Source organism: Pholcus phalangioides, unplaced genomic scaffold (genome assembly GCF_987345545.1).
Source record: "Pholcus phalangioides strain wild (caught in Gottingen) unplaced genomic scaffold, Ppha-v1.0 ptg000001l_1, whole genome shotgun sequence".
Lineage (NCBI taxonomy): Eukaryota > Metazoa > Arthropoda > Arachnida > Araneae > Pholcidae > Pholcus > Pholcus phalangioides.
The window spans coordinates 220297-364475 of NW_028301594.1; the positions used below are offsets into that span (position 1 = coordinate 220297).

General features: G+C 35.3%; 4 protein-coding genes and 2 non-coding genes across 9 annotated transcripts in view; 2 read left to right on the top strand and 4 right to left on the bottom strand.

Moving 5' to 3' along the window:
• Positions 1–6960: 6960 nt before the first annotated feature.
• On the bottom strand, positions 6961–7033 carry TRNAV-AAC (transfer RNA valine (anticodon AAC)). The gene has a single exon. It is a non-coding gene; the product is annotated as a tRNA-Val (tRNA).
• Positions 7034–12502: 5469 nt separating this feature from the next.
• LOC149089610 (uncharacterized) lies at positions 12503–18645 on the bottom strand. Its single transcript, XM_089231109.1, has 2 exons — positions 18335–18645; positions 12503–15069 (listed from the first exon to the last, which is right to left on the bottom strand). Exon 2 carries the CDS (start codon positions 15006–15008, stop codon positions 14073–14075), a length of 936 nt encoding a protein of 311 aa, XP_089087235.1. The 5' UTR covers positions 15009–15069; positions 18335–18645; the 3' UTR covers positions 12503–14072.
• Positions 18630–46019, top strand: LOC149089611 (uncharacterized). Of its 4 annotated transcripts, none has more exons than XM_089231003.1 (9): positions 18683–18978; positions 24444–24546; positions 27673–27906; positions 29296–29461; positions 31188–31474; positions 37323–38578; positions 40673–40930; positions 41198–41292; positions 45618–46018. In XM_089231003.1, exons 3-8 carry the CDS (start codon positions 27751–27753, stop codon positions 41280–41282), a joined length of 2208 nt encoding a protein of 735 aa, XP_089087129.1. In that variant the 5' UTR covers positions 18683–18978; positions 24444–24546; positions 27673–27750; the 3' UTR covers positions 41283–41292; positions 45618–46018. The 4 variants fall into 4 exon arrangements, with proteins under 4 accessions (XP_089111683.1, XP_089087129.1, XP_089112091.1 ...); XM_089230914.1 differs by having other exon boundaries at positions 18741–18978; positions 31185–31474; positions 45618–45913; XM_089255557.1 differs by lacking the exon at positions 24444–24546 and having other exon boundaries at positions 18630–18978; positions 31185–31474; positions 45618–46019.
• A 2409-nt stretch (positions 46020–48428) lies between these two features.
• LOC149089612 (transient receptor potential cation channel subfamily M member-like 2) lies at positions 48429–117242 on the bottom strand. Its single transcript, XM_089234427.1, has 30 exons — positions 117177–117242; positions 115729–115863; positions 113912–114106; positions 111438–111632; positions 108646–108841; positions 106179–106326; positions 103466–103622; positions 102729–102822; positions 99502–99623; positions 98240–98431; positions 96910–97256; positions 94787–95039; positions 93478–93577; positions 89776–89836; positions 88615–88729; positions 87090–87233; positions 86149–86373; positions 83707–83881; positions 79567–79638; positions 73995–74103; positions 72406–72574; positions 69263–69429; positions 67764–67906; positions 67393–67591; positions 65828–65971; positions 63313–63399; positions 59603–59681; positions 56592–56741; positions 49257–49415; positions 48429–48626 (listed from the first exon to the last, which is right to left on the bottom strand). The coding sequence occupies exons 1-30, from the start codon at positions 117240–117242 to the stop codon at positions 48510–48512; spliced, it is 4515 nt and encodes a 1504-aa protein (XP_089090553.1). The 3' UTR covers positions 48429–48509.
• A 6994-nt stretch (positions 117243–124236) lies between these two features.
• On the bottom strand, positions 124237–124309 carry TRNAV-AAC (transfer RNA valine (anticodon AAC)). Its single transcript has one exon. It is a non-coding gene; the product is annotated as a tRNA-Val (tRNA).
• A 15202-nt stretch (positions 124310–139511) lies between these two features.
• Positions 139512–144179, top strand: part of LOC149089614 (centrosomal AT-AC splicing factor-like) — a 13205-nt gene continuing 8537 nt past the window's right edge. The window contains exons 1-3 of the mRNA XM_089231226.1: positions 139512–139818; positions 141084–141247; positions 141949–142044. Coding sequence (XP_089087352.1) covers positions 139681–139818; positions 141084–141247; positions 141949–142044 — 398 coding nt within the window. The 5' untranslated portion in view covers positions 139512–139680. The remainder of the gene's footprint in view (positions 139819–141083; positions 141248–141948; positions 142045–144179) is intronic.

Consider the following 144179-nt stretch of genomic DNA (forward strand, 5'->3'; position numbering starts at 1 on the left):
TCGTTTTATCAGGTCAGATGTTTCGATTTGTGGTGAATTTGCAAACGGAGCTTGAGATTCAAAATTTGGTGATCATTTCCTATGAATTGAATAGTTGAAGCCACGTCTTGGTTGAATGTTCTGTCATTATGCATCCTATTTTTTTTAGACCGAGGCAGCAATAAGAAATAAAAATGTGTTGTGTGTCACCCTCTGGGCAACACCCTTTTTTCCAGGACAGGCGTATTTACAGGAGTGGGGGGCGTTAGTGGGCGTAAGTGTTGCAAGTTCGGAGAGGCGGAAAATTTGAGGAATTTCGTATAAGGAAAGATTTATCAATAAAATTAGTAGAATTGCCAGCAAAATTTTTATAACACTCCCATACAAAGGCACAGACATGATGAAGGCATTGAGGGGAGGGAGCTGAAAGTTATGGGTCACACCGTGGGACCCAAGCCTATGGTCTATTCTCAGGAGAAGGAGGGGTGCATTGCATTGCATATTAATTAATTATTGGGGGGGGGGGCTCACCCATTGGAGAGGGCGTCCTTGACTACTCATTCCTCCAAATTTGACATAGCCCGCTTTGCCCCCCCCCTCCTCTCACTCCGCTAATATGCCTCTGTGTTCACGTCACTCTTCAACCGTTCACATGCTTTCATACCCTCTAGTTCACATTTTTGTTCCCCTCGCTCGCATACTTTTCGTCACTCTCATACTTGAACTTGTTTTGGTCACTTACATGCCTTCACACTCCCTAGGTTAGTCGTCGAAGGGGGTCTGAATATTTTCGGACGACACAATCGAGTTAAAATTCAAATTAAAGAACAGTTTTGTGAGTAACAGGGAAGTTTTCTTCTTCAAAAGCTCTCCGAGTTTCCTTATTTTTAAGTGTTCCGTGGTGTTTCATCATGCGGAATCTCAAAAAAGCTGTCACGGAATTTCACGCCAGAAATTCCTAAACTTGGTCTGAGGATGCATGTGCACACACCTTCGGCTATATTCCTTTTGATATATTTACAACAGATGGTACTACTACACCAAAAAAAATGAAAAATGATTATTTCCCAACTAAAACAGAACCGCTTTTAATATGTGTGCATTTTTATAACGGTGCTTTTCAACGGAAGGTATTTATTGATTATTAGGCATTTCATAACTTCACCCATTTCGTTTTTTTCTGATTTGAAGAAGAAAGAGATGACCTGATTCTTTAATAAATTCTTTAATATCCCCACTTAATGTATGCACCCGCTAGACAGGGCCCAAGTGACCTTCTCGGGCGCATAGTGGCGCTCCAAGGTAATGGGCTCGGGTATGATAAATAACAGTTACGGCCTAATGCCTCATTTTTCCAAGCGAAAATTCTAGCAATTAATGTGGGCCACATAATTTTAGAGCCCTCTGATTGGCTTTTCCCGGCTTCCCTCCCCCCTTCCAGAGATATATGATTTTATGGCCTGTGTGGGCTATACACATTTTTCAGCCCTTCACACATTCTATTCTTGTTTCTGTGACTACTCATTTTTCTAAAAATCAGCCGCCCTGGACTATAGCCCGCTTAGCCAGTCGCTTAACTTAAACCGTAAATATTCCTCCGTGTCTAAGTTACTATAATACTTGTATTTTGGTCGTTCACATGCTTTCACATCCTTTAGGTCACTGTTTTTGTTCTTCGCTCATCGGATCATTCGATCATTCTTTAGGTCACTCATATGTTTGTTGCACACTCTCTAGGTCAGAAGATTCCAACTTAAACTTCTCGCCAAAATTGGCTATTTTAAGACTTTTTCATTTTGTTGATGGTGAGTAATTCTTCATTCTCAAAAGAGCAAGTTTTTATTCCTATTTGTGAGCAGGGTACTAACTAGGCATTTCCGAATAAAAAACGTGCAAAAATTCATTTGCATGAGGAAAATTTTTTTGTAAATGGATATAAACTAAAAAATAGAAAATATAAATTTGAAAAACATGTTTTTTTTTGCGGGATATTTTTAGCGTATATTTTCTAAGTTACATGCATGGGACGAGAAGAGTGACCGTGTGAGTGATCTAGAGGGTGAAGGACCAGGTCGATGAGCGACCGAAAGAGCGTAGGGCATGTGCAAGCATGTGAGCGATCAAAAAAAGCGCAAGCATGCAAGCGATCGAAACAACTTGCAGGCATGTAAGCGACCAAAACAGTACGCAACCATGTGAGTGACCAGATAAGTGAGTGACCACCAGATAAGTGAGTGACCAAAAGTGTGACTTGACCAAGTCAGTGAACAACCAAAATACAGTAGTTACTAATAAAAAGTGCAAGCATGTGAATCATCATAGGGATGACTTGAATGATGATGGCATAAAAGAATACGACTAAGATCAGTGAGCGAACAAAAGAATGACCTAGGGATTGTGTAAGCATAGGAGTGAAGTGTGTAAGCATAGGAGTGACTTAGAGAGTGAGGAACTACTTCAGTGAATGACCGAAAGAGTGATCAAAAAATGACCAAGAAAGTGTTCAAGCATGGGAGACCAAGAGACAGGAGTCTTAAGACCATACTGGGTCCCGCGCCAAGTGATTTCACTAAGGTCCTACGTGGAAAATTCTTGAAATATTCAACAACTTCTCATTTTTCTATGGCCCTCTTCTCTTGAGGGCTCCGGGCCGTGCACGGCTGAGCCCATGCGTTAAGACGACACTGCCAAGAGAGTGACTCAAAGACATATGAGTATTCACGGGGGCTGGGACTAAGCGGGCTTATAGCCTAGGACGGAAAATTTGAGTAATGAGTGGTTCAGAAAATTCGACTAGAATAGAAGGAGGGCAGCAAAACGATAAATACGCCACTGTGTAAAATCCACAAGTTATTCGCAGTTCCGGAACTGCACTACGTGCCACTTAAGTATTCTGGAACTGTGTTGCGAGCAGGACAGCTACTGGTGTCGGGGAAGGGTGGATCTGGTCGACATCCCCATACAGAAGAATGCCTTCGCACGAAGCTGGTGGCGTGACTGATTATGGCCATCTCACCTATAGACATTGGATATAGCAGGCCGACGCATGTGCCATCTTCACCCTTTTTTTGTAGTAGTGCAATGGCTATAGGTGAGATTACCTTCTTAAGTGACGTCACAAGCTTCGTACGGAGGCCTTCTTCTGTTGGTGGTGTTTGTCTGATGTCCCGGGTGCCAGAGGCGCCGACATGAGGGAAAACATTCAGGAGGGCTGAAAATATCTATTCATCCCGTATATATGGGACTCCAGCCCGTACGCAAGAGGCGTAACGGTGCGTTCCATTGTATATTCATTAATTTGTTTTGGAGGATAAAATTAACCTCCCTTCACAAAATTTATTAGTGGGAGGGGCTTAAATGGCCTCAGCTTCCAGATTCTCGCACCTAATACGGGCGCCGAATCAGAGGGGTACAAATTTCACCTTCAACCTTTCCTTCAACATTACAAAAGGGGTGCCAAAATACGTGCTTGTCCTGGCTGAAAAATCATCTAGTTGGGGCCCTGGTCGCAAGTGACTCAAGTGATCTCTACATATGCCGCGGGCTACTTAAGACATGTGGAAATGCACAGTGGGCTGCTTAAGACGTGTGAAAATGTAGTGTGGGCCGGCTCGCGTGATCTTTAACTGTTCCACGGGTGTGATGTGCAACTGCACCACGGGCCATTTGAGTGTTCTGGAACTGTGTCGCGGGTCTTTCAAGCGACCTAAAAATGCGCTTCGGGTCACTCAAGTGATCTGGAAATTCTCCGCTTAGTCCACTTTTACAGCATTGAGGTCGCAGACCACACATCAGATAACTCTACGGGCCATGTGTGGCCAACGGGTCATGGATTCAGCAGGTATATGCAGGGGTGGGAACTCTGCGCCAATTGCTCCACTCTGCACCAAAATTAACATTTTGCGCCATCCCGTTCCAATATTGTATTTACGTATTTTTCTGCTCCAAACAGCCGAAATAGCGTATTTTGCTTCAGTGTATGCCCGGAATTTCAGAAAGAACGCCAAAAAAATTTTGTTCCTGCTTGCAACGAAACGATTCTTTCCGAGAAGAGCGTGTTTTATATTCCTCTGTACTTCTATCGCCTTATTTAACCTAACGGCCCCTCATCGGACTTTCCATCGCGAAACCCCGATAATATCTGTGATTGTGAAACAGAAGATAGTTTGTAATGGTCTTTCAGCTTTAAAGCGCAAATGTGAGTCAGTTTCCGTTTTCAAAAAAAAGAAAAAAACGTCGCCGCTGAAAGCAGCAGAAATTACTGCAGTTGATCGTCATTACGTCAAATCCTGATGTTTCGTGAAAAAATTTCATTCCGGGAGTAAAAGAGCATTCGGCGGACCGCCGAATTACGAATGCTAATTTCGAAACTAATAAAGAACCGAATAACCAGCGTTAAATCGCTAATGTTGCCAAATAACGAATGTTAAATCGCTAATGTTGCCAAATAACGAATGTTAAATCACCAAAATCGCCAAATAACGAGCGCTAAGTAAAAGAGCATGTCCGCCGAATTACAAATGCTAATTTCGAAACTAATGAAGAACCGAATAACCAGTGTTAAATCGCCAATGTTGCCAAATAACGAGTGTTAAATCGCCAATGTTGCCAAATAACGAGTGTTAAATCACCAATATCGCCAAATAACGAGCGCTAAGTAAAAGAGCATGTCCGCCGAATTACGAATGCTAATTTCGAAACTAATAAAGAATCGAATAACCACAGCGTTAAATCGCCAATGTTGCCAAATAACGAGTGTTAAATCACCAATGTTGCCAAATAACGAGTGTTAAATCACCAATATTGCCAAATAACGAGCGCCAAGTCTCCAATCCCGCTAAATAACGAGTGCTGAATCGCCAAACATCGTGTTGATTCTTCCGAAATTCTCTCCCATTTTGCAACAATTTCTTTCCGAGTTTAAAAAAACTGAAAACAGAAAATTTTTAGCCCATTTGAACAGCTGCTGTTCCAGGCAGCAGCAAATAGTGTGTGCCCTCAGTAAGCAAAAATCATCTTAAATAGACTGGTGTGAAAAATGTTACGACAGCCTCTCTTTCAAACACGGTGCCAAAAGCCTGAAACACCAAAAACAAAACAAAAGATGTTTAATAACAACAGACAGTGCAGGTGTTTTATTTTGAAGAGAGGTGGGGAGTTAACGAAAATATTCTTGTAAGTTAATTTCGCTCCAGTTTATAAATATCTGCTCCAAAACTGCATCGAATCCCATATTTTACTGCTCCGAATCCTGAATTTTGCTGCTCCAAAACTGCTCCTTTTCTTTTCACGTACCCCGGGTTGGGAACCGCTGCTGTAGAAGGTGTTGGCTTGGATGAGAAAACAACTATTTCATTGTTTTCCCGTATAAAATATTATTAAGCAAAGGAGGTACATGCAGGCCCGTGGCCAGAAATTTCATTTCGGGGGGGGGGGGGGACCAAAGCGATAGAACAATAGATTTGGCCATCTTTTCCCCCTTTCTTTGGTCATTTTCTCACATTTCGGGGAAGGAAACAACATCCCCCAAGTCTCCGCCTCCGCAACGGCCTGGGGTACACGCAAGGTTTCTAGAATATATACCCTAGGGCAGTGGTTCCCCTCGGCATATGGCTCCTAGGGCATATGGCCCCCTAGTGGTACTGGGAGCAACAGGCCTACAACGATTAATTATTCAATCATTACACTTCAGTCATAGTTAGAAAAACTGGTGGCAGATGGCAGTACTACACATAACAAGCATTACACAGAAACAAACTTCACGTCAGCTTTCACTACACGTACACACACATTCCCGCATGTACCAATTCGTTAGAGGTTCCGCAGAGGAATATGGACGAGGTACATGTGTGGTTTAGTAGTAGTGGCACTGGGATACTTCAAGGGGGCCACGGAAGAAAATTTAGAAAGGGGCCATGACAAATGGTTTGGAGGGCCGCAGAGAGCTGAGAAGAAAAATTAAAGTGTGAAGAAATAATTATATGCTTTTATATTAGTGACTATACCCTTACAGAACCCACCAAAACCAGGGCCGTCTTAGGGCATGGACCCACCCGGGCCTCACCGCTTATATTTTGCAGCAGGTTCCTAGAGGATGGAGTTTTTCGCAGACCCCCTCCTCTATATTAAATTTTAGTGTGGAAAAAACAAAAAAATGAAAAAAACCATATCAGGCCCCGGGCTGCAGCTCTGTCAGTCCCACTCTTGTGAGGGATCATGCCCGGGGGTCTCATGTCCATAAGTGACCCCACCTTATGATATTTTGTATAGTACAATAAATTTTGAAAATATGTAGGCTATTTATTTCCGGCTAAGTATGGGACCAACCATAGCATCACTTTGCCTACGGGGCGCATGATGTTGAGACGGCCTTGAATAGAACTCGGATTAGCGGGCAGCTCAATAAATTCTAGGCCAGCGGTCTGGAGGCCAATGTTATTTGTAAAATTTTCATTCAGTATAAATTCACTGAACAATTCAATACGTATAAAGGATCTTGCTTCTAGATGAGGGTTGAAGACTCTGGGTAAGACGGGGGGGGGGGGGGGGGGGGTGCCCACGAGAAAAAAAAAATGTTTCGAAGGGGGCCACGGGCAAAAAAGGGTTAAGAAACGCAGAAACGCTGCCCTAGGGTACATGGCCTTCATTTTCTTCCTATTATTGGCACGGGGGGTCCGTGGACTTCATCTTACTGGCACAAATTGTTCGTGGAACAGAAAACGTTACACGAACCCCTGGTCAAACCCCTTCCAGAGAAAACATTGAAAAAGAAGTCATCACACACACAAAATATTTTTTAATAATTTATAAATTTTAACTGATGTAAAAACGGTTGGGGTTCTGAGAAGTTCCTTAAAAAAAAACCCTAAATAGAAAAACTCATTCTCAAATTGGCTCCTTGTGGGGAGTGGATCCCACGTTGGGAAACACCGGTTTAAAATGTGAGAAGTGCGAAAGTAGAATGAAAAAAAAATATTCCGCTGTTCCTGCCAGGGCTCGAACCTGGGACCTTCCGCGTGTTAGGCGGATGTGATAACCACTACACCACAAGAACATGCTTATATTAACGGTAAGTTTATATAAATAACAAAATTTTATCGTTAATAGGACAAAGAGAGAATGTCAAGTACACAATATTGTCAGTAATTATATCCACAGTAATCGACAATATAACTTATAATTTGCTGATTATCCAGAGAAGAAATACGACATCCTCCCATACTGCTCTAAAAAGGAAAATAATATTTACCCGACAGGACAAAGAAATTTGACAGGATTTTTTAGTGCTGCCATCTGTACTAAGATTTAGCAACTACAATTTTTCTGTTTTAATTATTAATCGCGTGGATTTCCAACGAAAATTTTTCATTCGCTCGGCGCACAACCACGGCCCCAGGAACGAATCTAGAGTTGGGAGGGACGATTTATATTGTGCGAGTTCGTTGGATCGTCCCGTATTTTACGGGGCACATCAGTTTTTTTGTGTTATATTTAGTTCTTCGGGTGGGTGACGTCGGAGCAGGGGGTGCTCTCGAGCACCTGTTGTACTTTGCGTCAGGCCTCAGAGCACCACAGAATTAATTCAAAAATCAAAGTCCCCGACCATAAAAACTAGAGTCAAGAGCAATCACAGGCATGGCCCCCACAAGGACAGGGTTCTAGCTCTGGGGCATGGCCCCCCACATCCTGGAGCGGGGCCCCTTCTGGAGTTAATTTATAGCGTGAAAAAACAAAAAATTATGAGAACTGTTCCGGAGCCCTGTCAGCCCTCCTTCGTGGAACCATGCTCTGGGACCGGGACAATTCTCAGTTTCCGCACTATAAATTAACTATGGATTTGCCCGTGAAAAGTGGGACCGGGATCATGCCCACAGGTCTGAAACATTGCCGGAGCCCTTGGGCGAATGCACGCCTGCATTGCCCTACATCCTGGAGCAGTCCCCCAAACTTTCCATAGTGAATTTATCGCACGAAAAAAACAAAAAATAACTGCCCCGAGCTAGAGCCCTTTCAGCTCCACCCTTGTGAGGGAGTAAGCGCTACCTTTAGGGATGTGTAGGACTGAGACTTTATTTGTATACGCGCGTTTGTTTTTTCTCTTTCTTGTTTTTTTTCAATTATTAATTCACTTCAGAGGGGGCGTATCAAAGATTCCAGCCTTGGGGACCGGCTGCTGGATATGGGGGGGGGGGCGCATAGCAGGACCGCAACTAGAAGCTTGGTCAATCGGGGCAAACATGCATTTTGGCACTCGCTTATGATGTTAAAGGCTGAAATTTGCGCCCGGTCCGGTACCCGAGACACCAGACCAGCTTGCTTTCCCTCTCCCAAGTTGCGGCCCTGGGGATGTACGATTGGTGCGGTATCACCTGGTCCCACACACACGTAAGATTATTGGAGACTATCACCAATATTCTGAAATTAATTTCATTAATTTTTAAAACTCTTTCATTTCTAGAATTATTTCTATCACTAATTCTGAATTTTTCATTTCACTGGTTGTGAATTTTCATTAATTTCGAATTAATTCTTTCAGTTTACTGAATTTTCATTAAAATAATTGAAAGAAATAATTCCATAAAAATCATGAACTCTAAAATTTTCATTCGCTTTCCGGAATTTTTTTTCTTTTTTCGGGAAAAATTTTTTCTATAGCAAAAATATATTTATATAAGGCCTATATTAAGCCTATGCAGAAAAAAAATTATGAAAATTAAATTTTTAAAGAAATTACAGCTCTGTCCATTGAGATTGACACTGGGTCGCAATGGTTGCAAAACTCCCGTTTCTGATTTTCAAAGTCTAAAATGATGTATCTTGAAATGCAGATTCAAAAATAGTCATGCCCCTGAATGCAATTTACTCATGGCCAACATGTAAGTACCCTCTTGGACATGGGCTGGGAGCCTCTAAAGAATTCTCATAACACTTGTAAGAGAATTATAAGGGAAGGGATTAATTGGAGACATTGGATTGCTCAGCGAGGGGGTTGGGGCCCACGATGATAAAAGACACTAAAAATGAAAAGTTATGCAAAAATTAAAAAAAAAAATTATGCATTTAAAAAGGTGCCAAATTTTTTCTTTTTAAATTCATGAAAATTATGTGAGAAAATATGCACTTAAAAATACTGAAATATTGATAAAATAAAAATATCTCAAAATTCTTCCAATATTTAAAAGGCCATGTATAAGATCTCTGAAAAATATACATTTCACAAAATATACAAGTAAAATGAGAAAAAAAAATGCATTTATAAAATGCTGAAATTTCCTTAAAAATAAAAACTGCACAAAAGGTGGGGGGGGGGGGAAAGAATAAACCTATCAAAAGCATGAAATGTGGTCTAACCTACGAGAAAAAAAAATGCAGTACAACTAAAAAAAAATATGCACAACAAATGAAGGAGACACCCATTTAGAAGTGCAAAAATATTTGCATTTAAAAATGCCTGAAAATAAACAACTCAATAGTGGAAATATTTTCTTGAAAAAATTGAAGAAATTCAAAGACTAAAAATAATCTTGAAAACACTGGTACAACGCAATAGATATGAAAAAAAAATGCTAATTATATGCACTTATTCTAAAATTTTGATTTCATGCATTTATATGCACTAACTATAAAAAGTGCTAAAGTATGCAATTGCATGTGTACTTATGCATTTGCGTGTAATCCAGGCTCTAGTCATCCCTTTCTAACATGACAATATCTGATGCATCAGATTCAGTTATCCAAGGTGGGGCCAATAGCCATTAGCACATTTTGTAATTTATCTAAAATCAACCAGCTTACGAGAGGGCAGTGAAATAAACATAATGCTAGATTCGTTTTTTCTTCTGGAAAACGAAAAAGGTCCTGATTTCACGTATAGATTAAATTTTACACTATACCATTTATAATGGGTTAAATGGAGTTGGCAACATATTTTCAAAAAATGGGTCCACACTAGGATCCTCAAAGTAAAATATGCTGAAAACTGCAAATGTGTCACTGAACAATCTCTGGAAAAATTTTAACACTGGGTATTAACACGAATCTGGCTATTTTCCCTAAAACTTATAAATTTTATACTTACTGTTATTAATAATTAGTATATATTATTATTATTATTACTACCACGGCTGGACAAATCCCATGTGCCAGGTCACCATGGCAAATTTATAAACGTGGTTGAACTAAATTTCTTAATTGGTGGCAAAAGGTGACACAAAAGTTTTTCTGATTTCACTAAGCTACATCTTTCAACATGGGAAAAAGTAAAAGAAAACATTATTTAAGACCGTTTTTTCTGAGCAAAATATCATGCTTGGCTCCTAAGAAATTGGGCTGGTGACTAAATACTTTTTCGATTTGTCAAGCCCTGATTACTACTTCATGCTTTACTTATGTAAAGTGGTATAAAGATGTTTCAACATTTGTGTAAAACGATAATTCTCGTTTCCGGACGACAACTCTCATTTTTAAAAAACAAGAATTTGTTTCATAATGCGAATGTTTAAGTGTGGGAAAACACCATTGTGGGGACTTTTTACCACTACTAACCTTTGTAGGTCTATTTTCTTGACCCTTTACAAAATTCTGGATCTGAAAAACGAACCCTCCACAAAATACAAGTTAATGGAACCATAATTTGGTATTTCTATTGTGTTTAATTAAATAGTTTATTTTTTGCATGCCAAAAAATTACTTATTTTTCACAAAATTGATAACCTCAATTCTATAATTCTTTTCACAAAAGTGAGGGAAATTTTCACAAAAACATGACCCTATAAAAATGTCTCGGCAGACCCCTGGTGATATGCAATATCATGTTGAACATCTGCCTGCGTTCTGAGGTGAAAATTCCAGCAGAAAGCAGGCAGATGTTCAACATGATATTGCATATCACCAGGGGTCTGCCGAGACATTTTTATTATAAGGTTCAAGTTTATTCAAGGTTTATTAAAAATTCATGACAAGCAATTCGTTGACAAAGTGATGTAGTGAGTAAGTGAATGATCAAGCGAGTCGGAGTGAGTAAAAGGATGAGAGTAAATAAGTCAACTCTTACGGTCACTCGCTCACTAGTTTTTTGGTAGCTCATTCACTAACTCATTTTGTCACCATTACTCCCACATTAGGAGCTGGAATCTTTGGTGGTCCCCCAATCCAGACTTCTCATGGGCCCTTCTATAGTAAATTTATAGCATGAGAAACAAACTGATGGTTATTTTCTCGGGGGCAAGTTTTCTCGCGGACAGAATTCTTTGCATTGTCTCGCTATGAGCGGGACAATGCAAAAAATTCTGTCTTTGGAGGCTAGGATTAATAATGTATTATCACCTTATAATGAAAACCTCTTATCAATTTTTTTTCGAAAATGGCTTTTGACTGAGTTTTAGATTAAGAACATAATATCTCACCTGTTACAGCTTTTGAAAAAAAAATCTGCTCTCTATAGAGGAAAAAAATAAAGAACCCCATCTGTGTGCTATTCAATGGGATGTCCCACATCCCCTTTTTTCGCTATTCCCGTAAAGTTGAGAATTTTTTATGTACAGTTTTTCATTATAAGGTAAAATTCATCAATTTACTAATGGGAAAATTCGGACAATTTGTCATCAGTATGCGAGTGACAAACATAGCCCCCACAAGGATAGGGCTGACAAGGCTAAAGCGCTGGGGCCCCCGAGAAAATAACCATCAGTTTGTTTCTCATGCTATAAATTTACTATAGAAGGGCACATGAGAAGTCTGGATTGGGGGACCACCAAAGATCCCAGCTCCTAATGTGGGAGTAATGGTGACAAAATGAGTTAGTGAATGAGCTACCAAAAACTAGTGAGCGAGTGGCTGTAAGAGTTGACTTATTTACTCTCATCCTTTTACTCACTCCGACTCGCTTGATCATTCACTTACTCACTACATCACTTTGTCAATGAATTGCTTGTCATGAATTTTCCAAGCTGTCAATTGATGGCGATGAATCTTCCCGCATAAGCACGAATCTTCTATACAACAGCATCCTAACTCAATGGTTCTCAACATTGGACCGTATGGCCCCCTTGCAATCATGGGATATTCTAAGGGGAGCCACAGTGAAAATCGGATGAAAGGGGAGCCATGACATGTGGTGAAAGGAAGGGGGGGGGTCACAGAGAGCTGTAAGGAAATACAGCTTTCAAGTGAAATAACATGCAGGAAAAAATGTGACTACAGTCGGCCCCCTGTATTTGTGGATTTCATATTAATTTTTGTATTCACCGTCTTTCCTAGTCTTTTTGGAAGATTTCACTGTTGAGGTAATAGTTCTCATAAAATGGCACAAAATATAAGGTATACGTGTTAAGTAAGCATTTAAAAAATCTCTCATGAAGATTTTTCCAGTGCTTCTGAAAATATTTATGCAAAAGATTGTTGTTTAAATATTTCTAAAAGTGAAAAACCTGCAAGAAAAATTCAAAATATTAACAAAGGTTAGCTTCATTGCTGGGGGTCTCCATTATTATAGCATCGATGAGTGTGTACACAGTCATATCTATCAAGAAAATTTTTTTTATTAACCATTGCTATAGCTACAGTTGCTACTATATAGCCCCACATATCTCTACTATATGGATCCACATATCTCTCATATAGAGAGTGCTGTTTTTCTCTCTCTGTGGGTGCGACATAAAAGGTATGTAAGTTATGCATTGCATAATTTGCACACCATATTGCCGCCACTATTTAATCTGCAAATCCTGAGAATTAGAAGACAAGTTTATTATGAGCAAAATAGCAAAGGAAGGCTTCCTAAGTTTAAATCGGCAATGGATTGTTTCCATGAAATGTACCACCCATCTGTGGTACATTTTCACATGTAGAAAAATTGGTAACGGAAGCCTTGTCACTACATTCTGACAAATTAACTGGAGTTAAGAAGAAATGACTAACACTGTTTTTCTTTCCAGAAAGCATCAATCTTGAATCACTAGATTTCCCCCTTTTAAAAAGGTGAGATGCCTAAAGAACAAAATTTCAGGGTTTGGGTAATTCACAGTCACCCCCTGAAATGTAGCCCCTGCGAATACGGAGGGACGATTGTACTTTCGCAAGACAGCAGAGCTGTCCATAGAGCTAGGGTTATCTCACTCCATGGCCCATGGGAACATGATCCAAGGACTCACATCGGGGCATACACAATGAGATCTGATGCTATGATTTTTAAATGTAAGTATATAAATTAGCTGTTGCTTCCAACTAAGCAAAGTCGCAACTTGATATTTTGTCATCGGGAACAATCCAGCATTTAGGTGTCCAGTGTAATGTAAAAGCAGTTAAAGGATGAATTCAGCTGCATGATACTGAACCAGAGGGTGCTCTGGTTCAGTATCCAGGGAACCAGACACGCCTATTTCTCACTAGTTGTGGCCCTGCAGTTAAGTATGGGAGGAACCAGAACATCACTTCGCCTGAGGACCTATGATGTTCAGACACGTGCACCCGGACATGCATAAAACCTCCACAAGAACAAATTTCACTGAACTCTAGTCCACTATAAGAATGGCCCCAGGGTGGCATGTCAGAAGATTTGATTTATTGGGTAGATTCTCATTGGATCTTCCTGTATTTTACAGACCTATTTTTCCTATATAATTCGGCTCTTGGGAAGGATTATCACCTACCTTCCAAATATGTGTCTGGCCCAGGGTTTCAGAGATTAAATTCCTATCGATAAGTAGAAAGGGTCTCCATCTTGGGTGGGGGGAATAACACTAGAGGGGCCACAAGAACAAAATATAATCCAAAGAAGGCCATGAACTGAAAAAGTTTGAGAAACACATCCCAGCTGACCAAAAGCAATAATCAGTCGAATCTATTACAACAAAACATGTATATTTTAGATAATTTATTGCAAAAAACAAGGTCCGTTCGCAGAAATCTCTGTATGAATTTGCAATACTGCATTTAACGAGAAAATTCATTCGATTCGCTACCTATTCAATTTCTTTTAAAGAAAAATATTGTTTAAAAAAATTTCTCAAACTGATCTTTCAAATTGGCTCTAAATATTTCAAATGAAATCACAGTTTGATAAAATTTAATAGGAAAAAAAAAACTGTTGTTTCTCAATATTTTCGCCTGTAGTGTCTAGACGATGATGATCGATACGATGACCACCTATCTGGTGTGACTCTTCTTGGACGTGAATAAGATGTATTGCTCGCTGCTGGGTCAAATTCCTCAACGACTATCCTTTGACCGTCTATTCTTCCACCGTTCATGTGATAAGCAGCAGCCTTTGCATCACGAGAGTGTTTGTATTCTACGAATGCGAATCCTCTCGAGCCGAATCCTCGATAATGGTCCACAGGAAGGTCTACGCGGGTCACATAGCCGTACAAACCAAATATTTCATATAGGTGACTTCTGTTTACTTTTTCAGAAAGACGACCCACAAATACCTTATTGCTGTAGCCCGTGCCACCCGCTTTATGACCGTCTCGTGAAGTGGACCTCTGTCTTTCCCGATCACGATGGCTACCGCGATCATCACGGGATACAGACCTTTGCCTTTCTCGTTCACCCCGGCTATCATGCCTGTCCCGGGAGGAAGATCGTCGTCTTTCGCGTTCACGATGGTTATCACGACCGTCAGGGGATGTAGATCTTTGTCTTTCTCGTTCACGATGTTTATCTCGGTTATCGGGTGATAGAGATCTTTGTCTGTCACGTTCATGACCCTCCCAGCGCTTCTTTTTAGACGAACGAGATGATGTTGGGGATGACGACAGTTTTCTTTCCCTTACAACAACTGATTTCTTTTGGTTAGCGGAATTCTTGGAAGATGCTGCAGAGTGTTTCGAACTACCGCTGCTAGAGCTGGATGCACTGCTACTACTTGATGCGTGGCTGCTGCTAGATGAACTCCTGGATTGTGACTTGCTACTGCTGCTCGATGCATTGCTTGGGCTGGATGAAGCGGCTGACTTTGGAGATTTGTTTCCGGATGATTTAGAACTACCAGTAGATGAGGACGAACTTCTAGAAGGTGAAGCAGTCATTCTTTTTGCCTTTCAGCTTTGGCTTCAGACTGAAGCTACGACGTTTCTTGGATGTTGAACTCTAAAGAAAAGTAAATAAAAATTTGTTGATGCAACATTGAATTAAGAAAAACAAAAGAAAATGGTTGTACATAAATATTACTCATGTAATAAAATGGTGTTGAATGTTGGAATGGAGGGGAAAGGGGAGGCAGTCAAAGCTACAGGTTCAACAGAGTTTGAGAAATTGGGAAAAAAAATTGAGCGGCAAATTTTTTAAGAGCCAGGCATGTACAAAGGATCCCACTCTGAATGTTTTTCTGCTCACTATGACTTATTTATGTGGTCCTATCTTTTACTAATACTCATTGAGATTTCCTGTTTAAAGCATTTTCCAGCCTTAAATTTTTTATGATGGTTTATTGTAATGTTATAAGAGCTGGATCCACTGTATATATATATATATATATGTTACTGCCAAAGTCTGAAGTTCGCAAACTGGCCGGCACAGATGACCCGGCCAATGTTCGAAATTCCGGCTTTTGCTGGCTTCTATGTATCAATCCCTATAATTTGAGGTCATCGCAACAGTGACACATTTTTTTGAGCTAATTATGGTCATTTATAATTAGCAAAGCTAATAATAATACATAGCTAATCTAACCATAGTAATTATGGTTAGATATGGCAACCCTAACGATCAAAGAAATCTGGATATCTATGTCTTATTGATCCATATATATGGATCGACATACAGGGACTGTCAAAAGCAGCCCGAAATTCAGACATTGGCCTGATCAACTGGGCCAGCAAACTTTGGGCTTTGGCAGTAACACATATACAGTGGAATCTTGATAACTTGACATGTGAATAACTCGATATTATTTATTTTGGACAATTGCACTGCTCATCCAAAAATGACGGACCTTTCAGCAATCAAACTATGCTTTTTACCGCCTAATTTTTCAACAGCAATTTCACAACCCCTGGATCAAGGAATTATCTTAAGTTTGAAAACTTTTTAGAGAAAATTACAAACCAAAATGTTGGAACGGATGCAAAACTTTGTTTTAGATACTGTTGAAATGATTGATTCTGCATGGAAGCAGTCACGAGTGCCACGATTCGGATCTGCTTCTGCCATGTTGGTTTTTGTTCCCAATCTTTGTAAAATGAAATTTCTCCAAAGATTTCTCTCAGATTACGTGTGAAGAAAGCATAAACAACGCTATGGGTGATTTTATCGAGGATGAATTTATGAACATTGATTCTGATCTTGTAACCTCAGGACTTTTAAAAGGTAACAATATTCTAGAATCAATCAACCAAAAAGCAAGTGCTTCATGTTCCGAAGAAATAGAATCACATATACACACACACACACACACACACACAGAAAATTCAGATGAGGAAATAGTATTTGCACCATCTTGTTTTGTGGCTAACATCCAAATGAACCAAATAAATTACCAATCCCAGCCCTGATGTCAAAGTTGGGCTCTGTAAACCAGTTTACATGGGTTAAATAATTTAGTAGTTTTAGGTCAAGTACTTTTTAATACCTGTCACAACGTAAGTAACAAGTAGTGAATGATCATTGGATAATAAAAAGTCACATTCACTGGCATAGTGCCTATGTAATCCAAAGGATACACTGGATTTTACTCTACTAATCTGCTAAATCACTTAACCTATGTAAATGGGCATTTACGTTAAAGGCCTAGGGATGGATTTTAAAGTTCTTGACGACTTACAATTTAATTAACTACTAAATCATTTGACTCATGTAAACAAGCATTAACATCTGCCCCAATTTAAGTAACAAATAGTGAATGATCATTGGACAATATGAGTCCACGTTTCCGCAGCACACATGCACATAGTTCCTACTTAATCAGTAAAGTAGAATTACTTTCTTTCAAACTGATAGTCTGGTCTATCGCCATGGGCTATTTACTACAAATTGATTTGTGCCGGATGTGCGTGTATCTACCCAACAGTCTGAGTGCATATATAGTGTTTAAGTTTTCAGTGGTGCCATATATATTTGAAATTGGGAGTGAAGTTTAATGATTGAATATGTGTACCATTGCAGGCCTGTTGCTCTCCATGATACGACTTTTTTCCTATGGGGAGATTGGCTCGCATTTGTACCTCAAAGTTGTAAAGCACAGAAAACCAACTTCAGCCGACTACCTCTGTGACATGGGTAAAGTTTGAACCTGGGTTCTCGCAATTTAAAAAAAATGGATTGGATCTTGGATCTTAAGGCTCACATACACACATTAAGTGATTAACAAATTTGAAATAATGAAGTACTCTAAAATCTGCCTTAACGTAAATAATCAAATCATAAATGCTCATTGCAAGGCCGGCGCCCACTGGTCCATGTACATAGTGCCTACTTGATCGAAAAAATAGATCTGATCTTATTCTACTTAACCACCAACTAAGTTCCTGGCAAAATGTGCTTGATAATTTTTCCCCTGACAAAAAATTTTCCTAACTTTCAAATACAAATACTATTATTAACAACAGGTGAAACGCCCAATGAGGAGGCTGATTTCTTCGACAACCCCCCCCCCCCCACCCGGAAGAAATGCAATTCAAAATCTTAATCTTCAAAATTTAAAATTTTTCGAGTTTCAGTTTCCTCCTTCACAGAAATTTTCCTTGACTTCTATCAAATATTTTCCCGACTTTACAGTCTCCATGACTTTCCTGGTTGTTGGTAGGTAACAGTGTTATATTAAAGGCCCGTTTACACAGGTTAAGTAATTTAGTAGTTAACTAAATTTTTAATGAATTCAGAGCGTGCAAACAGTGCATTCAAGATGTTAAGTAATTGAATGATTTCTTGGTAGTACTTCAAACAAAATAACTAGATTTATAGAAAATCACACAGTAAACAAATTGCTCAAGCCCCCCCCCCCCCTCCCCCCATATCCTAGTAGTAGTCATTGGCAGCGTTCCCTAGGTTTTTCATAGCCCCTTTCTTTTGTGTTTATGGTGTAAAAATAGGGGGATTGATCCCCTTCCAAGGGGCCGGCCAGAGCTCTTTCTGCCTCCACCCCACCCCATAGACAAGTGAGCTATGTTCAACCAGAGCCAACCAACACAATATATTCAACAAATAAAGAATCAATTATTGCTGAAAAACCTCTGATAACACAAAAACGGCCATTATCTCATATACAAAACAGCTTTGTCCATTAAAAACACCATATCAACAAAACAATCTGCTTATCAATCAATATATTTTCAAAACAATATTCACAACATCGAATATTATCAATCAAAAAAAAGAAAAACATAAACGTGATTTTTAATGCTGTGTAGATACTCACGGCTTCAATTAAATTCAAAGGTTCCACATATGCCGACGAAATACTGTGTGCATCCACATATTATTTCCGCCATTACCGTGATGGTCGGTTGAGTTTTTTTTGTTGTTTGCGTTTACGGACGTGACGATCACGATATCCGAACCGTCAACGAATCAGAATGGATCTTCTAATTTCTTGTGGGATTGATTATTATCTTAAATCATCTCTTATTGGTTGTCAATGACGCTCAGGCGTCTCGGCTGCTTTTTTTTTTTTTTTTGTAAAATTTATCATCTTTCTTTTTCTCTCTTATCCTGTCTTCACCTGACTGACTAACCATCAGTTTCCTCTCCCTCAAGCTGAACCGTTGCGCGACTTGCCCCGGAGAAAGAGAGAGAGAGAAAGAGAAAATAATAGACATTGATTGAAAACGTTATGTGTATGTGTGTGTGTAGACCGATGGTGATGAATCCTCCATCTTCCCTTTAATAACAAGGAATGTCGTTAATTTTCTAGCTATCGAGGATTATGCATCGTTTAATCCTAGAATATGACTCGAGTTTGTGGATTGATCATTCTCCTTCGTGAATTCCTCATCTACTGAGATATTATATATATACACAAAAAAAAACATCATCGCGGAGGACATGGCGGAACGCGATCAGGTATGTACTCCCTTGGCAAAGCCCAGTTTTTAAGTACTCGCTAGTAACGATCCCGATGGATTTTGTAATGGTAAAATGCAACAGGGAGGTTCGTGATCGGTTCTTATTTTGTAATATCCAAATAAACAAGCTTCACCCTTTATTTTCCATTCAACTTTTTTGACAGTAAAATATGCCTGTGTGTGTGTGTGTGTGATGATGACCGCCTTGAGGCATTTTTTTTTTGTTTTGTTAGTGGAGCTCGTTTTTAAAAACACTGTTAAGATAGGTATTATTAATGATTTCAATTTTTATTTTATAGTTTTTTTAATTTCAAATGCTAGGCTTTTGATGTTGGGAAATGTTTTGTTTCGTTGTGTTCGGTGTTTTATTTAATGGTGCCTTTGTTCCGTTTGTCCTTGCGCAACTGCTACATAACTGTGTTGTGTGCAGCTTTTTTCGTTTCCTGTTGTCAGGCTCAAATATGTCGTCGTTGACGACCCCCTTTGTTGTTTTGTTTTTAAAAAATTGATAATTATTAATTATTATTATCATTTTTTAAAATTATTTCTACGTGAAAGACCATATTCAGTTATAATATGTAATTATGTTGTGATAGGTATGTACATTGTTGCTTCTCAAAAATGGAGTTGCAATTAATTCGATCTTTTGTAATTTTCTAAACATTTTAATTGTTATGATGTGTTTGTTAAAAAAAAAAAAAACTTGAAATATAATTTTAAATATAGAAATACATATGGATTATATATTATAAAAACAGTTATTATTTGTTTATTTTAATGGTTAATGTCTCATTTATTCATCAATATTGTTTTTTAAGAGAAGCTTGTTATCTGGAATAGCTATTTCACTAATTTATTTCTTATTTAAATATTTGTTGAAAGTACGGGGTGGACGATAAGTCCTGGACGCATTAAAAAAAATCAAACCAATTGACATGAAAAGATGCAGTTTGCACTAAAATACTTAGCCTAGAGCTGGTTTTTTTTGATAAATAAAGAAAAAGTTCAAATTTCAGTCACAGAGGGTGCTGTTATATAACACAAACAACTCCGCAGAACACATAAAATGAAACACAAGCAGTGCATTATTAATGTTTGTGACAATTTGCATTGCATAAAACTACCATATTTTTCAACATGAGCATCGTTTAGATGTAGCCTGTGATGTAAAAAGGGCCCCCATAATTGAAATCAGATAAATTTGTGTAACGCAAATTGCCACAAACATTAATCGTACACCGTTTGTGTTGCATTTTATGTATAATGTCAAGTTCGTCATTTTATAGCAGCGCTTAGGCCATCGTAACTAGGATTTTTGCTGATGGGGCAAACATTATTTTGCCCCCCCCCCCCACAAATTTCAAATTAGATAATTTTATCATGTTTGTTTCATTTTTTCTTTGTTCCCACCTAAAATTGCCACCCAATGGCATTTGCCCTCCTCTAGTTCCGGCCCTGGCAGCACCAGTGAGTGAAATTTGAACCTTTTTTTTAAATTTATCAAACAAAACCTCTTGGCCATGTGTTTTTTGACATTCGAACTGTACATTTTTATGTTAATTGGTTGATTTGTTACTAATTTTTAAAATGTGTCCAGGACTTCTCACTCCGCCCCTGTAGAACTTTTGGTTTTCGGAGCCAGCTGTTTATGAATAAGGTCATTCGTCCATTGGAAGTGACAATAGCAGCTCGCGTAGCTTGCTGCATGTTGTCCCTTCCAATGGATGACAGCTGACATTGAGTTATACGAGGCAGAAGGCTTCTGACATCATCCACTAAAAGTAACCTTTACACACTACTAGAGTTGCGACTGCACTCCATGCAGATGAGTGTGTTTGTTGAATGATCTTGAAGATATATTGAAAAACTATTGTTAAAACTTATTAAGTCCATACTCAGACACCTGACACAAACTAGGAGAAAGTGTTCTTGTTGTAAATAAATGGTAATATTTAATTAATTACTACTTACCATCACAACAACGATAATTATCAAATTTTAGGTTTCCATGTTCACGTGGGAAAGGTGAGTGGGGGAGACTGTCTGAAAAAGAGGAAAACAAACAGCGAATGACATGAAAGAAAGTAAACAACTACACTCAGGGCTGTCTTAAGAGTATCATGGGCCTCCGGGCCAAGTGGTTTTTCGGAGGCCTTAGCTGGTAAATTTTAGAAAATTTCAACCGGATCTCGTTGGTAATATTTACTCTTTTTGCTTTGTGAGGCGCCTCTTCTCTTGAAGGCCCCAGGCCGTGCTTGAGTGGGCCCATGTGTTAAGACGGCACTGACTGTACTGCGCTTGCACATGTATGGCAAGAGGCTCAAGATCCTGTTTGAATCGGAAATCTCTGTCATCTGCTGTTATAGCTCAAAGTCGTTTCTGATGGCCGAAGTTCTCATACTTTCTGTGCAAGGATCAGTCTTGCAAATACCGACAATGTGTATGACTTATTTATCGCTTCAAGTTGCTGCCAAGTTGCCAATGGACAACTGGTCCAAGAGTCTCTTGGTTCGGATCATCACAAGTTTGACTAGATTTCTCCAACCTCTGTGATTGGTGTCATCAGGAGTTATTAACTCAAAAGTCGATACTCAGTCTCATGACGACCTTTGACCAAGATGACCATTATATAGTCATTGAGTCTCTTATTTATCGTCATTGAAAGTTTGTTGGCAACAATATTTCAGTATTGAGTATTTGCCAGGGACGACCCCCCATTCATGTTTTAATGTTGCTAAACAATACTTATCATTTATGGTGAATTTTGGGTGAAATCACTCCAACTCGCCTGGGTACCTGCAACTTAGGTTGGCAAAAACCAGAGTCGTTATCAAATGAAAAAGTACTGTAGGTATATGAAAGAGGGTCAGTATGCCCTGAAAAAGTCGAAAGAAGCATTATTTTCGATCTTTTTCATCAGGCAAAGGTTTTCTTTTTTTTTTTTTGGTGCCTAAAGAGCATAAGTATTATGATGGACAGTTTTTATTGAGGGAGAAAAATGTTTTGCTTCCTAGAAACTTGGTTCATTTTTTTGGATTTGTCGGGCCTCTGTGCAATTCAATTGGCACATGAAGTAATCTTCTCAATTATTTATAACTGGTATCCAACTTTTTGGGTTTGTCTGGACTATGTTAAAGACTGGTTTAGAAGACTGGAGAAGACACTAAAGATGCAAAGGCAGCTGGTGCGCCTAAGTCAAACTTACCATTCCAAGCCAATTAAAATGAGCCAAGACTAAAGATCCTTGAGATTGAAATTCAGTAACTTATAATTCAAGAGGTGAAAATGTCACCTGCAGCTTCCAGATGCACATCTATTGAAATACAGTGAAACTTCGATACAGCGATATTTTACAGACTCGAAAAAAATGTCATTGTAGAGAGATTATTATTATATATCGAAAGGTATCTTTATCTCATCATGTCGCAATTATTGTGCTGCGGGCACTTCTTTCCATTGTTCATAATCAGTATCATCAGAAATTTGATAATCATAGGTGTATGTGAAATTTTCTAGAATGGGAGGGAGTTCATGTTTAACTAGTTTTTTTTTTTAAATATCGGCTCAAGGGAACCCCTCCCGCTGTTATTCACACCAGTGTTCACAACAATAATTAAAACTACTTTAAATTGGAAAAACATATAGGCCTAATATGAGAATGGAAATTTGAATGAATAAAATTAAAGGAAATATGTGCCATATCCATGTGCCTATTTTATTTGAAAATACTGATAAAGAAACTTTTATCATTAAAATTGCTGACCAATTAAGATGGCTGATATGTGTGACTTTGATTTATAATTGATCAACATTTAATCTATTTTGACACACGAAAACGTGTATTTAAAGATGAATTAGTAAAATGTTGAAAGCAAAAATTCAAATGATTTTCGCCTGTTTGGTCAAAATATATCATCATGAACAAGAGATGCTGAAAGTCAATTTTTTTTCCCAGCACAGCATATAACGACCTAGAAAGTAATCCTACTGACGTCGGAATTTCTTAGTTCTGACCCTCTTAACTGAACATTCGAGTTGTAAAAAAGCCTACATTGCCTACTGTAGTTGTTGAAAACCTATCACATAGAGGGGAAAAAAATTAATCCAGAGGGTTTTCACGTTAGTAAGCAGAAGACATTGAATTTTAGGATTGGGGTGCCTGGAGGGAAAAAAAGACAAAAAGGAATGTCTGGAGTTTAGACAGTTGGTAAGTGCTCAAAAAAAAAAGGACAAGGTGGGTGGTAGAGAACCCACATGCAACTACCACAGTAAACAATTAGATTGCGCTACTATTCTGAAATAATGAGCAAAGCCTTTTGCATGTGGACAGACAATGCCCAAAAAGTATTGTTGATAATACCATAAAGAAGGTTGTTCAAGTGTTCAAAAGAGCTAACTAATGCTAGTCTGTGGGAGTAGCCGGAATAGGAATGATGGGAGGGGGGTTCGGGGGGGGTAAAAAAATTCTATAACACACTACAGCAAGCGTTCAGGAAAAGAAAACTTAACGAAACTGGTTTCACAGAGACTCGTTGAAGAAAAGAGTTTGAAAAAATATCTAAGGAAACGGCCAAGCTGAAAAAAATTTGTTACACCTCTCTGAAAAATATTGTTATGGAAAGAGTTATCATTGTAGAGGGAATATTGTCTGAGGCTTTCATGGCCGGCGTTAAACGACTTGCAAACTGTTTCCGGGTTATTAGGCCATGGTCTAGGAGATTTTCTTCCTGACGTTTCGCCCACATCTGTGGCAGGCATCATCTGAGGTTAATTCGACGTAAGTCTCCGCGGCAAGCGAGAAAGGCTTCGTACATCTACTGTCATCGACTTGTTCTCTATATGCATTTCTGAGACTTGATCGGCCGCAGACAAGCCAACCAATGCGGTTCTTCTGCGGCCGATCAAGTCTCAGAAATGCATATAGAGAACAAGTCGATGACAGTAGATGTACGAAGCCTTTCTCGCTTGCCGCGGAGACTTACGTCGAATTAACCTCAGATGATGCCTGCCACAGATGTGGGCGAAACGTCAGGAAGAAAATCTCCTAGACCATGGCCTAATAACCCGGAAACAGTTTGCAAGTCGATTGTAGAGGGAGTTATCGTTATATCAGGTATCGTTGTAGCGCGGTTTCACTGTGAATATATTTAACTGTATTGTTTTTTATGTCGAAAAAGGCATATTAAAACTTGAAAGTAATGTGAAGCTTTTGAGTGGTTATGTGGAACAATTACTATTAGAATTCTTGTTTTGTGGTTTTATCCATGGTTTAATTGAAATATAGATAATGCAAAATAGCCTGAAAGACACCATATAAAGCAATTTTGAATTGTAATTAAATTTTGTTGCACTGTTTTAGCATTGTCCGGTCCATGCTATTATTTTTCCTGAAAACAAAAGAGAAATTAATTTGTTATCAGATTGTGATAAGAAATCAAATAATTTAATTTCTTATCACTGTAGGAGCAGTTAATCCCGATTCCAAGCGTTCCAGAAGCATAACCACTGTCGGCTCGCCTAGTGAGACTTTTTAATTTTCATATGCACATGGCTTTTGGATCCCTTAGTAAGTTTGATGTACAATCTGTGTTTGACATTTTGTATATGTGTAGGTTTTTAGATTGATTTTACTGAGACTCCTCATAAGTTGCTTGGGATTTAACGTTATCTTGTGATTAAGATTTGTGTGGATTCTGTGATCATTTCTGTTGATGTAGTCTGCACACAGGCTAAGGCAGTTGCTGCTCGTAAAATCTTGAAAGGAGATCTTGAAAATATCATAATAGAAAGTAGACTATCTTATGTTTTTTTATGATGATCACCGGGGCCTCACTTTAACTTGATGCGAGGCCTTGGGCAAAGCAGGTATTGGGGGACCCCCCCTCGACTGTAGTCAAAGGTTTATCATATGTCAGAAAACACATATTTGTAAAGACATTTCAAGGGGATACAATAAATTTTGGATGAAGATTTAACACAAATTCTTCATTAGATATCTTAATTTTTTTTTCATGCTCTCGTGTTACCAAAAGCATTTATAATATCAAAAGCTAATTTTTGGGTTGTCTCAGCTTCAATTCACAATAAAGCTAACACTTTTTGTTGTACAAGATTTGTGTGAACTGGTGATTTTATCCTATTAAGAAGAAGGATCTTTCTCCAAAATAGTTTGATATGGGTGATGGTAAAAAACAATTCTCAACATTTAGGGAAATGTCTCTTCTCAACTTTTACCCTTATTTAGCATTTGTAAAATTTTTTCACCAACCTGATCTAAGGATGAAAAATTTTCAATTCATCTGTAAAGGTGTCTACGCAATCAAATGCAACTCACGATGCCTGGCAGTCGAGCGATAAGGGGAGCTAGCCTCTCTCTGACTATGCAGGTCTGGGTTTGAATCCTAGTTCAAACATGAATGTATACTAACACTAACAAATTCCCTGGAGGGACCATGCTGATCCCTTGGAAATACATGATCACATTATTTTAATTTAAAAAAGTGCAAATATGCAGAATCTTCATGCAGATTTAAGGATCTCCATGTTGGTTAAACATTCAAACTTGTTACTCTTTCGTATATAATTTTACTGTCAGAGAAAAATGTGAAATTGAGGAATCACACAAAACATAGTGACTAGTGACACATTGAAATATATTATTCTCGGGTAGTTAATTGCATTTATTATTTGTGGGTCTCTTTGGTGTTCCTGTACACTGAAGAATTTCATAATTTTGGTTCTCATCTCTTAATTCCTCTGCCAATTTTTCATACAATGTAAAACTGTCAAAAAGACATTATGTTGTGTTAAAGTCTGCTAATGACTGATACAAAGGAACAGCATGAGCTAAGTTTGTAGATACATTCTGCAGTTATACACTTGTTGCCAGATTTGTTTGTCTGTTCCCAACTCAGTTTATGAGCACTACTAAAGTTGTTATCCAATGCTTCGACCCATCAGCCAATCAAACAGAAGTGCATTCAAATTCAAAGAGGGGCAAAAAAAGCCACTCGATTTGAGGAAATCAAGATTTGATAACTAATGATGGGTACTTTGGAAAGATTATAAATGTGATTTAGAGATATTTTTTGACTTTCAAAACTTCTATAAAAACAGTAAAAATATGTATTATAATAAATTTAGGGGCTACCCTAAAAGATGGGGTCCTGGGCAAGTGCCCTTTCCCATGCAGAAATTGGGCCCTGATCATCACATTCTAAAAGTATTCATCTGATTTGCTATGGACCTGATGGCTGTAATCCCATTTATGAACATTTTATCTGATTAGATGTCAAAAAATTGCTTTTATGGGTCATAAATTTAACACCATTTCATTTTTGTATGAGACAAATCTGGAATAATTTTAGATAATTTTTTTTCATAATTTAAAGTGCTGTCTCAAATCTTATGTTAAAAATTTTGTAACACTGATGAAAAAAACTTGCTCAGTGCACACACACGTTGGTCTACTATTAATTATTCTCATTGAACCAGTCGATCTCTTCTTTTTAAATAAACAAATCTAAATTAACACAACAAATTAACAAAGCTGATGGAAAGCTTATCAATGTTCATCAGAACTATGGGGGTATGGCTCTCTTAGAACACCAAAATTTTAAAACTACACTGACTGTTTGTTCTGCATTTAAAACATTATGGCCTTGACGGAAACATTATGGCACATGCACGTATTAATTGTTGGATTAATTAAGTATATATATATATATAATATAAAAAATTGGTTAATCAATATTTAACAAAGTTGGCGATAGTGCTCATTAGAAGAGGGCAGTGGAATCAATAAGTTTGGGAGACTCTGATACAAGTCATCGAAATTTCTGCATAGATGTTTGTTACATAGGTTTATCCTACATGGTGTTTATGTTACATAGCCCCAAAGCAGAATGTTATGCATCGTTCTGCAACGAGCCCCTGGCTGACTGGAAATATTCTGCGGTAAAAATTCCCATAATAGAGTTTTCTGTACCTTTTCCTTAAAATTCTTCCTGATCTGCAGTAGCACAAATTTTTCTGCAGATTTCGGCATGCTCGGCTTTGGGGCTACATCTTGTACCACAATATTGAAAAATGTTGTTTATATCAATTTAAATATTCCATTTTAAAGAAATTAAAATTTAAAAACTGGTTGTCTAGTGAAAAGCTAGGCCCAGGCCTGTGTGCAGTGTTCCCTCAAAAATTTATTTTCCATGTGCAGACCTCATTTTTGTGTATGCTATATGGCAATAAACCACGTACAGCAATTGTATATTTGTTAATTTAGCATGCACTGAAGTTTTTTTCTTTTTCAACTGTGCATATATGTGCAGCTTAGCAGTAAAATTGCCTATGTGGTAAGAAACTGTGTGGCAAGGGCTGCAACTTCGGGGTAGAGGGGGGGGGAGAGTAGGTGGGTCTGGTGCTCCGGGCAGTAGACCAAAGAGGGAGCCAAATTCACTATTTAATTGCTCCTTTCTGCATTACAAGGGGTGTCAAAATGCCTGCTTGCCCTGGCTATCAAAGCATCTAGTTGTGGCCCTAGTAAAAAATATGAATATTCATCGGTTTTGTTCTTTGTCAAAAATTCTACTACAGGGCTTGATATATCCTGGGCACCAAAACTTTAAATTGATTTTGTTAAATATTTCTATACTAAATTCTGCAGAAATACCAATTTTTTTTCTTTCAATTTCAGGAGGATGCAGATGCAGACCCTGATGGTTTGGACAATGACCACGAAGGCAGCTATGCTGAAGATGGTGTGCGCCGTCCAATGAATGCATTCTTCATCTTCTGCAAGCGACACAGGGATGTCGTGCGAGAGAAATACCCTCATCTTGAAAATCGCAGCATAACTAAAATACTTGGTGAATGGTGGGCCAACTTGGATTCTTCAGAGAAGTCTTCCTATACTGACTTAGCCAAAGAAGTTCGTTCAAACTTATTTATTATTTTTGAAATACTTTCCTTCAGGGCTTGACAAACCTTAGGTCACCATGACAATAAAAAAAAAAAGAAATTTAATTGGCGCTTAATTTTTTTTCTTTTTGTGCATGCTAACTGAATTGAAGCCACTGGACAGGAAATTATTGGAATAATGTTATTAAGTATTGGAAATTATTTAAGTGTGTCTGTTAGTATGCTGAAAGGATCCTAGTCCCAGACAAGTCAAAGGATACATTATTTTGGACCAATTTTGTCTGGGGAAAAAAAATGCTGCTTGTCCCCTACATATCCTTTTGATTTGTCAAGCCCTACTTTACTGTTTAATAATTCTATGATGAAAATAAAAAAAAGCATGGCAGTTGTATAGAAATGAAGTTTTTTATTTTTCTAAAAGGCTTTTTGCACATAAATGTTGTGGATTCTATTCAAGAAGTTTTCAAGACATTTCCCTCTATCTAACAGGTCTTATTGACATATTTCTTATTTTCCCCCCACCATACCAAAAGGGTCAAGAAATTTCGTAGCTCAGTATGTTTTTATTGACAATATGTTCCAATGATGACAGATAAAGTAGAATTAACTCTACGGAATTGCATTAAGCTATAAAAAAAATTGAACAGTATCAGGCTAGTGTATTAAAGGAATAAAGAATTAAAGAAATGTATTGTATAATTTATAATTCAGATACTACAGATTTCTTCCAGATCACTATTGCCTATCCTACATCACTTATTGCCTATCAAATTCAACTTATCGTATTCTGAAGTAAAAAAAAGTAAAAAGTATCGTATTTCTGAAGTAAAGATGGAAATGCTTGAATTTTCATGTTATGTCAGTATCGTGCTGTAGGTCTGCCTGCTCTCTGCGGAGAGACTTTTTAAATGGGAGTTTTTTTATGGAGTTAAGGGAGGTTGCAATGTCTTCACTTAGAGCTTCACACTAATAATGCATGTTATAAGGAATTGGAAAGTGTGTCTCTGGTGTATTGGTTGGTGTACTTGCCCGGTATGCAAGGGGATCCGGGTTTGATTCCCAGAGGAGACATCTCATTTTTCTTTCCAAATATTCCTTTCAGCATAACATCCAGAAAATTCAATTTTTCAGTATGTTTCGGGCCGAAAAAATACCATCTCTTTTAATTTATGTATTTGCATTCAAATATTTTTCCTGCTCAAAATTTTTTTTTTTGTATAATTGTAGAAATTTGTTTAAAAAAAACTTTTCTACAAATTAGAATGTTTTATATTTTGAAACATTTCTTAAAGAATTAGTTCTTACATGTATATTTCACACTGTGACATTAACCTTATTGATTACAATACACATAAGTATTTTTGTAATTTAATTGTAACTTTTCAACCTCCTCATACAGTACAGAAACGTATTTATGAAGGCTCATCCCGATTTCAAATGGTACAAAGCACCAAGTGCTCCAACTCGGACACTGGTCACTCGACCATCCAACAGCCGGTGCGTGCAGATCAAAAAAGACAAACCTGGTTCCAAACCATGTGGCATAGCTCTGGGAAAGCTTGCTGGTGAGTGTTTTTGGAAGTCTTTTTTTCTTTTTTAAAGTGAGTTGTGTGTAGTATACACAGTATAACCTCTCAATAATGGACACCCCCTAGGACAGAAAATTTTTTGTCCGCTACAAGGAATTCTAATTATAATATAGCAAAATAAATTGAGGCCTGTTGACATAATTCAAAAAGTGGCTGCTAGTGGGAGTGTCTGTTAGGGGCCGTTCAAGTATTATGTAATCAAAGTTTTGGCCATTTTTGACCCCCCCCCCTCCCTTGTCAGCAAAATCTCGTCATCAGCTCTGCCCCCTCTGAATCCTAACTAATATTTTCATAAAGAGTGGTTGCTGACATAAGCATTATCCAAATTCCCCCCCCCCCCCCCCCCCGTCATCAAAAGTCAGCAAATCGGAAACCTCCTTCCCCCCATCAATGATGACATGATACTTGAACAGCTCCTTATGGGAGGTTCCACTGTATACATATTATAGCAGGTTTTGTCAATCTAGTCTTTTGTGCCCCTGATGCTTAATTTCATTTTAAATTTAATCGCATGAGATTTCTTAGCAATTGAAAATTATTTCAAAAAAGTCTCAAATGTTTGAATAGTCACTGGGATACCTTGGCCTGACTAGTCTCTTGGGCTATGTACTGATTTCAGTTCAATCTTGTGCCACAACACCCATCTGTTTGAGTTATGCTTTATTATGTGCTAGCTATAATACCCGACAGTATTATAGCTAGCACATAATAACCGGCACTGTCCAGGTTTTCTTCAATTACTGGGAGGATTGAAAAGCGACAAACCAATTATAAAGGAATAAACTATTATGCATAATACTGGCAGCTTAAAGTGAAAAAAGCCATTGTAAAGGCATATGTCTAAAACACATTGTTAAGGAACCACGGTAACTGAAGTAAACATTCTGAAAGTCATTCTTGAAGCTCAGAAACCATTGTTGCCTGACAGACAATTCAGTTTTTCAGCCCATCCAGTTTTTGACCCATTTTAGGCATTTGCCCAGCTCTGACAAACTTTTAAAGTAGCCCAATTTCACATATATGCACAATTTGGCGATGATCGGTCTAAAATTATAGTTTTGTATAGAGAACATACATATACACACAGATAATCAATTTTATGTGCATGGATTATTTGACAATAATCAATTTTGATTGAGTGCATCTTTTTTTTAGTGGGTACAGGACATAAGTATTTTTTTGCAACTTGTGTGTTTTCAAAGAATACAGTGGCCTCACAATGTATTAATCTATCACTGAACTAATGTCAAATAGTTCAATTCCTGGAACTAGCTCAATTCCTTTGAACTAGTCCAATTCCTGGTGTATATTTTATATTACCAGATTTTGCTCGTACAATATTAGAATGTTTTCTTGTGGAATTTAATTTTTGCTTGTAGTGATTTGTGCAGTTCCTCCCCCCAAAGGACTGAACAATTTATATAATAAATTAATTTTGTAAGAAGTTCATTTATGTTCTTTATTCAAGGGAACCTGCTACTCAAAATTTGATTCAAAACACAGCAGTGTTTGGAATTCTCTTTTGGAAATACAATGGAATGTTTGGAATAAGGGAATGGTCTTGGATTGTAGATCTTTTACAATAGCATTTAGGTTTAAATGTGTAATTGTTTAAAAAAAGTGGGTAATATTTCATCGAATCATGTTATAGTTATATTGAAGTAGAATTAAGTGTCATTTTCGAATTTCTCATCGTAAGCAGATGAAAAGGAACTGGGTAGTCTCAGCTCTCTGATCTCACCGAATGTCTCAGAGTCCACATCTCCAAGTGCCACATGTGGTGATGCATCCCTGTCTCCCATTCCTATCCCTTCATCATCACCATCCTCATGTCAAGCATCACCAGCATCTACTTCTATTCTGAAACCACCCAAGAAGCGGTATTTAGTCAATGGGGAGTTCAAGTGTGACTCCAAAGAAGATGAAAAAAGGGAGAACAAGGAATACCAGATGCAAAATGCTTGCTCTGCTCTAATGGAGTTGGCTGAGGTAAACTGATCATATATTTTCAGATGTACTTTGTGCATTGTGATTTAAAACATGCACACAGCACTTGAATATGATTATAATTTATTATAATGAAAAATAGTTCCAAATATAATATCTAATTTCATGAATTTTTATGATGATAGACAAACTTTTGAATTTGGTTCAAATCTCATTCTTGTTGCTACTTAATGAGATTAAAATGAGTACTAAAAATGCTTCTTTTCGATGATAATACAGTCAAACCAGTCTATAACAATACTGTAGGGACCTAGCAAAATATTGTTATTGACAGGTTATTGTCGACAACCTGAACATTTGTGCTACTATTTTCTATTGAATAGGAATTCTACCAGGACCAAAGAAAATATTGTCAGAAGCAGGTTTATTGTTATAGACAGTATCATTTCATATTCAAACCAGAGGGAGGATATAGATAAGATATTTCCCCTAATGAGCTTGAGGCGACCACCGATAGACAAAAGTTTCATTTTCAACCCATCTCATTAACGGCAATAAATTGCAATAGTGATATGGCCAGAGTTGGCATTTGAAGTAGTATTTCATAAAGGTTTCTCTGCACTACTGAAACGAGAGATAGCCAACTGGTAGGCTAGAGTGGCGCATAAAGGCTTTCTTCAAAAATTGAATAAATGTTTCAATTTTTCACTCAAAGGAATTCTCTGATTCTTGAACAATTTGACTTCTTATCAATAAGTATGTGGTGAAGTTTATGTACTCCATGTGTTTTTATTTTGTTTTTCATCTTAGAATAGCCAGTCCAAGAGGCATTCATTTTAGGAAGTGTGGGTCCAGGGTTGCTGGCATTTTATGAGTGCAGGGTTCAAGGACATCTGCATAGGAGGGGACATGCATTGCATTACCAAAAATTCGTGGGAGTGGGAACAAACACTCCGAGCCTTCATGAGATTTTCCCCTTTAATGGGATTTAAAAACAAAAAAAATCCTACTCAAAGTAACAAAACAAGCATTTTAAGGAAAACCAGGTGGGGATTAATTATATTGAAAAAAAAAAGGGGGAGAAATGATAATATGTCCTGTAAAAATGGGATGCATGATCTACATGTCCAAAAAATTAGGGAATATAGTGGTTTCGGCTATAAAAAGCAGATCAGGGAAAGTTTTAGTGGCTGAAGTGCGATTCAGAGGTGTAGTACAATATGAGAAAAGATAATCATGCATGTGAAACATGGAATAATAAAATTTTATTTGAGTTTCATGCTGAAGAGCAGAATATGCATATTTTGTACATTAAAAACAAGGAAATGTGTTTGTTTTTGTCTGAAAAAATATGTATTTTTGGCTTTCCTGGATGGAAAGAAATGTTTAAACCCCTGTTAGGCAAGAACTTGCAGACATTATTGATGAGGAACTGAGCTGTACTGCCCTACTCATCAAAATGGAAGTCATCCACAAACCGAGCACGATGTGGGGTAGCATTATCATCCATGAAAAGGAATTCATTTCCAACTGCTGCAGCATAGGGGGATCGCAAAAGGTCTGATAATCTCATTTCTATAGCTCTGAACCATCAGTGATCCATTCCTGATGATGTACAGAAGTGCCATTTAGTGCGGCCATTGTATGGCGATACCCGCCCAGGCCCAATTGGCTCGCCTCCTCCATACTGTGTAGGCTACTTTCACGCATGAATGTCAGATTGTTTCCAGTGCCAAGTTCTGTCCAAATCAAATGTTGCCTATTGTCAGGTTGAAAAGTGAAATGGGACTTATCAGAAAACAAAACATTGGACCATTCATTTTGACCCCAACTGACATGTTCTTGTGTTCACTGTCTGCGGTCAACACGGTGGTGTCTGGTCAAAGGAATGCACACCATAAGTCTACAAGCCTAAAAACAAATAGAGTCGGTTTCTCAGTTGAAACATTGGTTCCAGTAACTGTTCGAAGTTGTTGCTGTAGATTAGCACAGGGCTCTCACTCAAAAAAGTGAAGGTAAGACGGGGTATTCCCCCTTCCCCTAGACAACATAATCATGGCAAAATAAAAAATAGAAATCTCTTAAAAAATTAAATAAAAAAATTCATAGCACTATTTCAGTATCATGAGATTTTGATTCAAGCCAAAGCAAATTGACAATAAATGACTTGGTAGCAAAAACAATTTTTTGGCCACAACAGTATACTTAGAAACCACAGATAATTCTTTTTTGTCTCTCCTCACAATATATATCATATTCTTTTTGGAGTCTTCCACAGTCCATGCTGTCAACTTTCTTTGACAATGCACAGCAAATTATGAAAACATGTAAGTTTTTAAGAATGGTGCTCTTTTGAGACCACTTTCAAAAGCACAGTGCGAAATGTGTAAATTACAAGATCCGATGTGAATAAGTCAAGGTGAACCAAATCATTTTACTGCTTTGTCTATCCTTTTTTTTAAAGGGATTTGTTTATATTTTACTGTTCAATGCCAGTGTCATCATTTTTGACCAATGAAGCATTTCAATTCTAGCTCTTTGCAGAGCATTGTAAATATTGTTTATCACTCTGCATGCCCTAAACATACAGAAGACAACTGGAAAATACAGAAGCTATTGGGTAGCATCAGAATCACAAAACCTAGAATAGGCCTATGTATCCAACTGCTTTGTGTTGTTTCACCTATACACAAAATATGCACCATAATTTTGAATGTTACTGTCCAAGACCATGAAGTAGCAAAGACAAAATTATTTTTTCCATCCACACACACAGAATTTTTAATGACCACTCTACTTGTTATAAAATGTTAAACCCTCGAACTAAGCAAAAGAAAAATTAATAAACCAAATGGCCCACATACCACCCTAAATAACCTGAAAAATGATTGTTTCTGCCTTGGCAGAATCGTTAATCACAATCTACTACACTTGTATTATTTGGCAATATATCAATGATTCCTTTCTCAATTAAAATAAATTATGCAAATTTTGTTGATAGGATTTGGTGAAAAAAAGTAAGACAAAATCTAGAAAGTAGGGCATTTTATAAAAAAGTAGGACCCCTATGAGTAGCCTTCATTCTGCAGTTCCTGCTGACCGTCAGTCTCAAATATTGATAGTTATTTTGTGATGTTGAAGGCCCCGACCTTGCCCTGGTTTTTAACTTACATCTCCAGTTTCCAAACACTGATTCCATAGACGAATTGACAAGAAATCGCTCTTTGAGAACCGCCAATGGCTTCCACTACAATGGATTGTTTTTGACCTGCTTCCAAATGACAATAGCCCTTCAGGTTTTCCATTCTAACAAATGCTATTCAGACATCACACTCATTTAAGCAATCAAGAAGCATTCAATCGTTTCTTCCTACCACTTTTATAAAGTTGATTGTTAGCCATGTTTCATTGGCTGCCGGTGACACATGGGTTTTGACTTCACAGAAAAAAAAATCTGCATACTCTGAAGTATCGAATGCGATAAATTTGCATTTCAATTCTTTTTCTTTAACCATGGATAAAAAAATGAAGTTGTTGTGTCTCTAATTATCACCAAATTTGCAATATCCTCTAATTGTTTTGAGCAGTGTACTTAAGAATACCACATGACTAACCTGCTAGAACTGGTGTTGTCTGAAGCAAACACATACACCCTATGCGTGAATGCTTTGTGACTACAAGACATTCTAAGCTTTCAGTTGCGAGCAGAAAAAATTTTGGGTCCTGTTTGGAAACTTTTTGTCGAGATGTTAAAAATTATTAAGTCAGCATATAGGGTGGGAGCAATGGGGTTAAACCCAAAGTAATTTAAATCAAGCTGATTTAAATCGGTGTGCCCTTTTGGCACTTGTAATGGATGCTCAGAATGTCTGCTAAAATAGCACAGCACATATTAGACTGAGGTGTCAGTACCTTTGCAAACGTTTTATTACAGCCATTTTAAGTAATTAATCCAACAGTGGTATTTTTTGTTTATTTATTGTGGATGTTTAGAGAGGCCATCCCATTATTTTTTATATTTTGCTGTTTTTTAATCCTTGATGCAGCTCAAACTTTAGTTTCACTTACTGCTTTTTTGCAACATTCGCCGTTACTCAGTGAAGATTTTTCTAGCAGGGCAAAAAAAAAAAAAACCATATTTTTCATTAAGACACAAATACCTAAATGGCCTACAATCACAATATATACACATACATAGATGTGCTTGATTCGGTCAGGCCTGGTTGGTTTGTCACACTTGTAAGCAAGCTTTGTTTAATTCAGTGGTAAATGGTGTAACTTGCTCACATTTGACGCATACAGCAAAACCTCTCTGGGGTCATTTAAGTATTACGTCAGCATCAGGGTGGTGTTTCAGATTTGCTGACAAGGGGGGTTTGAAGGTTGCTTCATCATCAACCACCCCTTTTTGAAGATATGAAATATTCTAAGCTGCTGATGGGGGGGGGGTCAGTGTTTTGCTGACAAGGGGGGAGGAGGAGGTCAAAAATGGCTGAAATTCTGCTTACGTAATACTTGAATGGCCCCTCTTTGGTGGACACTGGTGGTCTTTAAAATAGCAGTGACCACATCTGAGGGAGTTGTTATTGAAGAGTTTTAAAAAATGTACTTATTTTTGGCCATTACAAGGGTTTCAATGTATTTGAAAAGTTCCAAAACTTCTCAATTGCACAAGTATACAATCTCTGACAATAAAGTTCGGTGAATAGTCCTGTAACATTAACGTAGATGAAATGTTAACGAAAGTTACCTTACTGTCCTTCGAAATAGTCACCTCCCATTACTATGTACCACTGAGATCTCCTATACATGTCTTGGAAACTTTGAAAGAAGTCTTCTTTTGGGATGGAGTTCAAAAGCCTCGTCACGTTTCGTTGGATGTCAGGAATATCGTCAAATCTCTTTCCTTTCAAAGCGAGTTTGAGTCGTGGGAATAGGAAGAAGTCTGGAGGATTGAGATCTGACGAGTATGGTGGATGTTCAATTTGCACCACCCCCCTTTTTTGCCAGGAACTGTTTGACGATATTGGCTGTGTGAGGGCGAGAATTGTCGTGAACGAGAAACCATGAACCTTGTTGTGCGTTCTGAGGTCGTACCCTGCATAGACGTTTCATGAAATGGGTCAAAATTTCAAAATGCCTCATTCATCGTCGTTCCCTCAGGTAGAAATTCCTTGTGGATAATGCTTTGACTATCAAAAAAGGTGATTAGCATCATTTTGATGCGTGATTTTTTGCTCTGACCTTCATGGACAGTGCTTGATCTTCATAAACACGTACCAGCATCGCGTGAGTTTCTTTCGGTGTCTTGCCAAGCTTAAAACAAAACTTTAAATTGATCTTTTGTTCGTTCATTTTCCTGTTCTCAGTTAAGAACCAATGCACTAAACAAGCACTTTGTAAAACAAGTCTTTCACGGAACACAAACGACGCTCAACTGAACATTGGTGGCAGCAGATGGTTAACACCTGCTGCTACGCATGTGCAGTGTTTTGTTTCGCCAGTGTTGCCAGATCGGCCGTTCTGACCTCATTCATCGAACTTTATTGTCAGAGGTTGTATGTATGAGTGCCTGAGTAGCATGATGCTTGTCTTCCGCTGTGAAAGTTGCTGTCAAGGTCCATGGGTTTGAATCCAGCCAAAAGAACATCAGAAAAAGTTTACCTATCAAGCCTGGGACAACCACCTGTAGATATCGCCTTCATTTCTCACCCAACTATTCACTAGTTGGAAATTGCCATACGACAATATATTACTGGAGTTGGTGTACATTAAAGTAGTATATGTATGACAATTTAGCTATTGTAAACATCTTTTGTATGAAAAACTTGGATACTGTAATATTATATGAACATTTTTGAAAATGTGATTTATTGGTTTAATTTTTCAGATATGTGCAAATACAGCTCCCCATACACAAACTGTGGCAATACCGGCTGTTGGTACAGCTATCAATGAAGGACATGGACTTTACAAAAGTATTTTCAGCTTTCCAAAATTGACTAATTATAAGTCTTATCCTAGGCTTGATACAAGTGCTAGTAGCAGTAGTATACAAAGTTCAACATACCTTAACCGTGCACCGAGCTCTACCTCTGTAACTTATATGGGACCCACATCACCATCGTGTTCTAGGGAGTATGCACCCCATCACAATGCGTCCAGTGTACATGATTACCAGGAACAGCCATTAAATTTGTGCAAAGAAAAAGAGAAAACTTTCAGGACCAGTAACCAGCAGATCATCAACCACTTGGTGGATAAGTTCCTGTGTGATAGTCCATCTGCACAGAGCACATCATCTACGAGCACAGCAGACTCTCCAATCACTTCCAGCACATCACCTAGTTTCCCCAAAAGTAGTCAGTTGCGACAGGGCTTCACCTTGTCTGCTGCCATAGAATCGGCCATTGATCAAGCATATAGTAGGACTCCTTCCACGGCACCAACGGAGAAGAAAGATGATGTTGAGACGGATGAGCCAGAGACCGGTTTCATTGACAAAATCAAAAAAGCTTGTCTGGCAAGCTCAAGAATACAATCTGAGAAGCGTAAAACCAACAACCGTTACAGTTTGCCATTGGAACTACAAGATGAGAGTTCAAAGCCTCTTCCGGTGGTCAAGGAAGAGGAGTCGGATGAAGCAAAAAGTGCGACCGAATCAACAAAAACGGAGAGTGTGAACAATGATTCTACTGGTGAAAGTTCCGGTTCCACTAATAACTTGAAACGCGAAGTCAAATTTAGTTCTAGTAAATATTACTCAAAGTATGTTTCCCCGCCAAAGAAATCTCGTGTGTGGTGCAATTTATTTATGAAAGAGCAATTGAGCAACTGTGACTTGGACTCGATCGATGAGAAAAATGCATTGTTGTTTGATTTAGCATCCCCGGTTCGGAGGAATTCCACAAGGACTTGCAAGGGCAGGAGATATCAAGCTCTAATCACAGAGGGGTTGTTGCAATCTACAAAAGAGAGAAAAACTGCTACTGGTCGTAAAACTACTCCTCCCACTGAAAAGTGCAGAACAAAAACCAGCCCAGTGCCAGAAAGTCCACCACCCTTGCCCAAATCTAAACGGAAAAAGAAAGATCATGCTTGGAAAGCAAAAGCACCTGAAGCCGAGGAGTCCAGTGCAGCTAAAAAGTAAGGCGTTACAGTGTATAATTATTTCAAACCATAGAAAATAGATTACCATTGCTTGGTTCTGCCAATTTTTTTTTACCTAAGGTTTTCTTATTTGAAAAGTTATTTTTACTGTGTATGCTTGAGAATATTATTGATTTCATTGCCCTTTTTTTTATTTTTATGCCATACCAAAATCAGACCTACAGTTTATAACTGATGTCAAATGGTTATTTTTCTATGCCTTTCTCAGAAATATTAATGCACCAACTGTTCAGATTGAGAACATTTTTTGCAGCAGCCATGCCCTATGAAGCAGTTTTGGTGCTCTTCCTCAACTGGAAATACACTAGAACCCTTTCTTTCAAACAGAGCACAACTCCGATTCATCGCCATGGGCAAGTGAGTTGTGCCGGAAGTGTGTGTGTGTACCTAACAGTCTGAGTGCGTTATATAGTGCTGTCTGATTTTTCAGTGCTGCCATAATCTATCAGGAAGTCATTGTACACTGATTCAAGAGTTGCTTCCCATAGTGAAGATGGCAATACATTTTCCAAAATAAATTTAAAGCAATAAAAAACTCAACGAATTTAACCAGTCATCAAAAAGTTTCGCCACAGAGAGCAACAGGCCTACAATGGTAAAAAAATTCAATCATCAAACTTCACTTCTGAAATTTAGGTTGGCTCGCATTCGCGGCTCAAAATTGGGAATTACAGAAAACCAACTTCAGATGACCACCACTGTAGCGACGGTGGAGTTAAAGTGATGCCAACAGCATACAGTGTTCCCATGTGCTCACCCTCCCAATTACTAACTTTGCTTAACGGATGGGAACCTGTTTTCAGCATGGTATAATAGCTGTTGGCTTATAGCCCAGATAATCCAAGTGACTTGCCCACTACAAAAAAAAGGATTGGAGAAATGATATTGGTCTATTTTCCAGACCCTTCACAAAATTCTGAGTTTGAAAAATGAAATTTTTCTGAAATTTCAGAAAATAAAAATTAGTCAAACCCCATAAATATTCGATTTCATTTCTTTTGTACAAAATTAACTAGATTGTTTTGCTTCTAATAAAATTACTTTTCACAAAAATAAATACCTTTTTAAAGGTCCTATTTGGAAGCAGATAAGTCTGAGTCAGTCTGAACTTAGCGTGATTCTTAAATAACAAGGGAATTCAAGCATTTACCATCTTTACTTCAAAAATATGGAGCACAGATGGCGGCACTAGCAAGGACATGAAACAAGCGCAACTGTAACAACATTAAATACATTAGGGCCACACGTACATATACACTCATGTTCCACCATGTAGCAATTCATTATAAATTACTCAGAAGAATGTGTACAAGGTGCATATTCAATTAAGTAGTAGTAAGAACTTATATTGCAGCGTAGTCTGAACTGGTCCCTGTAAATCGGTGGGTGCAGTTGGGAACACATGGCATTGGGTCCAGAAATTTTGAGATGTACGAGTATGCAAAGATGTGAAGTCAGGAGATTAACAATTCTCTGCGTGTCTATCATTGGTTTCCATGGGTTGTCCAGGAACCCCCATATATCTGCAGGATGTATTTCAGAACAAAGAAGGCAGAAGTAACTAATGACACAAAGCAAGGGGTCTTTGGCTCTAACAGTATTCAGTAGGCCCTAAGTATTGTAAAATGCTGCCATAGAGGATCAAATGTCTGTATTTTAGTTTGATTAAAATCATAGTTGTTCGGTCATGTTCTTTTTGCAACCAATTCCAACGATTCCCTGTGAAGTGAGTATACTATGTTCACCTTAATTTTTCCAATTAAAATATACTGGAAATGATCAATCAGCAATGAACTAATAGACATTTAATTGACGTGCAAAATAACAATGAAAATATATGTAATTGATTTTAAGTACACCACAATGTATTCTCAGTATTAACTTCGAATTTATTGAAGTTATATGAGTGTAGTGATTTTAATTTTAATGAATGGTTGCTACCATTGCAAGGAGGAAAATAGCATTTAAGTCATATGTTCGAAAAGTTCCTTTGTTTCAATTTTTTTAGTAATAAATGTATTGGGAAATTATATTTTGATAATCAGGTGCCTAATTTGTGTGTTATTGCAGTGATTTTGATCTGAATGAGAAAATTGCATCACTTCCAAAATGTAGCCTTGAAACTTTGAACAAAAAGAAGAGAACTGCCACTTCGTCAGAATCATCGAATGATTCAAAATCCAGCTCAAACTCTTCTAAAGCAGCTAAGAAGGCTTCAAAAGAAGCGGCAATAGTAGCAGCAGCTAATGCAGAAACTGACATTGTGTCAGAAAAGTCCAATGAAGACAATTCCTCATCTGCGGCTTCTAGTGGGAGATATAAAACAGGGCAAGTTTCAGTGTTTTGATGAATTTATGTTATCGAATATTTAAGCTTGTTTGATTCTGAGCCAATAACTGTTGTCTTTCCATTTGAGTTAATCGTGTCGGTTACATGTCAATGTTAAATTATTTTCTTCACATCTTTGCTATTGCTCAAAACCTGCTAATTTTCTTGATTCTATACATTTCCCATACTTCAATGTTATTATTCTTTTAATCATATGATTATATCTATTTTTGCATGTTTTTAATGTGTAACTATTGTTCTTTGCAGAGGTTTTGATCTCGAACAACACATAGCTTCTCTTCCTAAGTGTGATATTGAAGTATTAAACAAAAGGAGGAACAAGAAAGAATAATTTTTTTCCTGTAAGTAATAATAGAGTTTTATAAGTTTATTGATACAAGAAACAAATTTATATTATAGCAGGCGGCTCTTAACCATGGGTCCTAGAGTTGCAAAATAAGAAAGGTCACACACTTTTTTCACAAATCAATTTTGGAATTTTTCCAGACAAGTTCCTGTATTTGGTTCCAGGTATTCATACCAAGTTCCAGGTATTTCATACCTGGAAATTGTGGGCACCTTATCGAGCTTCGCATCCTGAAAACTTGATGAATAACTCATGATCATGCAGTGATGATTGGCTACAACAGTGTAAATATTCATTCATTACACTTCAATCACTGAGTTGAGAAAAAACTCAGTTTAAAAAATTGATTACAGATGGCAGCACAACACATAACAAGCATTACACTGAAACAAACTTCACGGAAGGTTCAGTATATGTACACACACATTCCAACATGCACCAATTCGTTGCAAGTTCCACAGAGCAATATAGGTGAGGTGCATGTCTGGTTTAGTAGTGATGATTGGCTGTAGATTTATTTTCAATGGTTCTCTGACATGAATGCGAGTCGGTAGTCAGTTTTGTTTCAAATACAAAAAATCAGCAGCCAGCAGCAGAAACAACTAGGGTTCCTATTGTCAATTGTCTTTGCGCCAAAGCTCAACAAAATTGTTAATTTTGCAAGCAAAAGAGATGTTCCAACAAATAACAAGTGTTAAATTGCCAGTGTTGTTACCAAATACCATATACTTGTATTCTGTATGAGCAGACCCCAAAAAATAGAAACAAATTTTCTCTCCGAAATGTGTTCAAAGATATGCTGATATAAAAAATGACCAAAAAAAAACCACTTCAAAATACTTCCATTCAGGCGACCTTTTACGAGACACAGGGCTCCCACTCGTCCTAGTTTTTGGTAAAATGTCCTACTTTCTCGGTTTTGTCCTACTTTTTTACCAAATCTTATCGACAAAATTTGTGTAATTGATTTTAATTGAGCAGAAAATTATTGATATATTGCCAAATATTACATATGTTGGAGAATGCAATTAATGATTCTGCCAAAGCAGAAATTGTATCATTTTCAAGGTAATTTGGGGGGGGGGGTAGTATGTGGACCATTTGATTGATTAATTTTTCATTTGCTTAGTTTCAGGGTTCAACAAGTATAGTAGTCATAAAAAACTTCTGTCTGGATGGAAAAATAATTTTGTGTTTATTACTTCATGGTCTTGGACAGTAACTTTCATCATTCAAAATTATGGTGCAAATAGGTGAAACAACAGTTTGCATTTCATAGCAGTTGGATACATAGGCCTATTAGGTTTGGTGATTCTGATGCTACCCAATAGCATTCAGTTGTCTTCTGTATTTTTAAGGCATGAACAGGCATAAACAATATTTACAATGCTCAGCAAAGAGCTAGAAATGGAAGTGCTTCATTTGTCAAAAATGATTACACTGGCATTGAACAAATGTGAACAAAACAGAAAAATACCTACAGAGTGAACAATGTGAACAAAACAGAAACACAATGTGAACAAAACAGAAACACAATGTGAACAAAACAGAAACACAATGTGAACAAAACAGAAAAATTTAAAAAATGATGAGCAACGTAGTAAAACTATCTGGTTCACCTTGCCTTATATACGTCGGATCTTGTAATTTACACATTTTTTGCATTGTGCTTTCGAAAGTGGTCTCGAAGGTACATCATTCTTAAAAAATGTATGTCTTCAAAATTTGCCGTGCCTTGTCGAAGAGAGTTGACAAGCTCGTCACTTTGGAAGACTCCAAAAAAGAATGTAATATACAAATACAACGCCACAACAGACAAAATGCCCAACGACGTGGCTGATAAAAAGATGCCCATAAAAATATGGTTTTCATATATTTCAAAAATACAGCAACCCAATTAAAAATGCAATTAACACAAATTATAAACAATATATACACATGATAAAATATTATACAATGCCCATAAAGAATACTTATGGTTGTCTTATTCTAAGAATGGATAGCTTCTCGATTTACCCCAACATGTTTATCGTACTTCTTTTTAAACGTGTCAATTGTGTTACAATTTACTACCTCCGGGGGTAAGCTATTCCATTTATTAACAACCCTATTCGAGAAAAATTCCCTGCGACACCATAACCTCGCATTGTCCCTCACCAATCGATACTGGTGTCCCCTTGTAAAAGCAGTCGATAGGCGGTGTACTAAAAGTTCATGGTCCATCCTATTGAAAATTTTAAACACTTCGATCATATCTCCTCGACACCTGCGTTCATCCAATGTAAACATATTCAAAAAATGAAGTCTCTCTTCATAACTCAAGCCCTGTGTGCCAATAAGGACACACATAGCTCTTCTCTGCACCCCTTCAACCAAGTCTATGTCCCTCTGTAGGTATGGTCTCCAAAACCTTACAGCATACTCTAGTCCAGGACGAACTAAAGCCTCGAAAAAGCAGAAGAATGATTTTAGGAGAACGCGAAGAGACCTTTTTGAAAATGAGACCAAGCATTCTATTCGCTATTTTGACCACCGCTGAACAATGTTCAGAAAACCTAAGTTGCTCGTCAATGAGAATTCCCAAATCGGTGACCCTAGTTGAATTCAGGATAGTGACACCATTCAACTCGTAAGAGAACCGTGGGTTGTTCAAACCAAAATGAGCGACCATGCACTTATCTACGCTAAACGTCATGCTCCATTCATTTGCCCATGCTGCAATCCTGTTTAAGTTGGTCTGGAGCAACTCCTTATCGCTTTCATTCCCGATTAGCTTCACATCATCTGCGAATTTGCTAGTAATCCCATCGATACCCTGATCGAGTTTGTCGATAAAAAGTGAAAAAAGTATGGGGCCAAGGACACTTGTGACGTCTGTCCAACCAGAGAATTCCCCGTTCACCATAACTCGTTGCGACCTATCTCTTAACCACGATTCTATCCAATTCAGCAAGTTGCCCCCAATTCCAATCTTGTGTAAACGCTTCAATAGTTTGCCATGTTGGACCCGATCGAATGCCTTCTGGAAATCAAGGTAAACAACGTCGACATTTTTGCTCTTACCCAAAGCCTTAGTCACATGATCATAGAAGCAAAGGAGGTTAGTTACACATGACTTCCCCTTCCTGAACCCATGCTGATTATCCGACAATATTCTCGTCTTATATATATATATATATGAGGAGAGACAGCAAAGAATTATCTGTGGTTGCTAGTGCACTGTTTTGGCCAAAAATTGGTTTTATAACAGAGTCATTTTGTTTTGGCATGACTGGAAATAGTGCTAGGGGGAAAAAAAAGTTAATTCAAAATTTTTATTATTTTTAAAAAAAATTGTTATTAAAAAAATTTTTTTTAGGGATTTTTTTCCCATTATGCTACGATTATGTTGTCTAAGGGGGTTACCCTCCCCCCATCCTACTTTTTAGTCCTGCGTTTTCTTACTTTTTCTCATTTTTTGAGTGGGAGCCCTGGAGACAGCATTAATATGATTTTCTATCATTTCAATAGCTATAGTATGAGCAAGAAGACATAATTATACAAAATGCTTAGTTGGCTGGCCAGATATGCTACTGTTTGCAGGTCACAAACTTTTGAAATTATCATGTAGATTCATACTTTTTAGAAACCCTCTTCTACATACAGCCATCTTAATGCATGGCCTCACCTAAGCACTGCCGTGAACCTCCTGGTACATGAAAGGCCTCAGATTGTTACATATCAATTACCATTAATTGTGTCCCACTTGTGAAGGTGTCTTAGTTACATTACTAGACCAGAATGCTCCCATGGTGCTGAAACGTGGCTTTTTTTTTTGTGGGCTAAAATGAACCCACTTTACGAGTCGGAATTGGTGCACTTTTGCTGTTGGGGGTGTTGTAAAACTTGAGTCAAGTTTTTTCTTCTTCAAAAACTCATGTATAGCGCCCCACTGTAGATGAAAATGCAACAACCAAAGATATAATACCTTTTTGTCTCTCTTTTCCGTTATTATGGCATTTTCTCAAGAAATTCATAGAAATAGAACTCATCAGATTGAGGCAATGTTTGTTGATATATTTGTCTAACTTTGAGGAGAAAATAATGTCTTATATGTACGATAAGGAAAACTCAGAATTTTCCCTTGGATATGTGGTAGAGACACTGCAGTAGTCATTTATAAATAAGTAATTTTTAGCATCAAAGCTAAATTTTTCACGATTCCTGTGTTCAAATCTACCTTGTTCTGCACCATGCTTGTACAACACTATATTGCAATTTTCTAATTGTATTAGTTTTCCCTCTTGTGTTTCTCTAATGCAAATATTATTTTCTTTACAGGTCATAAATGGTGTCTCGAGATATTGTCACCAGTTTTATTTTTCCTGATTACATCAAACTTATTCTTATTACCCCAGTCATTTGCGGCATGCTAAGATTTGTTGAAAATTACTATTTGTTTTGTTGGTTTTTTTGTATGTGTAATATGTATAGATAAATAGATCAGAGAGATGTTTATAATTTATATTTAAATACGAATTTTTTTTTTCTATTTTTGTTGTAATTGTCTTTTTTCTGCATTTATTGTTCATTGTATGTATTATTGTACAGTGAGTAAAAATGAACACATATATATGAAAATATTTGACTGTTTTTGAAATTTTTCTCTAAAAATTATACTAAAATATACAGGGGCTGTAATATGAAATTAAATTAATAAAAATCAACTAATTGACACACACAAAAAAAAATTGTTTCTGCTAAAATACTTGTTTTTTTTTCTTTAAGATCTAAAAATTGTTTGAGATTTCACTCGCAGATGGTGCTATATAAAAGTCTCTACAATACATAAAAGTGCAACATAAGTAGTGTAGATGGCATGATAGATCACGTTATGGTCATCTCTATCTCCACGTTTAATCCTTGCTCTCTTGATTTCATCTCATGGGGACATGTCAGAAACAGTGTTTTTGCCTCGTGTAACTAACATTGAGAAACTAGACAAAAATCAAGGAAGTGAATAAGGCTCTTCTGCAATCAGTGTTAGTAGACATGTGGGTTAAAATTGGGCATTATTCAGATGTAGCCCAAGATATAAAAGGTGCTCATATTGAAATATGGTAATGTTAAATGCATAAATCATAACATAAAATTGCACAATTAATGTTTTATGTAAAATTTGTGATATAGCGCCATCTGAGGATGAAATTTCAAACTATTTTTAATCAAAAAATAATTCCATGAAAAAAATTATTTTAGTGCAAACCATGTTTTTATTGTGTATCAACTGGTTGATTTTTGTATAAATTTTTTAAATGTGGACTTTTTGCTTACCCTACACAGTGGAACCTCTCGATAACAGGCATCATGGGGGCCAAATTTTCTTCCTAATGGGGAGTGTCTGTTAATATACAGCAAATTATACTGGGGTAATTTTTCTCAGACTTCAAAAGCATTGCCGTATGCAAAGGGGGGGGAGGGTTCTAACCCCCCAAGCTGAGATTAGTGTTATTTTGGAGGAAAAACATAAACCCCCACCCGAGAAAATTCTGTGTATGCCTATGTTCAAAAGTATCCATTAACAGGAGTCTGCTTATGGTGAGTGTATTATGGAGGTTACACTGTATAATAGTTATCTTGAATTTTTTTCTGATTTCCTATTGAATGAAGCTAACTTTATACACAATGTCAGGATTATTGGACCGATTTTAATCAGTGTATAAAAACAAAGTATATACAGGGTCGGCAAAAAGTCCGTAGAAACTGGAAAAATAACCTAAATAAAAATGGTTGGCAGGGTTAGCATCGCTAGATCATGAGAATTTTTTTAAATAGTAAAAAAACAGCTGATAGGTGGCGTTGATGTACACAAGTCAAAGAACAGATACGCAAATAACAAACAGAATGCCTCAAAATCGTTTATTACAGCAGTATGTGTTCCACACCACTACCACAGGGAATAACACATCACATATGTGTTACACATTGTTTGAGTATCTGTCCTTTGACTTGTGTATGTCAGCGCCACCTATCAACTGTTTTTCAGGGGTTTTTTCCTATCTTAAAAAATTCCCATGACCTAGCGATGCTAACACATTATCACACATGTGTTATTCCCTGTGGTGGTCATGTGGAACACATACTGCTGTAATAAACAATTTAGTGGCATTCTGTTCGTTATTTGCGTATGTCAGTGCCACATATTGGCTGTTCTTTTTTCCTGTCTTAAAAAAATTCCTGTGACCTAGTGATGCTAACCCTGCAAATCTTTGAGTTATTTTTCCGGTTTTTACAGACTTTTTGCCCACCCTGTACAGTCACATAAGTGCTTAAACTACATTTTCCAAACTGCTGATAATTAAAACTATGGATACAGTCCGCAGATACTGTGACACTACTTTATAATTCGAGGTCTGGATATCCAGAGGTACTGAAATTTTTCATCATTCCTTTTCTAAAGTTGTCTTTTGCAAAGAATGAGTTATATTAAATTATGTATCATTTTTTTCCATTGAACATGAGTAATTCTGATGAGAAGTAGGTCTTCATCTCTAGGCTGAATTGTCATGGCCAGAATTTTCCACAGGTCCCCTCTAAAGTAAATTTATAGTGTAAAAAAATATTCATATCGGCCATAAACATGGAGCCCCTGTCAACATTTATACAGAATCCATGGTCAGTTGTTTGATGAATTGAGGGCAAAGCAAGTAAGAGTGAACACAGTTTCTTCTCCCACTTAAAAAATATTTTTCTATTACTTTCGGATAATCTGAGTTTCCAGTTATCCGGGGTGGTCTCGGTCCTGTTCACTTCGGATTATCAAGACTCTACTGTATTTGTGTACAATGGTCTCAGCAATTCAAATGCTGGATAGACTTATATTGAAAACATTGTCTTGAAATTCAACATTGCGACAGATTGGTGTGGAATTATGATGCACCTGTTTGCAAAGGTGCATCATAATTCAGCACCAATCTTCAACGCACAAATAACATTTTAGGTTTTGGTCATGATAAAACCTGTTCTTTCTGTTTGTTGCTTTTTATCAGAGAAATGCTAAATGTTCTGATATCTTCTCTTTGGATAATTTTATTTGCGAAATCTCTCTGTAAATTAAATGAGAATAATCAAAGATGAAATCAGAACTCATAATAATATTACAACCTTTAATTGTTCAAATAAACACCATTAATTAGTATAAATAACTGCAGTAAATAACAAAAAAAAAAAAAGTTAGAACTTAGCGACATGGGCTTTCATGGATCCAAAAACTGTTTGAAGAAGTTTGGCTTCACCATTTGGCAAGCATGCAAAAACATCATCCGTGATTAGGCGCCACTTTATCAAACTCTGCAGGAGGGATGGAGAAAGATGCAATCAAGAATAAATACAAAGTCTAATACTTGTAAGAAATATACAGAAATATTTATCTGTAAGCGTAGCATAACCATTTTTTATCTTTTGTGATGAAAATCTGAAATTAAACCCATCTGAGAGAAATAATACTTGGTTACATTTATTAATAAATCAGTGTTTAATTCTCTGAAAAATGTATGAGCTCTAAAATAAAATGAGTATTAAATTAATACTAATTTTTACATTAAGTTTTTAATTCGTTTTTTTCTTTGGTGATATATGTTTTTGTATTTGGTTGCTGTATTTTAGTTATGTTTGACATTCATATTTTTTATGAGCATCTTTTCTCAGCCACCTCACTAAGCAATTTGCCTGTTGTGGCATTTGTACAGGAAATAAGTGTGCTAATCAGAAAAAAATTAGGAGAGTGTCTTGAGGAAGAAATTCAAAAAATTTCAGTGCCTCAAATTATACAGAACATTAAGATTCCATTACAGTTTCTAATTCTGAATTTCCTTTTTCTGTTTTTTTAACCCAATAAATAGGTTCTTCCAGGGGCATGTGATCATTTGTTGATGATCATGGTCATTCATGTTGGAAAGTAAAAGAAGGTAATAATATAACCTTAAAGAGTATTCCCAAAGAAGCATCCATAGGGTAATGAATATGCCAGAGTTCTACTTCTTTCCAAGCCTGGTCCGTGTTCAACGAGTCATCCATGTAACCACAATGAATAAGTTCACATTGCACCTCTTTTTCCGGAACACCATACTCCTTGAAAAACTAAAATGTAAAAGTTCAATGAATAATCAAATTTATAAGCATGATTTTACCAGTAAAATTCAGCCACGGTGAAATTTTGCTATAACAATATTCAATATTAGCAAAAATACCTTATAACCTGGAAAAGTTGTGAATGGGCAAAATAGGAAGTTTCCGCTAGCCAATATATATACACTGGAGAAACAACTTTCTTTCCCTTATAACACGCATTTACCCAGGACAAGAGCAAGTAGGTGAGTGGCCATATGAGTGAATGATTGATAGTGAGTGGGTAAGTTACAGACTGAGCGAGTACATGTATGAACGAGTCATTCACTCATCAGTCCATTCACTTGGTCACTATTTTGGTCCATATTTTGAAGTAAAGATGGTTGAGTTTTCTTGTTATGTCAGTACCTTGTTGTAGACCTGCTTGCTGTCTGAGGAAAGACTTTTTCAAATGGGAAACCTGATCATATTCGTGCCTCAAACTGCAAAAAATCAACTTCAACCAACCACCACTGTGGGGTTTGAACCTGGATCCTCACGATGGTAGTCCAGCACGACACCCACAAACAGCGGCCAGTTAAGAGACTGCAATGACTCCATTCAGCACATCATGATACTAATGCATGTCATAGGGGAAGGGAAGTTGTGTTTCTGGTGTACTACTTAGCACACTTGCCCAGTATGAAAGAGGGCCCAGGTTCGATTCCAGAAGAGACAACAAAGGTTTCTTTCCAGTGGCTCATGTTGGCATAACATAAGAGAGAAAAATCTTTTTTAATGTATTGCAGGGCCCAGAAAATATCTCTCTATGAAGTTTATTGTTTATCAGAAGAAAAACTAGCAACCAAACAGAAATTATTATCTATGGAGGTTTCACTTTTTATATTTATAGAAAAATAATAACCAGGAACCCGTAATCTGTGAAGATGACATGATATATGAAAATCAAGAAACGAATGGTCATACAAGAGTGCTAATTTCTATTACGTGACAAATGAAGCTGAATCATTTGACAGTGTTATATATATGAATCTTGCAGAAGATGGGATGTCTGATACTTTCGGATATGTACATTTTGTATTTACGAAAGAAATGCAACAAATACAAAATTTAATTTTTTTACAACTTTTCTGCAAAGTCTTGATAACTTGCAGTTTTATAAGAATAAATTGGTGATAATTTTGGTCAGTACTAGCATCTTGCTGCCTATTATGTGCTTAAAAGCCAATATTCTCTTACATAAATTAGATCCACCCTGTCACACGTGATTGTTTTGCAAAACATGTATGGTTCAGGTAATTTTTTCCTCTGCAGTTTTTTTTATAAGTTCTAGTGCATAAAATAGGATTTCAGTTGACTTTTGCTTGTGAGTTCTGTAAGAAAATTAGGAACTAATCAACAATTAGAAACAATCAAACATTCATTCGCACAACTCTAGAGCATTTTTGAAAAAAAGACAAATTTTGAGAAATGAGAATGATGTATTGAAGAAGCGCACAATATTATGCTCAAGACATCAGCAGATAACTATTCAAATAAATTGACTACATGTGACATCCAACACAACGAATGAAGCCTATCAGCATATAGGTATTTTGGACATTTAAAGCCGTAACACCTACATCATCTTTGTACTGGAAGCTTTTCCGAAAAATATTTTTTAATGACTTGACGTGGGATGGGGGAAACTATGCAAACCAACAGACTTTTGGTTGTCATGCAGACTTGAAATGTCACCAGTATATAACTCTTAACATGCATAACTTTGGCAAAATAATTATATTAGTGCCATGCGTATGTACACACACTCACTAAGTCTTGCATGTATTAATTCATTAAGAATTCCCCAGAGGTGAATAACTTTCTCATGAAAGAAGAGATAAGCAGTCACTGCTGTTTTTGACAGAAAATAATTATGTATACACTTTATTTATATAGTTCAATTTTTTTCATTTACACTGGTGAAATAAATTAAGAGAATTTGCATATTTTATCGAATTTTATGAAAAGAACTGAACTGAATGTAAAACCACTGCTTCTAGACAAAAATGCAAATCTTGTACGTCAAATACGTAAGCGTACACGTGTGTGTAGGCGGAGCCAGTAGAGAAACAGGCTTTATAAGCGTGCGTAAGTTAAGACGCATTTTGTTCGCTAGCACACCTCGGCGAATTTCTTGGTGTTATTTTGCAGCAATCGGTTAATTTCAAATTGTAACAGTAAAAATGAGTAACCACCAACGTTTAGATGATGGAATGAGGTGGCGAATTGTGGGGAGGCTAGAATCAGGCCAATCTCAAGTCCAGATTAGTAGAGAGTTCAATTTAACGCCCAGCGCCGTGTGTAACTTATGGAAACAGTTCCACGATACCGGATCCATCGAGAGAAAGCCTGGGCTAGGTCGTCCAAGAGTCACGACGGCCAGAGAAGATCGCCATTTGTCTATTATAGTGAGGCGTAACACAGGAGTGCTACAGCTTCTCAGCTCTCTCGTGACTTGTATGCAGTCACAGGAACCCGTGTATCAAGGGTGACTGTTTCCAAAAGACTTCATGAGAGAGGGTTGTTTGCAAGAAGACCTGCTGTTTGTGTCCCGCTCACTTCTACAGACAGGAGAATCCATTTATCATGATGCAGAGACCATAGAGATTGGAGTATGGATCAATGGGCGACCTTCTCTTCACTGATGAGTCCCGGTTCAGCCTAAGCACCGATTCTCACCGTACGTTCATATGGAGAGAACCAGGGACCCGCTACCTACCCTCCAATGTCCGCGAAATCGACCATTATAGCGGAGGAGGTTTAATGGTCTGGGCAGGCATCATGTTGGATGGCCGCACACCTCTTCATGTCTTTGAAAGAGGCACTGTGACTGGTGTGAGGTATAGGGATAAGGTCTTGGAGCTCTATGTTCGCCTTTTCAGGGGTGCAGTTGGCCCCGAGTTCATTTCAATGGACGATAACGCGAGGCCACATAGAGCTCTTGTGCTCGACGATTTTCTAGAGAGTGAGGATATTCGCCAGATGGATTGGCCAGCCAGATCTCCAGACCTTAACCCTATAGAGCATGTCTGGGACGCTCTGGGGAAGGCAATTACAACTCGCAACCCCCCTCCGGGAACCATCCAGGGAATGAAAACAGCGTTGCTGAATGAGTGGGACCAATTACCACAGGAAATGATAAACTGCCTTATTTCAAGTATGAAATCACGCTGCCAGACCTGTATATCTGTAAGAGGGGACTATACCCTCTATAAACCCATTTTTTTGTTTATTCTGCAACCGCTGTTTCATACCTTCCGACTCCAACGAGTGATATGCACGATCATGCGTGTGTATTACACAATTATTGAATGGTTATTTGTTTTGTATTGTATCAATGTATGTACATATCAAATTTCATTAAAATCGGTACAGTAGTTCTAGAGATAATCGACCAAGTCTGCAAATTCTCTTAATTTCTTACACCAGTGTATATGAGTATCATGTATGTGTCTGTTTCCATAATGTATGTACATCTAGTTTTTATTTCTAAATATTTTCATTCAATAATTAAATATGATTGAATTAGAGTAACTGATATTTTCGAATTTCTTCATCTTCAGTTGTATGACATGTTTTAACTAACAATGATCATGATCTAACATTAACTTGAACTTTTTTGTCGACTGCTACACATTCGACATAGAGATTTGACTATAGCCTCTTTAGAGAGCTGGTAGTACAGTATATCCTAATTTTTTTAACTTGGAAAATGATACCCCATAGTCCAGACTGTAAGATAACAAAAGATTGCAGCACATGAGTGATAAGAAATGATTGCAGAGGGATGGCGGGAGTTACCGCTGTCTCAGGATTGGCACTGTCATGTCGCTCTCCACTTGTTAATACAAGATATACAGAAGACTGGATGTTGTGAAGATATTTATTATTTCAGATGTTAGTTTTTTAAGGAAGGAAAAAACTCTTCTCTGCCTCTACCGGGAGTCGAACCCGGGTCCCTCGATTGCCGGACGAGTGCTCTGACCACTAAGCTACAGAGGAGATAGAGATTTTCCTTCGCTAGAGCGTATATATGCCGAACGGAACCGTGCAATGGACGGTGAAGCCGATCAGCTAATAGCTCATGGACGACGAGCCACCAGATGGCTATATATATGACATGAATGTCGCTCTCCACTTGTTAATACAAGATATACAGAAGACTGGATGTTGTGAAGATATTTATTATTTCAGATGTTAGTTTTTTAAGGAAGGAAAAAACTCTTCTCTGCCTCTACCGGGAGTCGAACCCGGGTCCCTCGATTGCCGGACGAGTGCTCTGACCACTAAGCTACAGAGGAGATAGAGATTTTCCTTCGCTAGAGCGTATATATGCCGAACGGAACCGTGCAATGGACGGTGAAACCGATCAGCTAATAGCTCATGGACGACGAGCCACCAGATGGCTATATATATGACATGAATGTCGCTCTCCACTTGTTAATACAAGATATACAGAAGACTGGATGTTGTGAAGATATTTATTATTTCAGATGTTAGTTTTTTAAGGAAGGAAAACCTTGTATTTTCCAGTGGAGTATTAGCTGATCGGTTTCACCGTCCATTGCACGGTTCCGGTCGGCATATATGCGCTCTAGCGAAGGAAAATCTCTATCTCCTCTGTAGCTTAGTGGTCAGAGCACTCGTCCGGCAATCGAGGGACCCGGGTTCGACTCCCGGTAGAGGCAAAGAAGAGTTTTTTCCTTCCTTAAAAAACTAACATCTGAAATAATAAATATCTTCACAACATCCAGTCTTCTGTATATCTTGTATTAACAAGTGGAGAGCGACATTCATGTCATATATATAGCCATCTGGTGGCTCGTCGTCCATGAGCTATTAGCTGATCGGTTTCACCGTCCATTGCACGGTTCCGTTCGGCATATATACGCTCTAGCGAAGGAAAATCTCTATCTCCTCTGTAGCTTAGTGGTCAGAGCACTCGTCCGGCAATCGAGGGACCCGGGTTCGACTCCCGGTAGAGGCAGAGAAGAGTTTTTTCCTTCCTTAAAAAACTAACATCTGAAATAATAAATATCTTCACAACATCCAGTCTTCTGTATATCTTGAATTAATTTATCAAAAAAGGTGTTTATATAGTTAAATTAATTTGTTTTCATATCTCTACATAATTTCTTTCAAGTTTATTTTCCACTTTCATGCATTAAAGCCTTGAATCTGCGATGATGCAGCGTAAAACATTGGCATTTGAAGAAAAACTAAAAATAGTTTTAAAATTTTAACGTCGAAGTTCTTAAAAAAAGTTTAAGTAATTTAAAGTTTATATTTTATACAAGCGAGTATTTGTAAGATGAATCCATAAGCACAATAAAATTAGTACTGTATGAGTTATTACATGCGCACATTATATGTACATACGCAGTGGATGCGCAAATGCTTAAACTGTCTATAATGATAGCCTGTCTATAACAATATTTTTATAGGTCCCTACAGTATCTAGTATCGTTATAGACAGGTTTTACTGTATCTCTACTGATACTTAAAAATTTGCAATAGTTAGCTAGATTTCTTTGAAGAAATTTATCTAGCCAAAATCAAATACAGCTGTTTTATTCTGATAGCATATTCTTAGAGGTGTGAGGTGAGAATCTTCTCTGGATGTAAAAATTGGAGAATAATTTAGAATATTAATTTTTCCTTTAAATAATTTAAATTTTTTTACTAATTTTGTTTATATTGCAAAATATAAATCAGTTTTCATTGCCTGAAACATTTACAACAAAAAAATGTTTAGTATAATCATCCCCAATGGCAACTTTAGTTCGAGAATATTCTTGGTCATGATGAGAGGTTTTAAGTTTGGTTATAAAGATTTTAGAAACCTTTAGATTAAAACCTTAAAAAATTATTTTAAAATTAGATAAATTTTCAGAAATAAGTTCACAACAAAAGAAATTAAATCAAAGTTGTTTGACAAAGGAAACTATTCTTATGCAATCACTTTCATTCTAAGAAGATAAAGAACTGTTGTTTTCTTCAATGCACAAACACTTAAATTCTGTATCACTCACATTTCTTTAAAAGTTGTACAATTCAGCCCTATTGGTTTAATTTTCTTATACAAATACAACGCCACAACAGGAAAATTGCCCAACGAGGTGGCTGACTTAAGAACATCATGGATCCCCAAGCCATTTTTTGGAGGCCCTACCTACTACCGCTACACCCCCCCCCCCCCGCAGAACCCCCAACGAATCGGTACATGCGGGAATGTGCGTGTACGTGTAGTGAAACCTGACGTGAACTTTTTCTTTTTTTTTGTTTCTCTGTAATGCATGTTATGTGTAGTGCTGCCATCTGCCACCAGTTTTTATAACTATGAGTGAAGTGTTATGATTGAATGATTTATCGTTGTAGGACTGTTGCTCTCTGTGGCGAGACTTTTTAATGGGGAGATCGGCTCACATTTGCGCCTTGAAGTTGGGAACCACAGAAAACCAACTTCAGCCGACCACCACTGTGGGGTTCGAACCCGGATCCTCACATCGCGAGTCCGTCACTATAACCACTCGACCACCACAGCGGCCTTGCTGTCAAACTTTATTAATATTGTGGTCTATAAACTTCAATATTCCCATCTTCTTGACAGCAAGAGACGGGGACACAGAATATTCAATATTCTTGAGAATATTCTCTCAAAGGGCTACTATTATAAATTACTAGAGAATATTCATATTGAAAATAATAAGTCAATATATAATTCAAGTCATTCTTAAGTTATTTTATAGAGATTACTTATAATACATGTATATTGTATATTCTTGTATATTCTTATATATATACTTGTATATTGTCATCAAGGAGAATATACAAGAGCACTATTATTAATAACTTCTGAATAATTCTTATTATTTTATATAAGAATATTCTCCAGTAATTTATGAAAGTAGTCTTTCCAGAGAATATTCTCAAGGATATTATATGTAACTACATTATAAATAAGATGAAAATATTCTCATCCAAAAACTTATAAGAATATTTTCAAGTTATTTATAATAGTAGTCCTACCAGAATATTTTCCGAAAGATTATTCTTGAGAATTTTACATCGCTACATATTCTTAAAAGAAAATTTAATTAATTAAACTGCATTAACGGAAACAAAAAAACAGTAGACCATGCTCACATTAATGATGTTGTGCTTCTCTATCCAATCTGATCCAGATTTAAACTCAGGTTCAGGCTTGGACTCAAGTTCAGATTGCGCCTCAGACTGTAATTGCTTATGAAAGCAATTTTGAATAACGTGGTACTTGTTCTCTTCCCGCACAAAGCCCTTCAAAAATTATGGGATGAAAACCAATAAATAACTAGAAAAAATTAAGGAAAATAACAGTGAGTACTCTATTAGTTTAGTTGCTATGGAACCAGAAATTTGACAAACCCTGGTGTATTTGAATTGTTACAAATATTCAAAATAAAAGGTATTCGTGATAACTTTGATACGACTACAAAAAAAATTTAATAAGATTTCCTAAAAACCTAATTAGCCATAAAATTTCATACGCTCATGAATTAGAATATAATGCAGCCAAACTCGATTACTAACCCTACCTTAGCCAAAAAGTCAATAATTGGTGTAAATTAGCGAACTGATTCTCATAGAGCAGGGGTTCTTAAAGTGTGTTTCACCAACCTTTGTCACAGTGAACGGAGGATATTGATGTGTTCCTGTTTGGTGCTTTGGAGGATTCTCTGTTAGACTATTTTGAAAAGCTGCAGATGAGCAGTGATCAAAGCAAGGGAGTCAAGTCAACAAAAACAAATAAACCTTACAACATCGATGAAAATACAATGACCTTGGATTTAATGACACATTTTTCATCAATTTTGCTCTCATTTCTATGGCCTGTTCCCAACGAAATCATAGAATTAGAGTTGATCACACTGAGACAATGTTTGTCTGCTGTTCTATTGATACTTAATGATAAAAAGAGATTCATTGCATGTTTGATGCTCTGACTCACTCCTCTTTGACATGACCCATCACGTCAAAGAAAAACGAGACATTGGCATATTTTTCTGCAATTTTATCCTTCCAGATTTTTTGAACAAAAATTTTGTTTTCTTCAATGAAGTTTTTTATCGAAAAACTTGTGTTTTATAAAAATTGTGTTACAGTAGATCTTGCTTATTAAAATCACAGATAATGTTATTCTCCTGGTATTACTATCACCTTTGCTAAGTATGGAACAGACCAATATATGAACGCAGGAAAAAAATGGTTTATATTTATCAGGATTATCAAGACTTCGGTTTATGTTAGCAATTTTCTTTTGTCAAAAGTTGTCTTTTGCACATTTTGAAGTTAATGTGGAAAACCAGACTTTTTTCCCATAAGTTATCATTATTAATCTGCAAGACTGCAGAACAGTGTTTCCCAAAGTGGGCGATAGAATGGTCCAGGGGGCGATAGAAGCTACAGATTTAACATAGTATCGTATGGGTTCACTTGAGTTGGGGGGGGGGGCGGATGAGAGAAAAAGATTTCTGAAGAAGGGAGCAATGGAATGAAAAGTTTGAGAAACTATGCTGTAAGATTAAAAAGGTGCCCTATTCGGGCAGTAGTAGCTGTTATAATTTATGTCCACATGAAACTACTTTTGCAAGGGTCTGCCTATAGTGGGGATGAATTAATGTGATGTAAAAAAAACCCTTCCTTCAGATCTTGGTCAGTTTCTTTCAGTTGGCCAGATTCACAATTACTATGCCAAAACACTTTCTTTGGGCATCTATGGAATATGGATCTATATATCGTGGCATTTAAAAAATATAGTAATTTGTAAAACACAAACGAATTTCTCATTAGTGGCTGAATAATAATAAAATATACAGAAATTCAACTTGATTTCAGAACAATATAAGAAAAAAGATGGCACGACTATATAAGCATTTTACAACCAGTTATGTGGAAAACAATTCAGTTGTCTCATTTTTCTATGTCCTGTTTGATCCGAACACGCAATCGTCCCAGTTTGAACTGAACTGATGGTCATTGTATTTGCTTTCAGATTTCTTTTGAATTCTGTCAGCAATCGGTTATTGTTATCAGAAACCCAAGTCCTGATGTGATCACAATGAGCAACATGCACTGTACATGATTGCATCTTATTGCAATTTTTCTTCGAAAAAAGTAAACCCTCCGACCTCGATTGTAACAGCACTTAGGTCATGACAACAAACTTTTGCACAATTTTCAGTGTCATTAGACCTGACTAGTTACATACAATTTATGGATCAATATGTGACATATTTAGTGATATTCTGCTAATTTTTATGTGAAAATACATGCCATAATGCTGAAATGTATTTTCACATAAACATTAGCAGAATATCACTAAATGTGTCACATATCACATATTGATCCATAAATTGTATGTAACTGCAGTCAGGTGTAACAACATTGAAAATTGTGCAAAAGTTTGTTGTCCTGATTTAAGTGCTGTTACAGGCATGCAGCACAGATGTTAATTAATGTGGCTTTTTGCCTGCGATCTCCTCCACACTTTATTAATATTTATTTCATAAGATTACCATTTGGACAACAGCTAAGGAAAAAACTGAATAGAATAAGAGTTTCAGTATTTCATAACATTTTGCATCCTGTTAGGTAATACAATATGGAATTCTATGTTTTCTATAGAGATCCACATTACAAATTTTTTAACACAATACACATGAGAATGAAAATACAAGTTTGACATAGCACAGGAGGTTTCCCTAGGTGTTTGACCAAAGGTTTCTTAGGTAAATGAGAATTTAAAAATCCCAGAATACATGATCAAATCTCTTCAACAATGATGATAAAATCACCACATAACATAATTATAACCTATGAAAAATTATAGTTATATGCAAAATGTAACATAAATATAAACCACATATAATGTAATTAAAAAAGTAAGAATTATAAATATGTGAAGAAAAAAAATTGATGCACTTAGAAAAGTATATGGGTAATTATATTATGTAGGCTAATTATACATGTATGGGTAATTATAATAGCTCAATATATATATGATTCGTTTTTAAGTTTCAGAAAAAATCTGAAAAATATACTTGACAGACATTGAATTTTTTTTTTTTTTGCCTCTATAAAGTTCTATAAAATAAAACGTAAAAAAAGTATAAGCTTACCCCAGGTATTGAATACTGATTGGTTTCGTTATTGTAGCATTCAACAAAGTCAAGATAACTTGATTTTGTATTGTTCCATCTAAATTCAAAAGCAATGCAAGATTATAAATTTTTCACGAAATTTTTAATTAGAATACTGACATTTTAATTGATTATAAAAATTAAAATTACATGTGTTGATTTTTTTCTAATAGTGGCAAGAGTGCTGTAGTGACGCCATGAAACTGAGTCAGGCTATGTCATTTATACTACAAGTAAGTTAAATGCATACCCTTTCGCAGAGCAAACGAACTCACTTCCCCCCCCCCCCCTGCATGTGTAGGAATAGCAAGAATAGAACGGTTGTGGACGAGCCGGGTTGGAGTGCCTGTCACAATGTTTTCAAAGCAAGAGTAGATGAGCTAATTAAAAATTTGATGTGTTAGAGGTCACAATGAATGACAGTAGTTTTGGTGACACTGTTATGCATTGCGACCTCTAGTACAATCACTTTTTAATCAGCTCCTCTGCTCTTGCTTTGAAAACATTACGATTGTATTCTGACACCTCGTTCACAGCTGTTCTTATTCCAGTTATCACTATGCACATGCATGGTTGGGAAGGGCGAGTACTTTTGCTCTAACGGAGGGTACGTATTTAACTTATATATATATATATATGATACTACAGGTATAAACGCCACAAATAGACTATATATATATATATATATATATGGCCATAATATTTGTGGCCTTTATACCTGTAATATCAAGGACATTGCCTAGGTCCATTGGACGGCATCACTACAGCACTATTAAAAAAAATCAACCTATGTATTTGCAACTTGAATAATGAAAGTTTTTAACAGCTGGCTGATGTGAAGATATATTTAGTAAAGAGAAAATTCAAGTGCCCATGCGAGGAATCGAACCCACGTCCTCTCACTTGCCGAGTGAGTGCACTAGACTACACAGGCAATGTATATCTCTATCTTTCCTTGGAGCTCATGTACACTGAAGGGGACCGGACCGCACATGGGCGGTCGGACCTAATTCAGGCCAAAGCTTCTACCTGCTGACATTGCCACCAGATGGCAACTTATCCAAGGATGATGTCACTTTCCGTTACCCATATGAAGGTATATGAAGATCTAGTGGTTCTTCAACATTCTGAAGCCCACGGCCCAGTTTATTTCTTTTTTTTGTGAATGGAAGTCCTAGTTATACATATCACTAATGAAAAATAATTGGATAAAAATGAAACAGTGAGCCACACACGGCCCAGTTTGACTACTACTACTAAACCACACATGTACCTTGTCCATATTCCTCTGCGGAACGTCTAACGAATTGGTACATGTTGGAATGTGCGTGTCCGTGTTATGAACCTAATGGGAAGCTTGTTTATGTGTAATGCTTGTTATAATGCTGTCATCTACCACATATTTTTTGAACTATGAATGAAGTGTAATGTTTGAAGATTTTACAGTTGAAGGCCTGTTGCTCTCTGTGGCGGCCCAGTTTGATGTCCGGGCCGGGCGGTTGAGAAACACTGATCTACGGTGCTCACCCGGCAAGTGAGAGGATGTGGGTTTGATTCCCCGCATGACAACTTGAATTTTCTCTCTTTCCTAAATATATCTTCGCATCAACCAGCAGCTAAAAACCTTCGTACGGACAGCGGAGAGTGACATCCTCGAACAACTTGAATTATATTGATTGACATTTATAGTCAGTAAAACTAATTGATTAATCTTTCAACCCAGTGTATATATAATGTTTATAATATAAAATTAAATTTCTTTTTAATGTCACCCTGCCTATAAAATTAGTTGTTAAAGGCGTTGCCAAAATTAGGCTTGCTCATTTTATCAAGTTACTTCACCTTATAAAGTCGTTCTTAACAGATATCAGTAGCATTACACACATGTCTGATTCAACTACTTCTTTTCTATAATCTTCATATTCGCTGCCAACACATATATGATCTTACAATAAAAAATATTTTCCAATGATTTCAGTATCATAGTTGAAACCTCACATACTGATAAGTGATCTTCTCTGCATACCCTCATTATTCCATATATGGTTTTTTTTTTAGTATAGCATTAAGAATTGCTCATGCATAATTGCTAGAATACGGTGAAGAAGCTAGAATCTAGGAATTCTAGATTCTATACTTCTACCTTTCTAGGTGAAGAAGCTAGAAAGGTAGCTAGAATCTACCTTTGTATGATTCTGTGTTTCTGTGTTCATGCAATTTGGGTTGTTTACACTGAGAATGCTAAAGATGCCACCAAAATTTTTTCAGTTTGCTCAGATTTTTGGTAAATTGAAAAGAAAAATAAATTCTTAAAAAGTTTCTTTTGTCAGAAAACACTTTGCAATGGAAACTACAAACCAATATTGTTGAGAAAAAACATCTAAATGATGTTTCTATCCTAAAATGTTTAATGACCCTTATATTATACACTACTTCAAAAGTTAGAGATTTTTTTTTGAATTGTCCATTCACTTACCAGAAAACAATACATTATTATTATTATCATCATCAAAGAATATTAAGAACTAAATTAAAAACAAATTTTAAAAAAATGAAATTTTTTACTAAAATTAAAATAAATATATTCCATGCAGTATTTAGGAAAAAATAGCTGTACAGTAGCTGTATAGTTGATATAGTAGATCAACTATACAGCTGATATAGCTGTATAGTTGATCCCATTTATAATGAATGAAGCTACTATAATGAAATGTGAAGCTCATTTTCAGAAAAAATGCTCATTAAATTTAGTCACTCGCTAAACTACATTCAAAGTAAAAAAAATAAAATGAAGTGCTTATAGCAAGTATATATTACACAGTACTGAGATATTAGATGCGCAAAATATTTTCTTTCACCTTTTCTAGCAACTTCAGGATTTTTATGTTATCTTTGACAATTAAAGCTATGCTTTTGGAAATTTTTTCTTCAAAAAATTAAAAACACAGGAAAGGAAAAACTCTTCTAATGATCTTCACACTCAAACCTCTAGAGTCTGTATTGGAAATGGAGCGAGGGCTGTACAGCCATTTTAAAAAATTCAGATTGGTCTATTTCTTATCTTCTTTCTTATTCTTATCCCCCTTTTCTAGATGAAGTGTTACTGTTCCTGCACAATGACAACAAACTTTATGGGGTGACAGGTCTTTCATTAAACTATTTGATTTTTCCAATTATTTGTAAATTTTAATTTATCCAAATTAAATTATTGACATTTATCCCTCATCAATGTATTACCTGCATATTATGAGAAAGTGGCAAAAGCTACTCAAATGACTTTGTGGTTTGCCTTGCATTTATTTTTCATTCTTATTTTTTCATATAAGTTATTTATTTATTCACTATTGCTTAGCCAAGCACTACACAAGAGAATACGGTAGTGAAATTTGACAGAGGTGACAGTGTATGTTACAAACCTTTCCCTTTCAAACTGCACATTAAATCTGAGCTACCTTGAAAAACCTGCTTGCTAAAAATGACAGAACTGTCATACAATTAGCATGCTATCAAACAAAATGCATTAATCTATTTGTTAAATCAAGAGTTCTGCTAAAAGCGAGCTCTTTTCAAAGGGGGAATCTGACTGTATATTGATATAACAAATTGATATTGACATTGATATATGTATATTGATATTACCAAAAAAATTTTTTTCAAGAAAATCTCACATTTATACACACAACACTTACCTTGTGATTATGAAATACACATGATGATTGGGTCCAAATTGATACAAAGATCCTCTACCACTCAATCCGGTTCTACCCATTGGATTTCTGAGTGATAAATAATGATTAGCAATTAGAAAATCTTAGAATAGCCTATCGTATATATATAACAATTCATATTATTTGTTCACACATTTATTTCAAAAATAGTGAGATAGGTAGGTGAAAATAGGATGAAACATTGGTAAAACACAAGTTGTCATTTCTCACAAACCTGTTTTCAATATTTAGAGTTGAATAAAAAAAAGCAGATATTAAATCAATTTACAAGAAAACTGAGCAAAAAATTACTTTTTTTATACTTTGTTTTGTATTTTTAATAAGTTTGGATTGTTTCAATTGTAATTTTAATCACCCACAAATGTTCTAGAAATTTAATAATCAATAATAAATAGCACCGGTCTGCAATGAAAAAGCTTTCTTAAAAATAGAGTTTTTTATAGTTTTTCAGATGTAATTACTGGAAAAATAATTAAAAAATTCCATCATCCATCATATAGTTTTTGAGATGGAGTGAAAATTAAATTTCAGTAGTATTGAACAAGCAGCATACAAACCACATTGAAACTGTGTGTTATAAACAAATACAGTAAGTCAATGTGAAAGATAATTTGGTGATTTTGGGGTTGCTGATTCTGAATCTGGCATTGGTTTTATCAGATGGGCTCTAAAATCAAATTTCAATGGCAATGTATCAGCAACATACACAAATTACACACAAAAAAAACGAAACACAAATCACATTATAAATAGATATAGTAAATCATTGCAAAAGATATTTAATTGATTTTAGGGCCTAAGGCAGAGCTAATATATAAATGTGAAGTATGCATTTATAAGGTGATAAAATAAAAATTCTCAAATATTTGGATTCAAGTAATTTCTCCCAAAATATGAAATCGTTTTGTGAAAAAAACCTTACATGACAAAAAAAAAAAAAAAAATGTATATTACACTGCATTTTTGGAATCAGCACTGAAAATTATAAAAATCAGTTATCAAAACTAAAAAAACTTCCAGAAAGTATTTTTTGTAGACCTGTGTAATTATACAATGACATACATATACATGATTTCAAAATAAAATTGAATTATACTAACATTTATCATTTTATTATTAATAGCTTTTTTAACGTTAAACTATAGAAATCAACAAGGGTCAAAATAATCCCATCTTGAGAATTCATGGACGTTTTTGATTGTGGGGGGGGGGGGGGGGGGGTACTAAAAAATGTCAAAGATGATTCAGAAACTTTATCTTCAAAGTGTACAAAAGTTTAATAAATATTTTACAAGATCTTCTTTTCTTCTAATTCAAATTTAAATTAGGTCATATAAAAACAAGCCTATATATATATAGTGACATGCCCTGAATGATTCATCATCACTAAGCTGAAACCGCTGAAGCTATAAATATGAAATTTAGTCAGTTTTATTTCATAGTGTAGAGACTCACCTCACAAGAAGGGATTTCTTTAACTCTATCCCTAAGGAAGGGGAGTGACCCCAGGCCATAAGGGGTTCAAATTTCATGTATGGAAACCATTGCCAAGCCAGAACCCCTGAAGCTATAAATATGAAATTTAGTGAGTAGTTTCATTTTGCAACGTAGAAACTTCCTAAGAAATGATTTTTCGAAATTCAATCTCTGAAGGGGTCATAAGGGGGACTTCAATTTTATATAGAGAAAAGCTGAAGCTATAAATTTGAAATTTGGTCAGTAGTTTTATTTTATAATGTAGTCTCATTAAAAGGAATTTTTCGAAATTCAACTCCTAAAGGGGTCTTAAGAGGGAATTTTTAGATTACAAAATCCAGCGAGCAAAGCCACAGGTAACAGCTAGTATGATAAATTCTGTAAGCATCAATGCACAATACAGCATACTGGTAATAATAAGAGCATAAAATTTCAATGAAAAAAAAAATAAAATAATTAACATAATTAAAAAACATTAAACCCATTCAAAGAAAATAATATCGGCCTAAGGTCAGCAGATAAATCCATGTTTAGAATTACAGTCAAATCCCCTTCTAAGGGTTATCCTTCTTTTACACAAAATAATAATTTCCCTTGTACAATAAAATTAAATTTATAATAAATTCAGCATTTCCCCTTAACCCCTGATTAACGGTCACCCCCTCTTTCATGAAAAAAAAATATATTTTTTTTTGTCCGGCTGGAGTCTGAAAAAAAAAGGGGGTTTCACTACAATTCCTTCACGAATACAACGTTATGATACACATCTGAATTTGAAAGCGACACATTAATTCATGCAGTTCACAAAGAAGTGAGAGAAAATAAATTAATATCTCTGAATTATTTTACTATTATTAATTATTTTATATTATTTTAAGTTTTTAAAGGCCAACATGAAATACATTTTAGTGAAATACGAAAAATAAACATACATTCCACATCTTTTGAAGCTGTATTTTATTCAAGACTCAATGGGAAAAAATTTAAACCGTAAACTCACCGAGGACAACCATTTTTCAATTTATATACCATAGGCATATCAGCATCTGGAATCCAAGATTGCCGACCTCTGTAAACTTGTTTGAAGTCAACGTAATTCATATTCCAGCGAATTACTGATGTATGTGAATGGCTTTTTGATTCTCTGGAATGTGAAAAGGAAAATATTGTTGATGGAATTCACTATAAGGAAATGCATGATAAAATTCTGATTGGTCATTTTATCACAACAACATTATAATATATTTATTAAGGATTTATACAGGATTGATGAAGATAAGATATAATGTATTAAAAAAACTAAAACTGAGTGTATTTGAAGAAAAATATTTTTACAGTTCTTTGAAGTGATTCCCAGTTCTGCACCGGCTGTGGTTTTCTTTTTGGCACTCAGGAATGACTAACAAGTTGCTGCTATGTAATAACTGCTGCAATTATGTTACAGTTCATGAAGTAATCTTTTTGGCAATAAATTTGATTATTTCCACCAGTCGTCCTCAAGGAAAAATTATACATGCACTTTCAACCCTATAAAGGTTTGGTACTGTTGACTTAGATGACAGAGCATTTTGTTTTGTCAATTTTAAAAGTTATTCTAAACTCATGACTAGAATTTTTAGCTCAAAGAAGCTACTTAGAAGATACAAGACTATCTGCTTAAGACAAAGCTCAAATTTGAAACTTGAACTCAAAACACAACTAATACACAAACTATCGAGTACCTATTACATAGTGATTTTCTTTTTAATTAATATACAAATATAAACAGAACGCCACAACAGGCAAAATGCCCAACGAGGTGGCTGAGAAAAAGATGCCCATAACAAATATGGATGTCATATATTTCAAAAATACAGCAACCCAATTAAAAACTAAAATTATAAACAATAACTAAAATATATATACATGATAAAATACTATACAATGCCCATAATGTATTTATGGTTGTCTTATTCTAAGTATGGATAGCTTCTCGATTTACCCCAACATGTTTATCGTATTTCTTTTTAAACGTGTCAATTGTGTTACAATTTACTACCTCCGGGGGTAAGCTATTCCATTTATTAACAACCCTATTAGAGAAAAATTCCCTGCGACACCATAACCTCGCATTGTCCCTTACCAATCGATACTGGTGTTCCCTTGTAAAAGCAGTTGATTGGCGGTGTACTAAAAGTTCATGGTCCATCCTATCCATCCCATTGAAAATTTTGAACACGTCAATCATATCTTTTCGACACCTGCGTTCATCCAATGTATGCAGGTGTACTGCCTATCCTTCACTGAAAATAGCTGTTTGACTGCATGAAGAAAATTTATTTTCAGGAAAAATCTTTATTGAGAAGCAAATTCATACAATTATTGAGAACTCTGCTCTCAATGAATTTGATTTATGCAACATTGAGATCATGTATTTACTACATTAAGCTCTTCAGAACTTCAAATTATGACAGAAATCTTAAAGATGAATTTTTGTGATACTCATGACGAAAATAAATTTTTGATTCCAGAAAAATCAGTGATCTGAAGTAATCGCTCCTTAATTATTAATGAAGCAGAACTTACTGAAGAAAATCCAAATCATCAACAAAACGCTGAACAGTTTCTCCAAATTGTGAGACAGGCACAGAGAATGTCTCTGGCTGATAATAGTGCCAATGCACTTCCCATGGAACATATTTATCTGGCACTGGAAATCTGACTATTTTTGTGCCAGGGTATGGAGATTGCCGTGATAGAGTGTGAACGTCTAACAACTGCCAGGCTGTATAAAGGAACAAATTATTTGTTTTACAAAATAAGACACAAAGGAATATCATTAGAATTCTAAAAACTTACATACAATAGTTTTGAAATGTATCATTTGACCAATATCAAAAACATATTTTCTTGTTCTTTCAAACGAAAAGCAATAACATATTGAGATGATATCTTACTTCTATGGGTGGAATTCCAACAATTATCTAAGCGAATGCAAAAACGAATATATGAAACATCCGTTTGCAATTCTGTGACTAGAGATTTAGCCATTTGCAGAAGTTGTAGTTGGTAGGTTAGGTTTCCTTTGAATTGGGACAATCTGAAAAATACCAAAATATTAAGATTAAGGGAAATGAAATGATTCAACATTTCAAACAGCAAGAAACACATAACCTCAAAGACTGCGATGCTATTGCAAAAATAATATGTTAAGATTCTAATAGCCCACTAAAAGGTCAAAAATAAATGTAAATTTGAATTCAGTTTTTTTTTAAATAAAAACTTCCTTTTCCCATTTTTCAAAAAACATTTTGGCAATTTTTGTGAGTTCATTTGCCAATCATTCTTTTTAGTGAAATGTAACTTAGACTTGGTTTATCATGTTGTGTAATGTTTGCCATATACATCAAAAGTAAAAAAAAAGGAAAAGAAAATACAGTCAGACTTACTTGTAATGAACACGAATATAACAATTTTCACAGATAACAAAATTTTTTCATTTCCTATGAATATTATATTGCTTATCGAGACATAACAGCTATTTTCACTGTTTTTCATGACTTTTGTTACAAGTAGGTCAAACTGTATATATATTTTCAATTTTCTTTCTGTAAAAATTTTTCTTTTCTTTCTGTAATTTTTACAACACAGTGAAGAATATTGCGTACTAATTGGTAAACTGGTTCTACTGGTAAGGGACAATTCCAGGTTATGGTGTCGCAGGGAATTTTTTGTCTAATAGGGTTGTAAATAAATGGAATAGCTTATTCCGAGGGTAATGAATTCTAACACAATTGTGTGTGGCACATTTAAAAAGAAATACGATAAACACATCGGGGTGAATCAAGAAGCTATTCATACTTAGAATAAGACGACTATAAATATTTTTTATGGGCATTATATAATATTTTATCATGTATATATAGTTTTTATAATTGCATTTTTAACTAGGGTTGCTGTATTTTGAAAATATATAATTTCCATATTTGTTATGGGCATCTTTTTCTTGGCCACCTAGTTGGGCATTTTGCCTGTTGTGGTCTTGAATTATATTTATGAATTCACTTAAGTGAGCAAGAAGTGATTGTAAGAAATATACTAACAAGCACTTTAAAAAGAATTTATCTAACTTTATTTTCAGTATCCATTAATAGTGCAAGAAGGTAATTTATTACACACATCACTTTCGTAACACATAATAAGTTACCCCTTATACGTAGAAATAAATATAAGTATAGTGTAATCGTTCTAGTTTAGATTCATTATTTTAGTCTGGTGATGCTAACCTGGGGTAAAAGCATAAGCAAAGAATTGCAATACATGTCTTCAAGGTGGATAGTATCCCATAGTTCAGAAAGCTTTCTTTTCTTGGTTAAACAAGACAGTGAATTTAACAATTTAACATTTATAGTTTACATGCTAAATAAAAAAAAATTGCAATATTCTATGAACTCACATAAGCAATTTATGTTTCTTGTAGCTTTCTTCTTGCAAAGTAGTTTTGTGCTGAAGCATAAACTGATAAGTCAAATTTTGTCCATAATTGTGACACCCTTTATCTATATGCATGTCAATGTATTCTAAAGCTGTAACTTTCCGTCTGGATTTTGCAGTCTTACTTATCTATAATACAAAAAAAGAAAATATTTTATTGCACAAACATTACCTGAAAAATAAATAAATAAATATATATATATATATATATATATACACACACAGGGTGTTCTGTTAATAGACCAACAAACTCGGTCCTAAAACCGAGGGTTCTTAGTAGAGGAACAAAAATTGCAATGGAACTGCAAGTTTGGAGGACTTAATGAAGTGATGGAAATTTGTTTGGGGGGAAAAAAATTAGTTGCACATGTCGCCACCAGAGGGCGTTTTATTAAGAAATGACACGTTTAGGCAAAAGTTTACAATTTTAACAATTGTTAAACACTTTTACAATTGATACTGCAACAAAACATGTTCCACATGATGGCCATCATTTTCAGATACCATGTGAAATCGCATGGCATGTTCACAACTGACCGAAGTGCGTGCGAGAAAATGTTCAGCACATGCTGTGAAATGCTGCCTTTAAGGTCAGGTAAACATCTTGGATTGTCACTACTTATCGGAGGTTTCAAATACCCCCAAAGCCAAAAATTGCATGGGTTAAGGTCCGAGGAGGCCATAGATTAGGGAAGTGCCAGCTGATGACACATTCTTCTGTAAAATGTGTTTTAAGAACATTCTTAACACACACTGCAATGTGTGGAGGAGCTCCTTTTTGCATAAAGGTTATGTCGGCAAAGCAGTGATATGCTTGCAGAGCCAGAACAATTTTGTTTTGTAACAGCAATGCATATTGCTCCCCGGTGATCGAACATGTCACTGGACCTGTAGAACGTAACTTCTCAGAAATAGGGAACCAAGAATAAATGATACAGTAAATCCACACCATACCGCTACTTTTAGTGAATGCAACGGAACCTCTAAGATAGCGTGCAGATTTTCTGGTTCCCAAATTTGGCAGTTGTGAGTATTGACTGCACCATCCAAGTGAAAATGCACTTAGTCTGCCCAGAGGATATTCCAAGACCATTCTGAATCGACCTCAACGCAAGCTAGAAACTGCAGTGAGAACCAGATTCGAGCATCATAATCATGTGGAAGCAACCGCTGCACAAGTGAAAGCTTGTACAGATAATATCGGAGAATATTCCGCATGATCTTATGGACAATTAAACATGGTGCTGACACTAGTGCTACCACAAGAATTTGAAACTCTATCCTCTTCCACCTGAAGCGAAACCTCCTGTACTGAGTCTATAGAAACAGGTTTTCTTCCTCTTCCAGGACAAATAGCCAACAATCCTGTGGTTTCAAATTTCATTATCACATATACTCTGAAGGTTTTTAACTTATTCATTGGACTTCAAATCCTGGATTCTTGGATTCTTCAAATCCTCTTCCAAGTCCAATATTTCCGTAGAGCAGTTACTGCGGAATTGCTGTTGTGGTAAAACAATTTGACTAAGAAAGCACGATCTCATAAACTTATCATCATTGTAGAAGCAAACACATTGAGCAAGAAGATCTCTGCCAATGTTTCTAGGTTTTATAACAGCTGCTGCATGACATCACATACATTTACATGTTTACTACAGGTATTCAAAGTGAAACTCCCTCTGGTGGCGACATGCGTCACTATTTTTTCTCCCCTGAAACAAATTCCCATCACTTCATGAAATCCTCTACAAAATTTCACAATTTTCTACTTTAAAATAGGGTCTTTTAATTATGGACGCCCTGTATATTATGCAAAGACAAAGCAGTTGATGAGTCAATAGTACAGCATTGTGTTTAAATTGATACAGCACTGACACAATTTATTTGCCTGATATATGTGAAACACACACACACACAAAGGCTAACCTTTACTAAATCTTTAAACCACTGGAAGTTGTATTCACATTGATCATTTGATCATATTTGTCACAACACGGTCATTTTCTGCACACGAGGGCTAATTGGGCAAGAATCTACAATTTATTGTCGATTCCGAACGGCAGCCTTTTTTATACTCACAGAGAGGTTGGTGCACTCACCCCTCTGTTTGGGACTCCCTGCGATAGCACTCTTTTTCTGCGGTCATGTTGATGTTTCTGTTGTACCTGTGTCAGGAATGTGTCTGACAAGGTCGAACTGGATATCAAACTCGCGACACCTCTACACAGCCTTTGGTACTTCAGGCGAGTACCTTATTGACCTGGGCTACCGCACCTGTTGTATTCACAGTCAGATCTTGGGGCAAAAGAGAGCAACTGCCCCAGATGGCAAACCTAAGGGGGCTGCAATTGTAGGAAAGAACAAAAAACTGTCATAATATCAAATTTTACTGGGGAGGGAGCAGTAAAATGTTGCCCCTCCCTCCTTCACAGAAACCCCAGTTACACCCATCCCTGGTTTTATTGACATAAATTTCAAGGAGAAATGTCCTTACAATCCAATACTAGATACAGAAATTTTAATAAAAGTGAATAATGAGAAGTACCTCAGTATATATTTGAAATTTCAATCGAAAAATTTTTCTCTTCACTTCTTGAAAAATGCATTTGCACATACAATAATTGTTGTCACATCATTGTTATTTTATACTCATAACGACTAATTTGACCAATTTATAGCAGATTGCATATAGTTTCTCTTTCAATATTTAAATATAGAAAAAGAGGTTAGGTGAGATAACTGCTTAGTGTGGGGACTTCCTGTAGTGATTGTCTGTTCCACAAATAGAAAGTTTTCTGTATCAGGAAAGATTCCGCCATGAATCAAGTGTATATGGAACTCGCAAAATTACTATATATCTTTTCTGTAGACTAGAATGTCTTACTGACTTGGGCGACTTCACCTTTCTGACAGTTGATTCTCGAGCATGAATAAATTAACAACTAATCATAACCCAATTTTTTGGCGCATGAATGAATTTGTAATGTGAACATATTGCAGGAATGAACTTTGATTACTAATAAATCGTTTCTCCCTTTATAAGAAATTTTGATGAAAAAAAAAGATAATCGAAATACATATACTATCAGTTACAAAATGACTTACTTTTATGCAGCATAAGCAGCAACAGATGTACCGGAATAAAGCAATTGTGTGATTAATGAGATTTAATGGAGGAGGAAGATTAGAATGGCCAGCACATTCTGTTAATATGTAATACCGCTCGAATTTCCATGACAAAACACTTTTATCTTGAACAACACTCATTGTAGAACTAGAAGAAAATAATAAATGATTATTCATTCATGTAAAACGCATATAAAGATTTGTATAAAAGATTTTGACTTCTTTTTCAAATTTTATCATAATTGGTGGTCACTTGTGATGGAAAAATTAAATAAATCATTCAAACAGTCTATTGTGAAAAAAAGAAAAAACTCATATTATTTATTAGCTGGGCATATGAAAAAGCTGCATAAGATAGAAGGGCCAGCTCTAACGCCATAAACAACAATACCTAAAGATAGTTCGAACCTATTTTAAGTCATGATCCTCAGGGATCATCCTTATCTAAACCTTTAATAATAAAATGAAATCCTAATTTATCATAATTTTCTGTGCATAGTATAAAATACAGGAGAGAAAATGTCTATTACAAATAAAATGGTACAATTTATAAATTATATTATTTATATAACAAACCTGCCACATTAACAGGTTTTTACCACCTCTTTCCCAGATTCTTTCAGGAGAAGGTAAAGGTGGATGGGTGAAAAAGAAACAAAATAAAGGTAGAACAAATACCATTACTCCCCAACCCGTTCCCAACATTCTTTCCCTCTTCCCCAGATTCTTTCAGGAGAAGGTAAAGGTGGATGGGTGAAAAAGAAACAAAATAAAGGTAGAACAAATACCATTACTCCCCAACCCGTTCCCAACATGAGATTATGAAAAATGAGAGTGATAATTATATAGCATCAAGTTATGCAGAGCAAAAAAAAAAAATTTTGGATAGCCCATGGGATACATACAGGGCATGTTTCTTATAAGTTCGAGCCATGGGCAAATATGAATTTTTGGGGGGGCCTCTTATAGATATTGTTCTTTGAGACAGAAACGTTGGGAGGAGCTCATACCTATAATACAAAAGGAAGCCTATTCAGGGCTCCTGCAAGAAACAGGCCCTGGATACACATAAGAAATTTTCTGGAAAAAAAATCAACATTATTAGACAAATAAAATTTAATTTATGTAATAGTAATTGATTAATAAAAATTACAATCAAAACAACTATTCACAGTCACTAAAAATATATGCTCAAAATATATATAATTCATTGGAGGCCATGATGTCTATGGAACTATAGCTAATAAATGGTTAAAAAAAAGATGGGAAAAGTGTCATTTTCATGACTAATGGGAATGTCCAATTTGTTTTGGAGATTCAAGAAAAAAAATAGAATTTCTAAAATTATGGAAGATTAAGGTATATTAAAATACCATGAAAATTGTTTTGTAAAGAATTTTCAAATGTATAAAAAAATAATTTTTCTGTATGGCCAAATTAACTATATTCCAGGATTCTGAGGGTTAATAGAAAACATGAAATCAATAAATTTTATGTTATTCTATAAATGAAGAAAATGAATACCATTTGGAAAAAAATATACATCAATAAAATATGACACATTTTACCTGAACATCGCAAAAAGTAGAGTAACCAAAACCATTTTTAACAGAGCAAAATACTGAATAGCAATCAGAAGAGGCAAAAACCCTGTTGTTGGGCATGAATAATCCACATCTGCACAAGAACAGATATTATCAAATTATTATATAACATTATCAAAACAACTGTTTTGAACACAATAGGTATATAACATGATGAAAAACTTACTTTTTTGTATTTTACATTTTATTTTTAAACATTAATTCATTACAATAATTAAAACAAAATTTTAATTATAATTAGCATTTTTTAATTTTTCAACATGAGTCTAGAACAGTGGTTCTCAACCTTTTTTTGTCCATGGCCCCCTTTCAACCATTTCTCATCCCCCCCCCCCCCCGTTTTCCCATTAGAAGATAGTTATTCAAAAATTGTCTGAAGTGTAAATATTTTTGAATTTAATTTCACTAATTTTTAATTAATTAAAATAACGAAAAAGCAAAATGAACAGAATACAGTAAAAAAAATAGAATACATTATTTTTAATCAATGTAAACTCTGGGCTTGAAGACGGTACAATGTCATCAAGTTATTGTACTGGATGAAATTTGTATTATTTCCAAATTAGTTTTTTTGTGTGTAAATGATTATGGTTTCATTGAGAAATGTCAGTTGTAGCTTCTAAAATACGCCTACTTAGAATGATAAAACGGCAAAAAGTGGTAGCAAGCAGTTTTGTTAATTTTATTTTCTTCATGCGGATAAAAGTAGTAATGAGGGAGTGACCACACAAATGAATCGCAATTGAAAAGTTCAACCTTTCACATAGTTTTCAACAATAATACATGTACCAAGGATATAGGTTCATGTTGTAGTCCTGCTATGAATTTAAAAAAATGAACTAAAATACTTGTGGAAAAATTTTTAAATATTTGTTTGAACCATTTCATTCCAGAGAAATCATGTACGCAGTGACAAAACTATTCATGTGAACATAATAATGATTCATTATCAGGATTTTAAGCCCATCGGAAAATATAATTAATCAGATTCTCAAATAAGAAAATTATCAGTTTGTTGACTTCAATTTCAAAACGGTGAAAATCTGATTTTTCGTTGGCTTTTTGGTTCATAATGTGGCCGCTCTCTCACAGGCGAACGAAGCAACGTGTGAGTTGGCTTCAACACAACACAATATTTCACATAACAGTCCGCACTATATTTAATATACAGGGCGCAAAGGTAATGGGGCATATGACATTTTACAGGCGAACCATTGGTCCTAGAGGCATACTTCCAGTTGGAAAAAGTATCCGAATAATGTGCAGTACACAGATATTCGATTCATATTGCCAGGGGTTGCATAATTATCAAAATAAAAATGTTAACTTTTTATATGGACACCCTGTGCCCCAAAACCCAGTTGGAAAGTTATTTCCTTGTCTCCAACAAAAAAATTCAACATTTTTAAGTACAATATTCCCTGAGATATTCGAAGAAAGTTGGAGGAAAAAAACAGTATTAGATGTGGGGAAACCATTTTACTCGCATTTAACGCTGTTTTTTTCCCACTCGAGGATAATAAAATAAATCAATAAATTTGATAAACAAAAAAAAAAAATCTAAAGGGTACCGCAATATAAATAATATAGAAAAAAGGGCTCCGCCATAGAAATTATACACTGAAAAAGGCTCAGCGAGTCAGAGCAGCAGTTCTCAACCTTTTCTAAGACTAACGGCTCGCCAGTAAAGTGCCATACGCCCTGTTACCCATGCAGCCTGCATATACACTTAAAAAATAGTTTGAGACAAAATACAGTCGAGTCCCGTTATAACGGGAAAAAATATCGTTTTAACGAAAAATTTTCTAATCCCCTGGATAAGGAACAACATAAAAATCTGGAATTCCTTTGTAACGAAATTTTGTTATTACGCAGTGATTTCTCCTGTCTCTTGGAGTTCATTATAATATGGTTTGACTGTATTTCCCCCTTTTTACTTTTATAAATTTTGGAAGGAAACAAAAGGAAGAAAGGGTGGGGAGAAAAAAAAGAAAAATGGCCAAGAGGGGCTCGGTTGTGCGTAAATGCCCCAAAATTCCACTTGTGCGCAAGGGAATTCGCCGCTCACTCTCCGTTTTATGACAAAATTTTACATTTATGAGACGTTTGACAACGGCCACGATTAATCTCTATATATATAGTAGCTTTCAATACTAAAATATTTCATTTATACGAAGCACAATTTCAATTATTTGACATTTTCATTTTGATTCGAACTCCAAATCTTTGACATTTAGATATCATTTCCAAATATGAAATCCACACGGTTTTTGTAGATTGTAAAAACACATCGCTGAATTGGTTTTACATGCGTATTATCAACACTAAAAACCATAAATTTTAGGTTGACAGATACAAAGAGACGCATTGAGCCGGTTGGACATTTCAAAGGGAAGACTTAAGTGAGAATTTATTGCACTTTTCTGAGAAATCAGCAGACACAGTGAGTCTCAAATAAACGGATTTAAATTGCTTTATATGTGTGTGTGTGTGTGTGTGGTCATACGCCCTTTTAGAAAATTTTTTCTAATGTCCACAATATTCTTCTTGCAAGATAGGAAAATTGCATTAAAATTATTTTGGATGTTGCAGGCCAGCAGCAGGCTTAAGTAGTAGGGCAGTTAATAGGAAGCATTACAGTATTGATTAAAAAAAATTTAAAGATGTGGTGTCAATCTTAGAGGAAGTCTCAATACATTATCTGCTTGGATTTCTTATAAAAACCAATCAGCAAACCAAATGACGTTAAGACCGTCTTAAATATGTTTAAAATTACATTTTCCTGTTAAATTGAAAGGAATGGCATATGAACACTTGCGTTTGAAACAACGGTAATTTTATGCAATTACAGTTTCTTAAGTTATACCGCAATGTAGTTTCAAATAATTAAATTTCGCGGGTATTTTTTCTCATGTATGATTTGGTCTCTTGGAGTTCGTTATAACTGGATTCGACTTTATTTCTTTTCATCAGAGGCAATGGATTGCCCCCCCCCCCCATCAAAATTCATTAAAGAAAAACCACAGAGCCATCATTCTTTATTCGATTTTTATAAATATATTCCCACTCAGTGCCTGCTGAAGATAGCTATGTGCTAAACTAGACGGCTATCCGTCTGTAATTGCATGAAAACGATGGGTGTTTTTTTTTTACAAGCTTTCATTTTTCATCTACTTCTTGGATTACATTTACTACCAGCACTCAAAAGAATGTCAATGAATAGTCAACAAATTTTTGCCTGCTTACTTTATGGTAGCCCTCTTTGAATGAAAAGTCTTGGAACACACACAATTTTCTGACTTAACAGTTACTCCATTTTGCTTAAACCTCTTATAGTTTTGTGGTTCATTTTTATCTAAGCTACTGATTACCTGCATTCAATTTGCTAAGCAGAATAGAGCTGCTTATTCAAAATATGCATGATAGGGGCATCACAGAGTTAGGTTTTAGACTTCAGAAACTATAAATCAGTATTAAAACAGTAAAAAACTCATTTTAAATGTTGTCAAATAGTTTTTTTAACCTGATAAGATATGCTAAATAAAAAAAAAACATTTACTGTTATGTAGATTAAAGGGTTTTACATTCGGAATTATAATAATATTATAAAATTTTATTCCATGTAAAATTTCTCACACAGTGAGTGAGTGAGAGAGTGTGTGTGTGTGTATGTGTTAATACACTGATTAAACTTATTTATTTTCATCTAAAAACTTCTTACAGCTCAGGGTGTATATATTCACAGAGTTTTAAAAAGTATTTTCAACCAAAGCAGAGCCGACTGGACTTGATGTACCCAAAGCATTTGTTTTGCACATGTAACATTAAGTACAGCTTCAATTGGAAAACCATTGCATTATAAATGCTAGTAAATATACCATATCATAGTGCAGAAGTAAGAATAAACTAAGTTTGACTAAGGATAAGTTGCGGGAGTTGCTTAAGCTTCATGTGCAAGCCAGAATTGTCAAATTAAATGATATTTTAGTTCTATAATTTAGTATTTTGATCGCTAGATATGTTTAAATGTTATGCACAATAAGAGTATTTCAGTGATCATCTAGATAATTTAATAATAACAGAAATCACCATTACATATGTGATGTAATAAACCTTTTTTAAACACTTATCTGTTGTAAAAAGAGTACAGATCAGATGGTTTATATCAATGCACATATATATAAGCAGTTGAAGAAATTTTGGAAGGTCAAGAATCATCTTGAATCAGAAAATGTCAAATCATTCCATGTTTATGTTATGCTTTATTCAAATTGTATATTTTATAAGAAAAAACCATATATATATATAGTTTTGTGCAAAATAATTCTGTAGAGAGCAGGAAATTATTTTAAAATCATATTATTTATTTACTTTTTGTATAACATAGTCACTCTAAACATTACACGCAATGTAATGTATTTTCCAATGGGAATTTTTGTATTGAAAAGCAATATTTGAGGTTTTTGATGCGGCGGTTTAAACCATCAAAAACTGCCAGGTGTCAAAAACCTGCCAACCCTGATCAAAATATCATTCACTTACACTTGCAAAATGTCCAGAATCAGCCCATTCTCACAATACAAATATCCAGAACCAGCCTTGAATATTTCATTCTCACAATACAAATATCTATATTTGTAATTATATCCCTTTGTTTAGAAATTTAACTGTAGATATAGCAAAAATCGAGATTTTAGGAAAATAAAAAAAAATGAATATTGATAGTTTTTTTGGTTCCCATGAATAGAGTTGATAGATAGAATGGCCATGAATAGATACAATCTAGGAGCTTTAAAAGGAATTAGGTTAGTCATTCAAGTTTTTTCATAATATGATATGAAAATATTTTATCTCAAAGATATTCCGTATTTCTCCAATTATGCATTCTGAAATTGCAAGGCACATTCGCTCACAAAATATTTAGAACTATAATTTGAGAGTTTCTGTTCCCCTTCACGTTAATATTATTCTCTGGTCGTTTGACCAAGTGCTTATGAGTGTTACACCCAAAATGCAATGAAATTTTCAGGAACACATACAAGACTGTATTAAAATTTCCAATGAACGTTATCAATAGAATCACTAACATTGGTTATAACTTAAATTTTATTAAAATATAAAAATCAATACTAGTCCTATGTGAAAGTAATTGACATCAAGAAAAGAAACAGTAAGCCCCCCCCCCCAAGTTTAGGGGGGGGGGGGTTCTTTTATATTTGGCTTCTCAGCAAAACTTATAAGCTACTAAAAATTTAAAAGCTAGAATCCAGGAGCCTCCCTGTAATCATGATTCTGCAAAAGGTCTGAATGATAAAGCACCAACAAAGAAACAAAAGCAATCTCTGGGCCACAAGGGGTTAAAAACATTCAGTAATGAAGAAAAATAATTTCTATCTAATTATAATTAATTTTTCTAATTTTTTTAGTGCAAATAGGTAGGGGGGGGGGGTTACATACCAAAATATTGAAAGCTAACGTTTCTGAAAAAAAAGTTGAATGACTTGAAAGAAAATAAAAATATAAATAAAAATATTACACGTTGATGCAACACAGATGGAAAAATTATTCTTCGCATGTTCGTTCCATGAATCACAAGGCAATACTGATGCTATTGCAAGAAAGAAACAAAAAATATTAATTGATGTATGGATTATACTGTAATAACTGTACAGTGGTTAAAGAAAGATAAAAGAGATCAGAAATGTGTTCTTTTCAAAATAAATTATGAAGGTTTTTAACAGCTGGCTGATGCAAACATGTATTTAGGAAAGAAAAAAATTCAACTACCCTTGCAGGGAATTGAACCCACATCTTCTTCTTTCTGGGTGAGTGCATTAGACTACAAAGGTAACAAATATCTCAATCTTTCCTTAGAGCTTGTATACACTGAATGTGACTGTACGTGGACAGTCTGACCTCACTCAGGCGAAAGTGACCAAAAAACTCACCCGGAAAGTGAGAAGATGTAGGTTCGATTCCCCACAAGAGCAGTTGAATTTTCTCTCTTTAATAAATATGTCCTGCATCAGCCGGATGTTAAAACCTTTGTATGGATAGCGGAGAGTGACATCATCCTCAGATAAGTCGCCATCTGGTGGCAGCATAAGCAATTGCAAGCTTTGGCTTAGATCTGACTGTCCATGTACACTGTCCATGTTTCCACTCAGTTCACACAAACTCCAAGGAAGTATTTAGATATTTGTTGCCTTTGTAGTCTAGTGGTCTAGGGCACTCACCCGGAAAGTGAGAGGACGTGAATTTGATTCCCCGCACAAGGGCAGTTGAATTTTCTCTCTTTCCTAAACACATCTTCGCATCAGCCAGCTGTTAAAAAACCTTCGTATCGAGAGCGGAGAGTGACATCATCCTCGGACAATAAATTCTAAAGTAAATAACCAACATCTGAGGGGAGGGAGGGAGGGAGGGAGGGAGATAGAGAGAGAACAGGAGCATTTTGCATATTTTTCTAATGAATTTGAATTAAATTAATTAAAAATAATATCCCACAAGGAAAATCACTTGAGTTGGAAATTAATATTAAAAAAAGGTTGAATTTGAATACCTTTCCAATTTATCTTGGGTTGAACCAGGATAAACTCTCTATACAACAAGAGCCACATATCATTTGTGGTCGATTTTTTTATCATTATAAGTTTCTTTTACATTGTGTTATATATATAAGTTCTTTTTTTTTATATGAAATCTTTTTCTATGGTTGCCATTTCTGTTGTACCCGTGTCAGGAAAGTTTCTGACAAAGACAAACCAGGGGGTGTACCACCTACTGATTCTTAATAACCAATCATCCATACGTAAGAATCGGTTCGTAAGAATCACGTTAAGAATCGAGCTCCGAATGCAACCACGATGTGATTGTTAAAAGTTATTCTTAAGGTCACGTGACGATGGACAGGCCGATAAATTTCCCTTTTGGGGAATATCGCCATTGGCCAATCAGCGCCCAGCTAAAAATTAACAACAGCTTGTTGTTGACAAGATAAGGAGGAAAAGAAATTTTAGAGCGACGCTAGCCTGAAAAAATGGCGGAGATTATTTCAGCAAATGTGAATACGGTTTTGAAGAAATGATAAATACATAATATTTTTTTAATATGTTACAGTAAAAAACAAACATATCCATACTTAATCATCCGATATGATTCGAATCAAAGATTCATCCCACGTTCACTGGGATGGATCGGCACTGGATGGATCCCTGCCACCCTCCATGAAGAGGGGCTATGCTATATATGTTATGGTGAAAGTGATAAAGAGCTGCGGTTATTATATAAATAATCACCGGCCATTTCGGTAAGTTTGATAAATTTTGCTCATATACCGTGAATCTATCACATTTGCAGGTCATTATGCATAATTGTCAAACCATGGTTAATGCGATAAATGAATCATCGTTGTGTTTACATTATGTATGTAAGTGAAGCTAACATTACAAGACTAATAATAATTTTTATAATATGCTTCATGTTTCTTTAAATTAATTGTCATGGCGAAATGAACGTGGTACTGTACATGTATTGCATAGCTGCTTCGTGGCCAAATAAAAATAATATATAGTGATCAGATAATACACCAATATTAAAAATGGTCATCGCTTCTGTAATGTTGGCTTTTTCACGTACACCGAAGTATGTGAAAAAAACAAACGCAGCAGCAGGTTAATAATGATTTTTAATTTATGTACAATTATATTTCGGCCGATTAAAGCTTTATCTCACATATTTTGTGGGCGAAATTCAATTTTCTCTCAAGTTTTAAACTAATAAAAAATTTCAAATCATGTATGATTTGAATTTAATAATTCCATAATATGAGTTATATTAAGTTCCCATAATATGAAAAAAATTGTGTTTACGACTCATCGATCATGATATTTATGGATTGAAAATTTGAGAATTATGCATAATCACTGGTAAATGTGATAAATGTAGCAAAATTTATCAAACTTTATTGAAATAATCCGATATTTTATCACTATTATCAACATATATGTGCTGTATATAGACTCTAACACTGTTTTCAACTCTCCCACACAACCTTCAGATAACTTTTCGATAATTTAAAAAGTCTGACGAATTCCTTATTTTGAAATAAAAATGCATTGTTAATTTTTTTTTCCATTTTTTAAAATATGAATCATAGAAAACTTCTATTAAAGAAAGAATTTAAGTTATCTCGCATAGAAGAAAAAAAATGTTTACTAAGAATCAAGCTAAGAAGTGGGTAGCCTTGGTTCTTAACTCGATTCTTAACTATGGAACAAAAACGATTCTTAGTTAAGAATGTGGTAGCAAAGTTCTCTCTCGATTCTTAACTAAAGATCAAATCCCAGGTATTGAACTCGTGACACCTCTAAATATCCTTAGGCAAGTATCTTATCGATCTGGGCTACTGTGCCTGTCTGTCTGTGTGTGTGTGTGTTTATACTAAAATTAAAGCAAAAATAACTTCTCTACATTAAGTCAGATTTTAATTGATGCCATTTAATTGGGGGGGGGGGGTGGTATAGGGGGACACATAGTTTATTTGAGTTTTTGGATAACTTGAGTTTTCCAAATTTTTCTTGAGTTTATTTGATTTAATGTTAAAGTTATATGTTTAATTCAATTCTTACAAACGTTTATTATAATTCAAAGGTTAAAGATTAAAAATCCCAATTTTTAGGACAAGTAAACAGTTTTTTAGTCACAAATACGACAAGCAAACATGGGCAGTTCGAAAAGGCTACAGCATATGCCTGACTTTGCTTTAACAAATTTCTGAAAAAAACCAAGGTAATAATTCCCTCATCACCAAAGAAAATATAACTGCTGATGAAGACCAAGATGTTGAACAAAGAGTTTCAGGTAAATGTGAGAGGCGGGTAGTCAAGGTTCTACTGTATCATGTCATTAGCTAGTACATATAATACAGTGGATCCAGCTTATAATGTTCCCTAGGGGTGCGGTAGCCCGGTAGATAAGATGCTCGCCTAAAGTACCAAAGGATGTTTAGAGGTGTTGCGAGTTCGATACCCGGTTCGTCCTTGTCAGAAAAATTTCCTGACACAGGGGTACAACAAAAAACGGCAACTTGACCGCAGCAAAAAATTGCTACCGCAGGGAGTGTCCCATCGAGGGGTTAGCGCACCAACCTCTTGATGAGTATAAAAAACAGGCCTGCCATTCAGAGTCTGCAATAAATTGTAGGTCCCGGTCTAATTAGCCCTCGTGTGCAAAAAATTACCAAATGATATATTGTTCCCACTTAGAACGTTTCCCTGCATAGCATGACTTATTTCCGTGGTCCCAACTCTAACTAATACTCATTGAGATTTAATGTTTAAAAAGTTTTCCCCTGCTCAATATGCTTTTCCTCGACAATATTTTAAAAAATGTTATAAGCAGGATCCACTACACTAATCATAAGAACAGAGCTGTGTTAAATTTAAGAAAAATGCTGTGATAGCTTAGAAGTTGCTTGATAATAATGTAGTCCACAGATTGGTTACATTTATTTATATGAGACTGTTTTTCACCTATGACAGGTTTAAAAGTGGATCAACAACAGGTCAGATAGCAAAGATTATTTTGCCATTATAGAGAAAGATAATACTGGCCTTTCCTAACTATACAAACATAACCTTTAAATAACTGTGATGTCTAAAGAATTACAATTTACTTGAAATATCTGCAGTTGGCGTGATGAAGAAAGCTATCCAAGCTCTGTGAAACATTTGCCGTAGAAGTTCAACATTGAAAGGCCAATCCGGATATATGAGTGATTGCAATACAATGCCATTGCTTATTACGATCATAGCAATCAAAATTAAAAAGTTCTTGAAGTCCACAAATATCTGCACAATGCAAATAAAAATTTTCAGTAATAATAATTAAAAAAAAAGAATGCATACGTAAAAAAAATGTGTTGCATATTTTCCTGTTATGGTCATAAACATTGGAATTAGCCTTAGAAGGAGATGTATTACATAATTTTACCCCCTTGAAATTACTTTTTCTGATGAATCGCATTTGAAAAAAAGCAACAACTAAAAATGAAGTGTAAGCCATATTACATATGATACAGTTCTTTCTCTAAAGACCAGACACTTAAAAAAAAAATATTATACAAAAGCTTCTATATCATTAAAGAAAGTTATTCAATATTATGTTGTTTGTTATGAAAATAAAAAATAATTTCCAAAACATTTCTTCCGTTTCCAATTTAACACATTTTTAAATATCACAAAAAAAAAAAAACACAGCCTTTTTTGGTACCTGAATGTTGTATATGAATGTAGAAGTATTTTCATTACTGCAATTCCAAGTAAATAAGTCACACTTTGAAAAATAAGCATTCATATGCTACATTGGGGGGACTAAAAAAAAGGCTGTATTTTTTGTGATATTTAAAAATATGTTAAATTGGAAACAAGTAATGTTTTGAAAATTATTTTTTATTTTCATAACAAACAAGCACAGGAAAAAGTTTTCACACTTTGGCTGATTACACAATGTGGTTTTTTTTGTGTAAATAAATATGTTGCATGTATTTTTCATTAAAAAACTAAAAAACACCAACCTTTGTATAAAACTAAATTTTGTACACCTAACTAACCTTTCAATCCTCAGTCAGTGACAACTCACTCACTGTGAGTTGCGAAAAAACTCCGTTTAAAAAATTGATTGCAGATGGCAGTATTACACAGAAACAAACGTCACGGAAGTTTGTTTGTGTGTATATGCTATACATATACACACATTCCAACATGTACCAATTCGTTAGAGGTTCCTTTGACCTTTGAAGACCGGGCCCACCCCGCTTCCCATCTCAGAGAGATATCATTAGAGGTTCCGCAGAGGAATATGGATGAGGTGCATATCTGGTTTAGTAGTAGTCAGTGACAATTGAAAAATATTTTCCCAACTTATGACAGTCCGAAAGTTTTTTTAAAGCCCTTGCAATATTATTAGCTAATTAAATTACTGTTTATTAAGTCCTCAGGACTATGAAGGCACTTGTATCCAGTTCCACAGGAGCGATGTTACACCAATGTCTGACTGTATTGTTAATGAAACAGTCCTGGAGCGAAGAATTTGTACAATTAACGCTTATTATAATGACCCCGTTACAGTGACCATTCCATTCTAGCAACTGATAGGATAAATCCACAACTGCCACCGCCAACTAGTATATGCATAGTGTATTAAGTTCTCCCCTTCCCTTTCTCACTAATTATATATATCATTATTATTTGTTATAATTGTACCAAATGCTCTGTAAATATCTACTCTATAATGCTGTGTTTGAAAGTATGAGCCAAGTCAGCTTACTGGAAATTTTTTCCTGTTTCTTGTATGATATTTTTTTCTTGAAAAAATAAAATATTGATTGATTGAAAAAAGTTTCAAATCTTTGCATATAATAATTATCTTATATGTTGCTCTTTTCAATATAACGACCTCTAAATATAACATTTGTGTTTGGTGGAATAATAGAGTCGTTATAACAAAAGTTTACTACTACTACTCAAGCGTACACATGCACATCGTACACATTTCTTTACAAATTTCTAATGAATTAGTACATGCCAGAATGTGCATGTCTGTGTTGCGAACCGAACATGAAGTTTGTTTCTGTGTAATGCTTGTTATATGTAGTGCTGCCATCTACCATAAATTTTTCATGAGTGAAGTGTAATGATTGAATAATATTATCATTGTAGGCCTGATGCTTTCTGTGGCGAGACATTTTAACGGGAAGATCAGCTTGCATTTGCGCCTCAAAATTGGAAACCACAGAAAACCAACTTCAGTCAAATACCACTGTGGAGACGGTGGGGTTTGAACCCCGGTCCTGGCGATGCGAGTCCATCATGATGACCACTCAATCCCCACAGTGGCTAACAAACATTGGCTGTATTTTTTAACAATATTAAAACAGGAATACAAGGATAAAGTAAGAATTCATTAGAATCTCTCAAAGTAAAAGAAAGATTTAATAGGCAGCAGCTTTAACTTAACCACAAAAGCTAAAAATTAACCTTCAAAGCTGCTTAATCCATGGGTTTATCACGGTACATACAAGGATAGAAGCAAAGAAGAAAATTAAATAAAATCTCACCAAAATTTTGAGGGATTTTAGCATAGGACCAAGTGTAGTAGAAATGGGCAGATATAAGTAAAGCAGCCGATAATAACAGAACAGCAAGGCTATGCAAAGAATGACTTTGGTCAAATATGGATCCAAAGTGGGATTAAAGAGTCTTGCAAATATGTAGAAGACAGAAAACATCATGCCAAATATGAACTCTAAGACTTTCCAAAATAAACGATTGCGTGAATGCACCTAAGGATATATTAAAGATGGTATCATAATAAAAATTAGAAAATATATATTCAGAATATTTTAATTAATATGTCAATAAGATTATCATGTTAACTAATTATTCCTCTCATTTTTTTTCCCCCTTTTAGAATGTTCTATTAAAGCAGGAGTGTCTAACCCATAGTCATTTTCCAGGAAAAAAAAAAGGATTTTTATAATTTTTGCTTACTAAGAATGGTAAGTAAATGAAATAAAACAATTCAAATAAAGACAAAATGAATCAGCTACCATTTGCATTTTGAGTGCCTCCACAAAACAATTTTTTCCTCCCAATGTGAACCAGAATAGTTTTACACTTTCCAATGCAGCTCAGAATCCAAAACATAAATAAGATAAATCTCTGCATACTTCTGGTCAAGAAAAAATAAATTATTTTGAACCTTTATATGTTAACTGAAACTTCTGCTGGGCTTATTTATAATAGATGATGTAACAAAAATCAAAAATGAAAATAAGCCAAGGATCAACTGGAAAATGTTTCTAAGTTTGTGTATCTTTACTGCTCTGAATTAAAAATTCAATAACACCACATTTCTTATAAAAATAAAAAGGCCACAGCAGGCAAAATGTTCAATGAGATGGCTTTAAAAAAAATACTCAATTATTATTACTTTAAAACAAAAAAAAAAATCTGTTTCTAAAAAAAAAATAAAAAAACAATATTTTTTTTACCTCACCTTGCATGAAGAGACTAAGCAATTCCCATTCTCAACAGTAATACTAGTAGACCAAATGCATGTCAGTACATCATAAAAGAAACTTCCACATGACGGAAACACAACAGCAATGCTGAATATGCTCAAAAACATCATGTAAGCAATCTGAAAATGAAAACTATAAATAAACATGGTCCAGGCATGTGTGAAAAAATAAACTTCAGAGTAACATACATATTCAAGTTATGAAACAAAAAAAAAACTAAAGTTTTGGTCTCATAAGCCAATATCAAAAAAATACTGTATATAAAAAAAAACACTGCAGCTTTGTACATAACAACCATGAATTATTGTGACCATTCAATTATAACTACAGTATGTTGAGCCCCAAGTATTCTTCTATTCGCTTCATATTATTTTTCACCAAATATAACAACCTGCAAAGATTGTTCAATCCAATACTATGTCAGAATTCAGCTCTGCCATGCCCCCTCCCCCATTTTTGCAAGGAAATGAACAAAACATGTATTTAATTAGATATTTGATACCAAAGAAATCTGTATAGAAAAATCTGCGGTTGTAATAGAAATAGACACGATAGGATATTTGATAAATACCTGTGTGTGACTGACCTCATTTTTTGAAGTCTGGTCAAAGAGAATGGGTTAGAAAGGTTTAATGGGGTTTAAAGGTTAATGGTTTAAATGGGTCTATGACATAAGAACATGTTGTAGGTTAGTTTTTTTTTTCAATTTTTTATGGGCATCTTTTTTTCAGCCACCACATTGGGTATTTTGCCTGTTGTGGTCATTTTTGTATCCATAATGTGTTTAACCAATTTTCTTCAGATAAGGGCAGATTATACAGACAAGTGGAAATATGTTGATATTTGATACAGAAAATTAACACTTTCCTGTTAACATTCACTCAACATGGCTGTCTGAAATAAACGTTTGGTCATGGTCGTTTGGACTTGCACACACATGTACATAAGGGCGTACATGAAATTAATAAATATGATTTTATTATTATACTCTAAACGCACAGATGAATTTTCATTATAATTAAAATGAAAAATATAATAATATAACTCTAATAAATACATAAATACATAATTGTATTAAGAAGCTAATTTTTCTTTAAACTTTCAATATTAGGGCCTTCTGTTATAATGTCCATTTTCCCATGGAATTATGACGGACGTTATGACAAGCACTGACTAACATGCAGCACATAATTTTCGTTATAGAATTTTAAAAAAACACTAACATCAAAGTAAAGTTTAATTTACACATAACTTGCAGAATCATTAATTGCGATCTACTACATTTGCATTATTTGGCAATATTTCAATGATTCCCTTTTATTTAAAAAAAGTTACACAAATTTAGCTGACAAGATTTGGTAGAAAAAGTAGGACGAAACCTAGACAGTAGGACAAAAGTAGGACAAGTGGGTGCTCTGATTATGGTAATAAGAAGTAAAAACGTTGAGAATATATAAAACATTTAAAATTAAGTAAAATTACATTTTTTAAAGAACGTACACAATACATCCAGAATTTTGTTACTGGTGCATTCCACATCCACCTAATCATTTGATGCAATGGCAGTGATATGAATCTTTCAGCTGGCGGTTGCACACTTCCAACAATTTTGCTCCTAGAACAAAAAAATTTAAAAATACAATTTATAATTTTGCATTATCCTGACGCATTATCTGAGTGGATTGATTGGTTGTTCATCTCAGCTGTTAAATTTATGATTAGAGACACCATATTTTCTTCTTGTGACACTCTTTCTACCAGTGGCATTCATGATAATTTGTGGCACTCGTACAATCATCTCTAGAATTGATTCAGAAATCAAAGTTCCTACATAAAGTTCAAGATGATCACCCACAGGTTTAAACACTTCAGACACCCTGCCTTCTACTTAACAAATTGATTTCTAAATAAATTTAAAAAATAATTTAAGATTTATATGCAAGCTGTATCTCCAGACCCCAGATAGAGTACTGTACCCTTCATCTTGTACTACCGTCAAACCGAAAGATACCCAGGCCACATCGCCATATGGCAATATCGGCTCATTGTCCACACGGACTGGATACCTCTGGCAATTTATTCATAAAAAAGCATACATTACAATCATAACAACTATAAAATCATAATCTAAGTGTAAAATCATAATTTAAGTATAAAATCAATTGCGAGATCACAAATCTACATATACAATCGGAAATTAAGCATATAATCCTCATCATATATATTCATCTTGTACTGATTTTACAAAGTTCTAAGACTAGTTACCGTGTTCATAATACTGTTTTCACTTATCTGCTCTATTTTTTCATAACTCCCTTTGGTCTCCTTAGTATCTTTTGCCTGGATCCTCCTTTATTTGGTTCTTCAGTCCTGATCCTTCCCAGAATATTTTGAAGCCTCAAGGACTATATGGCCATTACAATAAGCGGATACCAACTCCTCGGATGGGGAGGGGATGTCCGCCCCAACCTCTATACCAGGAGGGAGGTCTTTAACCTTTCCGATAGTATAGGAAAAATTAAAATTGGGCCAACATTTAACTTCAAATGTGTTAACTTCAATATATTGACGTTATATGTGCAAATGTAACATATTTCATATTCATTTCTTTAAATCTTGCAACAAAAAATTTGAAAACAAAAATTAATAGTTCACATTTACTTCACAGATTCTCCTACAAGCTTTTCTTTCATAACAAGTGACAGACTGTTGTCACTGGAACCTGAATAAGTAAAATATATAAATATATTTCAGATGAAACTCATTCTCAGAAATGCACATTTCATCATCATAGAAATTAACAATATAGGAGAGATATATTAGCAAATCATGTGTGAGTGACATCTGCAAAAGAACAATGCATATTTATTGGCTGACATAGGGACAACTTGGGGCGTAGCAAAATATTTCAATGTACAATGAAACCTAAGACGGGCACTCTATGAGATGGAAAGTTGTCTTAAATGGAATCAAAAGAGTCCCATCAATAATTAATTTGATGCACACCTTTATGAAACAGTAACATGTCTGAAACAGAAAATTCCAACATCCCTTGATGTTCTGTTTCATACAGGTTTCACTGTGTATTTACTTCTTCACAGAGGCTTCAATTTATTTATTCAAGGGTTTGTGTGTGTAAATGAAAAATTGTTGTATTATAAATAAGAAATAATTTCTTTGGATATGCTTATCATATATTACATATCAGGTATATTTGTTAAACTAAAGTCCATGATTACATTTTGTGTTTACAGCTTCTTGTAACATATTTTAATATGTGAATCTCATACCTAAATGCTTACATAAAAAAGGTACTCAGAAGAATTATAAAAAAGTGTGTTTGTGATTCCAAGAAACTATTTATTATCACATTTTTGTTCCAAAAAATTTTGTTGTTTTGTTTCCCAAAAAAATCATTAAAAATATACATATTTTAAACACTGCCCCATGCAGCAATTTTTTGAATATATAAACTAACCTCAAACAAAAATTTTAAACTGAAATCAATACATTTTCTTCAAAAACAAACAATATTTAAAAAAAAAAAACATTTTCACCAAAAAACCTAGCCTTGGGGGCGGGGTGGGTATCTACTCAGGGAGCAAATTTGACAACCCTGCTTTGAACCTTATTTTTGAAAAAAACTGAAAGCACAAATACGAGAGAGAGAAGAAAAAAAATATTTGAACTTTTTTTTTCTTTTCAAATCATGGTTTATTTAGACAAGGCATGGGGATGTTTTTTAATTTCTGAGTAGGATGATATATCAGGTGACTTGTTCCATGTACAGTTTTTTCTCAAGTCAAGTTGTCTAATGTTTATTTATCGGTTTTTTTTACTTTCATTGGACTTCAGTTTTTTCAGTTCTATGTTTCAATTACTGTGAATGAATTTGCAACAGTGATATATAAGTGATATGTTGTGTCGCATTCAAGCTTTCATTCATCAGATTGAGACATCCTCACAAATCTATTATCCTTTGAGGGTAATAAGGTGTGGTTAAACTTCAGATAATATATAAACATTCTAATGATGTGACTACTACTATTCATTGTTGATGTCTGCCACAGTAGCTACAAACAAAATGCCTGTTTCTGTTTCCGATTTTTTCATACCAAAGAAGAATCATATGAAGTCAGAAAAAATCATTGACTAACCTTCAAAAAAACATTTTAAATTAACAAAAATTGGTCAAAGCAGAAAATAAAGGTTTTTCTCCAATATTTTCAATTTTTTCATGGTCTACAGGAAAAAACACTGGAACCCTATTCCCCCCCCCCCACTAGCTTATGCCTCTGGTGAACACAATGGATGCTGGAAACTGATTATAACTAGTTTCTGGACCATGAGTGGAAATCATACTGCATATCTCACGCCTGTGGACTAAAAAGGGTTGTGTGCTCAATGTTCTAGACTAGCGGTTCTCAACCAGTGCTCCTCGGAGCCCTTAGGGTTCCGTGTGAACAGTCCAGGGGTAATAAAAAGAAATCAACGACTTTGATGAATAAATAAAAAATATGACTACGGGACTCCGCCATAGACATTATATACCAGAAAGGGCTCCGTGAGTCAAAAACGGTTGAGAACCGCTGTTCTAGACCAATGATTCCCAACGTGGGTGTTAATGCCTTCTTGGAGGCGATGGAAAGTTCCAGGGGGGAGTAGAAGCTACGGGTATAACATAGCATAGCTGCCAACTTTTGAAAATGAAAATTCGGGAGATTTTCGCGCAAACCCGTATTTTATGCTAAAACCACTCCCTAATAAATACAATAGGGATTTTCCAAACATAAAAGTTAAAGCGTAGGGAATAAAATCCCTACTCAAAAACTGAAGTCAAATTAAAATAGGGATTTTACACACATAAAAGTTAAACCCTTGGGAATAAAATTCCTACGCAAAAAAGAAATGAAATTGGAGGCCAAAACTTCAATGATGTAAAAATAAATATTGTGTTTAATCAGAAACGCTGTGAACAAACATTCTGCACGAATGACCCCAAAATCATTGGAAGATGAAGAAAAACACCGTCAATTTTTGAAGAACACTGACTTTTTGTGACACTTGCTTGTCCTTTTTTTCATTTCACATGAGTGATGATGTCACTCTTTCCACCATGACCGATGTTTATGTCCGTAACACAACTTGTACAAAAAGGAAAAGTCGGCCCTCTTCTGGAACGTTTGATGAAAGGAAATTCATCGGGGTATAAGTATCTTTAAAATTGATTAAATATGTTTTTGCTTATCAGTATTCATGCTTTGTTATATCGCACGTACGTAACTTCAACAAAAGAAATTTTGACCATATGCGCGTCACTATAATCTTATCCAATTATTATCCAGGACTATTGGCTGCTAAGCCATTTCCCTGCACGATAAGACAAACAACTTTCTTGTTACCATCAGAGGGTTTGTAAAACTTCCTTAAAAAGGGAATTTCCCCATTTACGACGTGTGACGTGATTTCGAAAGGGGAAAAAAAGAGGCTTCGTGCCCCACAAGAAATTCCTTATAGGGATTGTTTTCATAAGCGGGGATTTTTTTTAATGAAGTAGGGAATTTTTAGGGACAATTAGGGATTTTTGTAAAAATTCGGGAGATTTAAGAACTTTTCGGGAGGTGGAGCGATGAAGCTAAAATTCGGGAGATTCCCGAAAAATTCGGGAGACTTGGCAGCTATGACATAGGATCCTATGGGTGAGATTGTGTTGGGGGGGGGGGGCGATAGAACAAAAAAGGTTGGGAAAAACTATGTTCTAGACTAATTATTCCCAACATGGGCATTAACGCCTTCTTGGGGGCGATAGAATGTTCCGAGGGTGGTAGAAGCTATGGGTATAACATAGGATCCTATGGGTTGGTTTGTGTTGGTGGGGCAATGGGAAAAAAAAATTCTGGACAAGGGGGCGATGGGACAAAAAGGTTGGAAAACTATGCTCTAGACAATTAACAACAAGCAGCATATGTGAAAATGACACACAATATTTCTTTTTTTTTATAGTTTCTCTAAAAATTATGTAGTACGTCGATTCATATTTCAGTGTTAGTTGACAATATAAGTCTTGTGTTGGACTTTTGTGAGTTAAATACATCAGAAACATGAAGTGCTGATATCAATTAATTTCTTCTGTTAATTCACTCAAAAAAGAATCTATCTTATCAGATTTTTCAAGACATGTTAAAAGATAAGGTTAGAAAAAAAAATTTAAGAGGTAATAATAAACCTTTTTTTCTTTGGAACATAAATAAAACTCAATACATAAATGCATAAAAAAAAACATATATCATTGTAAGTGGCAAAAGGCAGTTTTTATCTATCAGACATCAGAACATTTTTATAAATGAAAAAAAACCAACAAACTTTTATCAGGTAAATCAGGAAGAGCAGGTTTATTTTCCACTGGATCTTTGAATAAGACCCATAGATACATGGGGAAAATAAAGATAGCAGACAAAATGACCTGAAATTGGAAACAAGCATAGATCATTGGAGAGAAGAGTTTCTGACAAGTTTTTATGTACAAAAATGATAAATAATTCCTCTCTTAAATAGAGTACAGTAAAAACCTGTATGAAACAGAATGTCCATAGACTGAAATAATGTTTGTTTCAGACATATTTCCATTTTATAAAGATGCAAATAAAAGCACTTATCATTGAATAGACTATATTTGGATTCCGTCTCAGATAGGATTCACTGTATAGTTTGGGGGGGAAGGAGTCTTTGCAAATCATAAAAACAAAAATCCAAAATCTCATCTTTCATTACTCGTTTTATGAAAAATTGAATGCTTGACAGAAATGCAATTTATGGGAACACAGACAATGAAACCTTACTTAAATTGTATTCAATGTGGCAATGAATTGAGTGCTCTTTTTTCCCCTATGCTAAAATTGGGCTTTAATTTATTTTCAAGACAAATTTAAAATTTCTAGTTCAGTAAATTTAATATCATAAAATTATTACCAATAGTAAATTTCTTTCCACAAATATTTCTTACAGATATGAGGGAGCCTTCTCTAATATTGAGCAAACAAGCATGAAACATGTTGGTAAAAATCCTAATAAATTCATGCAACTGATGAAAGCTTTGGCACATTGAATAGGTAGAAACTGCAAATGTTGTCTGTCAGTACATATATATTACTGTATTTATACAGTACCAGGTTGAATTTAAAATTTCTTTAGTATTTTACCCATACCATGTATATATGAAAAGAAGAGTTTATTCATTGAAGTGAATCCTATAATGGAGTACAGTTTGTCAACACTATGTGCAAAAGTACAATTTCCCAATGGTACATTTGGCTTTCTTGGATGCAAAGCACTTTTTGCACCTGTTCTTGACATCATCCATTTTATTGTAACCGTCTGCACAGAAAATGAACCAATGACCTAAAAATGAGGTAGTTGGATGGTACAAGATCTATGCTGCATGTAGGATGGGACACCTTTGAGTTTTGCCTGTGTGCGATGGAGCGCTGTCATGTTTTTTGCCACTCATTATAACAGGCTACAATGAATAGACAAGTGAAACGACTCACAGTGATAAATACAAATAAAGCCTTAGCAGTTCTACTAATGAGTTATGTTGCACAAGAATCAAATTATGTATGTATGACACACAGGTTGTCAATGAAAGGATAGCAAAAATACAAAAAAAGAAAACCTTGACTGACTCCGGAAGCTCAAAGATACCCCAGCGCAACTCCTTCATCTGAATATTATGGAAAAATTCTTTTGTTATCAGTTTCTGGCAACAAGGATGAGAAAGCAGCACTTGATTTTTAGATAGCACTACCATTTCTACAACAGAGTAACCTTTCCATACTGAACATGCTTCTTTCAACATATTATATGCTTTATATGAGGAGTCCTCATAACTTGCTTCAAAAATACCTATAGCAAGTTTATCATATTTCCTAAAAAAAGAGAAAAATATTACATCATATCAAAAATTTATTTTAAAAACTGTCTATATGAATGAGCTAATGTCAGATAAAATCATTTTTCATCCTCACAAGCATTTTGTTGATACATTACAGGTTGAATTTAGATCAATTAGATCATGCTCAAATCGTTTTGATCAGAAAATATGAATGATGCGAGATTTTGTTCATTGAAACTCAAGTATCACGAGGTTAAACTTCAAAATACAGAGATACCTCAGTTAACAAATGCCTCAGCTTATAAATTTTTTGGTTAATGAAGATTTTTTTTTCACCATTTTTCTGCCTCTGCTAACAAACATTTTAGTTGATGTGAATGAATATGTAAACATAAAACAGTAATGTCGTGAGCTAAATTTTCTTACTAATTAAAATGCATCTAATGAATATGCTGAATATTTCTAGCTGTTGATTAGTTGGTCCTCAATGGTTCTCATAGGATCTGATTATGAGTAATGATGGCCATCAGCTGGCGAGATCATTTGGAGAATGATCTAATACTTATTCATCTTGCTGGATTACTAATTCTTCATTGTCTGTGCTTCTAACCTCATTGGTGTTGCTGGACTGATATGGTATATATGATCGTGAACTCTTATCCTCCAGAATGGCGATTATTTGATTGTCTTCAGATCCCACAGTAAAGTTGTGATGACTTATTAGCAGATTGTCGTCGACGTAATTGGGTGAGATCGTTCTTTGAAACATATTGAGATCATGGCTAACGTACTTGAAAGTTAAAATTAACTTAGCAAATTTAATGTAAATTGTTATTTGTAATCAGTAACTGAATAAATTACTTCATTTGAAACTTGTCATTGTTTTCATTGAAATTGTCTGAGAATTTACTAGATAGGTGTAAGAGTCATGGGAAAGCAGCTGAGTAGAACGCTAAAATATCTCTTCCTGCTGCCACACTTACTCTGGTTGACCCTATAATGTTTCTGATGTTATGTATAATGAAAAAAATTCAGATTAAAGACAACCTGCGAGTCCATTTAATCGAAGGCACACTGTTTATTTAAAACAATCAAGTAGAAAGTACAAAACTTTTATTTTTCCTATTCATCCAGTTTAAAAATTTTAAACACTTTGATCCGACACCCCGACACCTGTGTACCTCCAATGTAAATATATTCAAGAAATAAAATCTTTCTACATAGCTCGAGACTTGTGTGGCAATAAGAGCACACATAGTTCTTCTCTGCAACCCCCCCCCCCCCACCAAGTCTATGTCCCTCTGTAGGTATAGTCAATAACTGCATGGTTTCTATCTGCATATGTGTGAGAGAGAAATGAACTAATTATATCACATAGCACACCACCTCTCACTATTATTCTCCACTATCGCTCACAAACCTGACTGCATACATAGTGTAAAATAAAAAGATAATTTTCCCTTCCTTTAAATTCCCCTTCATCCAATTGTGGAGTTATCTCAGATTTTGGTCAGTTTATATTTTTTACAGCACTTTCTTCATGTCTTATGAAAGTTACTTTGAAATTTTGAGCAGTTTTTAGAATGAATTATCTTCATTAGCCAAGGTATCACTGTAGTTGTGTCCTAATAAAAATCATAACTATGAAATTGATTTTTGTTTAGAACTTAATCTTAATGACTTTATTCAGTTAATTCTTATCTAATAAAATGAATTACAAAACCTTTCGCTGAAATTTCAAACAGAAAGAATGAAATTTACAGTTTATAGCTAGTGCTCCATCTCGTGATTTGCATAAAGTAAAAAAGTTTTAAAAAGGGAAACCATTAAATGAAGTATATACAAATCAGCTCACTGAAGTAAAAAAAAGTGCTTTGCATATACATAATAGGATTCTTATTTACCTGCTCATTTTTCTGACTGTAGTTTTGTAAAGAGCATCTTTGATGTAAGGAAGCAAACTTGATAGGATCATCGAAGATGTGAGAGCACAACTTATGGGCAAGGCGGTATGGCTCCATATTACCTCTGATAATTTCAGTTTACATGAAATTAGGGCCCAGATGAGTAAAATATTTATAGCTCTATATTCAGCGTATGTAGCATCATATTTCATGTTTCTGGTTGTGGAGTAGATCCCTAATGAATGCAAGTCAAGTTCTTGCGAGGTTATATTCATCTTGAGTCCCAGTAATTTTTCTATCATGAAATTCAGGTCCACATCAACAAAATTATCTGGTACCTTAACATCCTGAAACAAATTAATCAATTGATAAATTACAGCAGCAATATTAGTGAAAACCCTTGAAAAAAATATGGGAGATAATGTTGCATACACATTTAGAGCATGCAACTTAAACAAGTATTTTTCACTTTATATGATTTTGCTGTAAAGCAAAATTTGGCCTGAATTTCAATCTTGAAAATTAGATTTAAAAATTAGAGATACGACAATTTAAAATGACAAAATCTGTTTGAGGATGCAGATGAAATGAATGATGAGAAACCATAAAATTCATTCATCAGAAGTGGTTGTTAATAAACATACCACTGGTGTCATGCTTTCATCTATCACCATTTCTGAGATTTATTTTCAAAGTTAGGGGTCCTTCATGAAACACCCGGTATATTACCAATATAAATTTTTCAATAAATCTATGCACAATTTTATATAATTGTATTTTTGATGCCACGGGCACCATGTGCCAAAAATTTTACAGGGAGATGTTAAAATTTTTTTTAAGTATGAGCTTCGCTCACTTGTTTTATTATAAAGTGAGAATATTTCTATTATTTATTGAAATAGGACTTAGTGTTCTATGCCTATGTGAAGTGTAATGAGAGAAAGCATAGCAAATTGATAGTGTTATCCCAATATTGACAAAAATGGTCATAGTGCCCTTTACCTCTGGCATACAGATATGTATAGCAAAAAAGAACACAACTTGAAACAAGCTATTTCTCAAAGCATCTCAAGATTTTTTGTTCTGTGGACTCGTACAAATAAACTGAAAGCTACAGACCCATTATATTTGAGCATAATAGGAAAATCATAAATTATGGATAACAATTATTTCTGCTAGTGTTTAACAAAAACATTTTCCACAAGATTTTCATTAATGCACAAGGATCAATTCCAGAAGCAATGTTTTTAATTCATTTCAACACAAGATCCACTTTTTAATATTTGTAATATTTAATGTAAATGTAAAATAAAGATAAATAAAAAGTTACCTCTTGGTAACCTAATACACCTTTCCAGCAAACATCCATAAAGAATTTATCCGTCTGCAACTTTTCAAAAAGACGCATCAATTGTGATGAGCTCAAAAATTTATGGACTTTAAAACCATGCTTTAAGAACAGTGATATGAATGCTTCCCTCTTAGGGATTAGAAGCACAGCTTCAAAAATTGAATTTGGAACCTTGAATTAAAAAAAGAAAGAAAAATACATCTGTCAAGAAAAGAAATCATAAAGGATTCAGATCTAAATATTACAAACCCAATGAAATAGGAAATAGGATAGAGAAAAACATTACTGTGACTAATAAACTAGCAAAAACAATTTTATAACTTTCCATAAAAGTTTCTTGCTGACAAAGATTGACTCAATCTGTTCCTTATCAGAAAATTTATTTCTGCTCCAGCAGCAAACAGCATGTGTGGTTATATTATGACTTCTGTTAAACAGAAACAAATCTTAGAAATGTGCAAACATTGTAAAGCCAATATAAAATATGTTGTAAAAAGTCTGTGTGTTTTGTAAGTTGCAAGAGTACTTGCTGCTTCTGAGAACCACATGGGCTAGGAGCCATGTGTTGAGACGCTGAGGCAGAATATGAAACAAATTAAAACAAGTCATTAACAAGTCATCTGAGTGAAGTCATCAAACCCAAGGCAAAGGATTTGAGTAGGTTATGCTAAAAAGTGCATAGATGAGTACTTAATACGAGCAGGAAAGAGTGGCGGGGGAAGGACATTTCTAGCATGGATGATAATTGAGTGTACTTATTTTAGAGAAACTGCAAAATCAAATCTCATTCAAGAATTTTTTTTTCAACTTCATCATTTACTGACAGCACATCCAAGAACTACTTTATTTAAAAGATTATATTAATTGAATATAACAACTACACCTGATAATCAATTAGATATTTGAATTGAATCTCTATGGGTCCCTAAGAAACAGGAAATGCTCATCAGTTTTTCCTCTTTGAGTTGCTCAGCATTTTATTTAGTCTAGTAGCTTTAGTAATTGGCAGAAACTATTCCGCAAGAGCTTGTTATGCATACAAACAAATACAATTTATATACTGCATTCAAAATTTTTATTTTTTCATTATAATATTCATTATTTTCACTCACTCACACACACATATACATTGTGAACATTTACTAAGTTTTTAATAATTAACAATTCTATGATATAAGAGATTTGAATGAAAAAATTCATCAAATCAGGACCCAGAGGGTTAAAGTAAGAAAGCTTTTTACCTTAAACCTGGGATATGCCATAAAAACTTCTGAAGTCGCCACATCAGAACAATTCCACTGTATTGTGAGCAAAAGATCTTTCTTCATTTGAAAAATCCACTCAAGAACATTCCTTCTCTGAGCTAAAAATTAATGAATGAAAAGTCATTAAAAGTGAGAAACTAAGGCTGAACACATAGTGAGACGACCACAAGGTACGAGAGCGCATAATAGACTAGTGATAAAAACAATTGTATTGTTTTGTTCTACACCACGCATGAGAAAGAGGCCGATCAACAATGTGTGTGACTTGAACAATCCTGTTTGTTTACACCTCAATCTGTTGATTTTTGCTATCTGCTGATTGATCCATTTCTCTTTTTTTTTTTTCTTTCCCTCTTCTGTGGACGGATCATCATCATCACACCCTTACATTTTAGAACTCCTCTGCCATTTTCTCCATCCTCTTCTAATATGTACAAGCATCTCTCTGTCCACCCCTATGCATTTTTCCTTCCTAGTCGCTATTTTTGGAACTCGTATCTTGTCGCTCCACTATGATTGCAGCCCAACACATCTTTGTTTCATAATTTTTTACGCCATTACCTTTCTCATTAATGAACAAAATGTTTAAGCTGGTTTGAATTCGTAAAAACGAACGATGATTGTATGTATTTCTCTTTGGTAGTCAAACTCGCTTATAACTGGTGAGTTTCTGTGCTTTAATTTTGAACAACAAAAGTGTCTGTGTTAAACTACAACAGTGGAATAATCAACATGATATTAAATAAAAATATCAAAACCTGAGATGTTTAACATTTCAAGAACCTGAGAACAGATTTTTGAACATTCAAAAACTTGAGATGTTTAACATGTAAAACATAAGACACTGATTTTGCTTACAGAAAGAGTATATTATCATTAGAGCCCGGAAGTTTAGGCACTAAAAATGGGTGAAATAGGCAGGCAAAAAGGCAATAGAAATGCCTAAAATAGGCACTAAAAAAGGGCATTTATAATTTTTGGAAAAAGAAAAAATAACTAAAAACAAAGATATTAAGGGTACAAAAACTACCTAAAAAATTGGCTGCACTTATAATTTGTCTATTGTTTTAATTATAGTTTATAATAACTACATAATTATCCTAGTTAAAATTATTCCAAGCCTAAAATAAAATGTTAGCAGATTAGACCAGTTCCAGAGCCACAATTACTCCATAACGGAGCTGGTGGTCGAGAAAATGTTCTGTGGGGCTACCTCGAGTTGCAAATAATTCTCATTTATTTGTTGTATTATTTGGAATAATCATTATCATTTTTATAGTTGAAACATATGTTTACCTTGTTCTATTTTTGTGAAAAAATTAGCTTTTGTTTTTTATATTGCTACATATGCGGGACCCTTTCAAGTGCGGGGCCCTGTGTGGCCGCATCTGTCATACACCCCTTAGAGTGACTCTGGTCAATTTAATCAAATACTAAATATGCATGTTTAATACAGTGTGGGCCATAAAACTTTTAAAATGCATAAAAACTGGAAAAATAATCGAAATAAACTGGCTAGCATTGCTAAGTCACGGAAATGTTTTTAAGACAGGAAAAAATAATAACTCAAAAAACAGCAGATAAGTGGCGCTGATGTACACAAGTCAAAGAAAAGTGTATAGAACCAGTCCATCCAATCGGTTCGAACTGAAAGAAACGATCTGCCAAGAGATGTCATGTAAATATCTGGACCTGCTGCACTCTGCCGTTGCTAGATTTGTGACTCGCCTGCAATGCATTATACCCTGTGGTGGTGGTCATGTGGAACACATACTGCTGTAATAAATGATTTGAAGGCATTCTGTTTGTTATTTGTATATCTTCTCTTTCACTTGTGTACATCAGCGCCACCTATCAGCTATTCTTTAGGGGTCCCCCCCCCCCCCATCTTAAAAAATTCCATTTACCTAGCGATGCTAATCCTGCAAACCGTTTTTTATTTCAGTTATTTTTCTGGTTTTTATGAATTTTTAAAGTTCTACTGACTTTTCGCCCACCCTGTAAATAGCTATGGTTGTTTGTAGTGCATTTATAGTGAAAATGAGCGAGAGAAAATCAAAACAGCATGGGCTCTAGAGCCTTGTGTGCCCCCCCCCCCCCCCCCGTATGAGCCATGACTTCAATTCATGACTTCAGACAATCATTGGTCTGCTATACAATTCAGTCCAATGCCTGAGCGAAACATATTATGTTTATGTTTTTTAAACAAAAAATTCAAATTTTCTCTGCTTCTCTAACACATGCTGAAACAAAATCATTCAGGTCTAACGTCATCAGGTAAAATCAAAGTTAATGCATGGTGACACCAATCTCTCAGATCACTTGTTTGCATCTAAATGGATGGTGGGGGGCACACCTTTTTGATGATAATTAATACTGATACAGTTGAAAAATTTCAAAAAAAGAAATTCTTTCAAAGTTCTCAATGCTCAAAATATCTAAGTTTTACAGATAATGGCCTCTGAAGTTCACTAATAAACTAAAAAAATATGTCAAAATAGGCATTTACGACACGAAAATACCAAAAAAGTTTGCAAATAGGTAAAAAAAGACATTTATGGCATTTTGCCTGAACTTCCCGGCTCTAATTATCATGAATCCTGGGAAACACTGATCATGATCAATATGGTCCTTAATTCATTTTTGACTGCTCTATTTATGACCACATTCCATAATTATTTTAAATATGATAACTGTTTACTTATATAATATATTTGAGAAGTTTAAAAAAAAAATGGACATTAAATTAGCATGTTTTCTTTATAATTAATGAAAATTTCCAATTAATTAACTTTTCAATTCGTAAAACTTCAACTTTATTTAGTAAAAATAACTAGTAGTCATGATTTTGAAAAATGCCATATTCCATATGACAAAAAAATTGAAAACAACTTTTTTTCTATTTTTAAAAAAATTATTTCTGTTCATGGTCATAGGAAAAAAATTTTCAGATTGAAAATTAGCATAAAATTTCTGAACTTTCATTTTTGAAATGTCATAAAAAATCAAATTTATTTGCAAGCAAATTTTAAAAATACCTATGGCACATTAGACCTTTTAATTTCAATAAATTTTTCATACAAAAAATTGTAAAAAAATTAATTGAATTTTTTTATACAAAGCATTGCACAAATGCAACACCGGTCAAAAATGGGTTAACATATAATACATAACATGCAGTACAGTACACAAAAAATACTCACATTTAAATAATACTTTAATGACATGATAAGGCAGATTTTTTATGCTTTCGAGTTGTTGCAAACCATCTAAGACATAAAAGTATGCAAAAGATACCTGACAAGAGGAAAAATAAGCAAACATACAATCATCAACAATGTTAAGAAGTCACTCAGTGCATCTTCATGATCATAAATCTAATATTATTGTTATAAAAATAAAATTATCATCACTTTCTTGATTGCTATAAAAGAAAACATGCATATAATTTCATCCAAATAGTTTGTTTTTTGTTGGTTTTTCTTTTGGGGGGGGGGGGGGGAGGTTCTATAAACGTTGGAATATAACAGTTTTCTCCAACCACTCATACATTAGTCGTTAGATTTAAAAAGTCTGCATTTAAAAATTTTTCACTGTAGGATTTACGCATAAATTATGTGTATATTGGGCAATTTTTTTTATCATTCTGCCCTTAAAACCTTATCACTCCTATTTTTAGGTACTACTAGACTAAATAACAACTACATGTTTAAGCCCATGTGATTGCTTTAGTTGAAAGTGCTATCTGACTCAGGCAGTTAAAAACAGTCTTTCCATAGCAGGTCAGAATTCAACAATTGTTCGATATACATATTCCCATATTTTCTTCTCTCGTTTTTTTCACTACATGCATACATTATTCAAATTAACAGACAGCTCTCTGTTATCCATATTTGAATTCCAATAACATCATAAGATTCTAGGCTTAAAAAAACCCCACCTTTTTAGCAATATTCAAGCATGCAATTATGTCATTACATAGGTAATCACTCGCAATCGTATTATCTTGAAGGAAAGGAAAGTAAAATCCAATTTTCTTGGACAATGCAGGTTTCACAAGATTCTCAACATATTCAGAATCAGCTGATAATTCATGTCTATAGAAATATAACAAAAGAAAAAAACCTTTAACAAACATAAACTGAATTTTACAAAGACATTTCTTTTCTTCATTTTGCATAGATAAATGGCTGAAACTTATTTGTCACACACAGTTAACACATTAGTTTCAAATTTGGCTATTACCATGATAAACTATAAGTGGATACAGATCTTCAAATGGAGAGGATAGTTCACCACCATCCTATGCCATTAATACCCTTTTCTTCAGTGACAGAGGTTACCTGTTAACTGTTGATCATCTACTTTTCATTTTCTCTGGCTAGCTTATGTCATATTTTTTGTGTAGAAAGATTTAGCAAACTTTCTTTTAGACAAAGCTATTGTGTGTTGGCTGCATTCCCATTCATCACTGATGCTGAATTTTTTTTTTAATTACAAATTACTAAGAAAAATATCAAATGAATATCATAGAGAAAAAAAGCAATTGAATGAAACAGGGTTATGAATAAATGGCTTACCTATAGCTTAAACCCTCCCTTCCCGGGAAGTAGTGAATTTTTCCCCACAATGTTTATGCACATGTTTAAAAAGAAATAAAATACTTATAATAGGATGAGTCGAGAAGCTATCCATACTTGGATGAGGCATCAAGAATTTTTTATGGGCAGTGTATTCAGGGCTCCCACTAAAAAAATGAGAAAAAGTAGGAAAACGCAGGACCAAAAAGTAGGACGGGAAGGGTAACCCCCTTACACAACATAATCATAGCATAATAGAAAAAAAATCTCTAAAAAAAATTTTTTTAATTGTGAATTACCTTTTTTTTTTTTTCATAGCACTATTTCAGAATCCTATAAGATTGACTCAAGCCAAAGCAAAATGACAAATGACTTGGTAACAAAACCAATTTTTGACTACAACAGTGTACTAGCAAACACAGATAATTCTTTTTTGTCTCTCCTCATATGTATTACATTCCTTTTTTGGAGTCTTCCAAAGTGCAGAGTTTGTCAACTCTCTTCGACAATGCACAAATTTTGAAGATGTAAGTTTTTTAAGAATGACATTCCTTCGAGACGTGCCTCTCAAAAGCACAGTGCAAAATGTGTAAATTACAAGATCTGATGTATATAAGGCAAGGTGAACCAGATAGTTTTACTGCATTGTCCATAATTTTTTAAAGGGATTTGTTCACATTTTACTCTTCAATGCCAGTGTAATCATTTTTGACAAATGAAGCACTTCCATTTCTAGCTCTTTGCTGAGCATTGTAAATATTGTTTATGCCTCTTCATGCCTTAAAAATACAGAAGACAACTGAATGCTATTGGGTAGCATCAGAATTACCAAACCCAGAATAGGTCTATGTATCCAACTGCTTTGTAATGCAAACTGATGTTTTACCTATTTGCACCATAATTTTGAATGGTGAATGTTAGTTACTGTCCAAGACCATGAAGTAATAAATACAAAATTGTTTTTTCCATCCAGACAGTTTTGAATGACTACTATACTTGTTGAACCCTCAAACTAAGCAAAGGAAAAATTAATCAACCAAATGGTCCACATACACCCCCCAAATAACCTTAAAAATTATACAATTTCTGCTTTGGCAGAATCATTAATTGCATTCTCCAACATTTGTAACATTTGGCAAAATATCAATTATTCTCAATTAAAATCAGTTACACAAGTTTTGTCAATCGGATTTGGTAAAAAAGTAGGAAAAGTAGGACAAAAACTAGAAAGTAGGACAAAACAGAGAAAGTAGGATAAAAGTAGGACAAAACAGAGAAAGTAGGATAAAAGTAGGACAAAAAAGAGAAAGTAGGATAAAAGTAGGACAAAACAGAGAAAGTAGGATAAAAGTAGGACAAAACAGAGAAAGTAGGATAAACGTAGGACATTTTACCAAAAAGTAGGAAAAGTAGAAAGTAGGACGAGTGGGAGCCCTGGTATTTTATCATAATCAGTAGTTTTTATTAGTTATACTTTAGTGTGTGTGTGTATTAGTCTCTTATTGCTCTTATTTTGGGTTGCTGTATTTTAGTTACATTTGACATCCATATTTTTAAGGGCATTTTCTTTCAGCCAACTTGTTGGGCATTTTGCCTGTTGTGGCCTTGTATTTAAAATTTCAATTTAAAAATCAGAAATCAGTCATGTCTGTTATCACAGCAACATGTATACTACTCAATTATGCGTACTCTCATACTAGCTATGGAACTATGGTTCAGGAAGAAGGACATCACCATCTTCTTCCTCTTTGAGACAAATACTAAACTTTCATTATCATAAGTAAAAGCAAGGGCAAGAGAAAAAAAATAACACACACTAGTGAGAGAAAATGATACAACAGATAACCAATGTATAACAAATTGGACAACACAGTAATGTCATTTAGTCACAAAATATATAATATAAATTTGTAGGTTTCGATGATATAAATATAAATGAAAAACATCTTCACACGCAAATTAATAATAAGAACTAGTGGCTTCAATTTCCTTACCTTAAACCTTTATTGAAAAAAAAAGTTTGCCTAATCTAATTATCAAAATGTATAATAGAATGTGATGAGAATTGCAAACCTTTTCATTTCATTATAAGCAAAAGCTAGAAGATCTGCTAACCCACCACTTCCTTTCACAACTAAAACAGGAAGTCTATTTTTTAGATGATTTAAGACATAATAAACTCCAGATGGGTTTCCTTGCATAACAATGGCTATAACAGGAGCTAAATTGCAAGAAAGAGCACAAGATAGACAATTATAGATGAAAATTATTGTATACAAACATCAATGTAGCAACATCAATACAAAATAGTTAATAAATTCTGAGAAGAAACTGATCTTTGATCCCGGCATTAATTTTACATACATGGCATATGATATATCAAATCAAGTATGTAATTGTTTATTTACATCAAAGAAAGAGTAATGTTAATTTTTTTTAAATGAATTAAGCTTATATTGTCTTTGATAAAAGAAAAAATGTGGGGATAGGGGGAAGCTATCAATTAGTATCCTGCAGTGGAAACATTAAAGAATGAGAGTTGAACTAGCTTCTTTAAGTAATTTTTATTTAAAAACTAGCTATACCCTAGCTAAACCCGGCACTGCCTGGGTTTTCTTCAATGAGGCTTTTTGGATCACCTGATATCTCCCTCTCTCTTTCTTTGAGGGACATACAAACCGTGTCCAAGTTAACCAATATGGCGACTTCCTGTGGGGCTCATGAAAGAAACAAATCTAGATTTAAAGAAACATAGAAATGAATAATGAATAGTTTCCTTTTTTAAGGGGCGCTAAGTATTTCAATTTCTCTCCCCCCCCCCCCGCCTTGAACTTCAAGTCACCCATCTGCCTGTTTCTGCTTCCAAAAATGCTTAATTAAAGCTGTGGAATTTCTTCGGTATACTTTACGGGCTCATAATTAATTTTAAAACAACCTAAACTATGTGAATTTATGAAGTTGAATATTAAAAAACAATATGGAGAGATTAATTTTCATGCTTGAGATATAAACAAAAAGTTGAAATCAATGTTATTGCATGGATATCCAACTACAAAGTAGGTCCGGCTAATTACTTCATATTTAATTTTCGGGGCTTCATATATATCTCTCTAAGCAAACACAATATTTCAAAAATCGAGAATTTAATACAATTTTTAAAATTATTGATGTGACAGAAAACCCCATCAAATTTTCGCATTTCTACAGTATACTTGGCAATTTTAACACTGATTTCTATGGGGGATCATCCTTTGCCTGTGCCTCAAAATGATGCTGATGATGGTTCTGACATCTATTCAAAAAGCTCTCATTACTGGGAAGATTGAAAAAAGTGGCAAACCATTATAAAGGCATAAGCTATTATACATACACTGGCAGCGTTAAAGAAGTGGCGAACCATTGTAAAGGCATATACACGTCTGAAACACATTGCTAGAGAACAAAGTAAACATTCCAAAAATGATTGTTGAGGCACAAAAACCATTGTTGCCCAACAGTTTTTTGCCATTTGGGGGCAAAAGCCCCCAAATGGCGCAGAGCCTGCTCTGATGAAATTTTAAAGGAGCCTACGGTTCATTCCCGGTCCTGTTTGGCATACATGCAAAATCTGCCGACGATCAGCCTAAAACTACAGATTTGTATAAAGAACATACAGACATACATACTTTCACATTTATATATAAGATATATCACACCAATGAATGCCTTTACTCAGCTGAGCTATTTACCATATGTATAATACAATGTAATTTTTTCAAATTCTACTTGTACTAGTAATCAATATATCAAGTTAACACTTATACAGGGTTACTCAGAGAGAATCACCCGATTTCAAAATGGTATATTTAAAAAAAATAAAAACATTGCTAAGTAATGTATGTGAATGGCAGGGGAATGTCTTTATTTTATGAAATTTTTTGTTAATGGTAAATTCCAAGTGTAGAATCATTTTGAAGTTGGATGAGCCTGATTGGCTGCCTGACAGTGCAGTGGTTAGGGAGCTAGCTTCTGACTGTGCAGGTCTGGGTTCAAATCCGGGTTCAGGCATGGATGTCTACTAACACTAACAAATTCCCTGGACAGATCTTATGAATTTCGTGGGAACGCGTGTGGACCATGTTATTAAAAAAATCCTTCTGTATATGAAAATCAAGGAGCATACACCTTGCTACATTACATAAGGAACACTAACTTAGTGACTAAGTACATCAAAAAACAAATATGTATATAATATTTAAAAGTCAATATGGCCTAGTTAAAACCAAAACAGGCATTCCAAAAAATGCTTTCAAGACAGCACATTCACAGGCAAAAAAATCTGAATGCTTTGGAAAACTAGAACATATGGTCATCCTATGTAGGAGGTCACCCTTAAATTTTTTGATTAAAAGGGACTTCAAAAAGGGTCTCGGCCATGCTTCAAAAGGTTTGGGAACCACTGGCCAAATTAATGCTGAACCATTACAGCATCTATTACAAAAAGTAAACCACGAATGTTAGTTTCGACATCTGTACAAAAATAAATCTGCAAAACACTTACCTCGGCAAGGTGAATCTTCAAAAATATCTTCTCTGCTGATACAATCTTCAAATATAGACACAAAGTTTTCGTATCCTCTTTGCTCTTTTGTATGATCATGTACAATAATAAAATTAGTATAAAATGGGTTTAAGTCATATTTGTCTTTATTAATCTGATTTCCCAAATTCTGCAGCTTCAAACGACATCCATAGTTCTGTAAAATAGAAAATCGCTTTTTAGATCGAACACAAAGAATGATACAAACCATCAATTTCAATAAACTGAAACTGAAAAATAACCATGTAACTGAAAAGAAAATGTTATTCATTTGAAAATGCAGCAGCCACTGACACATCAGTTTCTATGTAGCACAGATTTTCAAGGCGACTGCAGAAAAGAATTTCAATTTCAATATTACACCATAGTTGGGAGGTTAAAACACAACCAGATATATGTGTATAACTATTTGATTACATTTAAGCACACAAGACAGCAACAAAAAAAAAACAGGTATAGCTCTCATAGAAAAAACTGTTGCGTCCTCAACACGAACGCCAAGATGCTTCTTGAATGAATGATTGATTTTTTTTGTGCTAGTCCAAATGATTTGGGTAAGTCAACAAACGACTTTACAAATCTGAAAATATTTTGGCAGCAGCAAAATTTCATATAAGCACCAAGCACTTTTTCCTCAGACAAAATAGATCCAAAATAGTGTATTCTTTGACTTATATGAGACTTAGGCGACCCTTTCCCTGTTAGTATAGACAGGCTGACATAATTTTAGAAAATTTTATGGTTCCGAGACTTCAATTCAGTTACCAAACAAAAAAAATTAGGTGCCAATCCCAATTCTTTTAGTCACCATGGCGACCTGGCACTTAATTAGCCCTGGAATAGTTATGACTTTCTCATACTTCTTTCTTGGTGATATATTACTGAGTCACTGGATGTTTGGGACTGTTAAAGCTCTCCAATATGATAAATATGTGGCTGATGAAAAGCATTGTTAAAAATACTATAAATTAGGTGAATGGTTCAGAAGTTAAATTAAAAAAAATATACAGTAAAACTCATCTCAACACACACCCCTCTTTTAAGACGAAATGATAATTTTCCTTGCAAAATAAAAGTATACACTTCAAACCCCTGACTAATGGTCACCCCTCTTTTACAGGAAAAAAAAAAATTTGTCTTGCTGGTGACCGCAAAAGAGGTTTTACTGTATGTACAGAAAATAACATAAATGTGCAGTGGAACTTTGGTTTATGAGCATAATTTGTTCCATGAATGTGCTCATAGTCTGAAACACTCTTATATCAAATCAAACTTCCCATAGGAAATAATGGAAACTCAAATGACATTTGTTCCCCAATTCATTTTATTTTTAAAGATATAGCGCAGGCGGATTTATTTTGGAACTATTGCACTTTTATTTATTTTATATTGAAGGCTGGAATGACATACAAGATTCATCGATAGACCGGTTATTTGTAGAGATGAAGATTACAAGGAAGAAAATTCATCACTGCCCCCATGGGGACTCGAACCCCAGCAAGCGAGAGACCGGGGTTCTGTGACCCCGGTCACCCGGGGTCATCACTGCCCCCATCACATGGGGGCAGTGATGAATTTTCTTCCTTGTAATCTTCATCTCCCCAAATAACCAGTCTTTCGATGAATCTTGTATTGACAAGTGGAGAGGACGTTTCTATGTGGAATGATATAGTTGAGAAATAGGGTTTAACTTTTGAATTCTTGCTTACACTATCCCCCAACAGGAGGCTGAAGCAGTCTTTTACCATCAGCAATGTCTTAACAAATGGGTCCAAATCAAACAAGGGCCCTCAAACTATTGAATGGTTTCATAATACACATATACAAATAAATAAAAAGGCTACAATGGGAAAAATGCCCAACAATGTGGCTGTAAAAGTATGCCCATAAAAAATATGGATGTCAAATACATATCTAAGCTATATCAAAAATACAGCAACCCAATAAGAGCAATAAAAACCAATAATTATGATAAAATATAAATATACTGCCCATAAAAAATTAAAGTTTTCTTAACATACAATATGTTTTTCAATATAGTATTTTATTAAAATAACAAAAAAAAGCCAAAAAATTATGTATGGTCCCCCTCAATTCGTTAAGTCAGCCTTACTCACAGTGAGAGAAAGGGAACCATTGGCTTTGTTAAATGATCACCAGACGCTCGACAGATGAAGCAAATATTCAGTCCCATATAGACTAGAGCACATCTAGGTGTATTCAGTCTATGTACTACTCATATGGTGAGAAATATCTCATCACATTATAGTCTGTTAAAAAAACAGAGTTTTACTAGTTTTGCAAGACATTGCTTGTTAATCAAGCTTAGTTTTTTTCTTGCCTTGTGAAACACTTGCAAACCGAAATTAATAGGCTTTCTGGATATTATGCCAAGGTGAACAGGAAAAAAGTGTTTTAGAAAAAAACACTAAAAACTTTTTAGTGTTTTTTTTTTTATTTTACTATGTTTCTCTCTCCTGGTGGTAAGAAACAACTTTTTTTCCTGTTCACCTCATTATAATATCCAGAAAGCCTATTGATTTCATGTATCTTAGCTGAGCAAAGAGTCATCATCCATTTCTACTTGTAAACCGAGTTAGTTGTAATGTTTTACAGTATTGTCATACATACAAATAGAACAGAAATAGAATGAACAATCATTTCTTTTAATATGGTATCGCTGCTCATTTCAAGTAAGCCACATAATTTACAAAAAAAAAAATTGTTTGGAAATTATACTTGAAAAAACTTGCAGTGTTTCTGAAGCTTTCCAAGTACGTCAGATTCTCTTTCTTGCACAATCCAACTAAAAGGGGTCTTGTTCTCTCTGTGTGAGAGCTGCCTCCATGAGAAATGTGTAACCCGTAAAGTTTTTCACCTATAGATTTTGAGAGCCCACAGTCATATCCAGATGTGAAAACTCCCAAGTCTTGCACAGTTTTAAAAGCCTGCAACAATACAATAAAAATGTATATAAAGAAAGATGAATAACTATCGTAAAAGCTCTTATACAGTTCTTACTTAACACTAATCCCCCCCCCCCATGGAAAAGCGTCAGTAGCGATGAACGTTTTCATCGCTACTGACACACTTCAAGCCAATGTTGGCATATCTGTAAAATGTTTTGTTTTAGTCAAATTCAAAATAGACCACTTTGCAAATTGGTCGGCTATTTCCTGTGCCAATTTTACTGTGAATTGACCAGCCAATGTCCAATCTTTACTTAATTTTTGGGCTTTGGCCAGCCAGTTCACGAAATGGCATGAAGTGATTGGCCTAAGTCGGAGAGAAAAAGAGCATGATATTAAAATGTTTTATTCTTTATTTGGCTATAATTACTGTAATCTGAGAAGAGTCTTGCCCTTCCCCCACAGTTCACGAAATGGCATGAAGTGATTGGCCTAAGTCGGAGAGAAAAAGAGCATGATACTAAAATGTTTTATTCTTTATTTGGCTATAATTACTGTAATCTGAGAAGAGTCTTGCCCTTCCCCCACAGGGTCACGACCGTAGGGTACCGCCACAGTTCTCACTATAGCTGTTATCTTTTTATTGACTCACACAAGGAGCAAATCATATCCTGATCACAATGTGGGTTTTTGCTTTTCAAAATTTAGAAAAGCCATATCATAAAACAATGTGATTTGTGTGTCTTAAGTGAATCAATATAAATGTAATCACTACTATAAAATATAATACCGGAATTCCACTACTATAAAAATTTATATAATGACTATAAAATATATTATACACACATATATAGTAGACTCTCTATAATCCAGCCCATCCAGTAATCTGATGTTTTTTAGGCGGGTTTTATTTGAGCATAGAAGAGGAAAGCATGTCTCTGTACAAAAGTTTATATTATAATTTAAATGGGAAATTTTTCAATTCACTTCCAGTAAGTAGAAAAGTCCTCTCTACTGAATGAATGAACGCCAGGGGCTCTGCCACCGGACTTATCCTGTTGCCGAGATCTCTCCCAGCCCAGCTTCGTGGCAGAATCTGGGACAAAGTGAGTGCACCTAACAGTCTGAGTGTGTAGCTAGTGTTGTGTTTGATATTTCACTGCTGCAATTTATACCTCAAATTGTCAGTGAAGTGTAATGATTGAATATTTATAACGTTGTAGGTCTGTTGCTCTCTGTGGCGAGACTTTTTAACGGGGAGATCGGCTCGCATTTGCGCCTTGAAGTTGGAAACCACAGAAAACCAACTTCAGCTGACAACCACTGTGACGGCGGTTGGGTTTGAACCCGGATCCTCGCGATGCGAGTCCATCACTGTATGACCACTCGACCACCACAGCGGCAAGTCCTCTCTACTAGTTAATACAGAATTCCTCGAAAGACTGATTATTTTTGGAGATGATTACAAGAAAGAAAATCCATCTCTGCCCCCCCCCCCCCAGAGAATAGAAACCCCGGTCTCTCGTTTGACGAACGAGTGCTCTACTAACTAAGCTATGGAAACAGAATATTTCTACCTTGGAGAGAGTATATATATATGTTTGAAAGGCTCCATATATATATGCACCAAGGGAGAAATATTATATCAGTTTCCATAGCTTAGTTGGTAGAGCACTCGTTCGGCAAACGAGAGACAGGGGCCTGAGTCCCAGGGGGGCAGAGATGAATTTTCTTCCAGTAATCTGGTGATTTCAATAATTCGGCACACCTTAGGCTGATATCTGCCGGATTAGCGAGAGTCTACTTTGTGTTATATATTACACAAATTGTTACTATTTCATTTCTCCATACACTTTAACAGAGTGCAGATAGCTATTCTTATGAAACAACTAGTTAAAACATAGAATAAAAGTTTCCCATTTTAACTGGCTTGGATCACTTGTTTCATAAAATAACTAAGTATTCTATGAAGTAATTTTTCATACTTTAATGGTAGCATATACCAAGGCTGGGCAAATCGCAAAAAAATCTAGGCACCAAAAAAATTTTTACCCAAAGGAAAAAAACGTCAAAAATAATGTTTCCCTTGACTCTTTCAGGGCATTGTTCTCTCATGGCTCTCTCATGTTGGCAGATATGCTGCTATAAATTCAAAACATTTTGCGTTATTCTCAGGATAGAATTTAGTAACTACACAAAGAAAATTTTAGGTGCCAATACCAATTTTTTAGTAGCCATGGGGACCTGTTACCTGAGATTTGTTCAGCCCTGACATATACAAAATAAATATTTAAAAAACAGTCCTTAAATTTCAATACATTAACTAATCCCAATACGAAGTTCTTGGAAAGTGCTTTTTGACTATCATCAGAGGATGGCATAACTCCAGTTACAACATGTAGAACAGCACGAGGAAAGGTAAGGTTCCATTTTTCGCCTATCACTCTCAACACGTCTTCGCATATAGAAACTACATCTTCTGTTGTAATCTCCAACAAGAGGTATGGAATAACCTAGTTAGAATAAAATATATATAAAAAATACATGTATATACAGTGATACCTCGGCTAATGAATATTTTAGTTCACATCACACGCCCACACTTAACACTAATTCAACATAACAGGATGTGTTTTCTCAATCTACTCATACACAACATGGGGACAGTGACAATCCACTATTCTTATATTGTGTTCTAAGCCTCTGATGGATTCCACACCTAGGGACACCTTTCAGCCAGAAAAATCAGATTGTTACTCTTTGTTTTTCCTTGTGAACACTGATAGCAGTATGACTTCAGTTTATATGGAAACAGAAGCAGCCTTGTGAGCATAAATTTCAGACAATCATTGCCAGAATTGCTCTTTGTACCCGATTAATTTATATCCACCTTATAATCGTTTTTCAGACAAATGTTATTTGTGTTCCAGACAGCTTTTAAGCCATTTTGTGTAAAATAAATGATTGAGCAAAGCGAAAAATGCAATTAAAAACTTATGCTTAGATGCTTTCAGTGCACATGTTCTGCCAGTGCAATTCTCTTAGTACCAAAATTAACAATCTGGACATTCTATAGAATATTTCTTAACATGGGGTCGATGTACTCCTGGGGGTCTGTGAGTATTTTACAACGGGTAAGCTGGATCATTTTTACTTTCTACCATTGAATGAATGACACATTTTACACTGAAATTGCAATTTATTTAATTTCTATGACATGCATGCAAATTATAAAAAACAATACATTTTGCATTTTATGGGAGGGGGTGTATAAATTGACCATCTAACACTACCGGGGTCTGCAGAGCATTTATCTCTACTAAAGGATCCGTGACATCAAAAAGGTTAAGAAACACTGTTATAGAAGATTATCTCTTTCAATCCGCATAAGTATGAGACCAGGGCTTGACAAATCGCCCATGGCCACTGAAAAAATCACAGTGGTGCTTAATTTTTTTCATGTATGATAACTGAATTGAATTATTATTACTCCACAAAATTACTGGAAATTATGTCAGCATTTCAACTAGCACAGAAATGGACCCCTAAGCCCTGAATCAAAGACTACTTTGTTTTTGACAGTCTTTGCCAGGAACAAAATGTTTGGAGCCTTAACTTTTTTTTTCAATTTGTCAAGCCACGTATGAGACACAGAAATGAGCTGATTATATCTCAGAAGAGACAACAGTGAAGCTTTCTATTTTCAGCCTGCAGTTGGTTTGTCTGGAAATTATAGTGCTTCTTAGTATTTCTTACAAAACTGATCTTTAAATTTTGGGTGGTACCTGGAACAAATTGAACGATTCTCCATAAAAACCTATGAGAAATTGTCTATTTTGGCTGACAAGATGACTACAGAACAAATCATTTTCATTAGCCGAGGTATAACTGCATTCATCTTCAATGATTTTGAATTTTCCCATCAAATGCAATGCGGTTATAGGCACATCAAAAACTAATTTTACACTGTACGGTTTATATTATGTCCTGAAGGAGGGTTGAAAGTGAATACAGAGTTAAAATGTTAAATTACTAAAGGGGGAGACTCCAACCTGAACACATGAATTTATAAAAAATATTGAAAACATTCAAAGTAATTTGTACATGTTCTTTATTTACTTTTTTAATGCATTACCTTATTGTGAAGAATGATGCGCCCAGACACGATGCTTGGTTGAGGACTTTTACTCAAATCAGTTAGACTCGCTGTCTGTTCGGGTTCTTCTGGATCAAGAATTAAGGTATCAGACGATCTCCCATGTGGGGCTTGCTACAAAATATCAACAAAAAAATTTACTGAGACAACAAAAAAAATCAATTTCATGCAATTATAATACATCCTACACACAACAGGCTACAATATTCTTGTTTTCTAATAAATCAGTCAAAACTTCAAAGTCTCAGTATTTGGTACAATACGTGAAACGATACTCCTCGTACCACAAAGCGGAATGTTTTGCATTGTTCTGGAATGAACCCTCGGCTGACTAGAAATGTCCTACAGAAAAAATTACCATATAATAGTGCTTTCTACATTTTTCTTAAAATTCTTCCAGGTAGTTCTGCAGTAGCAGAGATTGTTCTGCGATGTATGTCGCAGATTTCGGCATATTCTTCTTTGGGGTCCTAGCAGAACCTCTATCAATAGAGAAGATACCTGAATATGCAAAAAATAACAGCCTGCCAATCTCAGAAGAGGGCTCAAACCCAATATTTCCCCTGAAATTGGTGTTTGCACTGAATTCCCCCTTTCAACACGGCTCGTGCAACACAGAGAATGGAGGATCAAAATCCATGTTTATGAAGAGTAAGAGGTTTGTTGAAAAAGTGTCTGACTATAGTAGTCCTCCTCCACCGACCATAAGACGTGGCTATAGCCTGGTCTTTCTAAGAGGTTCTTCTGTGCCGCATGAGCCAAATAGGTCCATTTCATATCAACAGAAACATGTAACTTTATCCCACTATGCATTTGTGTTTTCTTAGTGCAGCGCATCATCTGTTTTGTTCGCCAGCACATCACAATAAAAAAGGTAGACAGAAAGGAAAGAAAACACAACAAAAGGCAGAGTTCTCCTAGGAACGGGTTTTCTGTGCCACCTGCAACGGGAATCACCCAGCGACACATCACTCACTAATAAGAAAAGCAGTATGACTGTTTTCCTACGGAGCGCAGCACACCTCACACCAGCATGCATGATTCGCTGACTGTTTCTGGAGGAGCCAGATGCATCGTGCGCTGAACGTTTCGCCGATCTTATCTTCACTTTTGTTTTTTCTTTCCCTTACTTTTCTGTCTCCGCGTGTCACTCTGGGCGATTCACGTTGTACGCGGCGTAAAAAAAAAGAACCTGCTCCTTGAAAAATCCGGCTTTCCAAGGAGTAGAATTTTAGCGCCGAGTGCAGCGTTTTCACGCTGCCCGCAATATAGAAAACCCGGCTTAAAGCCGCCCCCGATCCGTTTCCAGAGATATTTCCAAGGATGCCGCGAACGTATAAAGTTTGGGAATCACAATACATTTCCTCAGATATCAATAAAACGTCTCAATTCACAGACAACATGAATGGCCAATAATTATAACATACCTCATTGGAAAGGAGTTCTTCTAGATCTCCAAGTGAACGGGATCTTCTCTTTCCTTCGAAAAGCATTTCTAGTTATTCAAATTAACACACCATTATCAAAACGTTCTCCACATTCAAAACACTAGGGACGGACGGCGGAAACTTTGACTATTAGAGTTGCCAGATCCTTAAAAAAAATTTTGGCCAAAATCATCCTGAAAAGTAACCAAAAAATAGCACTTGTTCTGCCATCTAGGAAAAAACAGATAAATTGCATTTTGACGCTAATCTAACCTACAAAAAACAGTGTTCTATGTAGGGTTACCATTCGAAAAACGAGAAAAGATGATGCTTGTGCACGCACAATTCATCAGGTCACTGTTCCCAATTTCTACAACAGATGACGCCACTATACTTACAAACACCCGCCGCCACAATAACTTTTCCGAACTGAAACAGAACCTCTGAAAGAAGAACGAATAGGAAAAGAACAAATAACGATCAGTCCTCCACCATGGCACCCCACAAGAGGTAGGAAGACAAGGCTCCAGCCCTGGGGCCCGGGACGATTTTCACCATTTTTTGTTTTTTTACGCGATAAATTCATCATAATAGGGGCCCGTGGAAGTCTCGTCGGGGGCCCCGCAAAAGATTCCAGCCTGAGGGCCCTGTTTCAAGATGTGGAGGCCATGTCCCCTACACTCGCAATTTGATGAACTGTTCCCACCAGGGCCGCAACTAGATGCTTGGTCATCAGGGGCAAGCGCGCATTTTGGCGCCCCCCTTGTACTGTTGAAGGAGAGGTTCCGAATGAAATTTGCGCCCCTCGGGTCCAGGGCACGAGACCCGCCTGCTTTCCCCCCCACATTTGTGGCCCTGCTTCCCACAGTCCGGTCAGTTTTACTACTTTGCCAGGAGCAGGGCGAGGGGGTCTTCTTTCTTACCCTCAGAAGAGTACTTTTTTATTTGGGAGCGTTGCTTTTTTTTGTTCACAATCGATTTCACCGTAGGTATCAACATCGAGTGTCACTTGTGCATCTTATTTTCTTCATTTTTGAATGGAAGAGGCAACATCCCCTTCCCCCGCTTCAGTACACGGCAATAGCTCTTGGTGAACAAGTAATGGTATTCTAAAATGGATGTTGCGATTTTGTTCTCCCAGAGTGGTTTTTCGGACTGTCCTTTTCATATTAGCCTGGAGTAAGCTGAACCATGGTTAAAGTAGCATCTGCCCTGCTCGGTGGGGGGGGGGGGACTTATTGGATTCTTGTATTTTGGGAATTCCGACGGTGATTAATGGAGGAGAGTAAAAATGTGTGGGAGACACACATATACACTGTATGTTTCAGAGTGAAAAAAAAAATTCCTGAGCAAAAAAATGAAAAATAATTCTGGAAACCTAAAAAGGAGGACAAAAGAACAAATTTATTTTCTAGAATGTAGGAGGACGCTTGAAATGACATCAAAAAGGAGGCATAGCCCCCACAAGAGTGGGACTGAGAGGGCTGTGGCCCCGGGACAATTATCAACATTTTTTTGCTTTTCATGCTATAAATTCACTATAGAAGGGCCCGTGAAAAGTCTGACTTGAGGGGTCTGTCAAAGGTCCCGGACTAGGACCTCTGCTCCAGAATGTGGAGGCCATGAAAGGAGGACGTCTAGTAACCCTAGGCTTATAGTCTTCCTTATGATCAGGAACACCCCCGGCGGCCTTAGTGTACCTTCTGGTGGCCCTGGGGCTAACTTTTTCTTAGCCCCCCGAAAGTGTTATTAATATGAAAAATAAGTGTATATTTTTGGGGCCCCATTTGGCTCGGGGCCGTGGGACAGTGCTCCGGTGTAGTGACACGGGTCTGCTTCCCCCCCACTTCTCTCATCCAGGAGAAAATTAGGACTTTATTTAAAAAAAACAAATATGTTTCTGGATGTTATGCTAAGGTGAACCCGGAAACAAAAGTCATTTTGTCTCCACCGGAACCCAAGCCATCTAGCATACCGGGCAAGCATGCTTCCATCTTGCATACCAAGCATGCATACCATCTACACCACTGGAGACAGACCCTGCCTTCCTCCTCGTGTCTCCAGAGGTGTGGATGAACTTTATTTTTACTGAATAAATTGATTTCTGGGAAAAGTTGTGTAAGTCCGACCTACATACTCGGTATTCTCTTGAGCCGTTTTAACTTGAGGACCCACCCGGGTGCATAACTACAATTCCTACATTCTCAGTCACACGAGAAGCATTAGCACGCCAGTGATTGGTTACTATGAGCAAGGAAGATAACAAAACGTCATGCGGGGCGGAGCTTTCGCGAAACTGAATTTCGAAGTTCATTAACGAAAAATGAAAGCATTTTTTAGTGAATCAATAAATTATGGCAGGGCCCAGCTTCGATGGACGCTCGCTTCGCGAGCCATTATTATTGTGCACTTTATGCACCTGAACCACATTTGATTAAATCAGAAAAAAATGAAAGCATCTTTTAGTGAGTCAATGAATGATAACAAAGATGGAAGGGAGGGGAAAGAAATTCTCGGATGGGTTTTAGAGGGAACCGAATACATAACCAAACACGTTTCGACACGTGCTCTAACCACTGTTCTAACTGCGGATTCAGGTATAATAAAATATATCTATTATTAAACGTGTCCAGCAAAAATTTTACTATGAGTAGCATAAAGGTTTATCACTCATTTCAGCCAATCACGATGAGCTAAATTTCTATTTAGCATTTTCTAATTTAAAAAAAGTTTTTCTTAGCTTTAGCTAATTTCTATGTAGCTAGGAATGTATGGTTTGTTTATAAGCCACCCGGTCACGGGCATAATGGAGGGCTCGTGATAATGCAAAATTCAGTATATTTCAGTAAATACACTGCATTTACGTCAAGAATATGCCAAAAACTTGTTTGCTTTTTTTAGAAAAATCCGATATAATTAATGTAGAAATCTGGCAGGGATCAAGCTGTGTGTCGTGGGTCGAAAAGTGTGTATTTAAGCATTGGGTGAAAACGATCAATTGGGCATAATTGGCATAAACAAAATATTATATTTGATATTTATACATATGTTACCGGCAGGGCTGGACAAATTGCAAAATAATCTAGCGCCCGAACAATTTTTTAGGCGCCAAAAAAATTTTTATCCAGAGGAAAAAGGTCCGAAGTAATGCTTCTTTTGACTTTTTCAGGGCACAGTGACCCTATTCCATGTTGGCAGATATTCTGCTATAAATTCCAAACATTTTGTGCTGTTCTCAGCCTGCAATTTAGTAACTACACAAAAAAAAAAAAAAAAAAAAAAATTAGGCGTCAATACCAATTTTTTTAGTCGCCGTCGCCCTATAGCCTAGAATTTGTCCAGGGGTGCCAGGCCGGGGGGAGGCTTAGCATTCGAGCCCTCTGGCCCAGCGCAATCAGTTCTCTCCTGCCGTGTGGTCCAACCCATTGAGAAGAAATATATAAGTTAATAGAGAAAACTCTATTTCTCATCTAAGGGTCCTACGCGTTGTGCAAAGTGATTATATCCCTCAATGGGACAGAGCATGGGCCATGTCTGGTTCTACAGCCATGTGGTTACGGTGAAAGTGAGAAATTCGGTGATTATACCATTTTGGTAAGTTTGATAGATTTTGTTCATATATTGTACTAAGAATTTATCACATTTATCGGTAGTCATGTATAATCCTCGGATCATATGATATATTGGTAAATATGGTGAATCACCAATGAATTACTTGAATTTATCAGAGATTGTGCATTCGATCGGTAATGTTGTTTAATTTGTATATATGCTTATGTGCGCGTGAAGAAAACCTTTTCACACTTACTTTACTTTAATATAATTTTTATGGCAATACATATACGTGTCAGAACAGAGGTGATATTTTGTTTTCATCAATTTATCAAATTTACCGATTTCAATATGGAATAATGGATAATCTCGTCGGTGAAAGTGATACGCACAAATTCGCCAAATTTACCAAGACGATTAGTGATTATGCATAATCACTGATTTATGACTTTTCCAACCAATGTTTTTGTTCTCGCTCCTTCTTTCAATGAAATGTATTTTTTCCTCCCTAATGGAGAATCCACCAAAAGTGGAAGCTTGGGAGGTTTTTTTTTTGTGAAATACAAGGAAAAAGGAACATTATTTTTTATCTGCTTTTCCAAGTACAAAGAATTACTTGCAAAAACAGGTTTTAGCGATTCGATAACAGACGATGTGGTTTATGGAATTGGGGGCCGTCCATGATTGAATCAGTCGTCACAGTAGGTAGCGATTTTCGGCCGAAGAACAAGCATTTATATAGAAATGTCTTGTCCACTTGTTTTAATACAAGATTCATTGAAAGACTGGTTATTTGTAGAGATGAAGATTACAAGAAAGAAAATTCATCACTGCCCCCACGGGGACTCGAACCTAGGTCTCTCACTTGCCGGACGAGTGCTCTACCACCTAAGCTATGAAAGCAGATAGAACATTTCACACACACGCTCCAAGGTTGAAATGTTCTATCTGCTTTCGTAGCAGATTTTCGATGTTAGAGCACTCGGCCGGCAAGTGAGAGACCGGGGTTCGAGTCCCCGTGGTACAGTGATGAATTTTCTTCCTTGGAAATATACGTGTCAGAACAGAGGTGATATTTTGTTTTCATCAATTTATCAAATTTACCGATTTCAATTTGGAATAATGGATAATCGTATAATAATAATGGACACATCTATACAAATAACCAGTCTTTCAATGAATCTTGTAATAAAAAGTGGAGAGGCCATTTCTATATGCATGTGGCCTATGTCATTCACGAGCTATTAGTTGATTGCTGCCGCCGTCCATGTACGGAGCCTTTCAACACATATATACGCTCCAAGGTTGAAATATTCAATCTGTTTCCATAGCTTAGATCAGTGATTTCCAACGTGGGCGATGGAATGTTCCAGGGGGCGGTAGAAGCTACGGGTTTAACATAGGATCCTATGGGTTAGATTGCGTTGGGTGCGATGGGAGAGAAAAGTTTCTGAAGAAGGGGGCGATGGGACGAAAAAAATTGGGAAACTATCTCTTAGATGGTAGAGCACTCGTCCGGCAAGCGAGAGATCGGGGTTCGAGTCCCCGTGGAAGCAGTGATGAATTTTTTTCCTTATAATCTTCATCTTCGCAGATATATAACCAGTCTTTCAATGAGTCTTGTATGAACAAGCATTTGATATCTCCCTTGTTTTAAAACAAACCTCATTTTTTTTAAACGACAGATTTTAAAACTTCCTCCATTTGGGACTGTTTATATACCTTCATAGGCAAGACTATTTCGTAGGAGCCCTGGGTGCTCAAGCAACCTCAGTATTTTTTGGCATGAGTCCGAGCACACCAGAATTTATTCAAAAATTAGAATTTTTTTCTACATGAAGCTCAAGCCGAGCACCACGGGGCTAATCAGACCAACATGCTACTAGAAATACTTCGGCCAACATAGAGTGACCAGGGCCGCAACTAGATGTTTGGTCACCCGGGGCAAGTGTGCATTTTGGCGCCCCCTTGTAATGTTGAAGGAGAGTATTGATATTATAATTTGGGCCCCCTGTGGTCCATCGCCCAAGGCACGAGACTCGCCTGCTCCCGTAGTTGCGGCTCTGAACGTGACCTCACACAATCCATCGTTGCCAGTCGTGAGGCATTATATTTAGCGTGGTGTTGATCAGGCCCGTAGCCCGAAATTTCGTTCGGACGAGGGACCATTTTCATTTCGGGGGGGGGGGGGACAAAAATGATAGAATAATAGATTCGGCCACCTTTTTTCACTTTTTCATTTTCTCACATTTTGGGGGCGGGCCCCCACTCCACGGCCTTGGGTATAATCTTTCGAGAACCCCCCGTCCATCCAGGACCGTCTCTATTCTACCACTATGAAAGTGAGAATAAAATATTTATATTATTGTAAATAAAGTGTTGTGTATAAAAGTGGTAATGAAATATTTATTTCACTGTAAATAATATGTGTATATATATATATATCTATGAAAGTGGGCAATGCTTTTTTTCACCAATTTCAAATTCAGAATAATATATAGTTTGAATGTATTTCCCATAATACAAACCACCTATGGACTACGTTTCATAAATTTATGATCATTTTTAATATCGTGTTGCATTCATTGGCAAATGAAGTGCGATTATGATTAAAAATACATGTGCAGGCTATATGGAAAAGAAATAAGTATTTGTGTGTGTGTATGGGATTTGATCGAAATTTTATATATATATATTCGAGATCATAAATTCACTGTTATGAGGTGTTTGTTTTTTAATTCATGGGAAATACACTATTCTTTACGTTAATAAACTATTTTTTTTTCAAAAAGTATCTCTTTATTTCTGCTGAAATGCTTTCTTTAAATGAAGAAAAGACATGAAAAAAATTGTTAGAATGTAACTTCTTTACAAAAAAATTAAGGCACAGCTACGCGTTATTAGCCTGTCAAAAGTAATGACAAATTTTATAGTTAATATAACGGAAAAGTGTAAGCAAAGCATAAAGGATCAGGGATAGCGCGCAGATGATGCTCCAACCGTCGGCCTCTTTGTATGACGTCAACGAAACGCACAAGTAGGCCCGGTAGAATAGAGACGGCCCTGCTCCATCCCGAATTTTATCCCCTCCACTTAAACTGAACATTTAAATTCGAGCATCATACATAAATGCATACATACGACCTTGTGAATAAAAATTTTATCAAATAAAAAATACATTCATCAAATAAATGAGAAATTGATCCTCAAGTGTAATTCCTTGTCGGAAAAGAACCATTGGTTGCAATATAATCGACAGACATACTAACTATAATGCCCAATAAACTGCTAGCGAAGTACATAATGCCGAATTATCATAGACGTGAACTTGTATCCTGTTCATAAGTCCAAGCGCCCACTCCACCATCTCTGACCCTAGGTTGAGGAAACACTGTTGTAAATGATATCGAAGAAATAAAGACTATAAATATTTCGCGACTCACTTTTTTATGTGCGGTTGTAGAAAAATCATGATGGCATAAATTCATTAAAGGAAAAAAAAAACACTTGTACCTGCCAGGGCTCGAACCTGGGACCTTCCGCGTGTTAGGCGGATGTGATAACCACTACACCACAGGTACTTGACCTACAGAGGATTATTGTACTACATATTAAAAGAATATTGAAATATGGATTGACAAAAGGTCTCAATAAAGTGAGAAAATATATATCAACTGACCATATTGTTTTTCTAAAAATATGGAATATAAATATCTCTATACTTCACTCATAGTTGAAAAAACTAGCGGCAGATGGCAGCACTAAAACACAAAAACAAACTTCGCGTTACTCTCACAACACATACACGCACATTTTTCAGCATGGCTTGTCTTCTTCGCAATCTCTTCACTGAGACAGAGCAGCGAGCTATGATCTGGTTAGAAGGAGGATGATATTTGAATAAATTCACCCCTGGATTTTTGCTGTTTAAATTTAAGAACAGTAAGTTTTGGGGGCCTTGCAGCAGTAGTTTCTTTTCGCTCAGGTCTTGAATATTCGAGAAATCTTCGAGCTAATCTTAATTAACATTAATTTAACGTCCAAATATCGGGAGGTTTTATGCCATCTATCGGCAGACAGGAAAACTTCATCAGAAAAATGGAACCAGTTATGCAACAGCTGCAGCATCTCATATTTATAAAAGACTAAAACAAAACTTATATTTATTGTCATCCTTGGAAACTATATGTCAGTAAACTCTTCATCGAAGAAATATTTTTTTCATACTATGAAATCATGTAGGTCAAGGACGTACTACTTTCGGATGAAACTACAGCGAGTCAAGACCGACCATGTTTACATTAGTAATGAATTTTTATAGATAATTTTGTACATCGCAGGGTCAGTTATCTGGACAACCGAATTGGCGATTTTTTTCCACAACTGACTCTTTTCAGGAAGAGTTTGTTACATCGATAGTAGCCTGTATCAGCAATATCGTCAAGAACCATCCATGAAGGTATTATAGAGGATCAGTGGTTCTCAACTGGTGCTCCTCGGTTCCGTGTGCAGCCCCCGGGGCCGCAAGAAAAAAGTAAAAAAAAACAGTAAATTTAGAAAATTAAGTTATAAATATTGTAAATAACATAAGTAACTCAGTAACTTTGATGAATAAATATAAAATAGGCCTGCGGGGTTCCATCATAGATAGAAAGAAAGGGCTCCACGAATAAAAGACCAGGGAATAAAGATAGAGAATATAGACCAGAAAGGGCTCCACGAATAAAAAAAGGTTGAGAACCTTAGAGGAGAAATATAAGTTATCTACTCTATAATATAAAATCACAAACTCGAAAAGGGCCCGTTTCTAAGCAACAGAAATTAGTGACGATTTTATGTTACGGAAATGAGTGACGGAAATCTGTTACTTTTTGTGTTACGGAAGTCGGTTACGATTTTGGGTCGAGTTTTCATTTAACTCAAGCATATATCGGGAACCGCTTGACCTGTAGGGATCGAGTTTTGTGTATGTATCCAGAGGTATGTATACATCACCAGTGCTCCCAACACACAGGGTCCGGGTACCCAGGGCGGATAATTGGACAGATCTCGTCATGGGGAAATTGACAGGTTTCATTTTGAGTCGAGGATGAATACTTGCTTCTCATTGCGCTGCATTGCTTATTGTGGCACTGCAAAAATAATGGTGCATTATTGATTGCGGTGCATTGCATATTGTAGTGCATCGCGTGCTGCATTGTAATGCAGCGTTTAATGCGTATTGTGGTGCATTGCGTACTATAGTGCTTTGCTTATTGCGATGCATCGCATACTATAGTGCTTTGCTTATTGCGATGCATCGCATACTATGCTGCATTGCTTATTTGTGGTGTACAATATTACTGATTACACACATTACTACATTACTGATTGTGATTCTTTGTGATTCTTACTGTCATACAGTACTTTTTTGCGTATATTATGGTGCTTCGCTTATTGCGATACATCGCATATTGTGGTGCATTACGTTTTATGCTGTATTGCGGGACACTGTAAATAGTGGTACATTGCTATTTTTGGTGCATTGCGTATTGTAATGCATCGCGTGCTGTATTGCTAGTAGTATCGGGCCCGGTATACCGCCGGAAGTGACGTCACACTTCCGGTGTTGAGATATAGTACGAGGTGTCTTATCTCTTTTCCGGTGTTAAGTGGCAGCTGTTGTTAATTAAATGACTTCCGGTGGTGAGATATAGTACGAGGTGTCTTATCGCACTTCCGGTGTTTAAGTGCCATCTGTTGTTAATTATCCGACTTCCGGTGTCTTATCGCTATTGGCTGTTGCTGCCTTATCGCTATCGACTTCCGATGTTTATTAAGTGGCATATGTTTTCTATTAAGATGCTTCCGGTGGTGAGATATAGTACGAGGTGTCTTATCGCACTTCTGGTGTTTATTAAGTGACCTCTGTTGTGTATTAGGTGGCCTCCGTTGCTTATCTCTACAGAATGCCGACATCCGGTCATTAAGTGACATCTGCTTTCGATTAAGGGACTTCCGGTGTTTTATCTCTACAGAATGACGACATCCGGTGTTTATTAAGTGACCTCTGTTGTGTATTAGGTGGCCTCCGTTGCTTATCTCTACAGAATGCCGACATCCGGTCATTAAGTGACATCTGCTTTCGATTAAGGGACTTCCGGTGTTTTATCTCTACAGAATGACGACATCCGGTGTTTATTAAGTGACATCTGTTGTTAATTATCCGACTTCCGGTGTTTATTAGGTGACCTCCGTTGTTTATCTCTACAGAATGCCGACTTCCGGTGTTTAATAAGTGACATCTGTTGTTCATTACGCGACTTCCGGTGTCTTATCTCAATTCCGGTGTTTATTAAGTGACATCTGTTGCTCATTAAGCGACTTCCGGTGTTTATTAAGTGACATCTGTTGTTCATTAAACGACTTCCGGTGTCTTATCTCTACTATTTTCTATTAAGAGACTTCCTGTGTCTTATCGCCATTATTTTTTACTTCTGTGTTGACTTATTTCTATTGGTAATTAGGGACTACGGATCATTGAGGACTACGGACGCTGTAAATATTTTTGACAAGCTTCTAGACGTATCGAGTGACTATATTTTGAAAAAACGGGACATTTCACTCCCGAGCGTTTCCACCATCTAAGAGGGGGCTTTTGTCCTAATTTCCGGTTTTTGCCAGAATTCTCACCTTGTTTCGGCACTTCCCGTCTCTTTCCTTCCCCCAATGATATGTGTTTTGACGACGTTATGTTACGACTTTAAAGCATGTCTTTACGCCCCTGTTATCACTGTTATTCGCTGATGTATTTATGTTCTCTTACTTATCCCTCTAGCTGACAGTGTTCAACCACATAGAAGGCATCCGTGCAAAGAAAGGATCCGAAAATTTTAGCAGTTCCTTTTATTCCAATTTGATTGTATTATGATTTCAAACGTATCCTAAAACAATGTATTTAGAAAAAAGAAAAATATCTAGTTAAGAATCTCAAATTTATTTACAAATCAAACTTCTATTTATCTCAGACTTGTCTCAGTAAATAGTTTGCATTATGTTGTTTGTCAGTCGTTATAACTATTTTTTCCAACTTGCTTCTCACCATACAATTTTTTTTCTAATTCGCTGTCGATCTACTGTATTGCCGTTAACGCTGAATCGTTTTAAAATAAGAAACATTGTAGAAAAATTGAGAATTAAAAACGATTTAAAACAAATTTTAAAAAAGTAAAATAAAAATGACGTTTTATATAAAAAAATTAATCGAAATAAGTCTTCAAAACAATAAAAATAAGATATAATTACAGAAATAAATAATTTTGAACGACTAAAAATAATAATCTAATATAAATAAAATAACAAAAGTAATGAAAAAATGAAACATGAAATAGTAACGATGAAAAAAAATGAAGGAGTGAAAAAAACTAACAATGAAAATAAAATGATTACACAAAGATAATAAAAATCAAATAGATAAAATAATTACGATGAGTAAATTAAATAAAGAATTAAAAAATAACAAAAGAACGAATAAAACTAATGTTAAAATTTGAATAATTAAAAAATTAAATGAAATAAAATAAAATGATAATACAAATAAAATAACAAAGACAAAAATCCAATAGATAAGATAAAGACATGAAAAAAAAAAAATTGAATAAATAAATGCAAAAACTATCAATAAAATTAACATAGCGGTAGTAAGAATAACAATGAAATTAAAATATTAAATGATTAATAAAATGAAGCAAAAACAAATGAAAATAAAAAATAATAATACTATGAAATAAATAAAATACAAACATAAATAGCTGTATTAACAACTGAAAAAATAAAACAGATCAAAATAATTAACTATGAGATGGTTGTTTGAATATATATTCTTACTAAATTTAAATGTATTCGAATGTGTTTCTCACCAAGCACCCTCGCTGCATACAACGATTTCAATATAACATTACTGAATTCTTCAGCGGAAACTTCATAGAGATTTTCATCACCACACTATAAACATTCAATTTTTCCTGATTTGAAGAAAGATTTTGCTGATTATATTCAAATACAAATACAACGCCACAACAGGCAAAATGCCCAAAGAGGTGGCTGAGAAAAAGATGCCCATAAAAATATTCTTGCAGCATTATTCCTTAGATATCACTGTTCCATACCATACATATGCACAAACATCTAAAGTGCACGCAGTCAACTGCTACCATTCACTGAAACGAACATTTTCTTAAAAGACGAGAGGAGAGGTTTCGGTTACTGATGACAATGATAAAGGCTAAAAAAAAATAAACTGCGGTTTCTGTTATGATGTGTGTCAACTAAAGAGTGGACATCCTTCATGACATTGGTGCGAGAAAGAATAAAAGTTACAATGTTCTCAGAAGCAAGTGTGTGTAACCAATAAAATAATTATACTCTAAGAAAAGGGATAAAAAAACATTAAAAGTGATAAAAACGATTGAAAAAAAATTCAATATGAAAGTCAACTACCAATATGAGTCTTTTTTTTTACTATTTCTAAATCGCATGTCATATCATAACTTAGAATGACTATATTATTAACTGAGCATTATTTCTCTCTAAATTATTTAGTAGGAATCTTTCATTCATTATTCCTTTCGTAAAAGTTCTCAGTGAATGCTTTCCCAAAACAGTTTTTGGTTTTCAATCTTTGATTCGGTTATACTCGATTTTTTTTTCTTGATGAAGGACTGAATTCTCAGTGGTTATCCTCTCATTCAGTTTACTATCTTTTACTAATTTTGACACATTCCACTTCAAATCAAATTGAATTTGTTCTTTTTATACATGCAGAAAAAGGTGAATTTATGAGAAACATGTTTACCATCTAGAGGCACCGAAGATTAAGCAAATTACGTTATAATTAAGGAAATAAATAAAATAAACAAAATATTAAAAAAAACGCACAACATTAGCAAGACAGAATTATTAATGTCAAATAAAAAATATAAAATAGACAAAGAAAAACACATACAAACACAACATAAATAAGACAAAATTCTTATCTTATGATGAAAAGTGCAAAAGAAACAAGGCTTTAAACATTGAAACAAGACAGATTTTACATTTACTTTCACACAAAATTACAAGATTTAACGAAATGAAATGATTTTTTATACATAAATTATTCTTCTTAGATTATTTTCATTTTTTCATATATTCAACGGAATGGGTTAAATCTCGTTTTTCTAGTTTTTCATAGATTTCACAGCGATGTTCAAGGCCTCACCTAACCGTTATGCTTTAAAACGAATCAATTAATTGGTTTGTTCTCCGACTACCAAACAAGAGCAGCAATACTAAAGTTAAAAATTTCCATATTTATCTAATATTGTAAAATACACTTTGTTAGAGTTTTTTCAAATCCGGAGTAACTACGTCGATTGCATGTATTCTTTTCAAACAAATCAAGACGAATCTTCCGTATTAATTCTCTTCTCATACGGTGGTTATGAATTCATTTTTCTCTCATCTTTGAAATTACATAGGTTTCGATGTGATTCGCATATGATGGTTAGCTATGTATTTGTTCTCATACATTTCTGCATTTGTTTTGTCCATAGCTTTGATATTGCAATCATTTGCATCCATACTGCAATTTTCAACTTCTCTATTCCCGCGAAATCAAAGGGATTTTACTAAGATCATCGATTCATCCAACGTCTTTTAACTCATACTCTGGCTTGTTTTTTTCTCTACTCCATAATATATTTTCCACTTTTATATTTAAACCCAAATTAACTTCCATTTTCTAAACTAAATTTTTCAAATGGATTTGGATTCATACAATTTTCGAATGATGTTCAATATGATGAGATTTAATTCAGCTCTTTCACGTGACATTCTTTCAATGCATTAATTTATTTCCATACATTTTACCTGATTTTTCAAATTACCAATTTTTTTGATAAAAACACACTTATGTATAACTTTTCTGTATCATCTTTACCAATTAAAACAGAAAACCTTGATCGTTTTGAGTTACTAAAATACGGATTCGATTATTTTACTCTTTGTAGGCCTATACAAACTCAAACTTATATTTGGATCTCATCATTCGCTATGTTTCAAAGAATTATTTTTAGATAAAACTTGCATTTTCGATAAAAACAAATTTGCGTCGAGGTTTCTTTCTGCAATTTCTCTAATGTTTATTATCTCTGTATGGTTTTTTATTGTAAGCAAACAAATACACACACATACACATTACACAAATACGGGCCAATAACACACGAAAAGGAATTCAGAAGAAAAAGAAAAAAAGACATACACATATAACGAATATACACCATGTGGCCTCAAGGGACAGAATTTGAGAGTTTTTTGTCATGAATTTTATGAGTCTCAGCTATCAGCTAAATGACATCGAGGCTTGATAACTCCCATCTCGAACATCATATCAATTACGAAACACCCATATCATTAAATACACAGTGATTCTCACCCATATGACCATTAATGCTGGGGATTATACTTTGATTAAGACAAATTTTATCACTTTAAATTCACTTGAAACGTATATGCACCTGGTAAAAAATTTAATTCCCTCCTTCCCCCGTACAAGACTATTGAAAAAGACGATTAAGTCAGCAACATTTGTGCGTCATTCTTAACTTCAAGAATTTTGAAGTCCTATATTACGACACGATCTTAACCATTCGATGGGTTTATCATCCAAGATTGTCGTTTAGGACAGATACAAATAAGGTGAAAAAAAGGCGTATCATCAATATAGTGGAAGAGAAATCATTAACTACACAAGTATTACAGTGGGTTTATTCAGTAAAATAGTTAGTATGCTTTAAAAAAAAGGAATAAAAGAAAACATTAAAAAATTATAAAGAAACGCTAAAATTGGCAAAATCATTGAAAATGATCAAAAATACACTGAAAATTGAAAATTATAGAAAAACATTAAAAGTTAAAAATATGATGAAAAATTTCAATGTCTTGGACAAAAAGTGTGCTTGCCACTTGCTACAATTACAATTTGGATTACCAACAAAAATAATTTTTAACACAATAATTTTTGTTCGTAATCCTTTGCAAGGATAAGGCAAACACACTTTTTGTCCAAGACATTGAAATTTTTCATCATATTTTTAACTTTTAATGTTTTTCTATAATTTTCAATTTTCAGTGTATTTTTGATCATTTTCAATGATTTTGCCAATTTTAGCGTTTCTTTATAATTTTTTAATGTTTTCTTTTATTCCTTTTTTTTAAAGCATACTAACTATTTTACTGAATAAACCCACTGTAATACTTGTGTAGTTAATGATTTCTCTTCCACTATATTGATGATACGCCTTTTTTTCACCTTATTTGTATCTGTCCTAAACGACAATCTTGGATGATAAACCCATCGAATGGTTAAGATCGTGTCGTAATATAGGACTTCAAAATTCTTGAAGTTAAGAATGACGCACAAATGTTGCTGACTTAATCGTCTTTTTCAATAGTCTTGTACGGGGGAAGGAGGGAATTAAATTTTTTACCAGGTGCATATACGTTTCAAGTGAATTTAAAGTGATAAAATTTGTCTTAATCAAAGTATAATCCCCAGCATTAATGGTCATATGGGTGAGAATCACTGTGTATTTAATGATATGGGTGTTTCGTAATTGATATGATGTTCGAGATGGGAGTTATCAAGCCTCGATGTCATTTAGCTGATAGCTGAGACTCATAAAATTCATGACAAAAAACTCTCAAATTCTGTCCCTTGAGGCCACATGGTGTATATTCGTTATATGTGTATGTCTTTTTTTCTTTTTCTTCTGAATTCCTTTTCGTGTGTTATTGGCCCGTATTTGTGTAATGTGTATGTGTGTGTATTTGTTTGCTTACAATAAAAAACCATACAGAGATAATAAACATTAGAGAAATTGCAGAAAGAAACCTCGACGCAAATTTGTTTTTATCGAAAATGCAAGTTTTATCTAAAAATAATTCTTTGAAACATAGCGAATGATGAGATCCAAATATAAGTTTGAGTTTGTATAGGCCTACAAAGAGTAAAATAATCGAATCCGTATTTTAGTAACTCAAAACGATCAAGGTTTTCTGTTTTAATTGGTAAAGATGATACAGAAAAGTTATACATAAGTGTGTTTTTATCAAAAAAATTGGTAATTTGAAAAATCAGGTAAAATGTATGGAAATAAATTAATGCATTGAAAGAATGTCACGTGAAAGAGCTGAATTAAATCTCATCATATTGAACATCATTCGAAAATTGTATGAATCCAAATCCATTTGAAAAATTTAGTTTAGAAAATGGAAGTTAATTTGGGTTTAAATATAAAAGTGGAAAATATATTATGGAGTAGAGAAAAAAACAAGCCAGAGTATGAGTTAAAAGACGTTGGATGAATCGATGATCTTAGTAAAATCCCTTTGATTTCGCGGGAATAGAGAAGTTGAAAATTGCAGTATGGATGCAAATGATTGCAATATCAAAGCTATGGACAAAACAAATGCAGAAATGTATGAGAACAAATACATAGCTAACCATCATATGCGAATCACATCGAAACCTATGTAATTTCAAAGATGAGAGAAAAATGAATTCATAACCACCGTATGAGAAGAGAATTAATACGGAAGATTCGTCTTGATTTGTTTGAAAAGAATACATGCAATCGACGTAGTTACTCCGGATTTGAAAAAACTCTAACAAAGTGTATTTTACAATATTAGATAAATATGGAAATTTTTAACTTTAGTATTGCTGCTCTTGTTTGGTAGTCGGAGAACAAACCAATTAATTGATTCGTTTTAAAGCATAACGGTTAGGTGAGGCCTTGAACATCGCTGTGAAATCTATGAAAAACTAGAAAAACGAGATTTAACCCATTCCGTTGAATATATGAAAAAATGAAAATAATCTAAGAAGAATAATTTATGTATAAAAAATCATTTCATTTCGTTAAATCTTGTAATTTTGTGTGAAAGTAAATGTAAAATCTGTCTTGTTTCAATGTTTAAAGCCTTGTTTCTTTTGCACTTTTCATCATAAGATAAGAATTTTGTCTTATTTATGTTGTGTTTGTATGTGTTTTTCTTTGTCTATTTTATATTTTTTATTTGACATTAATAATTCTGTCTTGCTAATGTTGTGCGTTTTTTTTAATATTTTGTTTATTTTATTTATTTCCTTAATTATAACGTAATTTGCTTAATCTTCGGTGCCTCTAGATGGTAAACATGTTTCTCATAAATTCACCTTTTTCTGCATGTATAAAAAGAACAAATTCAATTTGATTTGAAGTGGAATGTGTCAAAATTAGTAAAAGATAGTAAACTGAATGAGAGGATAACCACTGAGAATTCAGTCCTTCATCAAGAAAAAAAAATCGAGTATAACCGAATCAAAGATTGAAAACCAAAAACTGTTTTGGGAAAGCATTCACTGAGAACTTTTACGAAAGGAATAATGAATGAAAGATTCCTACTAAATAATTTAGAGAGAAATAATGCTCAGTTAATAATATAGTCATTCTAAGTTATGATATGACATGCGATTTAGAAATAGTAAAAAAAAAGACTCATATTGGTAGTTGACTTTCATATTGAATTTTTTTTCAATCGTTTTTATCACTTTTAATGTTTTTTTATCCCTTTTCTTAGAGTATAATTATTTTATTGGTTACACACACTTGCTTCTGAGAACATTGTAACTTTTATTCTTTCTCGCACCAATGTCATGAAGGATGTCCACTCTTTAGTTGACACACATCATAACAGAAACCGCAGTTTATTTTTTTTTAGCCTTTATCATTGTCATCAGTAACCGAAACCTCTCCTCTCGTCTTTTAAGAAAATGTTCGTTTCAGTGAATGGTAGCAGTTGACTGCGTGCACTTTAGATGTTTGTGCATATGTATGGTATGGAACAGTGATATCTAAGGAATAATGCTGCAAGAATATTTTTATGGGCATCTTTTTCTCAGCCACCTCTTTGGGCATTTTGCCTGTTGTGGCGTTGTATTTGTATTTGAATATAATCAGCAAAATCTTTCTTCAAATCAGGAAAAATTGAATGTTTATAGTGTGGTGATGAAAATCTCTATGAAGTTTCCGCTGAAGAATTCAGTAATGTTATATTGAAATCGTTGTATGCAGCGAGGGTGCTTGGTGAGAAACACATTCGAATACATTTAAATTTAGTAAGAATATATATTCAAACAACCATCTCATAGTTAATTATTTTGATCTGTTTTATTTTTTCAGTTGTTAATACAGCTATTTATGTTTGTATTTTATTTATTTCATAGTATTATTATTTTTTATTTTCATTTGTTTTTGCTTCATTTTATTAATCATTTAATATTTTAATTTCATTGTTATTCTTACTACCGCTATGTTAATTTTATTGATAGTTTTTGCATTTATTTATTCAATTTTTTTTTTTCATGTCTTTATCTTATCTATTGGATTTTTGTCTTTGTTATTTTATTTGTATTATCATTTTATTTTATTTCATTTAATTTTTTAATTATTCAAATTTTAACATTAGTTTTATTCGTTCTTTTGTTATTTTTTAATTCTTTATTTAATTTACTCATCGTAATTATTTTATCTATTTGATTTTTATTATCTTTGTGTAATCATTTTATTTTCATTGTTAGTTTTTTTCACTCCTTCATTTTTTTTCATCGTTACTATTTCATGTTTCATTTTTTCATTACTTTTGTTATTTTATTTATATTAGATTATTATTTTTAGTCGTTCAAAATTATTTATTTCTGTAATTATATCTTATTTTTATTGTTTTGAAGACTTATTTCGATTAATTTTTTTATATAAAACGTCATTTTTATTTTACTTTTTTAAAATTTGTTTTAAATCGTTTTTAATTCTCAATTTTTCTACAATGTTTCTTATTTTAAAACGATTCAGCGTTAACGGCAATACAGTAGATCGACAGCGAATTAGAAAAAAAATTGTATGGTGAGAAGCAAGTTGGAAAAAATAGTTATAACGACTGACAAACAACATAATGCAAACTATTTACTGAGACAAGTCTGAGATAAATAGAAGTTTGATTTGTAAATAAATTTGAGATTCTTAACTAGATATTTTTCTTTTTTCTAAATACATTGTTTTAGGATACGTTTGAAATCATAATACAATCAAATTGGAATAAAAGGAACTGCTAAAATTTTCGGATCCTTTCTTTGCACGGATGCCTTCTATGTGGTTGAACACTGTCAGCTAGAGGGATAAGTAAGAGAACATAAATACATCAGCGAATAACAGTGATAACAGGGGCGTAAAGACATGCTTTAAAGTCGTAACATAACGTCGTCAAAACACATATCATTGGGGGAAGGAAAGAGACGGGAAGTGCCGAAACAAGGTGAGAATTCTGGCAAAAACCGGAAATTAGGACAAAAGCCCCCTCTTAGATGGTGGAAACGCTCGGGAGTGAAATGTCCCGTTTTTTCAAAATATAGTCACTCGATACGTCTAGAAGCTTGTCAAAAATATTTACAGCGTCCGTAGTCCTCAATGATCCGTAGTCCCTAATTACCAATAGAAATAAGTCAACACAGAAGTAAAAAATAATGGCGATAAGACACAGGAAGTCTCTTAATAGAAAATAGTAGAGATAAGACACCGGAAGTCGTTTAATGAACAACAGATGTCACTTAATAAACACCGGAAGTCGCTTAATGAGCAACAGATGTCACTTAATAAACACCGGAATTGAGATAAGACACCGGAAGTCGCGTAATGAACAACAGATGTCACTTATTAAACACCGGAAGTCGGCATTCTGTAGAGATAAACAACGGAGGTCACCTAATAAACACCGGAAGTCGGATAATTAACAACAGATGTCACTTAATAAACACCGGATGTCGTCATTCTGTAGAGATAAAACACCGGAAGTCCCTTAATCGAAAGCAGATGTCACTTAATGACCGGATGTCGGCATTCTGTAGAGATAAGCAACGGAGGCCACCTAATACACAACAGAGGTCACTTAATAAACACCGGATGTCGTCATTCTGTAGAGATAAAACACCGGAAGTCCCTTAATCGAAAGCAGATGTCACTTAATGACCGGATGTCGGCATTCTGTAGAGATAAGCAACGGAGGCCACCTAATACACAACAGAGGTCACTTAATAAACACCAGAAGTGCGATAAGACACCTCGTACTATATCTCACCACCGGAAGTATCTTAATAGAAAACATATGCCACTTAATAAACATCGGAAGTCGATAGCGATAAGGCAGCAACAGCCAATAGCGATAAGACACCGGAAGTCGGATAATTAACAACAGATGGCACTTAAACACCGGAAGTGCGATAAGACACCTCGTACTATATCTCACCACCGGAAGTCATTTAATTAACAACAGCTGCCACTTAACACCGGAAAAGAGATAAGACACCTCGTACTATATCTCAACACCGGAAGTGTGACGTCACTTCCGGCGGTATACCGGGCCCGATACTACTATTGCTTATTCTAATGCATTGCTTATTATGTGCTTTGCTTATGTGATGCATTGCGTATTGTACTGTATTGCATATAGTTATATGTATTGTGCATTGCTGATTGTGGTGCGTTGCTAATTGCATTATAGCGTACCGCGTGCTGTATTTCAATGCAGTGCTTATTGCGTATTGTGGCGCATTGCGTATTGGGTTGCATTGCTTATTGTGGTGTACTGCAAATAGTTGTGCATTGCTGATTATAGTGCATCGCCTGCTTATTGTGTTTCAGTGGTTATGGCGTGTTGTGGTGCTTATTGCGATGTATAGTGCTTTATGCATTACGTGTTGTAGTGCTTCGCGTACTGTATTGCTTATTATAATGCAGTGCGTATTGTGGTGTATTTGGTGGCCTTTTTGTGCTACATTGCGTGTTGTACGTACATCGTGTGCCGTATTTCTTATTATAATTTCGTGCCTACTGCTTATTGTGGTGCACTGCAATATGGTGAATGTGGTGCATTGCGTATTGTTATGCATCAATGCAGTATGCGCATTGTATTGTGGTGCACCGCTAATTGTGTTTCATTGCGTATTGTGGTTCACTGCTGATTGTGATGCATTGTGTATTGTAATGTATTGCTTAATCTAATGCAGTGGTCATTGCTATTGTGCTGTATTGCTTATTGTGGTGCACTGTATTGCGTATTGTGCTGTATTGCTTATTGTGGTGCACTGTATTGCGTATTGCGTATTGTGCTGTATTGCTTATTGTAATGCATTGCTATTGTGCTTTATTGCTTATTGTAATGCATTGCTATTGTGCTTTATTGCTATTGTGCTTTATTGCTTATTGTAATGCATTGCTATTGTGCTGCAATACTTATTGTGGTGCACTGCAAATACAATGCTGATTTTAGTGCACCGCATGCTGTATTGCTTACTATAATGCAGTCCGATGCGGTCTGTATTGCGTACTGTGGTGCATTGCATATTGTGCTGTATTGCTTATTGTAATACAGTGCTTACGGTGTATTGTACATATTATGATACTTTGCCTATTGCGATGCATCGCGTATTGTGCTGTATTGCGTATTGTGGTGCTTTCCTTATCATGGTACACTACTCAATTTGCAGCATTGCTGATGTTGGTACATTGCATATGCATTGCAGTGCATTGCTTATTGCTGCATTGCCGATGGTGGTACATTGCATATGCATTGCAGTGCATTGCTTATTGCTGCATTGCCGATGGTGGTACATTGCGTTTTGTGCTGTATTGTGGTGCACTGCATATAGTGGTGGATTGAGTATTGTGCTTTATTGCCGATAGTGGTGCTTTGCGTGTTGTGATACACCGTATATAGTGAATCACTACTTAATTTGCTGTATTGCTGATATGGTGGTGCATTGCGTATAGTGGTGTATCACGTATGTATTGCGGTGCATCGAGTATTCTGTAGTATTTATGATGGCAGTGCATTGCTTATCGAAATCAGAATGGGAAACTGGCAATTGAATGACTTTTGCAATTGCAATTGAAATATTTTGCAGGCATTCTTTTGCAGTGTCTGAGGAATATTTTGCTTTATAATTAAAGTGACGAGTAGTTAGCTCCATTGGAGGAGTTGGGGAGGCGTCATTAGTAATAAATAAATATAACTTATATTTCTTCTCGATGTTGGGAACCGCTGGTATAGATAATATCTGCATGTCAGGTCTTGGCTGGGAATTAGAAAGTGCGCAGCCATGTTTGTTGACATCCAAACCGGGACAGTTTCGACGAAATAAATTAAAAATTATTAATACGCTTTGGTTTTTACCTTAGAGGAGAAATAAAGTATACTATATTTCTGCTCGATGGTTTTGATTCAATATGAGAAAATATTCAGAATTTGCTGCCATCTATGATTTAAAAATAGTACTAGTGAATCGTTTCCCATTTGCTCTTTGAATAATAGATAGCAGCATAAGTCCTACTTTCTTTTGTCCGTAATCCGCTAATGAAGTTTACGAATTACATGATAGATGACAGCAAAAGTCGTAATAGAATCTATTAGCATTAGTACACAGCTGACCATATAAATGATGATTTTTGGCTGGAAATTTTTAAGGATCTGGCAAGTCTACCTACACCAACCATCGAGAAGAAATATAATTTATTATATCCTCTAATCCTTATATATTAATTAATAATCCTAATACTATTTATTATATCCTTTATTTCTCCTCTAAGACAGAAACGACCCTGCTTCAACGCACGCACTTTCACAGGGGATGACCCGAAGCCACAAAGCCCTGTATAATTAAAGAAGAAGAAGAACGCACAGGCTGGTGTATATGTTTATATTTGGTTTTGATGTAATCTACACAGCGCTGTTTTTGTGAGTTCGTGTTGATGAGTTGAATAGTCCATACAATGTAAATTGACTGATTCATAATCCATTGTTAGCGCCGTTTATTTAATTGTTAATAATAATTATTATTATTATGACTTCGAAGACAAGTTTCATTCAGTATACTCATTGCGATGTGTGTCGGATTCATCACAACGTGGGTAAAAAACATATCTACGCCAAGCACCACCAGAACAATTTGAAAACCATTTTAAAAAAGTCCCATTCAAAGGTATCAGTTTGTATTTGTTTATTACATTTATTTTATGCATACATTTGTTTCTATTGTTGGTTGGTGGGATCGACCTTTGGAGGGGGGTAACAAACGGCTGGGGGGGGGGGTGTTTTTAAACAAAAATTTTCTTTACCACCCTTCAAAAACCATTTAAATTAACAGAAATTTGTTATTAACAAATTCAAAGGGTATTTCCTTTCCATATTTGAATTTTTCACCGAAATATTAATTTGATAAGATTTAGATTTTAAAACAAGATTTAGACTGCTTGTGGGTGCATGGGTCCCCTGATCGCCCTCAACCTCGTAGCAACTCAGCCACCTCGTTGGGCATTTTGCCTGTTGTGGCGTTGTATTTGCATATGCCTCTGTTGGTTGCCCTCGCAACTGAGGGCTAAGCAGTGGCATATTTGTGTTTGACCCTTTAAGACGACCTGTTGGGGGGGGGGGGGAAGCCATTTTTTTTGTCCATCCAACGCCACAAACCATTTACGGGCTGTTAGGCCATATTTTAATGAATTTTTTTTTGTCACATTTCGCTCACATCAGTGGCAGGTAACTTCTGAGGTTAAACACACGCAGATATTTATGTGACAAGTGAGAAAGGCATTGCACATCTGGTGTCCTCAAGTTGCTCTATATAAAACTTCTTCAGCTTGATCGCCCGTAAAAGAGCCTGTATGGGCTGGTCTGAGTTGTTGGTACAACCAGCCTTGCTCTGGTTGGCTGTGTGTGTGCGCTCTTTCTTTCTGTGCACGAGGGCACTACTCAGATCTGTCACCATGGGCACTTTACTACCTAGTGCAGAGGTTCTCAAACTGTGCGCCACCAACCTTTGTCAGGGGCACCGCAAAGCAGTGAGAACTCCTGCCTTAGACCATGGCATAACATCCCAGGAAACCATTTTAGTAGCTCATTGAACGCCGGCCATGGGAATGCATAGGAAGAGCAGAAACAACCCTTGTATAGTTGTATATTCTAATACACCAAAACCCTTTTCTCTCATTGTCACCATTTTTAATTTCAGACACTGTTCTAGGGAAGTGCTGCCATCTATTGAAGAATGTTGATAAAAAACTTTGAATGTTTTTCTCAATAATCTGTAATGTACATAAAGATAATTATGTGTAATAGTTTTGAAAATATGAATTTTTTTAAATTGTGCCATTCATTTGTGCAAACCTTGTATTATTTCAGTATAAAAGTCTAAGTGGATGAAAATTTTCATTGAAGTGAATCTCGTATGTTTTTACAATCAATCAGGTCATTGAAAGCAGGAACTCCATGAAAAACATTGAAGTTCATGATTCTCACTGGGAAAAGAACAAGACATTCTGGTGTTATTTTTGTTCATCGGAGCATCCTAAACATTTGCCGAGTAACAGTTTGAATATACAGTGTCTTGGAATGGTTCATCATTTGGCTGAGTATGCTTGGAAGTTTGTAATTAAAATTTGTTAAGCATTGAATGTGTTTTGATCGACAGGTTGCATGATTTTGTAGAAAATGATGTATTGAAAATGATTAATTTTTTTTAAAATAATAATTTATTTACAACACGAAACATGACAATATAAAACAAAAATCTATGAGATTAACATGTTGCTCACTTGATGGTCTGGTCGCGATTTCGTGCGTGACCATAGGATGCTGTTGGCTTTACATGTGCTGCTATCTGTGGGACTTGATACAAATCAAATCTCACCACAGTGTTAAACATTTTTTTGTTTGTTATGATTTTCATTTTATGATAGATTTGTAAAGTTTAGTTTTTTTTTTTAATCTTTAAAGTATAATGTGACGGCAGAAAATGATGGGTACTGAGAATGAATGGTATACATGTTGTGTCATTTTATTTTTTCTCTGTTATACTGAATTCATAATACAGTCGACGCTCATTTTTATGAACCCACGCAGACATGAAAAATAGTTGGTAAGTGAGAAAGATATATTATTTGGGACCAGAAGACTTGTTCGTAAAAACGTGCAGTTCGTAAAGTAAATTGGAGGTTTGTAAAATCAAGCATTGACTGCAATTAAAATTTTCATATAGAATATGTGTGAAAAAATTAATATATATATATATATATATATATAAATATATTTATTTATTTATTTAATTTTGAAGCCATTCGCATTATGAAAACGTCAAGAAGTTCCTGAAAAGTAATCGATCGGCATCTGATGTGAAAAAGTATATTATAAGCAAGTCAGAGTTCTTGAGGTTAGTGCCTTGTTTTTTTGTCGTCTTACGATATTATTAATTTTTTTGATTGATAATTGCTTTATGATTGAAATATTACAAGTATTTATGCTGTTTTAATATACTGTTTTTTAAAAAATCAAAACAAATTTATTGCATCCGTCAATGATTAAATTTCATTCTAGTGAATCCATGTGCATAAGGCTAGGTACTATATTTTTCTGCGTATAATCTGTGGATTAGGATATATGTTGAGAAACTATATGTTAAAAAAAATTGTAATTTCCTAGTGCAGAATATCTGTTGCTGCCTGTTATCTGTAGCAATGAAATATAACATCTATAAATTTTTTTAAAAGATTTGTAGATATAAGTGGAAAAATTGACTTTTCCTCCCTATAAAATATGTCAAAAGACACTTCTATTCTTTGAGACAGTGATGGGCAAACTTTTGTTTAGTAGTAGGCCAAAAATGAAAAAGAAAAAATTTGACTGGCTGGATATGTGGCAGGATATTATGCTGTATTCTTCAAAAATCTCCACCCTTTTTTTCATGACAAATGAAGCACTATGGTTTTCACAACTGTGAAAACAAGTACGTTTTAATAATTTTATGCTTATTTATTAGGACATGTTTATTTTATTTTTTTGCATACATGCAAAAATGTTTTAATGAATTTGAATGGTAAAAGTATGGTAAAGTACCAAAAGGGAAAATATTGGGAAATTGCAAAAACCTGTTTTTGCAGCCTGTAGGGACGTTAACATTTCCGACCTCTTTACACACTCTTTTGAACCACTTGGAGGGCTACTGGGTATTTTCACGTTGCCGACATTATAAAGTGTTGTTCATTTGACACTTTAACGTGAAAAACTGTTTGCATTTTTTTGGCAGTGACAACATTCGCCATTTTTAACCCCCTTCATTTCTATTCAAATTCCCACAGCTTATTTTGCATATGCAAAAACAATTGCACACCCCTTTAAATGTATTTTTTTTAAACATAAAAATTGAAAACTTTTCTATACTATTATTGGGTGGGATGCAGTTTAGACCCCTTCAAAAAGTCTCCAACTGTGGCACTTCGGAAACGTTTGTTTACCTTCTGCTTCAACTGAATTATATTGCCTTCTCGGTCTACTAGGGCTTTAATCCATTGTGGTGAAAACAGAGTTGATAATTTCAGTCCGGGGGCAGGGGGTTCCCCTTTAATATCCGGAGGAGCGAAGCGACGCCCGAGCCCGAACGAAGTTCGGCCTACAGGTGTAGTTACTAATAAAGTAGTCTGAAACTTGTTTTGTGTGTATCTATGGCTATATAGCTGTAGGAATTTTACTATGTTCCGTCTTACATCTTATTTGCATAGCATGTTAGCGATTGGACGAAACGTTTTTTTGCGCTAATGCATTGTTGAACTACGTGTCATTTCACTTCCATCGCGCATTGTTGCAGGATGTTCTGCTCACAGCCATCACCAATTTTTTAAATTCTTGATGGTGTTAAATAGCTTCTGTTGGGCCGAGGCCTTGTAACTTCAAACATTTCGGAATGCATTTTGCTGGCGATTTTAATTTTGTATTGTCATGACTTATTTTTAAAATTCGGTACTATGAGTTTACCACCCATTCAATTCCATTGGATTATTTCAATTTATTATGCACATTTCGGATTATTTCACGTGTTTGTGCCCCAAGGATTATTTCTATTTCTAACAGATTATTGTTGTGCAGTGGAGGATGGAGGGAAAAAACAGGAGAGCGGTGAAAAAAAGTTTTTTATTTCTCTTTCACAGAGTTACATTAGACTTGACTTCATGGTGCCAAAGCAGTGCCAAGAAGGGTGCTTATACTGCTTTTTCACCAATTCACCAAAGCTCGAAGTTGAAATTCTATTGATGAAAAGTATGCTGATTTATTAACAGATGCACACATGTGGTAGGGTAGGGAATCCATGCTTCCCCCCCCCCCCCATTAAATGGGACTGATTTTTGACAGTGCCCAGACTAAGATTTTTAGCCGGCTCATGATATTGATTTTCCAGAAAATTTATAGTTTTAAATATTAAGAAAATGTAAGGGCAATGCATAAGGCATCATACTTTCCAATGCATTTATCATGGTCTTATGAGTGCCATGAGCCATGGGAGAAAAAAAGACT

Bases quoted from the DNA above. Each gene is read 5' to 3' on its own strand.
- LOC149089612 (XM_089234427.1), bottom strand. From the start codon at position 117,242: ATGCTTTTCGAAGGAAAGAGAAGATCCCGTTCACTTGGAGATCTAGAA. The intron at 99,624-102,728 runs GTGAGTATTTTT...ATTAATTTTTAG, and splicing joins CATTAAAGTATTATTTAAAT to CTCAGAGAAGGAATGTTCTT. The intron at 48,627-49,256 runs GTTATATTATTA...TCCCTCCTGCAG, and splicing joins CTTTGGGAATACTCTTTAAG to AGTTTGATAAAGTGGCGCCT.
- LOC149089611 (XM_089255557.1), top strand. The intron at 27,907-29,295 runs GTTCGTTCAAAC...CTCCTCATACAG, and splicing joins ATACTGACTTAGCCAAAGAA to TACAGAAACGTATTTATGAA. The intron at 38,579-40,672 runs GTAAGGCGTTAC...GTGTTATTGCAG, and splicing joins GAGTCCAGTGCAGCTAAAAA to TGATTTTGATCTGAATGAGA.
- LOC149089610 (XM_089231109.1), bottom strand. From the start codon at position 15,008: ATGACTGCTTCACCTTCTAGAAGTTCGTCCTCATCTACTGGTAGTTCT.